At 43.7% G+C, this 144,179-nt stretch overlaps 2 protein-coding genes and 2 long non-coding RNA genes across 10 annotated transcripts in view; 2 read left to right on the top strand and 2 right to left on the bottom strand.

Annotated features, from left to right (window-relative positions):
* The window catches only part of NCALD (neurocalcin delta), a 54,582-nt gene extending 17,342 nt beyond the window's left edge, over positions 1-37,240 (top strand). For all 5 annotated transcript variants that reach the window (XM_083622790.1, XM_083622789.1, XM_083622793.1 and 2 more), the window contains exons 2-4: positions 28,754-29,150; positions 34,686-34,791; positions 35,905-37,240. In XM_083622790.1, the coding sequence (XP_083478916.1) occupies positions 28,773-29,150; positions 34,686-34,791; positions 35,905-36,002 (582 nt within the window). In that variant the 5' untranslated portion in view covers positions 28,754-28,772 and the 3' untranslated portion in view covers positions 36,003-37,240. The remainder of the gene's footprint in view (positions 1-28,753; positions 29,151-34,685; positions 34,792-35,904) is intronic.
* Positions 37,241-42,822: 5,582 nt separating this feature from the next.
* Positions 42,823-46,179, bottom strand: LOC310766535. The gene is made up of 2 exons (XR_014550220.1): positions 46,040-46,179; positions 42,823-45,636 (listed from the first exon to the last, which is right to left on the bottom strand). It is a non-coding gene; the product is annotated as an uncharacterized lncRNA (long non-coding RNA).
* Positions 46,180-50,894: 4,715 nt separating this feature from the next.
* Positions 50,895-124,863, bottom strand: GRHL2 (grainyhead like transcription factor 2). 2 transcript variants are annotated; one of them, XM_083622725.1, is made up of 16 exons: positions 124,728-124,863; positions 110,009-110,198; positions 107,830-107,897; positions 106,582-106,978; positions 104,990-105,045; positions 100,817-100,973; positions 98,995-99,106; positions 96,794-96,888; positions 81,249-81,407; positions 68,728-68,815; positions 68,390-68,526; positions 65,530-65,561; positions 64,702-64,793; positions 62,505-62,590; positions 57,159-57,223; positions 50,895-55,796 (listed from the first exon to the last, which is right to left on the bottom strand). In XM_083622725.1, the coding sequence occupies exons 1-16, from the start codon at positions 124,745-124,747 to the stop codon at positions 55,682-55,684; spliced, it is 1,869 nt and encodes a 622-aa protein (XP_083478851.1). In that variant the 5' UTR covers positions 124,748-124,863; the 3' UTR covers positions 50,895-55,681. The 2 variants fall into 2 exon arrangements, with proteins under 2 accessions (XP_083478851.1, XP_083478852.1); XM_083622726.1 differs by having other exon boundaries at positions 100,817-100,970.
* Positions 124,806-143,893, top strand: LOC310766534. Of its 2 annotated transcripts, none has more exons than XR_014550218.1 (3): positions 124,806-125,227; positions 134,383-142,710; positions 143,073-143,893. It is a non-coding gene; the product is annotated as an uncharacterized lncRNA (long non-coding RNA). The 2 variants fall into 2 exon arrangements; XR_014550219.1 differs by having other exon boundaries at positions 125,095-125,227; positions 138,001-142,710.
* Positions 143,894-144,179: the final 286 nt, after the last annotated feature.

Below are 144,179 nucleotides of genomic sequence, written 5' to 3'. Positions count from 1 at the left end.
CAGTACGTAGCTGCCCCATCTACATTCCTGGAAAAATATGGTCTTCCCTAATCATAACAAAAGGTTAAACAATGAGAGCCCAAGATAATGGTATGTAGGGAGAGTGGGCTCACCACCAAGCTCAGTCTCCCTTCAGCCAGCCTCTGCCTGCCTGCCTTCTTATTTACAACCAGAACAGAGACTGGCACTGGTGGTTAGTTCTTTCTCCTTAGTCTCAGTGTTGCGGTGGTAGAACTGAATAGGAAGGAGGTTGGGAACCAGTGTAGAATTAGTTGGCTCTGTCTGTCATTGTGTCATGGGGGCATGTGGATCAGTAATCACCCAGTTGAAAGATGGAGTTAACTTTTTATTAGCAAAACCACAATCTCCATAGACTTGGTTGAGTGTCAGGCCTAATGAGCAGAGCAGATCATTCCCAGCGGTGGTCCTCCATGAAAATCAGTTGCATAGACTGAAAATCTTCCTCCTCACAGCCGTCTAAATCCTTTCCTCTCCAAGGCCTTTTCCAAACAATTGGAAACTTGTTATGTACTGAAGTTCTCACCCTGGGCCAGCAGGGGGATACTGTAGATAGTCATGCAAATGAAGGATCGAAAGTGACGTTCAGTGATTGGATAGTTTTAGAAAGTTGCTACAGTTACGTTCTACTGGAGCTCTATATAAGCAGGCTGACTGAGCCCTTCAGCTCAGTTCTGTTCTGGCCTCTGAATAAACAAGAGCTGTTTGAAGAATCGCTGTGTCGTCTGATATGTTCACCTACAACTTAACAGAAACCATGCCTGTGTGTAGCAGATCTCTGCTCTGCCCTGTTCATGCCTCTTCTGGTATGGGAAACCAGGGGGGAAGGCACCTTGTCACAGCAGGAGGGGGAGACACTCATGACTCTTCACCAGCCAAACTCATGTCTGCGTCTTGGCCTCCCAATCTCCTGCTTCAGCTTCAGCTTCTGCCTCTGATTCTGGACTTCTCTCTGCCACAGACTCTTCCCTGCTCTCTAAGCCCCGTTACCTCTTTAGCTTCCAATGCTGCCTCCTTCCAGTCTTCTCCCTCTGACCACTCATCATTGTCCCACCACCACTCCCCAGGCTCTGAGACTCCTCCTTCTGAGGCTTCCCCAGCTGGTTTCTCCTACTATTCCTCTGCATCCAACCAGTCCATGATGCATTGACTCTGACTGCATCTATGGCTGGTCTTCCTACCTTCTGCCTTATGAGTGCCAGTGGGCACCAGATGCCACTGCCAGACCCAGAGGGCACAAATTCCAGCCATGTTCTGAAACCCAAGCTTTAAAAACATTAAATTCGCCCCCCTCCATTTTAAAATTAAGTTGTTTGCAGTAGCTGCCCTGGGAATGATGGAAATTTTGGAAACAATGCATGACAGTGATACATTTGGTAATAAAACCTAGTCATCTGCCCTTCTGTTTCATTGGTGTGTTAGTACACATTGTTCTTCGCAAATTAAATTTAGCTGAGGCCTTTCTGTTAAGCTGACAGTGTTAACCAACTTGCAAATGATTCACTGTCCATCATTCACTATTCCTTCTTAATTAAGTGTGCCTGCTTTTGCAGGTAGCCATTGTTGTTGTTGTTGTTGTTTATATCATATTGGTTCTAAATTCATATATGTTAACAAAATGATTGTGTGCTCTCTCTCCTCCTGCCTCAGTATGGTGATAGTTTGCTTCTTCTTTCAGTCCTTCTTCTACGGCTAAGCAATGATACCTTGAGAGGTAAATATTAGAGATTTCCATAAAATGCTCTGGGGGGCAGGGAAAGTACTCATTGGCTCGGGGATGGGGGAAGTACTCATTGGCTATGATTTTATTGTCTATCCAACAAAATGGGCAGGTTTCATTTATTTAAAACATTTCAACACCACCTTTCCATAACATCTCCCAACCCTGGAATGAAACCACAATGAAACAATAAAACCAACTGCTCAAACAAATCTATATGACAAAACAGTGCTGAAGAACATTACTCACGAAGCCACTTCCGGCAGCCATAAACAGCTGGCAGCAAAGAGGCAGCGCTGTTATGTGCTCAGACTTGTTCTGGGGTGGAATCTACACATACATTAAAAACGTTCTGAAAATGCTTTTTTTAAAAAAGTGTTTTTTTAAAAAACATATTAGCTCACCATCACCACCTAGTGTTACATTGTATATTACACTTAAAACACACTTTAAACGTTTTATTTGCAGCTGTATAGCTGAGTCCTTAGTCTCGCATAGTCAAAGAGGACACCTTGTTCTCGCATGCCCTTGATCTAGCTCCTCGGGGAGGGGTGCAAGAGAAAGAGAGAGAGAGAGAGAGAAGAAAGGGAGCAGGGCACATTCACTGCCACTCACCCTCAGGTGTTTCAATGGGACAATGTAGCCCCATGGCCCGAAAAAATTAGCCATTCTTGTTCTAAGATATCAAGGTCCCAGGTCGTGATTGGCATTTGATGACCAAAGGTAGCACCTTGAATTGGACCTGGAAGCCAACTGTTGGCCTGTGCAGTTGCTGTCAAACCATCATATTGATCTGCACACATCTAAAGGTTTCCAGCAGCATTCTGCACTAGCTGCTTACAGCATAATCATGGGATATTTGGCCTCAACAAGCAGAAACAGAGGAAATCTAACTCCCCAATCAGTACGAAAACAATACCGTGAATAAAGCCCAATTTTTAAAAGCCCGGTGTGTGGCTGTTTGGGCCTGGGGGCCAAATACAGACCTCCAGATCTCTCTTCCTGGGCCTTGGGACTCTCCTCAATGATACCCCTCACTGGTGCTGCTCTGCACCCCCTTCTAGTGCTTTAGCCTGGCTGGATTATGTCCTTCAAACGGTAATAATGCCTCTTGCTTGGATGGATGGAGAGTCATGCGTGGATTTAGAAACCTGTAAATTTTGAATGGCTGGAGTGTAACTGTGCAAAGGTAAAATCTGCATTGGTTGCCCCACCCACTTCTTCCTCTGGCCCAATCCACCATTGGCATGGAGCCCCTGGAAGATTGCCCGCCAGGGAATGACACCCTCAGGCTGAAGAAGAAGAAGAAGAAGAAAGGTTTTTCACCCCTGTTTTTAAGCCGTTGAAACATGACCCTTAATCTCTGTGTTGCAGCCTGCCGAAATTCGATTCCAAATACCGTTGTCTCAGACAGACAGTAGTAAAATTGCCTGTTGAACAACAGAGGAACCTTGTCCATAAAGCGTGCTTAAACTAATTGGGTTTTGGCTATCTAATGGGAACACTGGATAATTCAATTACACTCTCCCTGTAAGACATTGGCATCAGTTGGGCTCCTTTACTTTTTTGTTTGCTTCATTTTTTTGTTTGCTTGATAATGGCTTGCTACTGAATGGATTAATAGTTGCCAACAGTACACACACACCCCGCCACCTCCCGCCTTGGAGAAATTAATTAATTTGGGCAGTGTTACTTTGCCAACAGGAATGCATAATGTTCAGCTGCTACCTTACTCCTTGGTTCAACCAAGTTCAATTTCAGGAGTTGACATTGATTAGTGTCCATTTAAATCAATGACCCTAAACCAGCTTAAGTCCTAGTACTTTGCAGCCGATTTTTTTGTTTTTAAAAAAGAATTCAGTAAGCTGTATTGTGTTGGCCCCATATCCCTGTGAAATAGTAACATGCTTTGTGTGTTTGGACTAGAACATACCCCCCAACATTTCTCTGATGAAAATAGGAACATCCTATTTAATAATAATAATAATAATAATAATAATAATTTGTATTCCATGCCCATCTGACTGGGTTGCTGCAGCCACTCTGGGTGGCTTACAACATATATAAAAGCATAATAAAACATTAAACAACTTCCCTTCAGATGTTTTATAATGGTTGTAAAGGTACTTATCTACTTGGCTTGGGGGTCACCTAACTTCATGCCCTCCAACTTTTCTCCAGTGAAAATAGGGATGTCCTAAGGAAAAGTTGGATTTTCCGGGATCAAATCAGAAACCGAGACAGCTTCTGCATATCTGGAACTTTTGGAGTTTCCAGGAGGTACAGGGATAGGTTGGGAGGATTGAACCCCTAGCAAATTGCAGTTTGTGTGTGTGTTTGGAAAAATTTTGGGAGGGCAAACTCACCACCCTCCGCCTGGCCTCCTTCTGTTGGGTTGTGGCCAGTCCTAGTTTCTCCCCCAAGCCCCAGTGAATGATAGTGCTCAGGATGCTGTAGTGCCACTCTGATAGGAGCTTCTGGTGGGGGGAGATGGCAGGTTCCACTGCAGGAACTTTGTCAGAGAGCACCTGCAAATGTTGCCATAAAAATCAGGCAAAATGTCCTCCCCATTTCACTGCCTGTAAATGGAATGGTGCCACTTGGTGGTGCATTTCGACTGGGCCCTAGTGTTAAGTGTAAACCCATCCCCCCCCCAAAAAAAAAACCACCAAGCAAAGATTTGGTTTTATAATTAAAGGCAGATTGCGCACAATCCTGCCAGAATTAAGCCCTTGAAAGTCTTCTTGCTTTCAATGAGAGAATCAAGCTTTTGTGATAGTTCTCTGCCTTTGTAATCAACGGGACTCAGAAGCACTTCCCTTGGGCTGGATTGCGTCCATCGGTTTTGCAAACTTGGACAGTGCATTGTAAAATGCCACATTGGTGCCAAGGGTTAAGGCTGTCCGGCTGTGTTTTTGTTTGAGATTACTTTAAATCCTAATTTCAATTAAATTTTGTACTAATGGCATTGCCACGTCTAATGCTCTCTAATGCTTGAACTGACACAACATGCCGACTCTTTTGACCTTTCCACTTCGCTTTGGCATGCAACCCTCCTCTTACGTAATGCTGCTTGTGCACTTCCAGTGCAATGCTGTGTTTGTTGGCTTATAATGATGAGAAGCCTGTCCGTTGGCGGAATAGGGTATCACGACGAAACCAAAATAAAAATAATTTAAGACACGTTACTGGTGCGGGGATAGGCTGTTGAGTGGCAGTTGTGGAAACACTGTAGAAGTGGCTCCATGTTTGCAAGTCGCTTCTAGTTTGTGGACTGGAATGAAGAAAAATGACGAACCATTTTTCTGTTGTGCTTATTCTGTTTGAAACTCTAGCAGTTGATGCTTTACATTCATTATTGCTAATAGAAAATTTTCATTTAGTACAGGGAGCTTTGTTCATAATTTGCCCAATTTGTTGTGCTTTTCTTAATCAAACATCTGTTGTTTCACTCTGTCATTTTCTTCTCTACTTCAAAAAAGGCTGTTAAGACACGGCTGAATAGACCTGTTGCTGATCTTCTCCAGGAAGACGCAAGGTGGGCCCAGGGGTCCCTAATGACTCTGTGGCCCAAATCAGATGTACTGCTACACTCATAGCATTAGGGGAATGGGTCTCTGTGAGTCTTGGGCTCAAGCCCTTTCTGCAAGAGAGGAGGAAATGTAAAGCCTTTTGTCACGATCAGTAGGAAGATGCGGTTCTCCGTCTCATCCAAATAAGAGAAACTGTATCAGAAGCTATTCTATGAGATCCAGCATGGTGTCATGCAGAGGTGGGGAACCTCTGGCCCCTGGGCTTAATGAGGTGCAGCATGGATCCCAGTTTGGCCCACAAGGCCGTTTCCCCAAACCACAGCCACCTGCTCCACAAATTATGTCATATATAACATCAAGCAGGTGGAGACACAGCTGCCAATGTGCTCCCTCTTGTGCATTGGCAAGTGAGGCTTGTCCTCAGCACCAATCAGCTGATTGGTGGTGTCAGCAAGGCAGCTAGGATTGGCTGTGCTGCTGAGTTTCCCCGTGGGGAACTCGGTAGCCAGCTGGTACCTGCAGAAAAATGGAGCTTGGAGTGAGCTGATTGGTGCTCACTGCAAGCTCACTGGGATTGGCTGCACTACAGGGTTCCCCATGGGCAACTCAGTAGCACAACCAAACTTAGCTGGCTTACTCTCACTACCAATCAGCTGGGAATTGCCTGTGCAATCAGCACAGCTCTGCTAGCTGGGGCTGGTGGGAGTTGCAGTCCAAAATGATCTGGAGGGCACCAAGTTGGCAAAGGCTGTATTGATGCTGTATGTTGAGTGGTCTTTTTCTATCTCCGTGGTTTTCCAAATACAAACACAGCTGGTCCTTGCACTTCCTGCCGTGCTGGAACAGCAGAAAAGGAAAAGGCAGGAGCAGCCTAATAACTTTACAACAGGCATGGCAGCTCCAAACTGCCCTCTATTTTTAGAATGAAGATCCATCAGTGGTTTACCTCTCACAGAGTTACAATTCCCGCAAACTACTCTTAACAAACTACAGTGCATAGAATTCTTGGAGGGGAATGATGTGCTTTGAGTGTGCTTTTAAAGGTATGGCGTGTGTACAGTCCTAGTCCCAATTCTCTTCGCTCACACCAGCTCTCCATTGGTGCTCGGTCCAAAACAAGGCAAGCCGTGGGGCGTCCCAAAGCTCCTGAGCCCTAGGCTAGACTGAGGCACTCCGAAGGCTGTGCAAACTTTCTTGGTTCCCTTTCTTAACTCCCTCAGCCCCAGACTGACTTGAGAAGAACTGAAACCGGCAACTGGCTTTTCTGTTGCCAGAAAGTGGAAATACTTTTTCAACATGCATAAAAAGGGGTGGTGGTGAGTGAATGGAATCTAGGGTTAAAAGGAGAAGGAATGAGGTGCACCAGCACCCCCAAAACAAAACCTGCCCTCACCTTATTGACAGAATGAGTTCATGTTTCCATCCATTATAGGCATTGCTAGGAGATTCAGCTGCTAAGCCAATACATTTGCTGACCTAATTCTGAGAATCACAAATGCTTCAGTTAAGCAGTGGGCGGGGGGGGGGGGAAGGGCTCATAGCCTCCAATTTCCCCCTATTCATAATGCTTCAGAGGAGCAGTAAACCCAGGCTTCCCCCAGGTAGCTGTTAAGCCGCTAGAATGTCCTCTTTGTTGCAACGAGGGGGAAACATAAGTCTGTCTCGCAGGAGAAAGTAAATAGAGCAGCAATAAAACGTCCCCTCCCTTTGCACCTTAGCATCTGCTCTAACTTTTTGACAGCTCAGATGTGAGAGTAAAATGCAGAGCAAAGGAACAGTAGTGGTGGTTCCCTGTGGATAAAAGTCATCCCAGGCATCTTCCCATTCAAGATAACGGAAGCAACAATGTGGATTTTTTAAGGTTCAGAACACAAACACTTCTGTTGTCTTCACCTTCATTTCCAACATAGGAATGTGCTGAACTCAGGCCATTGGTCTGATATTAGTCTGCTTTGAGTGGTAGCAGCATTTCACAGATCTTGTCGGACAAAGGTCTCCCTTTGCCAGGCTAAGCTGAGATCCTCTGACTGGGAAGATGCCATATTAATGGGATGCTGAAGCGCAATATATAGGCTCTCTTACTCAAATGTCAAACTCACCTACAGTCCACATTGGACTCAGTATACCTTGTTTATGCAAACAAGGCTCTGATGGCCAAAGTACAACTGGATAACATACCCCTCAACCGTCCTGATTTGACTGGGACATTTCAGAATTACAGAAGCCATCCCGGATTCTGATTGGATCCTAGAATGTCCATTTTGGCTTCCATGAGAGTGTGGCCCCCAAAGATGTCTGTCACCACAGATCTGATCTAGAGTGCTGCCACCCCCAGTAGCTAATTGCATCAGGCTTGCCATCTCCTCCTGCTGTTGAATTCATACATAGCATTAGGGATACCCAAGGAAGTAGATACCTGCCTATTTTAATGCATGCCTACCTGATTGGTATCTACCTCCTGAACAAAGATGCAGATGAGAGCATATGTCTTTCGGATTTTGCACTGCCCCAAATTTTGTGATAGTTCTTGGCTTAGAATACTGAAATGCATTAAAATTTATATTTTAGGATAAAAAGTGTAGAAATTCATACATACATGCATATATGTATGTATTTTATGATATAGTACTTCCATAAACATTTTTTGTGTGCCTCTAAATACCAGTTGCTGGGGATCATAAACAGGTCTGGGTGATACTTGGTTTTCAACATCATGACATATCGATACATCAGGATGTCTGAAATAAGGATGGAACTATGTAGTGAACACTAGGGCTGGGCGATACCTGGTTTTCAGCATCGTGATATATCACCAGCTAAACATCGCGATATACTGATACATCACAATGTCTGACATAAGGATGGAGCTCTGTAGAGGCATTGCTTGGCTTCATGGTTTCCCCCACTTTTTAATTTTTTTCACACACACACATCAAGATTTGTGATATATTGCCAGCTCAAAAATTATGAAACCGATATCACGAAATGGATTTCAAACCGGTTTTGGATTATATATCAATATATCGCCCAGCCCTAATCATAAATGGGAACGTGTGTGCTCGGGCCCATGTCCTGCTTGTGGGTTTCCCAAAGGCATTTGGTTGGCAACTAATGGGAACAGAATGGTGGACTAGGTGGTCCTTTGGAATCCAGTGGAACTCCTCTTACGTAGCGTTGTTTTGTACCACCTAAGGCAGGGAACTGGACTGTAGCTCCCATCATCCTCAACCACTGGCTATGTTGGCTGGGCTTGATGGGAGTTGGAGTCCAACAACGTAAGAACATACAAAGAGGCTGCTGGGTTAGGTCAATGGCCCACAGGGCCACAGGTTCCCCAGCCCTCACCTAAAGAGTCCTATATCTGTTTACATATTTTCTCTACATTCCTATTCTTTCGAAATCCTTAGCATTACCACCATCATCTACCGATTCAAAGAATTTTTATTTATTTTTTGGTGTTGTATTAAAAGGAAAGGCATTTATTCTTCCATGTTGGGGTGTTTTTTTTCCCTACCTGGGAAAAAAATGAGATGTTTTACCTTGAATAGTCATTGCATTTTTCTCCATATTGCTTAGGCTAGTGTGTCTGTTACCATGACTACAACCTTCACCATATTGTGCTTGTTTTACAGTCATTAACAAGAGTAAAAGAGCAGATGTATAATTATGCTGTTCTTATTTAATCCATTAGATTGCAGATGGCATTAGAAAAACCTTTCCATTTAAAAGAATTCATTTTTGGAGTTTTATTTTTTTATAATTTTTATTAAGTAATTCTGTACTGACAGATGCTTCACTTAACTCCAGAAGTACTTGTAGAGAGATTTCTACGTACGACGTATAGGTGAGAGGAGCATGCAGCATAATCTGCTTAATATCCCCCGCAACCCCACCCCGCAAAAAGAAAACAAAGCCTTCAAAATAATTCTCTTTTCAGATTTTGCACTGTGACTGCTAGGGAAGAATCAGTTTATTTCCAGTGAGTGTTAGTTTTGCATGCATTCATTGCCTAAATCTGGACCCATCTGCACTATAAATTAAAAGAAGTATAATGCCACTTTAAACACTCATAACTTCCCCCTAAGAATCCTGTTGTCTGTTAAAGGAGCTGAGAGTTGATATGACACCCCTATTCCTCACATAGAAAGGCAGTTCCCAGGGTAGATTAACAATCAATCCCTCTTCCCAGGAAACTCTGGGATGTGTAGCTCTGCGTCATAATGTCTAGCGGTGAAATAGATCCACATGATGAGGAAACAACTGATGGGCCAACCCTTGCTTTCTTAGGGGTGACTTCACATGTACCATCTGGGTTTATTTTTTGTCTGGGTTTCACTACCGACCATGTAAAGCAGTCTTGGTTGCACATAGGAGATACCTCACCAAAGATAATTTGCTCTGTATACACACAGAGAGAGACACATACACCTGTGGACATTTGCTTCTTCTGTGAGCAAAATCCAGAAGATTTTGTGAATAAGTTGGTTTTCCTTATTTCTGTCTATGGTTCCGATTTAGCCAAAGCATGAACCTAAAGCCTCGTGTAAAAGGTAAAGGGACCCCTGATCATTAGGTCCAGCTGTGGCCGACTCTGGGGTTGCGGCGCTCATCTCGCTTTATTGGCCAAGGGAGCCGGCGTACAGCTTCCGGGTCATGTGGCCAGCATGACTAAGCCGCTTCTGGCGAGCCAGAGCAGCGCACGGAAACGCCGTTTACCTTCCCGCTGGAGTGGTACCTATTTATCTACTTGCACTTTGACGTGGTTTTGAACTGCTAGGTTGACAGGAGCAGGGACCGAGCAACAGGAGCTCACCCCGTTACGGGGATTTGAACTGCCGACCTTCTGATCAGCAAGTCCTAGGCTCTGTGGTTTAACCCACAGCGCCACCCGCGTCCTTAAAGCCTCGTGTAGGTCCATACAATTATCCATAAGTCATAGAAGGGAGAAGTTACATAAATCATCATCTGTGGCTGAAGTTGCAGTGATATTAGAGGTTCTTGGTGTGCAACTGATGAATTCCAAACTGGAAACAAAATGGAGAAGCCATCCATTTAGTGCTTATTCAACAACAGAACAGAACAATGGAAGTTAGGCAAGATTCTCAGCCGGGCAGAAACGTGAGCTTCCAACTGAATGCATCTTTATTCACTAGTAATTGGGCAACTATAATGATATATCCTATTATTAGTCTAAGCAGTAGGCAGAATGAGATGGCTGCTAATTTCAGACTGAAAGATTTTGATCCTTATTAAAATTAAAGATGCGGAGCAAAGTCTGCCATTTGGGTTATTGCTGTAACTCTTACTTCCTTCTCTCACATCTCTGAAGCTAAGGCTGTGCTACTAAACATATACCGTATTTTTCGCTCTAGAAGATGCACCAGACCACATGGCGCACCTAGTTTTTGGAGGAGGAAAACAAGAAAAAAAAATATTCTGAATCTCAGAAGCCAGAACACCAAGAAGGGTTGCTGCGCAGTGAAAGCAGCAATTCCTCTTGCTGTTCTGGCTTCTGTGATAGCTGTGCAGCCTGCATTCGCTCCATAAGATGCACACACATTTCCCCTTACTTTTTAGGAAATCCATTACAGTAAACGAAAGCTTTATCACATATCTGTGCTCAGGAGTGACTTGGGAATGTTAGGAAATGTATCAGGTCAGGTCAATAAACCATCTAGCCTAGTAGTATTTACCCCATTGCTAGCAGGTCTCTAAGATCAGTAGAGCAGTTGCTCTACCACCAAACTGTGGTCTCTATGTGTGTAGGGGCAGGGACTTCTCAGTGGTGGTGCAGTTGTGAAAGAATTCTGGTACCCTGTTCAGAAACAATATTTTTATGTTGTTGTGTGCATACTGCTCTACTGATGATGTGATTTTAGATGTTTTAAGTTATTATAGTATAACACTGCTTCAAGCATTTTAAGAAAAAGCATGCCAACAAAAACTAAATGGATTAATGTACTGAGGATCAGGGTGCAAAAATCCTGACTTTACTATTTTTGAAGTGGTTAAAATGGAGATACACAGACATGCTCCATTGGACTTGGGAAGCAGCAGCAGCAACGAATGAAGTGGGCTCTTCTTGTAGGGTGACTAGATGCAGAGAGGGACAGGGCACCTGCCCATTTCAAACCTGTGTAGAAGAGGGAATTTTGGCAGCTGAGGAATCCCAGGAATGCTATTTGTTAGCTTGGCTCTCTGAGCTCTTTTTTCATGGAGTTACTTAATTTACAGTGGTACTTCGGGTTACATATGCTTCAGGTTACATACCCTTCAGGTTACAGACTCCGCTAACCCAGAAATAGTACCTCGGGTTAAGAACTTTGCTTCAGGATGAGAACAGAAATCATGCTCTGGCGGCGTGGCGGCAGCAGGAGCCCCATTAGCTAAAGTGGTGCTTCAGGTTAAGAACAGTTTCAGGTTGAGAACGGACCTCCGGATGGAATTAAGTACTTAACCCGAGGTACCACTGTAACTGGTGGGGTGACCAGGTGCAAATGAGGGCAGGGCTCTTGCACCATTAATAGTTTTGTGGAAGAAGGCATTTCAGCAGTTGTAGCTTGTCGTGATAAATACATAAACAGTATACTATTAAAGGTGTACAAACCCTGACCTTTTAAAAATAGGATTGCAGCCTTGGTCTCTTTTCAGAATACATAGCTGAACTGACTTGTCACTTTCCCAGTCAAAACAACAGTCCAAACTAGATACGCTCCGTTTCCAACCAGGTGACTGAATATGAAGGATTCTGGGGCTCTTAAATAGTTGTACAGAAGAAGAAGGAAATTGGGTAAGCACAGCTCATCCTGCAGTATGATGAAGAAAACTGCAAAAAACATTTCAAAAAACTGAAATGTTTTAAGACTGCAAGGCACCGGAACTCTGTTTTCATTTGCATTCTTCCTCACCATTTTGTTGACCGGTCTGATTGGAGATCAGCCCAGTCTTAACTTGAATTCACCTCTCACTCAGAGCAAATGATTTCTCTGGGTAGCTGTAATGGGTTTATTTATTTGCTCCCGCCTGACATTACGAGGGCAACAGCTCGGCAGAAGCTCGGCAGATCTGCGGCTTGAAGGTCATGTCAAGGCTCACTCAGCTCTTGAGAAAGCAGCTTTGGCAGTTAACCTCAGACCTGGCCTCCTCCAGGAGATTTGCAAAAGCCTCGTGTGCCTCTCCTCTCACGCTGGCAATGCAGTACTGCCAGGGCTTGGCAGTGCCCAGTCAGGAGGCGCCAGTGTTACAGGATGAATTTTGATCTCCATTATTCAAGTTCCCGCGTCCTCTAAGTAGGGATGGGCAAATATGTTGCTTTCAGTTTCTCATTTCCCCAATCTTCAGTTCTCATAATGTCAGCATCAGTTTGTGATCTATTTATTTTTTGATTTTTTAGTCCTCATGAAAACTCATCAGCATTTTTGTGCAAATGTCTTCTAACATTTCCATTTCTGTGTGCAGTTTTGCCTAATATAATGCATTTTTGCCAAGCTGTCATCCCTAATACAGTGGTACCTCGGGTTACATACGCTTCAGGTTACATACGCTTCAGGTTACAGACTCCGCTAAACCAGAAATAGTACCTCGGGTTAAGAACTTTGCTTCAGGTTGAGAACAGAAATCATGCTCTGGCGATGGTGCGGCGGCAGCGGGAGGCCCCATTAGCTAAAGTGGTGCTTCAGGTTAAGAACAGTTTCAGGTTCAGAACGGACCTCCAGAACAGATTTAGTTCTTAACCTGAGGTACCACTGTATAATGCATTGGTGCATCTTATTTTCACTATTATATGCATTTATATGTACTAATTACTCTACTACGCATGCATTTGTGCACACATTACTTGGCTGGAGAACAGCTTTGCAAAATTCAGAGAAGAGCAAATATCAAAGGATGGCATTGCTTTGGATAGTGTGATTTAGGCAAGTTTGCCTTTCCTATCTCTGGAGCAGCCTTCACCAACCTACTGCTCTTGCGTGCACCTCTTCCTTTCTCTGTGTTACGTGTTCTCATTTCCTGTACTTGTGCTTCTCTCTCTCTCTCTCTCTCTCTCTCTCTCTTTAGCATGGGACAGGAAGAGGTGCAAGGAAAGAGAAACCAAAACATGAGTTAGAAAAAAGACAAATGAAGGGAGGACGGGCAGCAGAGGTTTAGGAAGCAATCCTGTGCTCCAGGAGCTTACGAAAAGCAAGCCAGTGTAAATTAAGCTTGGTGTTAAAGGTAAAGGGACCCCTGACCATTAGGTCCAGTCGTGGCCGACTCTGGGGTTGCGGCACTCATCTCGCTCTATAGGCCGAGGGAGCCAGCGTACAGCTTCCAGGTCATGTGGCCAGCATGACTAAGCCGCTTCTGGCGAGCCAGAGCAGCGCACGGAAATGCCGTTTACCTTCCCACCGGAGTGGTTCCTATTGATCTACTTGCACTTTGACGTGCTTTTGAACTGCTAGGTTGGCACGAGCTGGGACCTAGCAATGGGAGCTCACCCTGTCGCGGGGATTTGAACCGCCGACCTTCTCATCGGCAAGCCCTAGGCTCTGTGGTTTAACCCACAGCGCCACCCATGTCCCTAAGCTTAGTGTTGCAGTAGAGCTAAACCACATTCAATATCCAGGCTGTGGCTGCTGCTCTGCCTAAGCCTGTCAGAAGGAAAACAAGCCTTTAAAATAGTGTTTTTTGTTGGGTTGCCAGGTCACATGAACATGGTGAATCGGCTTAGGGTTCAAGCTAAGTCCCTTTCCCTCTAGTCCCGCCCCCATCACACCCCTGGAACACCTCTTTAGCGGGGACTTACACCAGACTTGACTCAGCCAGCTTCGGCTCAAGTTAACCCAGTGTATCTTTAACTGAGCTTTGGTTGGGGACTTAATGGCGCCTAAGCCCAGCTGAGCCATGAATCAGCTGAATGAGTTGGAGATCCACTGCACCCTAAGTTGTTCAATCCTGTGAACAGGCCCATGCAGGGGGAGGCGGGCAACCAGGTACACTGGCTGCTTTTTTTGTTTGAGTTTATAACCTTATTCTAACAAGACACTCGCCCCTGGAAAGAGACAAGATCAAAAAAACCCCACAGAAACATACACAACAAAATTACATGTCTAAGCATGTGACAAAAGGGATTTTAGCAGGCTTCAAAAACCACATAGCAAAGGTGCCTGCCTAATTTTAAAAGAGAGTAGGAGCTGCCACACTAAAAAAAAAAAAATCAATTTATTGCAAGTGCTGAATAAACACCAAGTTTTAGTTTTACAGATTGAAGCAGTCAAGTAGGCATATCATTTATAAAATTATAGATAGTGTGGAGAAAATTGATAGACACAACCTTCGCTCTTCCTCTCTCACAGTACCAGAGAGAGACTGAAGAAAAAAAAAAGTATGTAGATAATTTGTGAAATTTGCTGTCACAAAAGCCCAGATCTGGCATCCAGAATCTGTGAAGAAGAATGACATGATGGGAAATCATGTGCTCTATCAGGTCTCCTTGCTGTTTTCACTGCCTTCCGCAAGTTGGAGGGCAATGTTCTTGCTCCTGGAACATTCCAGAACTCACAGGGAGCCTAGATGGTTGGAAGGCTCCTTCTTTTCCATGCTTCAGAAGGTCGCCCACCAACTTGTGGGGGACAACCAAGATGATGAAATGGGAGTGAGGTGGAGCCAGCATGCTCATCCCTATGGCTGTCCCTTGTGTGATTACTTCACAGATTCTGAACACCTTTGAGAGGGCCAAGATGTGGTGGTGATGGCTGCTGCCTCAGAGAGCTTTAATAGAGGAGGAAGCTTCCAGAAGCCACTAGCCATGATAGCTAAATGTCCAGAGGCCATTGATTGAATGCCAGTTGTACCTGAGAACAGAAGAGACAGTGGGGTCCCTGTGGGGTTCAGGGAGAAGAAGATAAAGTGCTACAGAATAGAGCGAGGCAAAGCAACAACAACAACACAGTGAGAGGTTCAGAGAGATCTGTAGTGGTATAGAAAGAAGAGAGCCCTCAGGATGAGAGATGGTTAAATTTTTTTTTAAAAATGGATTAAAATTTAACAAAATGCCTCCCCACACCCATGGTTAAAGCAGTTGTGTTAGCACAAACACAGAATTCGCTTTCAGAGTGATCTGAGTTGTGTACCCTTTACCAACACTAATAAGAGCTTAAGGGCAGTAACTAGACAATCCGTCATTGTCATTCACAAAGTGCAAATTGTTGCTTTAGCTCATGCAAATGAATTGTTATTGTCAACGCACCAATAATTTTACTTCAGCGATGCTGTGCATTTGTTAAGAGTTCCGGGCTGATTTTCTAATTCAGTCTTTTTACTTTTTTTTTTTAAAAACACACCCTCTGAGCCAGTGTCAGCTCATGGCTAGAACACAGGACATTTCCTGAAGGATTCCTCTCATATACTAGCGATTTGCAAAGGACAATATACACATTAATCTGTTGTAGCAAAACCAAGAGTGTCCTCAGGTATCTTTAAATCTAATGGGGCACTCCTATGCATGTTTTGTCAGGCGCAAGTAAGGTGGTCAGAGACATACGAGGACAGGGCTCCTGTGTCTTGGATGGTTGTATAGAAGATGGAATTTCAGCAGGTGCAGCTTGCATGACAGGTTTGCCTCTCGCTGTCCTATCTACGGATGGCAGAGAATAGTGTCAGAAACGGAAATCCCTGTATTCACATATTTGCCCCAGTCAATAATGGAAATCTTACAAGCAAACCTGATCTGTTATGATTACTTGCCATTTTGTTTTGTAATATTTGATTTTTTAAAAACGTATTTATTAAACGTCAAGTTGGCATATACAGAGTATTTATGCTTACATTCCACCAGCAAATTTAACTCCGTGTAAACTCTCAGTTTGTGTAAGTTGAAACTAAATTTCAATAAAGAAGAAAAAGCAACAAAAGAACGAAAGAAAGAATAGTCTACCTATTTATGCTTCTCCTTCTGCTCTTATTATTTTGTTCAATGGAAACAGTGAACTCACATGAAAATTAAAATTTGCAGCCAGGCAAAATAAAAGATGAAATAATTAAGTAGGCTTGGTTCTTGCCACTGAATAGGTATGGAGAGGCTCCGAATATCATGAAACTGTGGGCTTGTGTGCTATGAGATGAACTTGCACAGTTCTCCTGAAGGTTTCTTGAGAGTCCCCCAGGTTGGCTGCTGCAAGGAACTAATGGTCCGGTGCAGCTTACATGCTACACGTTGGCTTCAGTTGATACCCAACAGCTCCTGCAAAAGAACCGAGACATCATTAAGCACCGGAAGGAAAAATGAAGATCAGAATATCAGTAAACCTAGAGTGCCTTACAATTTTTTCCTTTTACACTGGGGAGAAAGTTTCGAGTAATGGCCTTTGATTGTATGTCTGTGTCAGACAAAGACTTCTCAGGCAACCCAGTCAGGGCAGGATTTGGGGGCAGTAGGGCTAGCTTACTACAGTTTGAAGCAAGTGAGGCAGCGCACATTTAACCTCTGAAGGGGTGGTTCCCTGTAAGACCGCTAAGCCCAGAATCTAAAATTACCTAGCCGAACCACTGGTATTGGATCCTGAGCCCGTGGGAGTGTGATCCTTGGTCATTTGGAAGAGTTTTCTAAATTAATGGTCTAAAGCCATTCAGGTTCCTAAGTTTTTCCCATCACAGAAGCCAGAAGGAATCACTTTTTCTTCTTTTTTTAAAGCACCTGTCAGTGTGGCCTTGATACACAGCCTTCTTTTGAAAGAATGGCACAAGTCATGGCCAGCTGGAATGAGGAGAGGGTTTTGCCAGCTCCCCTGCTGTGATCTTAGCCCTCCTGCCTTTCCTGCGCTTTAGCGAAACAGACGAAGGTACAAAAGTTGTGTGCGTTCCCATCAGAGTTCCCATCATATAGTATTATGGTTCGGCAATCACTTTGTTCCCTGTAATGATCAGCCTGTAGCAACGGATTCTATAAAACAGCTGATTTTCTAGTATCTTAAAACCCAGCTCTCCGGGAGACAGAAAAGCATTTTGTGTTTATTCACATGACCACATAGATTTCCTTTAGACATTGCAATGTTCTTGTTGCTTGGGTCTTAAATTCTGTTTTTAGCTGGGGGGGGGTTTCAACTTTGTTTTAATGCCACAGCACTAATTTAGTTGCTGCTTTGTTGTGTTTTTTATGATTGGAGTCTTTGGGGTTTTTTTATTTTGAATATATCCTACCTTTCCCCCCATAACCAGGACTCAAGGCAGCTCACAAAAATTAAAACGCAAATGGCTAAAAACATTAAAAGTTATAGTTGAAAATGCTATCTGTGCTTTGAAGGTTGCACAGCTGAAAAAGTGGCATATCAATATTTTGCTAAGTTTATCCCATGGAACTCCTGCAACAATGATTCTCATTCTATGGATAGGGCCAGTCTTGTGGAGCTACAGTCATACCTCAGGTTACAGACGCTTTGGGTTGCGTGATTTCGGGTTGAGCACTGCACCAAACCCGGAAGTACCGGAACGGGTTACTTCCAAGTTTCGGTGCTTGCGCAGAAGTGCTAAATCACGCTTTGTGCATGCGCAGAAGCGCCGAATCGCGATCCGCGTGTGCGCAGATGCTTCCCGCACGGATCATGTTCACAACCCGAGCGTCCACTGTATATCATTTGAGATCTCTCTCTCTCTCTCTCTCTCACACACACACACACACACAGGCAGGATGACAATTTCTGATCCGTGTTTTTTCATACGTAAGTTTGATTTATTCATATAATCTGTTGAAATACATAATTCAAATATTTTTAGTACTACAGTACTGTCATTATTAAGGGACGCGGGTGGCGCTGTGGGTTAAACCACAGAGCCTAAGACTTGCCGATCAGAAGGTCGGCGGTTCGAATCCCCGCGACGGGGTGAGCTCCCGTTGCTCAGTCCCAGCTCCTGCCAACCTAGCAGTTCGAAAGCACATCAAAGTGCAAGTAGATAAATAGGTACCGCTCCGGCGGAAAGGTAAATGGCGTTTCCATGCGCTGCTCAGGTTCGCCAGAAGCGGCTTAGTCATGCTGGCCACATGACCCAGAAGCTGTACGCCGGCTCCCTCGGCCAATAAAGCGAGATGAGTGCCACAATCCCAGAGTCAACCACGACTGGACCTAATGGCCAGGGGTCCCTTTACCTTTACTGCCATTATTGTTTGAATAACTGTTCTCATGAAGTAAGCATTTCTAAATATAACGTAATCCTTATATACATTTTATATGCATTTTGGTACATTTATTCTGAGCCCAGAATTGCATAACAAAATTCAGAGAAGCTCAGAGTCTGCAGGGTAGCAGCTGTATTCTGATCCACAGGTTAGGAGTCCAGGAGGTATAGCTCAGGCCGATTCACATTGGAATTTACAAACAATAAAAAATGGTTTGAGTAACCTTAAGGTCCTGCATTTCAACTTTTCAGCAGGTGCATAGGATGATCTCACAGAAAAGCAGCTTCCACAGCTGTGATATCGGAAGGGCACCTTGCTCTATTGTTAGCACTTGATTGCTCTTACCAAGTTAAAGACGGGCTTCATAGATTCATTCCTGTGCAACCTGGGCCAATCAACACATAAGATCTGCAGCAACAGGGAAGAATTTGCTAATCTACACTTGGGTTGGTGATGTTGGGAAAAGATAGTTCTATGGTGGAGGACTGGGGTTCTCTAGCAGAGAATTCTCAGCACACTCACCAAACTACAGCCCCCCAAGATTCTTTGAAAGAAACCATAATATAGTGGTATCAAAAGAGATACAAAATGGGTATGTTAGATGTACCCCAATGGTGATGGCCTGTGGGAACATGGGTGATTCTCAGTTGGTTGACAAGAGTATTTTATAGCAGTGTGCATTCCTGCTTCTCTGCTATTTTCATGGTGAGGAAATTAGAGAGCAAAATTATGTCTGAAGGACCACAACTAGGCTTTTATCCCATATGTTTGAGAGAAAAGAACAGATTTTCATGAAATCTGCCCAAGCAGTGTTTGGGGGAATCAAGCTAAGCTTGTCAAGATTGAACTCTGATTATGACAATATGTTGGGGTTTTCTCTACATTAGCTTTATTCCCACTGGAGAATTTTGAGTCCGCATGCTCAAGAATGTTAGTTCAATCTCCAAAAAGTACCATATTTGCTGAATGCCGGAAGGGTAGCTGTACTGTATTCATCTGTTATGAAACACACACACAGTGGCACCTTAAAAAACTAGCAGATTTATTGTGGCATGTGTTACATGAAGCTGTTATCCTCAAGCCTTTGGGTCTCACTGTTTACAGCTCCCTGACACACACACACACACGTGTGTGTGTGTGTGTGTGTGTGTGTATCTATCTGTCTATAACACTTCATGCATTCAAGGAAATTTCATCTAGCCCACAAAAGTTGACTCCACTATGTGTCTTTTACCCTGGCAGTCCTTTAGAGACTGTTTCTTATATTTACTTTGAAATCTCAAAAATGGATTCAATCTCCATCAGAGTTAGCTGCAGAGTCTAGATTTTCATCTAACAAAAATGAAAACACTGTTAAAATTATGTGGAGATTAGGGAGGAGCTGAAATTGCTCAGAAGACGACATTCTTCTGAGAAAATTGCTTACCTGCTTGAAAAAGAAAAGCCACGCTATACAAAATATTCCTTTGAAAATTCCACACCATTTTTTGTGTGGTGGTTGCTATTCACCTCCCCTCCAATACCACAGAGCGATGCTTAGTCTTGGCCCTTTCGGATGATGCAAAATAGTGGACAGGGTAACAATGCATTTCCTGTAAAGAAAGAATGACAACCTACATAAAAAGGGGGGGGGACCTATGCCACTGCTGCTGGGAGAACTTCCCCTCTCCCTGCGGAAATTCAGTTTGATTCCCACCCCCACTCATTTCTGGAGTATTTCATGAGACCATTTCAGCAAGGCTGTGGCAATATCTACAACAGCAAGAAATCAATGTGCATGTTAGGCTTTAACAAATTTAGTGGGCAATAAACTTACATTGTGAGGTGGCCTGTTTTGCTAGTGCTTGGTGCATCAGTACCAGCAATGCAAGCATGAATGGGATTGACAGTGATTTGAAATGAGCTGGTGGATGTCTAAGTTGCATAGTACTGCCATCCTGCCATATCCAACTGTAATATTATAGCCATGAATGAAAGAATATAGTGAGCAACTGAAATAATGGGTGTTCCTAAGTTTTAATCAGAGTAGACCCACTAAAATGAGCAGACATGAAGAAGTTAGCTCCATTAATTTCAGTGGGCTCCTGAGTAAAACTTAGCTTAATACCTCCCAATATTTAATGCTGTATTTTTAAATTGCTGTAGCCTACCCCGGGATCTTATGGTGAGGGACAGGTAAGAAATCAAATACCGGTAAATAATAATAAATAGGTCACCAAACTGATCGAGACTATTAAGAAATATCTTCTATAAATTGAATAGCAATAGAAAGCAAGAAATCCTCGATTGCAAAAATATTTTCAGGGGGGAAAGAAAAGTAACGGGGGGGGGGGGGACTACAATGGAAAGTGCAAGATGACAGCCACCTGAGGGCAGAGGCACCAGCTTCTCCAGAGGACCAGGGGGGGGCTGATGCGTCATGACACAACATCCTCTGAATATTGATGGGGCCTGGATCCCTAAAAAATATGGGGGGATGAAACTGCCTCAGCCCCTAGCAGCCAGCACCTATGCTTGAGTGCAAACATGGTATAACCCTCTGCAGATTTTGTGCAAAACCAATCAATATGTGTTTCAACTGGAAGCAAGCTATGGGTTGTATTCGGAGCTGATCCACCGAAATCAATGAACGTAAGTTAGTCAGGTCCATTAACTGTTCTGAGTAGGACTAGCGTTGAATACCACCCTGTGTACCTGCATCCGTGAAAACTCTTTGCTACACAGTACTCAGGTGATCTGTCCTGATTCTAAAGTTGCATCCTCCCCGCTGATGAAAGCCCTGCTGCTGCTGCTGCTGTTCCCCAGCCTCCTGCCAGGAGAGCACAAAAGAATGATAAGGAGAAGTAAGAGACAGCATAGAGCAGCTGTAGCACATCCATGCTAGAGTAAATCTAAAGGGACAAAGGCTTCTCTTTTGATGTTGGAATCCATAAACATCCCTAAGCTGGTTAAAAAAAGAAGAAGATGGATGTGTGCAGCTGCTCCTGTTTGAACTATCCTCTTTTTTCCCTTCTTTTTTAAAGGACAAAGACTTGGGAGCTTGGGGGGGGGGAGGTTTGCTTTTAGGTTGTGCACAGCGTGAGCCAACATGAGCAAATAACAATGTGCAATTTCATAGTAGCAACACAGTCCCTGCCCAGAGGAACGGTAAACATGCACACTTTTAAGGAGTGGAGAATCTTTCTTCCTTTATATGATGTTACAGTCTTACTTCCTAGCATTTCATTGGAGCTATAAGGGGGGAATTCTTTGCATGATGTGAATTACCGCTAGAGTTTTGTTTGTTTCTTAAGTCTTAATTTTAAGAACACATTTTAGCTTTCTAAAAATGTAGTTCAACCACAGTGTGGCATTTATTGCTCTTCTGGCAGTGTAGCTGCCTGTGCTTGGTTCATATTGTGCCATTATCTAAATGTCTAGGGTAGGAAATACTGGGAAAACACAGACAATATTTTATTATTACTTGGCAAGCTCATCCATTATATTGTCCTACCAAGCACCAAGAAAGGAAATCCTACACCAGTTCAGAAATCTGGAAAACAGGGACCCTGTTCAGAAGTAATGCTCATGCAGGGCTGTCGACTCCTAGGGGCCGAGGCAGTTTTGGGCCCCTGAATATATTTTTTGAGGCGGCTGGGCCCTGAGCTTCCCTTCCAGTCCCTTCCATCACAGCAAGTGAGCAGCTGAGAGCAACTTCTAGGCAGCAGCCCCAAGCAAGGGAAGGTGTGCAGTCTCCCATCTATTTATTTATTTAGCGGCAACCCTCTTAAAAGCGGCCGTGCACAAGTATAGCATGTGTAATACAATATTCCTGTATTGGAATAAGATGGGGAATGACGGTAACGTTCCATTCAACATATGGCAGGAAGCTACAGGTGATGGATTTTTTTGTTGGGGTTATGTGCAGCGAGGCAAATTTCTGCTATGCTGGCACAATTAATACTCAAAGCATTGCAATTACGAGGATGCTAATGCCATCACTATAGGCTGCTAGGAACAAAACACTTATAATAGTTGGGTACAATTCATAAATCCTCCTAATCTTTGCTAAGAGCAGAGCTACTGAAATAAATGGACCTACGTTAAGTCATGTTGGTTGATTCCAATGGGACCACTGTGAGTAGGATTATCGTTGGAGCCAGCCTTATATCTCCCGTGTTGCCGGCCACTGTGGGGCTTGGATTCCCAAATGTTTTTTTCTTCTGGTGTTGTTTTCAATCTGCTTGTTTTTCATCCATAGCAAATGCTTCTTGTTTGCCACTTGTGGTGGGAGAAAGACTTGCCACTAGGAATGCATGGGCATTGCCGGTGTAATAAATGCAGTGCTAGAAGTAAAAAGGTAAAGGACCCCTGGCAGTTAAGTCCAATCACAAACAACTCTGGGGTTGTGGCGCTCATCTTGCTTTACAGGCCGAGGGAGCCATTGTTTGTCCGCTCTGCAGACAGTTTTTCCGGGTCATGTGGCCAGCATGACTAAGCCGCTTCTGGCGCAACGGAACACTGAAACCAGAGCAGCGCATGGAAATGCCGTTTACCTTCCTGCCAGAGCAGTACCAATTTATCTACTTGCACTTTTTGGGGAGCTTTCGAACTTCTAGGTTAGCAGGAGCTGGGACAGAGCAACAGGAGCTCACCCCGTTGCAGGGATTCGAACCGCTGACCTCCTGATCGGGAAGCCCAAGAGGCTCAGTGGTTTAGACCACAGCGCCACCCATGTCCCATGTTAGAAGTAGATTTAAAGTAAAGGCTTTCAATATATTATGAGATTTCACCTTTGTTAAAAGCACTTTTTCCATAAGCAGGCTAAATTCTCTGAAAACACCAGGCTGGAAAATTAAGCAGACCCCCTTAAACTCCAGTGGAAATTCTGGAGTGGATCTGAAGTGCTTGTAATGGACTGAAACATTAAGTCCTGGGAAGCCTCGCCGGACATTGTTTCCAGTTTGTTATCTGTGCTTTGGTTGAGCGCCCTTCCCCGAAACAGACGTGAGCAGCTGCTAAAGGTAATAATACCCTGAGCTCATGAACAGCGACAAGATAGAGAATGAGAGAGGAAACTGGAGAGCTTGAAATTTACTCCGATAGCCTGTTGTGAATTATTGACACACATTCTTTTGGATTGGTTCGCAGTGTTAATTGTCAAATGCACCTTCCTACCTCGGAGAGTGAGAGTGTGTGGTGTGCAGTGGCTCAATGTACAGTACATGATGAGATGCAGAGAGCATTGAGTGTGTGCTGTTGGAGTGAGTCTGCATTAACGATTAAGTCCCGGAGACATCAGACTTAGAAGCTATTGGGAGAGAAAGGAAGAAGCTGTTTGAGAGGGAAATATATTGATGTCGCTAGGTGCATCGTTTGAGCAGGGAAGCCATGTTGAGCATCATTAAGCAGCTCAAGGCAATTAAGTACAAAGCAGTGAATGCTACCGCCAAAACCCTCATTATGTACGGCAGTGCCTAGTCTAGTTCTACAAGGGAACTGCAAGTATTTTGGAAGGGGAAGTAGAAGGGGAATATCCTACACACACTCACCCAACAAACTGTTGGGGTCCAAAGGAGATGTGCAATTGTCACCACAGAGCAAAATGCTTCAGAGGATCAATCCATTCTTAAGAGGTGATGCAAGGACAATGATTTTCTGGATTCCTGTCTGTGCCCTTTTCCTGATGACTTTGCTCACACAGTGATTCAGTATCTGGTTCTCTCCAGATTTTGTGGACTACAACTCCCATCAGCCACAGCCAGCAAGGCTAGTGGGTTGGGATGATGGGAACTGCAATTCAACAATACCTGGGAAGGCGCCACATTGACTACCCCTGTGATAACTAAATATGGTTCTTGATTGTTGGCTGTGGAGCTCAGTCAGAGAACTATGCCTGTCTCCAAATGCCTGGTGCACTAGCTGTGATGATATCTGGAGCCAAAGTTTACTAAAACACCTTAGTGCAAATGTGTTGTAAGTGGCTGTAGCGAGAGGCTTGTGTTCAGTGTGGCTTGGAAGGAGGGGTCAGATTGGCTGAGCAATTTGCCTCTTCAAGCAGGCAATCTGTGATCCTAGGCAGTGTTTCTCAAACTTGGGTCCCCAGCTGTTGTTGGACTCCCATCATCCCTGACTACTAGCCTTTCTAGCTGGGGATGATGGGAGTTGTAGTCCAACAACAGCTGGGGACCCAAGTTTGAGAAACACTTCGGCAGGATATGGTTCTATCTTCAAAAGCCCTCTGCCTAAGATGCAGAATAAGACAGCACCCTTATTTCAGATACAGAAGATTGTTGGGTTGGCAGTTGAATCTGATTTTGACACTGGTTGTGGGCCATTCCCTTTCTGAGAGTAACATGCTGGCTTAGGGGGCAGAGGAAGGCTATCTTCCCACACTGCCCCTCCCTGTCCCACAAGCTCTGCCGCCTGAAGCAACCCCCTGACTCTGCCTTATGAGAGAGCCGGCCCTTGATCTTTGGACTCTCATCCTGATTAAGCACAGCATTGGAGGGATGCACAATCGGAGGTAGCAGGTTACTTTAGGTTTATGTCTACGCCCATTGTTTTCCTTCTTGCCTTTTGTAGTGGGTTACCTGAGCTGTCCCTGTGAGGTAGGTTCTGCTGAAACTTGGCATTTGGTTTCCTTGTGTTTCCTTCCTTTGCTGCTGAGTTTTCTTTGTTGGAGAAATGCACTGCATAGCAGCCACACCTGCCGTGCCCTAGCTTAGTTTAAGGCATCTAGGAGAGCCTCAATTGAAGCTGTGGCACTTACTGGAACGGCAAGCAGGTCACATCCAGGAGAACAGAGTCAAGCGAAGGTAGGCTGTGCCAGATCACAACAAGCAGAGCTCTATCTGTCCAGATCCTATGTAGGTCACTTTGGCTTAAACTCACCCACTGAGAACTGATCTCTCAGTAGCATAGAGAGGCCTTACCAGTGTCAGCTGGTCTGGACCTGCTGTCAACTGCACCCCTTCTGAGGACCTTTCTGTTTCTTAAAGGTCCATTGCCTAATTCTCTAGCTTTTGGCCCAGACAGTGTGGGAGCAATGAGGATTGCATTGGGTTGGGTGTCCTCTGGGTTTGAAGACTCAAGTGTAAAGTAGGGTTGCCACATTTCAAAAAGTGAAAACCCTGATGCAAAAGTTGTTGAGCTTTAAATCTCCCCCCAAAATGAAGTTTTTGAGCTATTTTTAAGGAAATTCGCCAAAATATCAACACTTCCAACATGGGTTCCAATACGTCCAGGAAATCCCGAACGTATGGCAGCCCTAGGTAAACTCTGTCCTCTGACCTAGAATCCTGGAATGGGGGCAAGGGGGTTATGGGTGATGCCTCCCTGCTTCTGAGTATTTCTCTGAGCCAAAAGGGGGCATTGAGGCCAGAGGCTATGACAAGAGCTGCTTTGAGAGTCAATCCAGTTGTTATAAGGAAGGGTTGCTGAGTGAGACCCCCAGTGGTGGTGACCGAGTGCTCAAGTGGAGATAGAAAAGTTAGACAGATAGAGTTTTGCTGCAAGCAGGGAAGGCCAAGAAAATAAAGACAGAATTTTAGCACACATTTTCTAGATTTCTTGAACCTGCCCTCACATACTAAAATCAAATAAATAAAAATTAAAAACCCAGTAAGAGTCAGTGTGATGTAGCTTAACGTATCAGACTGGAACTCCTGGCCTGCAATCTCCAATTGGCCATGAAATTATCTCAGTGACCATAGGCCAGTCGCCACTTCTCAGGCTACTCTACCTCACAGGTTTGGAGGAAAGGTGGGATATTTATGGAATGAAAAATAGAAGATCTGCTGGGTGGGGGCAATTCAGTGTTTTTGCCTTCAGAGTCACATGTACACAACTTGCTGATAGTCCCCACTTTAAAATACATTTAATTATAAATGTGCTTGTAATACACAATTTGTGGCATTCATTTGTGGCATTCATTTTTTTCTGATCACAGAAAAAAAAGTACATTGGTACCTTGGGTTACAGACGCTTCAGGTTATATACGCTTCAGGTTACAGACTCCACTAACCCAGAAATAGTACCTCGGGTTAAGAACTTTGCTTCAGGATGAGAACAGAAATCATGCTCCGGTGACGTGGCGGCAGTGGGAGGCCCCATTAGCTAAAGTGGTACCTCAGGTTAAGAACAGTTTCAGGTTAAGAACGGACCTCCAGAACAAATTAAGTTCTTAACCCGAGGTACCACTGTATTCTATAAGGTAGTTATGTCCTGGGAGATGGCAGACCTAATTACTGGGGAATAATCAGTATTCAAAGGAATGTTGTTGTGTTTTTTTAAAACAACAACAACAATGGAATCGAGGGGCCCTTTCTAAGTCCTGTTTTTGGAGCTCTTTGGAAAATTAATTAAACTGCCCTTTAATGCAAGGAGTTTGGCTTCTGAAACAATGTTTAAAGGCTGAAGGCACTGCTCTTTGCTGGACCCATTTTGCAACGTGGATGTAGCAATTTTCGTTCCATGGAAGTAGCTCTGATGATTTAATTGAAAAAATTAGATATTAGAGCTGCATTTGGGTATTTAATAGTTAATTTAAGGAAAAAAGGCTTTACAGTTTTATCAAAGCTATACTTCTTATTAGTTGGGCTTTTAAAAAAAGAGATTTTTAAAGAATCTTGCCTAAACCAATTTATAGCTACTAATTGGTTTTGAAACCTGACCCATGAGGGATATGCAGGGAATGAAAAATACATTTCATGTTTAATCCTTAATCTTCTGCCCTAATGACATCCCATAACTTTGATTTCTACCTTAAAAGAATTATGCATAAGAAAAAAGTAATCTCATGAGCTTCTGACTGTAATATTTATAGGAGCCTGATGAAGAACATAATCTTGGTATTGGTATTTGAAATAACATTCCACATTCTACAGTGGAATTGTAATTTTTACAGCAGATTAGTAATGCTAGACCAATTGGTGCTTAGTATGATTTTGCAATAATTTATATAGCTGTCAAAAGAGCATAGGAAGAAGCTGCTTAAATTCTGAGTCAGACGACTGCTCCACCACCCAGCTCAGCATTATTTACAAACTTTGCAGTGACTGGCAGTGGTCCTCCAAGATTTCCAGTGGAAATCTTCCCCACTTCTGCTTGGAGTCGCTGCGGATTCAACCAAGAACCTCTTGCATGCAAAGGCCATGTTCTACCACTAAATCATAGAATCGAGGGGTTGGAAGGGATCCAAGGGTCATCTAGTCCAACCCCCTGCAATACAGGGATCTCAGCATGACATTCAGCCACTTTTGAAACTCCAAAAATGGAGGACGACAGAAGACGCAGATTTGCATAAAACGTGTGTGCTGATTTATATGTACAAATGCAAACTTGGAAATAAGTGCAGTACAGTGGTACCTTGGGTTACAAACGCTTCAGGTTACAGAGGCTTCAGGTTACAGACTCCGCTAACCCAGAAATATTACCTCTGGTAAAGAACTTTGCTTCTGGATGAGAACAGAAATCGTGCGGCGGTAGCAGCGGGAGGCCCCATTAGCTAAAGTGGTACCTCAGGTTAAGAACAGTTTCAGGTTAAGAACAGTTTCAGGTTAAGAAAGGACCTCCAGAACAAATTAAGTTCCTAACCCGAGGTACCACTGTAGTTTAAACAGAAATACAACATTCCATTGTAGTGAGGAAATCTCACCGGCTGACAACTCAGTCTGCTGTCCAGGGTCTAGCTGTTGATGGACAACTTCAAGGCCTTGATAGTTGGGCTGATTCTGACTTGCCCGGGCCCTCGCCTCAAGAAATTTCATCTTCTTGTATGAAGAAAGCATAAAGACTGGGGGGTGGGGGTGGGCACAGCTATTTGGCCAAAGAGACTGAGAGGCAGAATTTTGCGCATTGATTCAAATGAGCAGTGGGGAAATCTTAGTGGCAGGCCTGAGTTTATTCAGTTTCTAAAGCTAGTATTTTATTGAAGCCTCCTATATCATATTATACAGGAACTTGCCATGTGCCATATTTTGCAATCAATCATTAATTGAAGTTTGGTCCACTTGCAATACATAGTGCTTTCCTTGTAAGCACCAGGAGATCTCCAGCTACTCCCTACTGCAACCTCTCATGCCCCCACCCAAGTCTCCTGAAGTGGCTTTTGAGGGGAAATAGTCAACAATGAAGGTCGGCTTGTCTTCATTGGCAGACACAGGCGTCTTTGAGATCCTGGCTTGAAATGCTACACCATGGGGCACCCTGAGCTGGTTCAACAAAACTGTTAATTCACAGCAGCAAATCAACCCTTTATCAGACTGTATGAAGGCCCACAACGTTCATCACCGGCCTCCGGTTTTGTAAGCAATTCATTAACTTGCTTTTCTCTCCACCTCCCTTCCTTAGATAAGATCCCGACTCCAACATGGGGAAACAGAACAGCAAGTTGCGCCCCGAAGTCATGCAGGATTTGCTAGAAAGCACAGATTTTACAGAACACGAAATCCAGGAATGGTACAAAGGCTTTCTGAGAGACTGTCCAAGCGGACATTTGTCCATGGAGGAGTTTAAGAAAATCTATGGGAATTTTTTCCCTTACGGGGACGCTTCTAAATTTGCCGAACACGTCTTCCGCACGTTTGATGCGAACGGCGACGGAACGATAGACTTCAGAGAATTTATCATTGCCTTGAGCGTAACATCCCGAGGGAAACTGGAGCAGAAGCTGAAATGGGCATTCAGCATGTATGACCTGGATGGAAACGGCTACATCAGCAAGGCGGAGATGTTGGAAATAGTTCAGGTAGGTGTTAGTTCCAAGATGTTTGTTCTTTCCTTCAAAAAGAAAAAGAAAGAAAGAAAGCCGTTTAATGAACAGTGATTGAGCAATAAAGCCTTCAGTATGCTTGGTCTTCCATAGGTTTTTGTTGTCGTTTAGTTGTGTCCGACTCTTCGTGACCCCATGGACCAGAGCACGCCAGACACTTCTGTCCTCCACTGCCTCCCGCAGTTTGGTCAAACTCATGCTGGTAGCTTCGAGAACACCATTCAACCATCTCATCCTCTGTCGTCCCCTTCTCCTTGTGCCCTCCATCTTTCCCAACATCAGGGTCTTTTCCAGGGAGTCTTCTCTTCTCATGAGGTGGCCAAAGTATTGGAGCCTCAGCTTCACGATCTGTCCTTCCAGTGAGCACTCAGGGCTGATTTCCTTAAGAATGGATAGGTTTGATCTTCTTGCAGTCCATGGGACTCTCAAGAGTCTCCTCCAGCACCATAATTCAAAAGCATCAATTCTTTGGCGATCAGCCTTCTTTATGGTCCAGCTCTCACTTCCATACATCACTACTGGGAAAACCATAGCTTTAACTATACGGACCTTTGTTGGCAAGGTGATGTCTCTACTTTTTAAGATGCTGTCTAGATTTGTCATTGCTCATCTTTAACAACTGCAGGGCTGGAGAACCCGTGGCCCGCCAGAGAGTGTTGAGCTCCCAACTCCCTTCAATTGTAGCCAGTATGGCCATTGTTTAGGGATGATGGGATCTGAAGTCCAACAGTCTGGATGACCACAGGTTTCCCCATACCTGAAAAGTAAAACACCCAGACCTGCCTAGATCTTTGGATATGCACCTCCCTGGAGTTGTACCTGTCACTGCAAATAAGACTCTTGGAATAAGCTGTGTCTTACCTAACAGCTTCCTTCCTCTGGTTCAACACATCAAGCTAATAAATTGTAAGGCTCTTTGTCAGCTAGAATTCCTATCTCTGTGACCGCAGGACAGTTCTCTTGTCTGCTTCATGAATAGGGATGGACAAATCTGTCCATTTTGGTTTCTTTCCACTTTTCATTTTCTCAATCTTAAATTCAGCTCTCCCCATTTCCACATTAGTTTTCTAATTTTTAATTTGAAAGACCATGTGAAAATTTTTTATGCATTGTGTGTGTGTGTGTGTGTGTTTCTCCTTCGTGCTCAATCATTGCAAGCAATTTCCTCTAATATAATTTTCACTAATAAAGGAATATTTGTGTGCACTTCAAGTAATTTCCCCTCCCCCCAATCCTTAGTTGTTGATGGAATATTAATTGCACATCTGTAGAAATTATTTTCTTGTGTTTAGAAAGTGTATATTTTTGTATTTTATCTTTATCTTTTTTATCATGCTCCTTTATTTTTGACTGCTTTGATGGCCTCAGGCTGTGGAGCAGCTTATCAATTTGAAAAACAAAACAAAATACACTTTATCTGATTCAGAGAAAGCTGTGTTAACCTTAGTTAGAAAAATACGTTGTCGTTCTTGTTTCCAAATGGGAGTTTAATCAGAAAAAACTATAGCAGAAATCAGCCATAAAACTCTTGGTACCCTTTCAAAGTGTGAGAGCCAATGGACGGCTGTTTATACTGGTGTGTTCCTGGGTGTGCCTGGAACCCTGAGCTGTATGTAGAAGGGGAGGAGGAATCTACTCTGCTCAGATTCCAAAGTGGATTCACCCGATCTCATCCAGGTGCACCATGACCCAGGTTGCATCAGTGGTCCATTTTGGAATCCACAGGATGCTGAACTAGATGGGTGTTAGTCGGATCCAGCAGGGATCTTCCTAACATTCTTATGGAGCTGATTCTATCCAGTATCCTGAACCCCATTCAGAGTGAAGACTGCTGAGCAGCTCATCTGCTGTAGATAGCAAGCCTCTCCAGCTTCTTCTCATGCACACAACGGAGTTTGTCTTGAGTTTCATTACTTTTGACAGTCTGTGCCATGCTGGGTTTAAATTTAAAGGTAATGGCAGGAGCTAGAGGAGCACTGGAGCAGAGCATCTGCTCCTGCCCAGCAGGTAGCACTCACCAATCTTTCACCTGCTCCACATTACTCTAAACTCTCTGGAGCAAGTTTGCCTATTTGGGTAAGTTTGTATAGCAGTCATAGGTTGCAGGGTCACGATTTATGAAATATGCATATCTGTGTGTGTGCCAATTTAGAAAAGAGTGCTATAATTTAAATAGAAATGCAATACCTCTTGCCATGGTGGGGAAGACTGGACAGAAGAGCCCTTCAAATAAAGGATGCCTTCAGATAGAAAAGTGGAATGCTTGGCCACCCTGATAAGTCGCAACGGGAAGAAATAGAAATCAACATCCTCTGGATAAAACATAGTGACTGCCTTGGAATCTTTTTTCCCCCTGTATCTCTGCTGCATTTTGCTTTTGAAACTGTTTTTGTGGGTTTCGGGCCGTAATAAAGAATATATGTGTGCAATGGGAAGAAACTTAAAACAGCTCAGGACCGCAGGACCTCAGGGACTTCCTCTCTCCGTATAAACACACTGGGACTCTGTGTTCATCATCTGAGGCCCTTTTGGTGAGCCTCCTTTATTAAGTTGTGGGTGGACATAGCAGTCGACACAGAGATTTCTCCAAGTGGTTCTTTATAGTAAGCTGGAACTGAGCTGAACTGAACAGCTCAGCCAGCCTGCTTTTATAGGCTTTCCCGCCTAAATTAATTTACGTGGACCTGAGTGAAAACTATATACACAATACCCCTGGTGGCCAGGGTGAGAACTTCAATACATAACATCATTTAAATGCATTTGTAGGATGCGGTGTTATTTTTGTTGTTTTGTTCCTGTTTTAACTCTTTATTTGTGCTTTTATCTCGTGTTTTTATCTTGTGAGCTGGCCTGAGATCTTTTGATGAAGGGCAGTGTATAAATCCAATAGATCGACCAACAGATAGATACGTGCTCCTGAAGAGGCACGGTTGACCACATTTTACAGTAGATTTAAAGGATAGTACAGCGGACTTAAGGGACGCGGGTGGCGCTGTGGGTTAAAGCCCCAGCGCCTAGGACTTGCTGATCAAAAGGTCGACGGTTCAAATCCCCGCGGCGGGGTGCGCTCCCGTCGCTCGGTCCCAGCGCCTGCCAACCTAGCAGTTCGAAAGCACCCTTGGGTGCAATTAGATAAATAGGGGCCGCTTAATAGCGGGAAGGTAAACGGCGTTCCGTGTGCTGCGCTGGCTCACCAGATGCAGCTTGTCACGCTGGCCAGGTGACCCGGAAGTGTCTGCGGACAGCGCTGGCTCCCGGCCTATAGAGTGAGATGAGCGCACAACCCTAGAGTCTGGCAAGACTGGCCCGTACGGGCAGGGGTACCTTTACCTTTACAGCGGACTTAAGGGGCAATCCTATGCATAAGAAGCTGGCATAAAACAAGCCATTGTAAGTTAAGCCAGTTTAAAGTTACACCAGTCCCAAACACCGCTTAGGGGTGTCTCTACTGCTGCTGCTGTGCCTAAGCGTGGCAGAAGGGAAACAAGCCTTTAAAATAGTGTTCTATGACCCTTTGGGGGAAACTTACATTGGCCTTGACTCAGCCAGCTGAGCCCTAGCTGAGCTGGGATGAGCAAGGTACACAGAGGTATTTTTGGCTGAGCCAGGGTTGGAGACTTAACACCAGCTGAGGTAGGATTCAGCCCATTGTATCAGAGATCAGTTGCATCCAGAGTTGCTCATCCTGCTGGACCTTCCTTGTTCCTTAATGGAAAAGAACAGAACTGCTCATGGGTTGGAGAGCTCTGTGTAGTCATCAGAGCCTCTGGAACATGTAAGGGATAGCAGTTGTTCAAGCTGGTACAATTTTAACATGCTTAGGAGTCTTCATCAAAACGATTTAAAAAAAAAAAGATTAAAAAAACACACACAAATCAGATAAGGTTTTATTTGTTTTATGGTTGCATATTTTGTAAGCTGCCTTGAAAATGTTAATTTAATGGCAGGATAGAACAAATCCTTAAATATATAAATGCTCTTCCCTCCAACAAGTAATGATAATTTTAATTGCAGAATATGCCCGTTGCTTCTGCACCTGGCTTCTGGTAATTAATGCCAATATTTCATTTGCTCATCCCACATTATTTTTCATAACTTTGGGGTGACTGAAGGAAAACTGTTGTTACAATGCCAGCTGCTGATGGAGGCAAGAGAGAAATACTTGACTATATTAACCAAGCATTAATATTCCATTAAACTGATAAATGCCTTTCTACGCACATATTGGTCCTCTCTGTTTAAAGTATAACAGGGCTGGAAGGTGTACTGGATCGGTAAGCAGAAGTAAAAGAGCTAGAAATCTGGGGTAGTTGTGAGATTGGTGGGAATTAAGGCTTGCAATCCTATGTACGTTTATTTGGTAGTAAGCCCCATTGAACTCAATAGGACCTGCTTCTGAGTAAACATGCATTGCATTGCCCTGCCCTTGTTCCCCAGTGCTGCACCAAAAGTCCCTGATTAACATTGTCTTCTGTCATGTCACTTAACTTGCTGTTCTACATCTCGCAGAAAATATGATTTAATAAGGTAGACTGGAGCAGTGATGAAGACAATATTTTATTGAGGCAAAGCTATTTTGGATTAAATTTTGCATAAATGAGAACTTCAGGCTAATTTGGAGAATCTTGCTTGAACAAAACTTTAGAGTTTCCATTCAGCCAGTTCCAAGTAGCAGCTTTCTGGACTTATTGAAATTCTCAAGAGGTCTTCAAAGGCAGCCCTTACCCCACAATACAATGCAGTACTCTAATCGGAATGTAATCGGAGCATAGAAAACCGTGGCTAGGCTGTTGTGCCAGTTTGAAAATATGTTATTGAAAAGGAGAATGAAATTTATTTTAAATGAATAACTAGGGGCAGATATTTCCCACGATAAAAGGCTTTTAAAAATTCTGTTTCAAGTGAAGTCACTTATTGCACCAGAGTTTGAATTCTGCAGCCAGTTCAAATGAAACAAACATGTGCATATTTATTTATAAACGCATGGCTTTCTGCACTGTATTCAAATGATCTGCAGTATAAAATGCAAAACAAACAAACAATCAAACCAAACAAATAATTGGAGGGTTTTTGTAAACAGCATCATTAGAAAACTAAGAAAGAAAGGTTTTATTCCATCATCTTGGGTACCAAGGAAACCTTGTTCACTTGGGTTATAATGAAAGAGGTAAGATGGTCACAGTTAAACTTGATTTTATTAATGCCTTGCTTCACTCCTAAAATTTCACCAAGGCTGGTTCTGTTGGCCTGTAAGTAAAGATGGAGGAGACATTTGATTCTGTTCACATTTAAAGGCAAGCCTGTTTAATTCACGCTTTCCAAAACAAATATGTGAACTGAAAAACAGCCACCCTTGCTGCCCTGGGAGCAAAGTAATGATGAATAAATAAATGGGAAAGGAACAGGCAATTGGGATCCAGCGTAAAGGAATTGGGGCACGGACCCCCACATCCTAGAGTAGTCTCTGGTATTACAACAGTGATCATCACTACCTTGTGTCCCACTTCGTAGGCAATCTACAAGATGGTTTCTTCGGTTATGAAGATGCCAGAAGACGAATCGACACCCGAGAAAAGAACAGAGAAAATCTTCCGGCAGATGGACACCAACCGGGACGGTAAATATCCTTTGTATGCTCTCTCTTTAGCTTGCTGGCCTCTGCTTGTTCTGGTCTCTCAAACACCTGTCAAACAGCTGGAGTGACTGAATAAACAGAAGGAAGTCCATGCTAATGAGGCCCCTGATATGTATGTAGCAACTGGGCTCTCAAGGATCTGTGCAGTGCTGTTTACACTATTATGAGAAAGCCGTAGAAGGTCAAACTATGCTTTTTTGGATAGCTTTTGCAGACTAGCAGTTTGGCCCATAATTTCTGGAAGCAATCACAGCTGAATAAAAGCCTGCAGGAAGCACAGGTCACAAATCAGGGCTCTGATGGCACAACAGGAGGCTGTCTTGGAGTTATTGTGCTAGAAACCTCCTTCCTCGTCCTTCGAACCCTGGATCTGCTCCCAGGTCAGGTGCTAGGAAACCACTCTAAATGTTTTTTCCTTCTTCCTCCAATGCATCCCAAGCCACCTGTCACTCAGAGCTGAACCACATTTTACTAAACTCTGGGACAGTGACTGGTGCCCACATGTTTATCTTACAATGCTGGTGATGTTGAGATCTGAAGTCAGAAATATATTAAAAGTCTATGAAAGGTGTTGGTGTCCTGGGGGGGGGGAGGGAGGGAGGGAGGGAGGGAGAAAGAAAAGAAAGAAAGAAAGACAGACAGAAAGACAGAAAGACAGAAAGACAGGTCCTGGTGTAAGAGTTTTTATAATGCCTTGGCTGACTCAAAATATTATTTTTCTCCTATATTGTAGATAATTCCTAATGCAGCAGATCAGTTTCAGAAAGGCTTTTGGAACTGAGTTAAAGGTGATAGTGCTCATTGGTTTAGTGGTGGGATAAACCTTTGCGTTCAACAACAGGCTCACAAGCCACTATTAGGTTTGCTGAGTTGCAGCCTGTGAGAATTGCCCAATCACAACTGTTTCAACAAAAAAGAAACAGTGCATTTTGTGAACGAGAAGCTTTCGTATGCATGGGAGTCATCCCTGGTGCATTTACCTATGGCAGCGTCTTCAGTCTTTTCCAAAATGTGCAGGAATGAATGTTGTGTGTGGCTCTTAAGATGCTTTGTCCACTATAGAATTCCAAAACAGCATCTCTATTTATTTTCTAGGAAAACTTTCTCTGGAAGAGTTTATTCGAGGAGCCAAGAGTGACCCATCCATCGTCCGTCTCCTTCAGTGTGACCCCAGCAGCGCTGGGCAGTTCTAAAACAGTTGCTTGGATTATTTCATGTCTCTGGGTTTTTTTTTGGGTTTCTTTTCTCTCTCTCTCTCTCTCTCTCTCTCTTTTTTGCCAAAACAACATTCATGGTGGCATTGCCTCTGTCTGGCCAACTATGCCTTCTTTTGTGGCACCTTTCGCTTTCGTTGTGGCAGATCAGGTAGAAGTTGTGCTAGGAAAACACTCTCCCAAATGCATCCTGGGATACAGAGAGAGCTGCCCGCACAACAATGTCAGTTTTCAAATGGTTGTCACAATCTGCGCGGCCTGGTCTTCAATCAGTTTGCCTGGGAGCAAATCCCACTGGGTTTGAACAGGACTTCCTTCCAAGCATGCTTAGGATTGAAGCCTTAAGTTTTGATTTGTCTGTCAATTCCAAGCTAAAAAAAATAAATGCGGAAGGGACGAGAGCCCTTTGCCAGAAGTATGTAGGGTTCTGAGGCATACATGGAGTAGTGTGCAAGAAACGTCTACCGTGTTCCCTTCAGTGCTGGGGAATGCTGAAGAACATTCTCTGGCATTGCAGCAAATGAGGAAGCCTCTTTCAGATCTCCATGTGTGCACCAGTGACACTAGTAGCAGGGTTTGGATCACAGTCAGACCAAGTAATTTAACATTCCCGGTGGCATTTAGCTAAGTTTTAATCAGAATGGACCCACTGAAATTCATAGAATTGTAGAGTTGGAAGAGACCCCGAGGGTCATCTAGTCCAACCCCTTGCAACACAGGAATCACAACTAAAGCATCCCTCAGAGATGCCCCTCAAACTTCTGCTTAAAAACCTCCAGTGAAGGGAGAGTCCACCACCTTCCGAAGGGGTCCACACCAACATCAAATAGCTCTTGCCGTCTGAAAGGTCTTCCTAATATTTAGTCAGAATCTCCTTTCTTGTCATTTGAATTGATTGGTTCGGGTCTTGCCCCCTGGACCAAGAGAGAACAAGCTTCCAACTTCCATGTGATCCCCTTCAGATATTTGAAGATGGCTATCGTATCGCCTCCTTTTCCCCAGGCTTAACCATTCTTCACAAGGCTTGGTTTCCAGACCCTTGATCATCTTGGTCACCTAACATGACTAATGTCCATTCCTTTCAATGGGTCTACCCCGAGTAAAGCGTAGTTGAATGCCACCGTCTGTCTCCATGTTATGCTAGAGGTAGGCTGCTGCAACAAACCTCTGTAAGGTCCCTGCTTATCTCTAATAAAATTACCTGTGGTCACTGCTTAGAGGTAAGCATGAAGGTTTCTAGAGTTAAACACAGCCCTTAGTTCCTAGTACAGCAGCCAAATGAGTTCTGTGCACAAATCCTAAGTAATGTGTGCCTGGCAGGTGTGAAATTTGCTGTTCCAATCATTCAGCCTCAATAAACACAATCAGGGGGACCATTTGATACATTGGGTGTAGATTTAACCCATGGACAATTCCTTTTAGCGGCCAAGGTGTGAGTTAGAGGAGAAGGCGGGGGGGGGGGAGCCATAGGCACCAGTGCTAACATGACACACACAAAGGACAGCGCACCTTGCCTATCGGTGATGCCTTCACAGCGCTGGGAAGCTCTGAATGCTTCTGTAAGATGAAGGTGCGGTGGGTGGGGGAGAGAGAAGAAAGCTTGTTCAGCTGCCTTCTCTGGGTGATGCGACTGCATTTCTTCTTAAAAGGAGGACATGCGTTTGGAGAGAGGGCAGAAGAAAATAGCATGCGGCAGTTGTGATGCTGGTCATTGGTTACCATTTGGGATCAGGGAAGGCAACTTGTGTATGTGGGAAACTTGAATTGAGGAAATCCAACCCTCGGGGGAAAGTGAATGTTTTGGTGGGCTGATGATAAAGAAGAAGCACCTACAACTCAAAGGCCACTTGCAGGGAAGAGAGCAACAAGGAAATGGCAGGATTTGGTGGTTGGGTGACAGAGAAATCTTTGAGAAGGTGTCCTTTTCCTCTTCCTTCTTTTAGACAGAAGAAAGTTGGCGAGAGTCGGGTGGATCTATGGTATGCCAGCAAAGATGTGTTTCCTAAACACATGCCTTCCAACTTTTGGGAAGGCAGGATGCAGTATCAGAGGGAGAATAGCTTAACTCTCCTTGCACTTGCCAATTCTCCCCTACAAACGCCCCTCCAAGGTCGTAGAAATCATAGCGTCAGAAGGCACCTTGGAGGTCATATTGTCCAACTCCCTGCTTCTGCAAAGCAGAATGCAGCTCATCATCTCTGCCAGATGTTCACCCAGCCTCTGCATCAATACCTCTAGCAAAGAAGAGCTTGTTGCTTACTGAGGCAGGCTGTTCCGCTGTTCCATTTCCCCCTGCCTTCTTCTGGTCTTGGAACCAGATTGGCGGAAGAACAGTGGGATCAATAGAGGGCAGCATTTGCCGAGGAGAATCAGCAGGGTTAAACCCCTTCCCACCTGCACACCACTTCCCTCCTGCAAATGCCCTGCCCCTGCATCAAAGATAAACTCAGTATTGGGAACCTGGTATTTGATTTGTAACGTGGTCCTGAAGAAGCAGCAGGAAAACCCCCCACAAAATTGCATGTGGAAGAAAAGCAGTGGAGGAGTCACTTCAGCTCGAGCTCTCAAAATCACAGCACAATTTGAGCAGCTGACACGGAGGGAAGCATGTTGATTTGGGTGCGGTTTGGTTTCACCATTGCAGAGGGGAGAAAACTCACCAACCAGGTGTCTCTTTCTCCCTGGGTGTCCACATTGTAAAGTGGTCTTGTGAAATGGCTAGGTTTGTTTTGGCTTCTGGTTTTCACGTGATCTCGCCATGTGGTTGCACTTTCACAACGCCATCTGAATCACACCTCAGAAGTGGCTGTGTGAATCAGCCTCAAAACTTATCTATATCCTGGGTTGGTTGTTTTTTTTAGGCAGGGCACACCTGGGACCATGGGAAACGCTAGCATCCCGTATTGTTCAGATATTAAATTGTAGGATTCATGCATCAGTACACCACCATGGTCTGTACTGAAACATGGAAATGGTACCATTTGTGATATATTTATATATACTTAAATATATATTAAAATATTTTTTTAAAATATAAAAAACTATAGGAGAAAGATGTTGAATTTTTATCTCTCTTTTTGCTTTCTTTTGCCTGAAGGCAATTGATTGTTTTGTTTTTCCTCCTCTTCTTTAGACCTCAGCTAATTAGATGGGGAAAAGCAGAATCAAAAGAATAAGCACAATTTAAGCTCACAAACAAGAATATGGAAACCCCCCAGTTGCTCTGGAAAAGGGTTGGAGGAACCTGTGCCCCCCCATTTTTTGGTTAGATTCCAACTCCTGTTCATCCCAGCCAGCATGGCCAATGGTCAGGGATGAGGGGAGTTGCCATTCATCAGCATCTACATTTCACCAGAATGAAGGTTGGCAGAAGGTAGATCAGGAACTGTCAGTTGATCTTGGGGAGATTTGCAGGAGATTGGCAAGTGTTTCTTTTCTCCCAACGGTTTGTGTAATGATAGCAAAGGCCAGCATGACCATCTCCTGCAGCCCCACCTGAAATTAGGCTGTTTTGATGAATGAAGCTTGAAGAGAAGGCAGCTGTGAATCTCTCTGTGAGTGAAAGGGCTGTGAGATCAGTCCCTGGCCCTTAACTCTAAAGCATACAGAAGCCTAGCCAACTCTCCATTTTGTGCCAGTGGATGGACCTCCCAAGTTCCAGTAAAAATGAAATAGATCCATCAAGCCCCAAGCCCGGAGCCATCTGGCCAGCTGTTCTGATGCAGGGTAAGGGAATAGAGCTGCTTGTTTATGGGAACATCCACAGGGCTCTACGGGTGCTGCATGGGAGTGCTGGCATCTGCAGGGGCTGCATCTTTTGCTCTGGCACCTAGAGGGAAGAATGCCAGGGTGGGTTGCATCTCTAGGTGTGATGGGGGAGCTAGCAGAGTGCTGTCTGCAGGCTGATGGGGGTCTCATTTGAGAACTGTACGCACAATGGGGGTGTAAGCTGGCAATGGCTCCTCTCCCTTCAGACTCACAGTTGCTTAACTAGGAAAACCAGAACTCCAAACTCTGCACCACTTGGGTCACAGAGGCGCCATTTCACGTCACAGTGGAGGAGAGATTCCCAGCAGAAACGAAAGCAGTGAGTTTTAGGAACATTTGTTGCGGCCACAGGGTACCTTGTAAGAGAACCGCGGCTATGTTATTAACAAAAGCAAAGCGGGCATTGCCTACCTTCTTAAGTGAGGGATTCTTTTTTTGCTTCTGACTTGCAAACCTAATCCATGGGTCCATTTCATTGGTGTGATAACAAAGGCCAGTGAACTGGTCCAATATTGGTCTTCCTGAGGAATAGTCCAGTGTGATCTAAAACAGGGCACCTGCCTTTCATTTCGGCCCTCCGCATATGCCAATCTGGCAGACTTTTGAGATAGTTTGTCACTTATTGAGGCTATATATCTATAGAACTAGCCTTGTGCACTGAGAGGAGGAGGAGAAAGGGCTTCCTCGGATTTGTCAAAAGTGACCTTGTGGAGACAGAGCGCAGCTGAGCCTTAATGCTAAGCAAGGTTAGTTCTGCTGCTGCTAACATTACATTGTCTAACCTGGAGTATAAGCAGCAACTATTGTTGACTAAATGTTTAGTGAGACTGGCAGTGATCCTTTGTACCATGTGGGTAGCTGAACATATATTCACTCCCAAAGCAGCCAAATCCCCAAAGAGATGTCCCATTGCAATGTGTTCTTCTCTACCATCCAAGCTCTACTGGCTGTTTATTAGAGCCAAAACAAGGCTTCTCCCAACAATTCCTGTCTAGAAATAACTAACAAGGTGATAGTCAAGTCATACTAAACCAAGGCAACTGCTGTGCCCCTAACCTAAGGGGCCATGTCAAAATTACTCAACGGTATAGCTAGGGGACGTTCCCCAAATACCCATCACAGATACATCCGCATGATACAACCCTCTGCCTTGCTGGTTCCAAATTATTCTTTTGCCAGCAGCTTGTGGCCATGTGACTCCAGAATAGGGTTGCCACCTGTCCTGTATAATACAGGATCATGCTGTATTTGTGTAAAATGCTATGTCCTGTGTTGATTCAATACAAGACACAATTTGCCCTGTATTTCCGCTATTTCTGTTCTGTTGTGCTCTTTTGCTTTCACTCCTTTGGCCAAGTTAGGGATCTCCCTGACCCCTCTCTCCCTCTCCCTCTTTCTTGGCCACATTAGGGTTCTTCTCCACATGCGCCCCCCCCTACTGCAGGAAAGGCATGGATCCAAGTGGTTTTTCTTTGGTCCCGCCATTTTCCCTGGGAAAACCCGCTGTTTCCCCCTGAATCGAAACAAAGGTAAATTAGGTTTTCGACAAATTGACAATGCTTCCGATTCAGCAGTGAATGGCGGGTTTACCAGGGGAAAGCAGTGAGACAAAAAAGCAAAACTGCTTGGACCCCAGCCACTGCCCTGTGCCTAGAAATTGTGGCACGAACAGAAGTCTGAATGAGCCCTCAGACATGTCATGAAGCACAGTCCATGTCATGTCAGACATGTCATGAAGCAGTCCAGTAGCTGACTGGCTTGTAAAGTCATTTTAAGTGGCCACACACAAATTGACACTGGTATAATTCTAAATGAATACAGTGGTACCTCAGGTTAAGAACTTAATTCATTCTGAAAGTCCGTTCTTAACCTGAAACTGTTCTTAACCTGAGGTGCCACTTTAGCTAATGGGGCCTCCTGCCGCCGGCGCGCCGCCACCGCACAATTTCTGTTCTCATCCTGAAGCAAAGTTCTTAACCCGAGGTATATCTGGGTTAGCGGAGTCTGTAACCTGAAGCGTCTGTAACCTGAAGCGTGTGTAACCCAAGGTACCACTGTAGTTTGCATGGAGCAATAAGCAAAGCATTAGCGTATATATGTATAGATATCATTGCGGTTACGTGGTTTTTTTTGTAGCTGTTGCTGTAGTCGTTAGGACATTCTGTTTGAAATTCCCACTGCCTCGCATAGTTTGCATGCAGCAATGGTAACCTATTAGGCAACAGTTACTTGAATGGTACCACAGAGTTTGACTTGAGCATAGATGGCCATTCTTCATTTCATATAACGTAGGGCCAGAAACACACCTTTCATTATTTTTACGTCTTGAAAACTTGTGTGACTATTATGAAATAGTAGGAGTTTGGCCCATCCTGTTTGATAAAATATTGAAAGATGTTCCTGACTACAGGGGCCTGGGTTTAGGCATATTGCTTAGTATACAGAGAGTGATCGCCTCTGAACCTTCCGCCAGTGTCTTCCCATGTGTTTTGTCAATTCCACCAGAGTGGCAGTTGATTGATCCCACCACACACATGTTTGTACCGGGGATAACAAAACCGAGAGTCTCTCTTGTTAATTTCATAGTTCCAAATTAGACTAAAAGCCCATCTTGAAGTTGCATCCAACCTCCTAGCTAGGAAGCCACCTTGCAAACGATGTTTGTCACATGGCAAGTTCTTCTGCTGCCTGTTGGAAAACAGGCTTTTCACACACATTGTAATTCAATTAGATGAGGCAGCTGCTACAGCAGAGCTACAAAATTTGTGAAGGAGGTTTCTGATGGAGAGCCTATGGTCGTTTTTTTTCAAAATGCCACACATCCTCCTGCTATCATTCATCAGCAGGAACAAGGCAGTGTTGCTTCCCTGGCTTCCCAATGCAGAGGTCGCTGCTGCTAACTAAGGGGTGAGGCAGCAGGAATGTCCACGTGGGCAATGTGGCAGAGCCGATCTGTCACTCCTGAGGCTGTCCCTTGCCTCTCCCTCTTGGTTGCCGGCAGCGACTTCTGCATTGGGAAGCCAAGTAAGTAACTTGTTTGAAAATGTGCTGCGAGTGCCATCACAAAATGGCTGCTGTGGTGTGCGGCATAACACAAAATGGCTGCCACATCTAAAAGAGCGGGGAGGGGAGAGGAACACAAAATGGTGTGGGCATGTTTCTCCTCAATGAGAAAAAGCATTTACACCAGCTACCTACCTCCATGCTTGCTCACAGAGAGGAAGTTTTTTGCTCTGTTCTGAAGGAAGGGTGGGTGGGTGGGAATGAAATGTCATGTTGAAGGAAGCATATTCAGTGTGGGAGAAACCAAACCAGGGCAAAGAAGAATTGAGCAGGAAGAGCAAATAGTCTGCCACGCATTGTGGATTTTTGAGGGGATAATTACTGAGATCCTTCACAGCTGGCATAGGAGGTAATTGTGGGCACACTGGCACGAGGTTGGTAACCGTCGAATTGATCCAATTGCCTTTTGCGTTTGGAGCACACACTCTTTTCCAAAGGTGGCAAAATTAGCTCTCAAAGTCTAAATTACTTCCATCCTATGGTAATTCCCATAAATGCTTTAGGGTAGGATCTAGCCACATCTTCACTGATGGAATTTCCAAAACATGAAGCATAACCCTGTCACGAAGTGTTTTAAAGCCCCATCATCGCTGGAGCATGTGGAAAGGGCTCTGTTTGTACGGAGGCTTAAGACTTGACCTGAGGGGAGATTCAGTTCGGTTCTCATTTAAACACAGGCCTATGTAATTTGCACTTCCTGAAACGCACAAACTGATACACAGCCGTCCTTCAAGATTTGCACTCCTTTGAATTTTGCGATGCAGTTCCCCAGCCAAATACAAAAGATGCGTATATTAGGGGAAAGAGTGCATTAAAATGCATATATTAGTGAAAATGACATAGAGGAATGTGTATATTTGACTAAACTGCATACAGAAATGTGTGTATTAGGAGAAATTCGCATTAAAATGCTGGAAAATATTTCATGAGGACTCATTTGGGGGGTGGGAATTGTGAAATGTGGAAATGTGAAGAGCTGCACTTGAGACTGGGAAAGTGAGAAACTCTCTTAGTTTCTCTAAAATTAACAGATTTGTCTGTCCATCATCAAGAATCATACAATTATTAGTTTCAACCCTAGGCCATCAGTGCAGACTTGGAAGATACAAAGTAAAGCTAATAGACCTTTAGTTGAAATCACAAAAGGCTGTGGCCACAAGGCGTAGCTTCTAAAAGGCAAGCAGATGTCTTCTCAAAATGTTGCTTTTCGTCTAAGCAGCTGTGCTCACCCATTTTCTGCAACACTCAGAGATCCTTTTGTCTCAGAGCCTTGTTGCCCACTTTAGGGACATGACATGTGGTTCCTTCTCTGCTATGTTAAAACCAGAATAGAGTCGATTTTGATATTCATATGTGAAAACAGGCCAAAGGCGGAAGGCCAGAAGCAGCTGCACAGAACAGAAATTGGTGGAGTTGTTTTTTACACACGTCTTGCAGCCCAAGCCTATACACAATTACAGTGGTACTTCGGTTTTCGAACGTAATCCATTCTGGAAGGCTGTTTGAGTTCCGAAATGTTCGAAAACCAAAAACTCAGTACGGAAGCCTCAATATGGAAAACTCAATATGGAAGCTGCGTTTTATGTTCGACTTCCGAGGTACGTTCGAAAACCGAAACATTTATTTCTGGGCTTACAGTGTTCGAGTTCCAAAATGTTCCTCAACGGATGGAGACAGAACCTGCTTGTCACATGGCCAGATGTGGCCCCCCCAAAAAATAGTTGATTTAAAGTCATTGCTGTTTCTAGATGGAGGTTTTAGTGGGATCAGGACTCCTTTCTACGGGGGGCGGGGACTGTGGTCAATGGCAACAATTTGCAATAGCCCAATGATCAGTTTGCAAATTAAGTCCCCATATGGAAGCACCCTGCAAGTCATGCCTTCCTTGTAGCAATGAATGACACTTCCTCTTCCTGTTGCATGCCCCCCACAGCTACTTTTGAGGTGAGTGACCCTCTGGAATGCCATGGGATGTGGCATGGGGGGGCGGGACTATAGCAGGAAGGGAAAATGGATGCATACTGCTTGCATAAAAAGTGGTTTCTGCTAACATCGTGGGATCCAAACCAATCTCTTGCGTCTCCCCTAGTTCTCATGTGAAAATCCACAAACTATATGAAGATCCCAATTCCTGCTTTTTAAGAGTTCATGACCCCAGTACAGAAAGGCACATATACACCTTGCTAGATGAGGAAGTCTGTGTGTAATGGTGCAGCACTCACCTGCCTTGGTTCAACCCATCACCCAAGGTAGCAGTAGCACCTATCAGCACTTCCAGAGGGGGAAGCATCAGACTGCATTTGGTTCCATCTCTTGTCACACTGGTAGAAGAGCTGGAGAAAGCATTTTAGCAGCTACTGAGTTGTTTCCAAGACCAACAATGAGCCCTGTCTAACTTGAAAGCTTGCATACTCACTCTGACCTTGTTCCAATAAAAGAGATAGCTGCTGAGAATCCAGTGGGAATAAATTGTGGGTGCCTACTGACTTTCCTGTTGTGCCTCCTTGTTTCTTATGCAGCCTAAAGGCAAGCCATCAAATGAACATTTTGGAGCGCAGGCGGCTGTGTTATAGACACCTAGGCCTTGTGCAGACCCATGGTTAATTGACTAATAAATCATCCTAGCTGATGTGCCATCAGAGAGACAGTTGGCTCTTAATCATAGCTGTCTTTGCTTAGATAAATTGGCTGTGGTGGTGACAAAGGCTGAGGAGATGTAATGGTATTTCCCCTTCCTTCCTTCCTTCCTTCCTTCCTTCCTTCCTTCCTTCCTTCCTTCCTTCTTTCTGTGCCAGTCAGTGGCGTAGCGTGGGTTGTCAGCACTCGGGGCAAGGCAAGTAATTTGCGCCCCCTAACCCCTAACCTGCCGCCGCTGCCAGCTTCTTGCTGCTGCCTGGTCTGGTCTGGTGTGGTTCTCTCCTGCGCTCAGCGCTGCGCTGGGCGGCCGCTGCACTGTCCCTCCCCCAGATAGTCCCTCGCTCTCTCTCCGCACCGCACGCCTGGCACCCACCCCCTCCACAGTGGGCGGCGACCCGGCGGCTCGGATCGGATTCGCACAGCCAGCACTGCAGTGAGAGAGAGTGAGTGAGCCAGGTAGGGGCAGAGAGCTGCGAGTGCGAGCGCACCCCCCCCAGATGTTGCGCCCGGTGCGGCCGGCCCCCCCTGCACCCCCCACGCTACGCCACTGGTGCCAGTCCAGTGAGAACAAGCACTTTCAGGTCAAGTTTTTAGCAGTTTTGACACATGCATGCGTACACAGGCATGTCCACACACAGGCATGCTACGAAGACATTTAGCATTCTTTAAACAAGTATTAAATCTATAATACTGATGGTGAATAGACTTCCAGTTGTCTCTGTAGCATTTTATTAAAGCCTTTTGGAATTGCTGGTGCCGAGTTAGGTAGTAGGGATGTCGTTTTTTTGTGGGGTCATACGCTTCCTCCATTCTCATGTTTTATGGGCATGAACCACAAAATCACAGAGCTGCACCAGGTAGGCTCGGGAACAAACTCAGGATATAAGTCAGGCTGCTTCACGGGTTACCAGATTTCCATTTCAGTGATGACAGAAACATGCACTTAGACCCACGCTGGCCTCAACCCAGAGACACCTGATCGGGATTAAGTTTCACTGAAGGGAGCAAATTAGTCGTGACTTGGATCACCTGATCTGGATCGGGGCACAAGGGCAATGCAAATGGGGGACTGCATCTTACGCCTGAAATTTGAATGTGCATCTGCCATGCCTCAATTTGCATGTTGCAAATTAGCCATGCATCCATTTGCTCATCAATATACCCTATCTGCATAGCATGGTTCCAGATCTAGCAAGGCCTGGAAAACCACCTGTGGACATTGCTTCTGTTGGTGTGTCTCCCTTCTTGGGTCAGGTTGAAGTATATGTCGTTTTTAAATGTTCAGCATGATGGGTTAAAGCCAACCTGTAGAACAAGCACGGTATAGTCAGTCAAAGAATAGAGCAGATTTGGTGAATGGTAGTAAATTCTGTGTTCCCAAGCATGGCCACTGTTTTATGCGTCCTTTTCTATAGTTCTGTGTGTGGAAGGAACGAACTTTTTTTTCTTATATACTGACAAATGCACTTGTATTTATTGTTCAGAGAATGACTTTGATCTGTACCCATTATAGTTTCCTATCAGTTGAGACTCCCCAACCCCTCCCTCCCTATACATATAATATGCACATTCTGTGCCAGTCTTACCAGTATCGGTTGCATTTTTAAGACAGTACTTCTGTGTGATCCTACTGTGTGTCGGTAGCAGCAACTTTGTTGTAAAATGTAAGTGGGGGGAAGAAACTTAAAACTGAAATCTTGTGTTCGTGTTTGGCTTGTAGAAACAGTACTGAGACTTGCATGTTCATGATATTGCAGCCTTCACCATCCTGAGGCCCTCCAAATGTTTTGGACTACAAAACCCATCACCCCTTGCCAGTGCATGCGCTGATGGGTTTTGTAGTCCAAAACATCTGGAGAGTCCCAAGTTGGCGAAAGCTATTGTACCGATTATTTCCCCTCCTCATTGCTAGTTGTTGCACAGTTATGCAATTGTTTTCAGTTGTATAGGAAACTTGCGTTCCTTGTTTGTTTGCTTGTTTGTTTTAAAATGGGGATTTGTTACAATCTAATTTTTTTAATAATCTGTTTGATTGCATTTGTGTGTGTGTTTTTTAAACCACACCTGCTCTTTGCTGCTCAGGGGTTGCTGCCAGGAGAACATTTTGTTCCCCAAACATGGTGGTTTTCATGGACTCCTATCTTGCATGGTAGGGTGAAACCACTGCTTTGCTCAAAGTTACAGGAGGTCCCTGTCCATGGGGCTTTGGCTCTAGGTTTCCCTTGTGGCAGTAGCTGAGACTGGGAACCAGCCACCCTTGTCAATTTCCCAAAATGCTTTGGAACAGCCTTTTCTGACCTTGGGTCCTTGGGTGTTGTTGGACCTCAACTCCCATCAGCCCCGCCAGCATGGCCAATAGTCATGAATGATCGGCACTGTAATTCCACAATATCTGGGGAAGGACTGCTCTAGGGCACTGTGGACTATTTGAACTGGCAGGCAGGTTCGTAGAACAAGGGCAAGAAGAAGGGCTAAAGGAAGAGGCAGTCCTGCTGGGACCAAAACTTGTGAAGTTTGCTGAACTGATGGGGATCTTAGCAGCTGCCTGAGGGGGCCCTGTAAAGGCGCCAAGCCTAGCTTCATTCAACAGCATCCCCAATAAGAACGTAAGAGTCTGTTGGATCAGGCCCTTGTAGCCCAGTATCCTGATCAGACAGTGGCCAATCAGATGTCCATGGGAAAACCATAAGCAGGGTCCCCGAAGCCCCCATCCCTTTCATGGGACACCTACAAGATCTCTCACACAAATATTCCATCACCAGCCACTCAATCGCTTGCTCAGCTCTATCGGTCTCCTCATTCTTAGGAAGGCTGTAGATTAGAGCTGGAGCTTTTGTTCCCCCTTGCTTAACTTCTGTGGTTGAAAAAAGTACATACTTTAAGAACTGAATGCAGACTTACTGTGCTGTCCCAACCAAGCTCTACTGAATTCAATGGGACTTGCTCCCAGGTGAGACTAGGCTTGCAGCCTTAATCATAGACCCCCTGAAAACCATAAGCCTACTCTAAGTATGACTAAGTATGAATCCAACCCATTAAAAAGGGTTGTCCAGGGTGTTTTGCCCAGTGTAACATTTCTGAGATGTTTGCTCGGTTATCACCATGTTAACTTTTGACATGTAAAGTTGCCATACACGGTTATTTTTTAATCATCCCAGGTTCCTAAATTAAATATTTTTAATCCGTCGTCAGACAAGAGGCAGTATTTACAAAGGGCAGGATCCAAATCAAAATGAAGCATCTTTAAGGCTACAATCCTATGCACACTTATTCAGTGGGACTTGCTTCAAAGGAAATGCATATTATGGGGTGGCAAAGGCATCAGCTGGTGGGGGGACTGTGAGGTGGGGGCCTCCAAGTGCCCACATGCTCAACCTATGGGGAGTTAGGATCCAGACTTTGTGGAGTGGGCCTATTGTTTAATTCACCTGTTTCCGCACTTGGATGGAATCCCTTGTGGACTGCATGCTACGGTCAGGCATAATGTCTGTTGTTGTTGTTTTAAAATGTGAAAATTGTAGCCAAGTATAGCCCATAAATATTTTAAAAGCAGCAAAGTGTGTTGGTTTAAAAAAAGAAGAGGGAGATGCATTTGTGACAATGTCTTTTACAGTGCCAAACATATGAACAGTATTGTTTTGAAGGAAGTTGAGACTTTTTTTACTGTATTATTGAACAAATATTGTTTTTAAATGTTAGATTTTGAATAATTTTGTATTGTAAACTTGTTTTGTGACATGGTGCTTTTTCATACTGGAATTACTGATTGCACCTGACTATAATTATTCTGTTTTCTTATATGAATACATAACCTCAAACAAATCTTTATGAAAACCAGTGTATGGCTGAGACCTGAGGTTTGCAAATATAAAGTCCTCCATAAAGCCCCTAAATGTTATTGCCTCTAATAAATATTCTGCTGCAGCCAGGCTTTCTGGAAAGTTCCACTGCATTTCTCTGGGGGAGGGAGGAGACAGGCAAAGAATATAGTAGCCATTGCGAGGAAACAGCTTCATGACTCCCATGATTCTGACCCTGCCAATGCCGGTGAAGCCCCTTCTTCTTGGAGAATATAATAATAATAATAATAATAATAATAATAATAATAATAATAATAATAATTGGGTTGCCCTAATCACAAATATAAAAGCATAATAAAACATCAAACATTAAAAGCTTTCCTATACAGGACTGCCTTCAGGTGTCATCTAAAAGTTGAATTTATTTATCTTCTTGACATCTGATGGGAGGGCATTCCACAGGGCGGGTGCCACTACTGAGAAGGCCCTGTAACCTCATTTCTCTCAGTGAAGGAACCGCCAGGAGGCCCTCGGCGCTGGACCTCAGTGTCCGGGCAGAACAATGGGGTGGAGATGCTCCTTCAGGCATACTGGACTGAGACCATTTAGGGCTTTAAATGTCAGCACCAACATTTATTGATTTATTAATTCATTAACATTTTTATCCCACTCTTCCTTCAAAGAACTCAGGGCAACTGACATGGTTCTTACCTCTACCTCTTAAAACTAGAATAAAATCCATTCAACAACCCTGTGAATGAGAGAGAGGAGGGTTGGCTCAATATCACCCACGTGAACAGGTTCAAATCCAGGTCATCTGTAGAAATTTCAGTACCGTGCCAATATGTAATTGCTCCGTAAGAGGAAAAGGAGAAATGGGAGTTGGAATATGAGAACTCACTTGCATGCCTCCTTGCTTTTGCTGCCTCTTCTTCAAGCCCAAGAAGAGTGAGAAGACAAGGAGAAGGTACAGCCACCTCTCTTTCCAGGTAGTGGTGCAAGGATTAACTACAGTGGTGCCTCGGGTTAAGTACTTAATTCGTTCCGGAGGTCCGTTCTTAACCTGAAACTGTTCTTAACCTGAAGCACCACTTTAGCTAATGGGGCCTCCTGCTGCTGCGCCGCCAGAGCACTATTTCTGTTCTCATCCTGAGGCAAAGTTCTTAACCCGAGGTACTATTTCTGGGTTAGCGGAGTCTGTAACCTGAAGCGTATGTAACCCGAGGTACCACTGTAATGTGAAGCACTTGCTTGATACAAAGTCATGAATGGACATTTTCTCTCGCCTCCAATCTTCCACTCCAGCACCTGTACTCAGGGGTGTGTGGGTGTGTATTCTGTGCACACACACACACACAAACAAACAGGTGATCTTAACTATTGTGTTTCAGGACCAAACATGTCCAAGGCTGGCCCAACACACCCTCCAACTGTGCACCGGAGGATTAGCTTTCATTTACTTAATAAAGGACCATGTGGCAAATTCAGTGAGTTCCCCATCACAAAAGTGCAAGCCCGTTCAAGCAAATCCGAGTCAATATTCAAAATACTTCAGTGTGGAGCCGAATAATCTATCAAACACCAGAAAGAAAAGAAAAGGTGGTTATATCTTACGAATATTTATTTCTTTCCCTCTTAAAAATGTACAAAAAATAAAATAAACCTGTATGTTTATAGATTTCCCTCTCCCATTTACAAAAAAAAAAAAAACTATTAAGTTACACAAACTAGTTTTCTTAGAATAAAATAGCACACAGTGTTTATACATGGAGCTTTCTAGCTTTCCAGCTATGGGAACTATGCACAGATTATTTTTTTGGCACAAACAAATCCTCCTGTTTGCATCATGTCACCCTAATCTGGGAGAAACATTGAGGGGGGGCAGGGAAGGGGAAGGGTTACAAGAAAAACAAACATTTTACATGGCTGCACACTTTTTAAAACTTTAAACAAGTCGATTCATTTCCAGTTCTGCATGATGATGCTGATTGAATCCATAACAACAGCTTTTCAGTTTCCTCTCTAATAATAATAAAAACTCAAGCAGCTATGTTAATTTTGCAACTTTCCAACAGGACCAAGTGCTGGGGGAAATGGCTTAATTCATAAATCACATGGTTCTGTGTACATATCTAAGTCATTTATGTTTAGGAACAGACATTTGTTAGCAACAATGAAAGATGGTAAAAGCTCCCTCTTCTTTTATGCCCATCAAAAGTAAAATATGATTTTTTAAAAATTGGTAGGCTAGGTAGACTCTATGTGATTTATTTAAAATGTGTGTATAGGAAGAGGACTGAAGCAGGCCTTATTACCCTAGTAATTGTTATAGCCATGTCAATATTAGTTATGTATCAGTGGATGGAGAAGCAGAACATCTACATATAATTGCAGCCTGTGATAGTCAGAGTGTTATCACTCTGAAAGTCTTATACAAATGCAGATTATATAGGACTAGGAGTTTTCTTTCCTCTCTAAAAACAAACACTTAAGTTTCTAGCCCTTATTGACTAGAAAGGCACAGAGGGCTAAACTCATTAAATACAACAATATTTCTCTGCACCTTCTCTGGATAGATAAAGGGGGGCCCAGCCAGTTTTAAAAAATAGGCAGAGTCTTCACAGTGTAGAGCTTTATTTCAGAAGACAGCAGTAAGGGTGATTTTTGTTATGTGGCCTTCTTCAAACTTTTCACCTTTCTGAAATGTCTGGCATGCCAAGGTACTCATGAAGATTTACCCCCCAACACCAGTAAATGGTTCTGAGGCCGGTGATCTGAGAGCAAACCCTCGTGCACACCTGATCTTCCTCTAAGGCTACCCATTGTTTGAGGTCATTAATGGAAGGACAGCTACCCAATTGGCCCTTGGGGACTGCTTGAAGATACCCAAGCTTCTAAGGGATCCCATTGGCTCCCCAAAACGAAGTCTGAAAGCCCACTTTTAGATTGCTTTGGAATGATCATTATGCTTAAGTGCTAAACCACAGAACAGAAGGGGTAAGTTATCATTTCTTTCTGGGTTGCATGGCAATGCCATGGTTACATAGAACATTGGGAGCTGTGCCTTTGCCAGCCACCAAGAGATGTTCAACAGGTGCAATTTTACCTATCACTCCATGATGAACATAAAGAAGAAGAAGAAGAATGCAATTTTTGATTTTCACTCTGCCAGGCAGTTTGGCAGTGAATTATCAGTTTGCTGTAAAAATGGCTCTGTAAGCTCAATTGATTCTGAAGCAATGCTAAATCAGCATGTTATTCACTTCAGATATATCAGTCAGCATAGCTTTACATGACTACAAGGGACACACATGCTTATGCAAGTATACACAAATTCTCTCATGCATTTTGCATACAGTGCGGATTTAGGACAACTGTTCTGGCTCCTTTCCCCCTTTAAGAATCAATATTGGTGGAACTCAGAAATGCAAGATTGTGACCAAAATAAATTGATCTTAAAACCATTGAACAAAACAGTTTTTTTAAAAAAACGCATGCATCTCATAATGCAGCGTTTGGCATTTTTCCTGTAACATTTGAAACTTTGAAGAAATAGAAAAGGACTAAGCTGCTAAAAGAGTATCGGCAGAAGCAAACACTCCTGAAATTTAGGTCAAGTTAATTTACATACCAGAAACCTTTTAAGAAACATTCATCTCCATAGCACCATTTTGCTTGATCAAGGAACCTCACTCTTTGAAGCTCTGACTGTCCCAATCAAAGGAGTGCTTGAACTACATTTGCTTTCCAAAGTTATTAAACGAATTACAGGGTTTCATCTCAGATTCCTATTTCATAATCTCAGGGTTGCCTTTAAAAAGCCTTAAACAGAGTCCGGCTGCTCAGTATCTACAGTTCCTCAATCTCAGGCCTCCAGGTGTTGTTGGATTGCAAGTGCTATCATTCCTAGCTGGTTTAGGGTTGATGAGACTTGTAGTCCTGGTTGAAGAAGACTGACCAACACTGGCTGGCAGCAAGTCTCCAGGGTTTCAGCCAGAAGCACTGCTGGAAATAGTGGCAATCAACTCTTTGACCTTATGCAAGCAAGCCACGTTTTGCTCCCAATCTCTGGCCATTCCCAGCAGCCCCATGGATGGAAGTGCAATGAAAAAAATGTCTACTACATACCGATTAAGACAGGCTGAGTAATACGATCATACGAAAACAAAGTCTATAGAGTCAGGACTTGATATGTACATTCAGACCAAAGTCAAGGGAAGCGTATGTACATTTTTACATTTACAGCAGGACCCATCAGGGGGCGCAAGGACGTCCAACAAAATGAGCAGAGGATCCATTCATCCAAGAAATTTGTTCCATTCCTGCCACAACTCCTGGGAAGTTGAATGGAGAAGGGAATGGCAACCAGGGATGAGGTGGGTTGGGAGAGTGTCAGAAGGGCAGGGAAAGGAGACAGCAAAGATTAAGGGAGCTGAACAAGGGGCAGGGAAGCTGAGGTGAGTCCCCAGGGCATGGGAGCGTAGGCTGCATCCTTTTTCAATTGCAACAAAACTGCCCTGCCTCTCTGGCTTCCTGGGACTGTAGGGATGGACTGTAGGGATGGAGTCCCCTAGATCAGCTCTTCTGAGGATGGGAGGGATAGAAAGATGCCTCTTCAGGTACATGTCACCCATCCCCATCATGACCAGAGGTGTCCAGATTCCCTTTCTTGGCACCATTCACGCTGTGCACATGCATGCAGACTGCATCCCCAGATCTGTGCCTGAAATTTGAACATTGTGCGAATGGGGATCTTGGCTATTCATTTATTTCATTTTAAAAAGAAAAAGTAAACCAGCAAGCACCTGCTCAGTTGGTCTCGAACGGTGTTTGCTGAACCAAATCCACCCACCTATTAAGGGGGGACACGATGGCTATCTTCAAATACCTGAAGGGCTGTGGTGAAGAAGAGGGAGTAGAGCTGAACTCTGTTGCTGCTCCGGACGGCAGGATTAGGAGCAACGGGTGGGAATTGCAGGGAACTGGATTTCAGCTGAACATTCGAAGAGGCTTACTAATAGGACAAGCTGCAGAACAGGCTGCCTCAGGAAGTGGTGGGTTCTCCTTTGCTGGAGGATAGAAGCAAATATGTCCATCTGTTGCAGATGTTGTAGTTGCACCTTGCAAGCTGCATGCAGATCCTGCAATGAGCAACAGGCCGGACTCGATGACCTCCAGCTCTACGGTTTCATGTTTTTATGACTTGCTATAAATAATAATAATAATAATAAAGACCTTCTGGCTCAGTTTAGGCTTGGCTCCAGCTTGCCAGAGGTTCCCAAGGAAGAGGTGAGCTTGAATGGAGATATATCTTCTGAAAGCCCAAAGTCAGAATTGGAAGCAGGCATGGAGGGGGGAGAGTTTTGGCGGTATTGGCACTGCCTCAGTTCTCGCTGCATGCAGAAAATGGAGGGTCTCATCCAACAAGGACGCAGAAGACCACAGGATGAAATCCAAGGGTGCAAAGAAAGCATAAATATTTCAGAAACCGGAAGACAAATAATTCGGAAACTGGAAGACAATGTGGTATCCTTGCACAGAAATGGGCATGGGAGGGTGAACGAGACCCACAAGCTGGTGGTGCAAATGTCAGATGCACCACTGGAAGGAGAATTTTAATGTTCTAATACGGATGCTGGAGAAGCCACTTAAGAAAAGGTATGGAAACGTCACTGAATAGCTAATGGCAGAATCTCTCTCCTCAGTGAGAGTTGCCTGACAGCTTCTAATCCCAGGATTAGAAACAGGAGTGGCAGTAAACACATCCACACAGGTAGGAAAAATATATTATTACATATTATAAACATTATATACAAAGGTTAAAAACGGATGGTGCTTTACTTACAAATGACACACCATCCAAGTCCCTTACTTACAGTCCTCAGTTGCCCTGTGCTGGGAAGGATATGGCTAACCTACACCTACACATTTGTTTGCTGGTAGTTTTGTACCAGTGAACATGATCGGCCACTTTCCTTGCCATGGATTAGAAGATCAAATCTTCAAGCAATTTATTCCTGAAAGTTTCAATTTTAATTATTAAGTCCCAGGAGAACTAATGCAATTCCACAATTTCATTTTCTTCCACATTAACTCTTTTTTAAAAAGTCACCGTTTCTCCTCTGCGGTGGGCGAGAGGCGATGTCCGCAGTCTGCTATGTACAGATTGCAGCGTGAGGAGCAATAAATAAGGAACTTTGTAGAGGTATGTTAGTTCATCTTGAACGGACTGGTCAATGACAACTGGGCTTGTTTCCTTGCTTCCAGTGGAGTTTTGTAACAGCCTCTCTTCTTGGCATCCGTGAGTCATCAGGGCTTTAGAAGAATGGTCCCCTTGCTTAAGATGAGGGTGAAATGCTATGACTTCACTAGGCTGCATTCTGATCTAGGCTAGATTTCCGTCAACGTGACCTTGTAGCCTTCCCCCAGGCTCTCCATGTTGAGGATGAACGTGTCTTCATTGGAATAATGTTCAATGATGTTATCATCCATATTTACCAAAATCCTGGAATAGGAAAGGAGTGTCAGTAAAATCCCCCTAGTTTCACATATCAGGATAGATTCAGATGGCGAATCTGGCATGGGGTAAGGGATGTGTCTCTCTGTGTATTTGCCATTTGTGTGAATGCTTTGACACAAGCCATAGCACAGCTCATTGTCTCCTGGAGGTTCCAGCGAACTTTTAAGTGTCAGTGAACAAAGTAGTTCTTCTTTTTGAGTAAATATGCATAGGATTCTAAAGTTAGGCATAAAATCACAGTTGGAAGGGGCCATGAAAGTCATCTAGCCCCAACCCTTGCAATGTAGGAATCTTTCACCCAACATGGGGCTTGAACCCACAACCTTGGGATTAAGGGACTCATGCTCTACCAACTGAACTATCCAGCCTCATTGCAAAATCTCCAGATAAATCCAAACCAAGGTAACCCCACTGAAACATCACATTCAACCAAATGTTGAACTCGAAAGTTGCTTGGGCTATATGGACCAACTATTTATTATTATTATTATTATTACTACTACTACTACTACTACTACAGATATTTGCTCGCTCCGCAGGGAACCTTTTTGGCTGAAAAGCAGGTTACAGAGGAGGCACACAAAGAAGGGCCTCAATGATGACTGCAGGCTCTGGGTTGGTTCATATGGGGAGAGGCGGTCCTTATGGTATTGTGGTCCAGAGCTGTTTAAGGCTTTATAGGTCAAAACCAGCACTTTGACTGGCTAATTAAACCTTTCCTGGGTGTGCAGTCAGGGAAACAAGATAGCAAAGGTGGAGGGGTATTAGGTGCTGGGCAGCCAATTAATGCCGCAGCATAGACAAATTCATTGATGTGATAGCATTGTAGTCCTATTATCTTTTCTTCCTACTCATCTCCCTTGTTTGGGGAATACTGAAACTCCAGATTACAGAGGCTTCATTTCCCCCCTGTTGCCGCCGTTCAATCTCGGAGGTAATTAAAATACTAATTATCCTCTATTTAATTTGAAACACAACTGAATTATAGTGTACATATCACAGACGACCTCTTCTCATGTTGCAGTAGTGTTGAGAGAGCTGCTGCAGAATTGTTGTCTCTACCCAAACTGTTTGGGTAGTGTGAGAAGTCCTAAGTCAGTATGAAATGTCCCAGGGTCAATGCTTCCCCCCTGCCCTCCCCCCACAGGGGAGGGGGAGAAGGAGCCACAATGCAGGCTAGTCCCACCTGAGCCCAGGGCACATCATATGACTTGAGGAGTCTGGGAGGGGTCTGGGAGTTGCTCACCTAGGACACCTAGAATCTAGGGCAGCTGAGGTCTCAAGACACTGTAAAAATAAAAAAAAAGTGACTCGGAGCCGGGGTGAGATTTTGTTTCCCTTACTTACCCCTTTTTGCTCTTCTTGTACAGCTTTGTAATCTTTTCAGCTGGAAGACTGTATTTCTCAGAAATCTGAATTTAAAATTTAAAAAGAAGAAAGAGCAATTATTAAAAGCAGAAACTGGTACCACCAGCTTCAATTAAGGAGTGTGGAAGAGTGAGTGTGTGCCTTAAAGCACCCACTCAGCACCCAACTTCTCAGCACTTCTAAAAATCAGGCTTAATGACCTGAAGAAATGTAGAGCTTCCTGCCATTTTGAAAAAGTTTTGCACCTACAGTGTAAAAATGCATTATATTAGGAGAAGTGCACATTAGTTGAAACTGCAGACAGAAGTGTGTCAGGAAAAATTCACAGTACAATGCTGAAGAATGTTCATGACGATTAAAACAACAACAACCACGTGTAGTTCTTTGCCTAAATGCAGAGAATTGAATTTAAGATTGGAAAATTGAGAAGCCAAGACAACCAAATTGACAGATCTTTCCATCGCTACTCATAGCACATCCAAAAACAGTCTTGCACAACCCCCACTAAACTTCTTACAAAAGTCATTTCCAAAAGCACTTCTCTCTTTGCAGATGCAAACATCTCATTAGTGTTCACATCACACCTTTCCTTGTGACTCAGCCTCAGGGGAAAGAAAGAGATCTAGGCCCATCCAAGGACACTCACAAGGCACTTGGCAACCAGCTGACTAGTAAGTCATCTTAATTTACAAGGTCTTGATGGGGGGGGGGGAGAATCCAAACCGCAGAAGTCTTTACTAAACAAAGCAGGAGGCTTTGGGTATGAAAAGGACTGGCTGAATAACTGGTATTTCAATCAGCTCTGAATGGAGAACATCAAATAGGTTTTATTGATATTTTCGAAGAAGTAGCGCTGCTGGGAAATTAGTTGAAAATAAGGACTCCACCTGGTCACCTGATGGCAATTTCCAGTTACCAATTGCAACAAGGCAATATGTTAAAAGCAATACTAAAAATACCCAGTTTAAGTCACTGGGTGGCTCTTCCCTGTTTAGGGAAGTTTTTAATGTTTGATGTTTTATTGTGTTTTTAATATCCTGTTGGAAGCCGCCCAGACTGGCTGGGGAGGCCCAGTCAGGTGAGTGGGGTATAAGTTATTTATTTATTTATTTATTTATTTATTTATTTTTGACAGTTACCTTCTAGCGATGCAATCTTATATATGTGTGCTCAGAAGTATGTCAGATAAGTATGTGTAGGACTACAGTCTAAGTGGTGTAGAAATCTCTTGATCCTTCCGATACTTGCTTGAGTATGTACCAACATCTTTTTATACACCTCTAGAACATTTCAGTTTGCTTGGACCGGTCTCTTTTACTTCACAGTCAGGGCTTTCAAAAGAAATCTTTTAAAGAAAGAAATTTGGAGTGGGGCAGCTGAGAATCGGAATACATAAACAAATCTGATCACACTTTTTCAGGTCATGGCTCAGGGTTAGAGGAAGTTCTGTCCCAACGAAAGTTGCGTCTGCTGATCCTTACTTGTCAAAAATGCTTTATTCCTCAAAAACAATGTGTTATGTACAGCAGCCATGCTCTTGATCCTTCTAAGATGTTTGACGAAGCAGGATATTGTCGCTGAGAGCTCATGTTAAACAGTTGCTCTCTAAGGCGCCATAGTACTTTCTTGTCACCAGAAGAAGCCTAATTGCAAAGATAAACTGCCTGCTCCTCTGGGAAATAATAGCAAATGGGAGAAGAATGGAGCAAATTCCAAATATGAGAAAATAAACAAGGGGAAAATGTGCAACTTGTAAACAATGGAACTTCCTTTTAATATGTTATGCTCTTGCTGGGATGAAAGCTTTTGAAAACAACGTTGCTAAAATGAGGCACACGGCACTGCCAGACACAAGCGTGTGTGCTTCTATGTGAACTGAAACATATTTTGCACGCATTACATTTTCAAGGTCTTTTTCATATCTTGCCAAGGGCAAAATCATGCCTGGGTTAATATGCAATGAAGAGTGAGGGAAGTCAGGGTGGCTCTAGAGCAAATGTTTGCAGTAGCACAGCATGGGCGTGTAAGTGAGAAACCTTGGCTCTTTCCATAAGGGTTCATATTCAAAACCTCTCCTGTGAGAGATTTTCTAAACTCCACCATGTCCCTTTGTGGCAGGCAAGCACATATACAGGTATCCTGATCTAGCAGGAAGAATCCATGCACTCACTGCCCTTCTGGAGAAGGCTGCTTGCACATGTAAAACAGTGACGTGCAAACAAGGTGTGCAGAAATCTTCTAAGCTGGTTTGTCCTGACCCTATAGCAGGGGTCCTTGAAGGGGCAGGGCTGGCTACACTATTGCCTGTGGAGATCTCTCTCCACCCCACAGTCAGCATATTGTTGGCCAAGGGTGCAGGGTCTTCTTATAGCACTCTCCTCATATCTACAAATTTGGAGATGCACCCCACTTTTTGACTAGAGTCCCCACGACAGCTCGCAACATTCATAAAGGGCAACACTTCCCACAAAACCATACGCTTTGAAATTTGAAACTATCATAAGGAAAGATATTTGAGGTGGAGGAGGAAACAGGAGAGCATAACTTTAAAATCTTGGTGCTCCCTTCCCGTAGCTGACCTGGTAAGGAACAGGACAGTCTGAGTGAACCAGCAACAGGCATGGTGATGGGGCCTGTTTTTCTATGGATCTCCTCCTTATTCCAGTGTGAACGTCTTTTAAGATTTTAGATGTGAACAGGAAACCATGGGTATTGATTGGGCACATATTTTTACAGGGAGAAGGGAACCAACAAATATACATGATAGAATAAACAGTTCAGCTGAAGAACGGGAACCACATTATCTCTGACGCCAGGGGAGATTTGCCAGTACAAAGAAACTGAAGATTGGGCTGCCTTGCTCTTAGAACTAGTCTGCTATCTTCTCTAGCATATGCTGCCTTGTGAATAGCTATGGAGATGAAAAGAAACATCGATGCCAGAATTTAAGGTGCTAGGAACACACACACACACACTAGCATGCTCACAAACTGCACCCATTTTCTACAAATGCATTGCAAGCAACCACATCCACGGAATCTTGCAAAGGCGCAATGCATCATGGGGACAACATCCACGTGGTACTTTTGGCCTTTGGAAACTTCGGAGTGCTTTTGTTCGAGAGTCCCTGGAGCTTCTCTTGGTAGATCTACATTCGCCTCCTTGTGATTTAATCTCTCTGTTGGCTCCATCTCATTGGATGACAAGCCCTGGTTGGTGCCTCAGTGGGCCTGCGTGGGCAGGGAGGCGACAGCTTAGGTGCTCTGGTGTTTTACAATAACGAAACAGCACGATAAGGTGGGTCTGCGGTGTTTTCCCCGAGGCCGAGAGATAAGAGGCTTGCCAGGGCCACCTCATGAGTTCACAGCACAGGTGAGATTTAAACCAGGACCTCGTACTTTACAGCTCAATCTCTCTATGCTGTTTTAGCTCCAGTACAATATTCTAGGTGTGTCTATGGGCTAAGGTGGCATGGGTGCAATCTCTTGGCCACTACCCTACACTACAAGCTTTTTCAAAAGAAGGACTTGCATGCCCTAGGGTGCTAATGTATACCACAGGACACAGAGTCCAAATTCGCGATGAATTCTGGATACAGTATTCTTTTCAAATCCTCTTCTACAGACCTCCTTTTTTCCAAAACAAGATCATTTACCTTTGCTGAAAACCAAAGCAACTGCAATGCAACGCAGCCTGGGCCCTGCTCAACTGGCAGGACAAACATTCCCATGACCTGCACTGCACAATGGAGTCCCAAGTGCAGCTCTTTACTAGCCCATGTAAATGAATGGCTGCCAGGCTGGAAATGCCCCCCTGGACCCCCACTCCTGACGTGGCAACTCTCCCTTCACGGCCTAGGACCCTACGAGACAGCCTCCCCCGGTATGCCCCGCGGAGGACCTTAAGGTCCATAAATAGTAACACCCTAGAGGTCCCTGGCCCTAAGGAAGTCAGATTAGCCTCAACCAGAGCCAGGGCCTTTTCAACACTGGCTCCGGCCTGGTGGAACGCTCTGCCTCATGAGACCAGGGCCCTGCAGGATCAGATTTCTTTCCGTGGGGCCTGTAAGACAGAGTTGTTCTGCCTGGCCTTTGGCTTGGAATCATCTTGATCCCCTTCCCCTCTTTCCTTTTTCCTTTCTCCTTCTGTGATGGAACTCCTAATTGGGGACTTTCCTGGCTTTTTTCTGGCCCACGTAGGACCAGTCTGGATAGTTGGCCTTGGTGAAGATTTGACATTTTCATCCCCAAAAAGTTTTTGATTTGAGTTTCTACTGAAATATGGCTGCATTTTAATGTTGTATTTTAATCTAGTTTTTAAGTTGTATTTTAATCAATTGTTTTTATACCTGGTATTAGTCGCCCTGAGCCCGGTCTTTGCTGGGGAGGGCGGGGTATAAATAAAATTATTATTATTATTATTATTATTATTATTATTATTATTATTATTATTATTTTACATTGGAGGCTAGGGGCATTTGGAGGAAAGAAAGTGGTAGCCACCCACATTTGACTTTTGTCCTTTCAGTGCTGGGCCCTTAAAAGAAAAGAAGGTTTTGCAGGAGAACACAGGAAGAGCCTGCCAGATCAGAAAGACTGTGCCGCATCCTGTTCTTACCGTGGCCAAACCTATGAGGAGCCTGAAAGCAGGACCTGAGGGCAACAGCGCTCTCCCCACTTGTGAGCCCTGGCAACTGGCATTCAGAACAGACGCCACCTCCCAAAGTGCCTTCCTTCTTTCCTTGACTCTGGGAAGCCTAAACCTTTGCGATGAGGATTTTGCAAAGAGCTGCGATGTGACCCTGTACATCAAGAATGGGGAAACTGAGACCCTCCAGGTGCTGCTGGACTCCAACTCCCATCAGCCCCAGTGTGGCCAGTGTTCAGGGATGTAGTCCTTTTAAATGTGTTGCCTTTTAAAAATGTGTTAGGAAGGCAGAATTGTTGGGTTGTTCTTATTTTTATTATGTATTGTGTGCATTTATATTGTGCTTTTATGTTGCGAACCGCCCTGAGACCTTTGAGTATAGGGTGGCATACAAATTTTAATAATAATAATAATAATAATAATCCAGAAATATCCAGCAGGCCACAAGTTCCCCATCCCAAGGAGTCCTTGTTAACACCCAAGCTCTCCCTCTTCACACACAAATACCCTTTTCTCATAACGATGTCAGTTTGCTTGTCAACAACCTCAGCACAGTTTTGCACAAATATAAAATGCAAAATTGTTTTCCTTTCTACGAGGAAGTTAAAGCAGACTGCGTGCTGTTGTTGCTTTCTTCAACTGCCCACGATAAATGAAATTGAGATGACAGATACTTACCGCTTCCATTAGTCCCTTTACAGTGGGCGATTTTAACATCAAAGCATCAAACACTTCGTCAGCCTCTTTCCTCACATAAAGCAGCACTGAAAGGATGAGAAGCAAATTTTTGGAAGAGACACAGAACATTCCCACAAGCAAACTACTCCCTCTTGGACAGAAAACTATTCCTCTCCAACAAATGACAAGTGAAAAAGGCCAGAGACTCGTGTTAAAAATAAAACTATCCCATGTCACAGAGCAGGAGGAGCATGTGCCGATTTCAAAATATCCAGAGGAAAATGATGTGTTCTTTCCACAAACCGCGCCACCCCCCACAGGAAGCAGTTGTAAACAGTCACACCCATTTTCCATTTCAGTTGGGTGATAGGCAGAGATTATGCGGAATATACTGAACAGTAAGTGGAACTAATTTCCCTGTCACGCTAAGCAACCCCACAAGCAAAACAGCTATTCTCATCAAAAGTCGGAATTTCCTGGAATTCAAACGGTGGGTTCAGCTGTTGACAGAATCAGAATTTTGCAGTTGGAAGGAGGTCTTTTCAGTCTCTCGCTTAATGGAGGAATCTTGCAAGCGCAGCATCCCTGACAGCTGTCTGTTTAGCTCTTCCTTTGAAGGACATGCCACCTTCCTCCAGTCCGTTCCACAGTTGAACAGTGCAAACCATTAGGAGGTTTCTGTAACGTTTAGCCCTTGCTATTTCCACACATTAATTCTAATCCTGCCTGTCCTCTAGGAAACACAGAAGAAGTCTGCTCAGCCTTTTATTTAACAGCCCCTCAGATACCCAAAGGACGCGGGTGGAGCTGTGGTCTAAACCACAGAGCCTAGGGCTTGCCGATCAAAAGGTCGGGAGTTCGAATCCCCGCGACGGGGTGAGCTCCCGTTGCTCAGTCCCAGCTCCTGCCAACCTAGCAGTTCGAAAGCACATCAAAGTGCAAGTAGATAAATAGGTACCGCTCCGGCGGGAAGGTAAACGGCATTTCCGTGCACTGCTCTGGTTCACCAGAAATGGCTTGGTCATGCTGGCCACATGACCCGGAAGCTGTACGCCGGCTCCCTCGGCCAATAAAGCGAGATGAGTGCCGCAACCCCAGAGTTGGCCATGACTTGACCTAATGGTCAGGGGTCCTTTACAGATACTCAAAGGCAGCTATCACGTCTCTCCATAATCTTATCTAGCTCTTTCAACTGTTCCTTGTAGGACTTCATTTCTAGACCCCTCACCCTCCTCTCATGTGATGGAAGACACATGTCTTTCACGTAGAGGTGGACACCCCCTTCACTACTTCTTTTGTGATGCTCAAAGAGCAGCGCCAGCAAATAGCACATATGCAACATGTAGTTTTAGATGCAAGCATGTGCATGCTGGTGTAGCTGGTCCAGAGGTAAAATGCATGACCAGTCAACCGCCTTATATGATGCTGGACTTCAGAAGGGGGTCAAATGTCTCCGGTGATAAGATTGTCAGAGGGGAGCCTGCTTGGTAGCTCCATCACCCTCAGAACTCCAGGGTATGGCAGCGCAGAAGATGGCATTTTCTGTGGCAGCCCCTAAGCTGCCTCTCCACAGATTTGCACCTGTCACCTTCATTGTGCAGTTTTTGCCGTATGTGCCTCTTTATTCTGGCCTTTGTTGTTGATCATGCTGGTGCCCGTCTGTCTCGGGAGACAATGAAGGAGTGTGCTTTTGCGGGTGAAGTCATGCCTGCTATGGCTGTAGACCCTGATATGGGAGAGACATGTTTTGTTGCAGCTGGGGCAGATGAAGGCATCTGGTTGTTGTGATGCTGCAGATGCACCAGGGCATTTCTGCGTTCCTCCCAGCGGTCATTTCTCCTCTGGTCAGCACTGTGGATGCACAACCTGGCTGTATATCTCCAGGCACTGTGGCTGTCTGCAAGGGATTCCTACACAGGGGGGTTCATGTTGTCAGCCTTCATATCACATTTGCAGACATCTTTGTAACTCGGAGTTGGTCCGCCAACAGGCCTGGTGCCTGAAGCCAGCGCCTCATACAGCATGCCTTTGGGGATCCTGCCATCTTCCATTGTGTGCACATGACCAAGGCAGAGTAGATGCTGCTGAGACTTCGGCATAATTCAGAACCATATTTCCATTCTGATTTTTTCCTTCCCCCTGCCCAATGACTTTCACATGAATTCTGACTTAGGGAAAACTGAGAATAAACTGGTACCTCTTTTTGTTCCTTCTTCTTTTATTTGCTTCAGCGGTGGTGAGCTGAAGTCTTCTTCTACTGGCCGGAATATCCTTTTAGCCAAGATGCTACTGTAGGGGGAGAAAAATAAGAAAGATGTACCAGATTTATAGTACTGGGGGTGGAAGTGTTACCCATAACTTGTTCTCCTAATTGTAGCTGGGAGGCTGTGCTACATTGTGGTTGCGCTGGCCAAGACTTTTGTCTTAGTACTTTTGACAGGCCTAATCTAAAAAGCAAGGTTACAGTTTAATTTCATGACTGTGCATTATATTGATTTACTACTACAGCTAACAGTCTTGTGCATTTCTGTCATGTACTAAATACAAGAAGCTGCATGTATTCTACAAACAGAAACCAGTACCCTAAGAATCTAAGCACACACAACTTGTTTCTAGCAATTATGGATCACAAAAAATAAAATAATATATACAATATGTCTTAATTTTCATATTGTGTAAACAGTTCACAAAGTTCAGCTTTCTGAACTACAGAATTTGGGTTACATTTTGCAAAAAAAAAAATATGCTTTTTTGTCAAGCACACACAGCCTTGAAATAAATACCAAGACTATTGTTATATGAAGACACACAACTATGTGTATGATTAAAGGACAACAGTTTGATTCTAGCACAAGACAACAGGAACAGGAACAAAGTAAAGAAATCTGCCTCTGCCATGACAAACATTAAAACACTGGAATTTAAACTGCATCGGAACTTCAGTACTTGATTATTACTACTATTATTTTGTCAAGGGGGTTGAAATCCTGCCTGCAAAATTTACAAGACAAAAAAAATGACTTACCCTTCTCGCTCATCATCTGTGTTATAGTAAGCCTGTAAGAGCAGACAAAGAACAGATTCATTATTGTAATTTCACCAGGTGTTGCGACACAGAAGCGCTAATGGAGAGACAGAGCGGTTGCATACATGCCAATCAGATGGTTAGTACAGAGTTAGACTATTGCTCCATCCAGTTTGGTATTGCCTGCGTCAAGGATAAGAAACTGGTTTTTTGCCCAAAGTCCACATTCCCTCATGGGCAACTTCCCAGAAGCCTTGTACCAGTGGTGTGGCAGGGCCGATGCGTAAGTGGATGGAGCAAATGGATGTGATTCTCACATTTGTGCAAAAATTACATTCCAGCTATAGATCATGCATATTTCTCCATCTTCCCTCCACACCAGCAAGAGTCACTATTACAGTCCAAGGTCACATTCCAACCAGGCCTAAGCATTCAAACTATGTGTGGGCCTAGGGAAGAATTTGTAGCCTGGGATCAAATGGAGAGCCCCAGAGGGCTGCATTTGGGCTTCTGGTTCTCCACTCCTGGTCTACGTTGACTAGCAGTGGTCCTCTGGAACTTGAGACAAGAACTGTTTCAAGATGCCAGAGATTAAATGTGCCCATTTCTGTTACTCCCAGTTATTTTTCCAGACTTCAGTTCATCCTATTTCTCCATCTGTGATTAAAAAAATAAATAAATCGTGAAAATTCACACACATTTTTGGTATACAATCGTGCCTAACTTACATTCTGGCAAACTGTTTGCTCTAGCACCCTGCTTTTTTGTACATTGTTTGCACCTATACAGTGGTACCTCGGGTTAAGAACTTAATTCGTTTTGGAGGTCTGTTTTTAACCTGAAACTGTTCTTAACCTGAGGTACCACTTTAGCTAGTGGGGCCTCGCACTGCCGCCGCACGATTTCTGTTCTCATCCTGAAGCAAAGTTCTTAACCCGAGGTACTATTTCTGGGTTAGCGGAGTCTGTAACCTGAAATGTCTGTAACCTGAAGCATCTGTAACCCAAGGTACCACTGTATACACATCTTTATATACACTTTCCCCTAATACATAATGTTTTTGGCCACAGAGCTGCCCTGCAAAATTCAGGAAAGTGGCAAGTTCAACAGATAACTGGGCTTTGGTACATGTACTGTTCTGGGAAGTGCCAATATGGTAGGCCCATATTAAAATGCAAAGGATTTCTCCCCTGTCCCTAAGTTCTTCCATTAAGGTATGCCATACACCCCAAGAAAGTCAGATAGAAGCTTATACATGGTATTTTATCATGCAGTTATAAATCTTTACATCATAAAGTTATATACTGTGTTTATTAGGTTAAAACATAATTCTGGCTGAAAAGGTTGCAATGCAAATATATTTTCCCACTGCACAGAGATATATGTATGGTGTATCATGCAGTCATAAATCGTTTCATCGGAAAGCTATATGCAATCTTTCTTAGGTTAAAGCATGATTTTGGCTGAAACTGTGCTGACATCTTCTATTGCATTTAGTCTCTTTCTTTGCAGGAAAAAATATTTTTAGCTGACAGCTATTAGCACAGTGTCTAGGGTGCTAATACCTTCTAAATGATGGCTGATTAAAAGAAATTAATGGTAAACTCCCACCCCTGTCAATTTAAGCTTTGTTATGCTCAGCATTCTAGGCAGATCTGATAGCTCTGTTCATCATGTTGTCTGCCTTAATATTATTTAGACTCTGAGAGATATTAACAGAGTGCGATTAAACAGAGGGGAAAAAACTATGGAAGCAAATTCTGTTTTCCCTAGGATAGACATCACACTGAGTTCTTTGAATACAGTTTATGTATTCAGCATTATTTTAATTATTCTCTCTTCCTAGATACATTGGCTCTGCCCATTTGTTATACTTGGTCCATAGGGGGTGGGAGAGATTACAATCCAACCAGTCAGGTTTCCCACCCCTGGTTTGCACAAAGAAGAAGGGAGCACATTAAGTGGCTTTTGATTGTGTAAACTTAGATGCTTAAAAATTTATGATTTTTAAAAATTTCTTGTACAAATCAAAATAAATAGACCTTATTCACTGTTAACAGGCTATTAAGAACCATTCATTTCAACTGTGCTGAGCAATGACAGAGCAGATGGTCTGTACCATGGGTAGGCAAACTAAGGCCCAGGGGCCGGATCCGGCCCAATCCCCTTCTAAATCTGGCTCACGTATGGTCCGGGAATCAGCATGTTTTTACATGAGTAGAATGTGTCCTTTTATTTAAAACGCATCTCTGGGTTATTTGTGGGACATAGGAATTGTGGGGCATAGGAATTTGTTCGTTTTTCTTCTTCAAAATATAGTCCAGCCCCCCACAAAGTCTGAGGGACAGTGGACCGGCCCCCTGCTGAAAAATTTTGCTGACCCCTGATCTGTACAAAGAAGGTCTCTGGTTCAATCTTCGGCATCCTTAGTAGGATTAGGCAGCAGGCGATGGTACCCAAGGAAAGGCCCTGCCAGTCAGAGTAAATAATAGTGGACAATGGAGGCCTACTTTCAGGTGGCTTCCTAACTCTCAAACTGGAAATCAACAAAATACAAAAAGGGGGCTACGTTGGCTGGATCATGCCCATTGGGTTCAGAACTTCCGATAGCAAAGGTGGAGAACCTATAGCCTCCAGATGTTGTTGGATTGTAGGTCCCACCAGTCAATATTCAGACATGATGGGAGCTGCAGTCTAACAATGTCTGGAGGACCACAGGATCCCCGTCCCTGCTCCACAGCATCTCAGTGTTGCAGATGTGAAAATATATCCTCCTCCGGGAGCATGGACCAAAAAGCCCGCTAGGATTTTATGCAGTTCTGTAAAGAATCGGGCAGTTGCTCCTTCCCTCATTCCTTACCTGCCCAGTTCTTTGCAGGTTCCCAAAATGAACGTCTGGTATGAAGAGAACCGGCTGCGAGTCCAGGTCAGCCATGGTTTTGAAGTAGGTGATGTCGCTCTTCTTCTGGAGTGGGACGGTGCTCAGTTTCCCTTCAGCTGTTCATGAGAGATGGGCGGAAAAGTTCATGAGTGGGGCAACCTGGGAAGTACAACTGAGCGCAATGCAAACCAGACTACAGTCCTGATGCTTTGGCCTACAACTCCCAGCAGCCCCTGGCTGCGTAGCCATGGAAGCTGTAGCCCCAAACACCTGGAGGGAACCAGTCTAGCCAAGGCTGAAGGGCATATCTCCCTCACCATTACTACACGGAGGTTGCGACAGCTGGCCTTTTGCTTTCTTCCTATTTTGCTTCCTTTCTTCATCCCGGATTTTCCTCTCGGCTCCCTGTCATGAGAAACACAGATATTGATGAGTCTACTGTGCTCAGCGCCTCCCTCCAACAAGGATAACTGGCTCACTGCTGTTATAGCCGGCCCAATTCATTCTTCCCATTATTCCTGTGCCGCTTTGGGGGGTCTAGCCCACCCAAGGCAGCTCACAATATCAGAAAGGCACCATACGCGGCGCGATCTAAAATAATCAAAATGAACAAAGGCCACAGCATTAGCACATCTGAAAACAGCCAGTTAAAACACTTATGACTAAGAGGACAACTAAATGGAGGTGGATTATATAACGCAGCTCTGTAGAAAAGGTCATTAGCAAAAGGCAATTCGAAAAAGTTGGGTTTTGAAAAAGGGTTTAACAATCCAGAACATGGAGGCTATTCACATCTATCAAGGGTAGGAGAATTCCAGAGTCCTGGATTACCCTCACCCAATGTGGGAGGGATTAAATTAGGGTTTCTGTAATTAAAGCCCATTAAAGCTCCTACTTCTTAAAAAATTCACATTCCGTGGTAAGGAAACTGATAGTATAATGTGGGATAAGAATAAATTGACATCCCTCCTCTGCTGCTGCTCTGAACCTTGTTTCGTTGCTCCTTCCTTCCACATCCTTTTTTTTCCCCATGAGGAAAGAGCTTAAAAACGCTTAATTCAGTCCAGCTTAGCAATGCTTTTGGCTACATCTCCTTCAGGCCTTTCCAATTTCCCCAATCAAGTGGATCAATTTTCTATTTAGAACACCATCCAGAGCATGGCAGAACTAAACACCAACTCGCAAGCCTCAAGGTTCATTGCCACCTTATTTTGCAGCCGACACACAGTGAAGTAAGTATATAAGGGAAATAAATGAAACGGGGCGCATAACTTTGCAGAGGGACAATGCTGGCGCACTATCAGATTATGCCCGCTGTCCTGAGGCACCCGCTGGGGTTGTCTGCATCCAGCCCTTAATCCCCTTCCCCCAAGAGGCACAGGACGAATGTATTAATACCAGCAACAAAAATAATCAGAGCTATAATGAGGACAATTAAGGGAGCCTGCAAACAAGTACATCCAAGCTCACAAACAAACATTAAAAAATGCAGATGTGTCCCGTGGGATTTAAACACTCTCTCTGTTGACCTGCTGAGCCATTCTGCAGCCGCTGCTCTACAATAATGTAAATACATAATGAAGGAATTCCATGCTGCTATGTGTACGATAAGGAGCTGAGCATTTAGCTGGCAATTAAACTATAATTCAGTGAAGAAACAGAAATCTGACCTGTTTCATACATCAAAATACTCAGAAAGTTACTTGTTGGGGCTAATACTTCTAAGACATGGGTGGGGAACCTTTGGCCCACAGGTCTAACCAGGCCTACCAGGCCTCCACATTTGGCCCAGATACAATTTTGGCCTTATCACAACTAACTGCCCTACCTACACCTGTGGGAAGTGGGGTGGGGTGGGGTGGGGTGGCGTGGCGTGGCGTGGCTAAAAGGGGATTTGCAGGCACTACCAATCAGCTGCTCATTGATGCCAGTTCAAAGAGACAGCACATTGAAAGGGGTTTCTGAAGACCTGACATCAGCTGAATTGAAGACCATTGGCAGACAGGTGTAGAAACAGGGAAAATCCAGGAAAAAGAATAATATGAGCTGATAGGACAGGATAAAAGGAAGGAAGAAGGAAGGAAAGGGGCAAAGCCAAACATCAACAAAACAGAAAACAGCAAAACTGAATAAATGTAAATTAGACAAAAATAGCTATAACTTTAAAAGGTAAAGGTAAAGGAACCTGACACTTAAGTTCAGTCGCAGATGACTTTGGGGTTGCGGCGGTCATCTCGCTTTAATAATAATAATAATAATAAATTTTATTTATATCCCGCCCTCCCCAGCCGAAGCCGGGCTCAGGGCGGCTAACAACAATCAAATAATCAAACAATCAAATAAACCAATATTCTAAAAATATTTCATTATAAAAATTAATTAAAATCAAGTTGATGGCAACCATTAAGCAAAACTCTGTGCAGGTTGCCAGAGGAGGGAGTCAGGCTGCGCCCTGACCAAAGGCCTGGTGGAACAACTCTGTCTTGCAGGCCCTGCGGAAAGATGTCAGGTCCCGCAGGGCCCTAGTCTCTTGTGACAGAGCGTTCCACCAGATTGGAGCCGCAGCCGAGAAGGCCCTGGCTCTAGTTGAGGCCGAGGGAGCTGGTGTTTGTCTGCAGACAGTTTTTCTGGGTCATGTGGCCAGCATGACTAAGCAACTTCTGGCGCAACAGAACACCGAAACCAGAGCAGCGCACAGAAACGCCGTTTACCTTCCCGCGGAGTGGTACCTAATTATCTACTTGCACTTTTTGGTGTGCTTTCGAACTGCTAGGTTGGCAGGAGCTGGGACAGAGCAACGGGAGCTCATCCCGGCGCAGGGATTCGAACCGCCGACCTTCTGATCGGGAAGCCCAAGAAGCTCAGTGGTTTAAACGACAGTGTCACCCGCATCCCTTACATATAACCTACTCATTACTTAATTCAACACTTAACCTAAAGTCTATTATTTAACCCAAAGCAATTAATATCTCCTTCCTCCTAGTATGACTTTGGGTTCAGCCAACCCTGTTGAAGATGAATGGCCAAACAGCATGTCTTTTTAAGGGGGGGAGGGGAGCGTGCTGAACCTGGCCGCTTTTATTTTGAAGAAAAGCATTCCGAGGTCCCCAGTCTATAATATATTCTTAGTTGGATCGAGGCCTCATACCAGTTTCCTACTGTAAGGCTACAATATGACCTCAATGATCTGTGTGCAGTAAACAGCACCTTAGGGGGCAAATAACAACTGGGAAAAATATGTTTCCTGAGAAAGCAGTTTACAGTCAACAGAGGGCCAACACAGCCCAGGCTGGTCTCTCCATGTTCCTACCTGTCACCTCTAGTCTGAAATATAATTAAGGATTAACTTAGGCAGAAATCTCCATAGGTCTAGACTGTGGCAGGAGATGGGAGGAAGGTTTCAGGTGTGTGCTAGGTAAACCCTGGACGTTTAAGTCCAAGCAAAGGCGACTATAGGGCTGTGGCACTCATCTCGCTTTCAGGCCGAGGAAGCAGGCGTTTGTCCGCATACAGCTTTCTGGGTCATGTGGCCAGCATGACTAAACCGTTTCTGGTGCAAGGGAAAGCCGTGACGGAAACCAGAGTGCACAGAAACGCTGTTTACCTTCTCACCGCAGCAGTACCTATTTATCTACTTGCACTGACGTGCTTTCGAACTGCTAGGTTGGCAGAAGCTGGGACAGAGCAACAGGAGCTCACTCCGTTGTGGGGATTCGAACCGCTGACCTTCTGATCGGCAAGCCCAAGAGGCTCAGTGGTTTAGACCCCAGCGCCACCCATGTCACACAACGCTAGGAAGCATTGGAACGATATCAAACCCCTTCAAAGCTGCAACTTCAAGCCTTGCTGGATGATGAAGAGTGATTTTAGAAACTATTCACCCAATCACTTCATTCTCGCCAAATGATTCCAGGGTGCAATCTACTTTAAGCACGGTTTTTTTTATATAAAAAAATATATTTTCTGAATCTGACTCATTTGCCACTGTGTGGATGTCAAGACTCTGAAGTTCCTGATTGCAATTAACGTCCAGGGAGCCAGACACTTGATGGGATGGAGAATTTACAAGGAGTAAAATGAGATCAGCTTCACATGTGATTCTCTCTCCTGCTCCCTCCAGTTTTCTGACGTAGAAACCTGTAGTACAGCTGTTCAGTCCAGGGCATATTGGAAATTCAGTGAAACAAAAGGAATAGCACCCAGTTGTTCTGATGGTCTTGGCTTCAGCTTAAAAATAAGATGCTATTGAGCCAGACCACTGATCCATCTAGCTCAATATGCTGACTGTCAGCAAGTCTCAAAATTCCAGACTGGGGTCTCTTCCCAGCTCTAACCAGAGATGCTGGGGAACTTGCAACCTTTCACATGCAAAGCTGATGCCCTGTTACTGAGCTACAGGGTCTCTCCCCCATAAAAACCTGCCAAAATGAAGCAAATGTATAAAAGTGCATTTGCCCATACAGTGGTGCCCCGCAAGACGAACGCCTCGCAAGACGAAAAACCCGCTAGACGAAAGGGTTTTCCGTTTTTCGATGCACTTCGCAAGACGAATTTCCCTATGGGCTTCCTTCGCAAGACGAAAGCCCATAGGGAAATCTCCAGGACAGCGGGGAAGCGCAGCGCGTCTTCCCCACTGTCCTCGGACCTCTTCCGAAGGCTGGCGGTGGGGCGTAGAGACCTCCTCCCGCCGCCAGCCTTCGGAAGGCTCCTCCGAAGGCTGGCGGTGGGGCGGAGAGACCTCCTCCCGCTGCCAGCCTTCAGAAGGCTGCTCCGAAGGCTGGCAGTGGGGCGGAGAGACCTCCTCCCGCCACCAGCCTTCGGAAGGCTCCTCCGAAGGCTGGCGGTGGGGCGGAGAGACCTTCTCCCCGCACCAGCCTTCGGATGGCTGTCCTGAAGACTTGCGGTGGGAGGAGGGTTTTCCTTCCCACCGCCAACATTCAGAATGTTGTTCTGAATGTTGGCGGTGGGGAGGAAAAACCCTCCTCCCACCGCAAGCCCCGGGAACAGAGGAGAAGCGCTGCGCGCCTTCCCCTCTGTTCCCATACCTGTCCTGAAGGCTTGCGGTGGGGAGAAAAGCCCTTCGGAGCAGCCTTCCGAAGGCTGGCGGCGGGAGGAGGTCTCTCCGCCCCACCGCCAGCCTTCGGAGCAGGGACCCCCCCCCCAAGCCATTTAATCCCACTCTTTGCTTTGAGGCAGAGCTGGGCAGTTCTAAGTCCCCAACACTAAGGCATCCAGTGTTAAATAAGCCCTTTGTTCATTACCATAGACAGCAATGATATAAAGGATTTTGGCACCCATCGCCCTGTAGCGATGATCTCCCAGCTTGACACCAAAGCCTCTATTACGCAACCATGTAATTCCGGTCTGCATCCCGCGGCCTTGCACTTTGCGTTACTATTTAAGTTGGTGCCAAATCTGTGAATAAACAAGCTACCCTTTCTGTAGCATTTTATTCTCACTTAGCAGGTACAGAAAGTGGGGCGTAAGCCGGTGGGAACCATGTGAAGATCTTATGGATTTAAGATGCTAATGCAGGTGGCGTCCGGGTGGCGTCACAGCACAAATTCGGCATAACAGAAGCTCTTCCCTGCTGAGTTTTGAATGGCTGAACCTTTGAATGCTAATATTTGTCATGCTCCGTTAGTCATCTGCGTATTATCTTAATCATTCCAAGTCCCGAGCACGCTAATGTTGGAAGTAATTTTTGCAGGAATCTCATAAGCGCACATGCTGCTCCCAGCAGCTTTCCTTCTTACATTTTTTCCCTATTACGTGACACTGTAATGCACCTGGGACTATGCTTGGAGGCTATTATTTACATCAACTGTGTCAAAATCAAATCTGTTTGTAGTCGGGAGCCCATGGAATCGCAGGATTTTAGAGTTGTAAGGAAGAAGGATAAAATCAATTCAGTTTGCATTGAAAGCCGAATTCAGCACATTTGCACTTCCTGAAACAGTGTGAGAAACTCATCCATCCTTCAAAATTCACATGGAGCCCAATCTTGCAATGCAGTGATCTCTGAATAGCCTTTGGAGAGAGTCTCCCAGACGATTTGCAAAATTAGATACAGATGCATCTTAAGAACAAAAGAAGAGTCTACTGGATCAGGCCAATGGCCCATCTAGACCAGTATCCTGTCCCCACAGTGCCCAACCAGACACACCTGTGGGGAACCCTCAAGCCACATCCAAGCACACAAGCGTTCTCCCTTCCTTTGGTCTCCAGCATCGCAATCATGGCTTGTAGCCATCAGTGGCCTCCTCCTCCTCCTCCATCAATTTGTCCAGTCCTCTTTTGGAACCACCTTCAATATGTGCTTCATAGTCAGAAGTGAAATATTTTAGCTCCACCGGGTATTGTGGCAAAGCACTACTGGTACTGTTCCTGGAGGCAGTATGCTTCCGAATTCCAGTTGCTGGAACCACAGGAGAGGCAAGTGCTGTTGTGCTCAGGTCCTGGTTCCCATAGGAATATGGGTGGCCACTGTGAGAATAGGATGCTGGACTAGATGGGCCTTTGGCCTGATCCAAAAGGACTCTTTGTTTTGTTCTTAGCTGGCAGTCAGAACTAGGGCTGGGCGGTTTATCAGTACAGTGGTACCTCAGGTTAAGTACTTAATTCGTTCCGTAGGTCCGTTCTTAACCTGAAACTGTTCTTAACCTGAAGCACCACTTTAGCTAATGGGGCCTCCGGCTGCCGCCGCACTGCCGGAGCACGATTTCTGTTCTCATCCTGAAGCAAAGTTCTTAACCCAAGGTACTATTTCTGGGTTAGCGGAGTCTGTAACCTGAAGCATCTGTAACCCAAGGTACCAATGTACAGTCATACCTTGGGTTACAGACGCTTCAGGTTGCGTTTTTTCGGGTTATGGATGCGTCGAAACCCGGAAGTACCGGAACAGGTTACTTCTGAGTTTTGGCAGTTGCGAATGTGCAGAAGCGCCGAATCGCAACCCACGCGTGCACAGACGCAGCACTGCGGGTTGCGAATGCTGTGGGTTGCGAATGTGCCTTCCACACAGATCACGTTCGTAACAACAAGCGTCCACTGTATATTGTCCAAAACCAGTTTGATAATATTGTGATATTAGTTTCATAGTTTTTGAAATGGCAAGATATTGCGAATCATGATGTGTGTTAGGGCGGGACGATATAGCATCCAAAACTGGTTTCAAGTCCATTTCATGATATTGGTTTCATATTTTTTAACCTAGCAATATATTGGGGGCAAGGAGGGAGTGATGCGAAAATCACAAAGTGGGGGAAACCGTGAAGCCGGCCAGTGCATCTACATAGCTCCATCCTTATTTCAGACACTGTGATATATCAGTATATCGCAATGATTAGCTGGTGATATCGGGATGTTGAAAACCAGATATCGCTCAGATACCTAGTCAGAACCTTCAGAGGTTCACGGGTCTTAAGTTACAAGAGGGTGGAACCTGCTGAAAACATTTTTCCTACCCATAAGTAAATTTGCAGGTGTGCTCATTCTGATAAAGTTCTGATAAAGAGCATCCCTGAGTGCTAAAAATCCTCTTTTTTAATCTGTCCACATGACAGAAGGACAGAAGGCACAGTAGTTAAGATACTGGAGATAAATAGAGATGAAGGATCGCAATAGTTTTTATGAGTAGAATAGATCAGATCTTTTTTTTAAAGACCATAATAAGTGACAAAAAAACCACACCACCCCCACTATTAATTCTACCCTACTCCCTTGCAATAGATTTATGTTAAACTGACTCAGTGTTGTGGCTGATGTTTCCTTGACAACCTACTTAACGCTATTTAAAGCATTACAGAACAGCCTATCATCTTAAGATAATAAGAAATAACTGTTCTCCAGAAAGTGCAAGGGCATCGAGGGCAGCAGGAATAAGACGGAGAGGAAGCAAATCTCAGAACCGCACCTGCCTAATGTGGCAGAGTCAAACACAGGGAGGCAATTGTTTTGCAAATAGATTGTGTGCATATGACTGCCCTTTTAAAAAGAGAGCTTATGATCACAATGTATATTATGATGCATGCTCCTACAGGCTCTGGGCTTGGCTACTGCAACATGCTTGAAGACCACTTGGAAGCATGGGCTAGCACAAAACGTTATAGCAGGCCTGCTGCTAAATATCATGATGGGGAACAGGTGTTGAGGCAAGGCATTGTTGTCACACTGTTGTCTTGGCTGCAGCAGCGATGCCACTCAGGAGGACTGGGATGGGGCAAGGGAAGCAGCAGGTACAGGTGTGATTGCATCTTTGCCCACCATTGGCAACCTGGCTGGTTCTAAGTTCTCTGTGGCTAGGGACCCACACGTACAAAGATTTCTCTCTTACATCAGATCTCCCACTTACTTAATCACACCAGACTTCATTTCAGTTGTTCCGAACAAACACCTGTAGCCAGAAAGGAGGGCCTTTGCAGTCATGGCTCCCAGAGTATGGAATTCTATAGAAAAAGACCTTTCTTTTTCATTAGGATTTTCTGGTTTCTCCCTACAGCAGCTTTTCTGGCAGGCTGATATATTTCTGAATTATTTTATAATGCTTCGATATTTATTTATTTATTTGGTAATTTTAATTTCTCTCTGTGTGCGCACTGCGAGCTGCTCTGAAGACTTGCTGCAAGAGCAAGATATGAATTTTATTTATTTATTAAACTTGTATGCCGCCCTTCATCCAAAGATCACAGGGCGGTCCACAACATAAAAATACAAAATGGCAACACAAAATACATAATAAAACAAAAACAATAACCAATAACCAATATTTTGTTTAAATGCTTTCAACAAAATAAGCAAGCAAACAAATATATTGGATCCACCATTCATTCTCTCTCCCTCTCTCCTTGAGATGCTTGGGAGAAAGACAGGATTGTGAGGGTAATAATTAAAATAAATGTCCCTTATTCGCATGTTGCAGCTTATGCAGCCCTTTATTGCCCTTGATGGAGGTGAGTGAAAGGGCTGGCTGTAATTTGTATTTCTTATTGTAAGTAACCCACGCTGGGACCCTTATGGTGAAGGACGGGTACGGAATCTTACATAGAAATAAAGTTGGCATGGATTTTGTTTTTAGACCAGATGTACACTTTGTGACAAATGACTGCCTGGGAATTGGCTGTGTTTTGGGTATGGCTGGTAGGAACAGCTGAGAGCATGCGGGAAAGTGCTAATGATGGGTTTGGCAGATGTGCTGGTGGTGTCAGGACGTATGGGAGCAGCTTCTATCTCCTCGGCTGTTTTGATTTAACTGCGAATGAGGTTTTAATCTGTGATTTTGTGTGTGTGTATTTTTTGCATGTGAATCCTGCTTGTCATTTCCCCTCCCCTTCTAAGATAATATTTTGCTTCCTTGCTAAACATGCTGCTTCAAATACTGGTCTTTGCTGTACCTTGCATTTCATCTGTGATGTTTTATTTTGATATTTTGCAACATTTATGTGTCTGAAGAGATGTTGTGAACTGCTCAGAGTTAACACCCTGCACTCAGAATGGTAAAGAAGTATACCGAAATGATCTAAAGAAAGAAAGAAATCTTTAAAACTTGGTCTTTGTTTATCAAAACAAAGAGCATTCTCATACAATGCCACTAGATGGCATAAACAGACTTATGGAGGTAAAACAGGTACATTTAAAATTGGGCCCCTGGCCTGCCACAGGCTCCACTATCCACTATGCTGACTCCTAGGGAAACAGAGAGCCCTACAGATTCCCTGGATCCAAGGTCAAAACAATTCCTCTGAACCGGGTGTCAATGCAGCTGGAGAAACATCAGATTAACATGCTCCAAAACGGACCGATTCTGCCAAGGCAACAGCATTCTTCAGCCAGTTGCAGTTTACAAACGCTCCTCAAAGTCTGCATGCTGCAACAGTCTAACCTGGATGTACCAGAGCATGTGGGACGGGGAGGCAGATCTGCCTTCCCAAGGAAAGAGAGCAGTTGGCGCACCAGCTGAAACTGTGCAAAGGGACAGCTGAGCATCCGGGAGCCAGAGGACTTGAGAAAGACTCCCACACTGCACACTTGATTCTTCAGAGGAAACACTGTCCAGAGGAAGAGGAGAAATTTCCTCATCTCTCTGCCACAAGTCCTGAGTCACGTTTTAAGAGTATCTGGTTTCCTGGAATACCCACTGTCTTGTGCACTTAAGGATTTGGCCTGAAAACTCTCAGCCTAAGGCTGCTAATGTGAGTGAGACTATAACTGCACATTATGGGGGAAGGAAACGTAGGACATTCTAGGACGCTTTCTGTGTAAATTCAAATCTGTTTGCTGTCCTGGTCTCTCAGCTTAATGAACATAAGAATGCAAGAATAGACTGCTGGATCAGACCAATGGCCCATTTAGTCCTCACAGTGACCGGAGCACTCTCCCCTCCTGTGGTTTCCAGCAACTAGTATTTAAAAGTATGGCTAGTAGCCATTGATAGCTGTCTCCTCCACAAATTTGTATGACCCTTCTAGTGATGCTTGGCTCAGAGGAACAGGTGGGAAGTTGGTGAAGGTTGTGACAGCAGCAGGTAACCCGAGACTTCAATGGGACACTTTTTGAACCGAAAGCCCTTTTGGACAAAGAGCATCACATCACTTCTGTGACTTACACAACTTCCAATCTGATCTTTATAATTTTTACTGAGAAATAAGCCAGATTGAATTCATTGGACTTTACTTCCTATGAACTTTGCTTAGCATGGAGCCCACCGGCAGGTGTGGAAACCTATTTAAGCCCAAAGGCCAAATTAAACTCATGGGCAACCTTCCAGTGCTTGTATGTCAATGGTGGGTGTGGCCAGAGGCAAAGTGGGTGGAGCAAGGGATGTGACCTTTTACCTTTGTGCAGTAGGCTGTACTGCAGACACACACAATCCAGATTTTTACTTACACACACACACACACACACACACACACACACACTCCATCCAGGTAAGGAAGAGACCTGGAGAAGAGGCCTGAGAATCTGAGTTCCCACCTGTTATTCTAGATATGGTGGTACAGTAAAGGTAAAGGGACCCCTGACCATTAGGTCCAGTTGTGGCCGACTCTGGGGTTGCGGCGCTCATCTCATTTTATTGGCCGAGCGAGCCGGTGTACAGCTTCCGGGTCATGTGGCCAGCATAACTAAGCCAGCTATGGTGGTAAACAGTAGTAAATATCTGATGATACTCCGTTTCACCATTGGCCCTGATTTACACAGCTCCATTGCAGATAAGAGTTGAGTTTTAATTGTTGTTCATGACTGTTTGCTCTCAGGGACCACTTCACTGGGACTGCCATCATCAGTTGCTCAGTTGGTGCGGTGCTTCAAATCGTGGTGTTTTTGCTGCAAAATTCTGCAAAAACTGTTGCCAGGCTTTGGTACTGGTTTGGAGTGAATTGGACAACGTTGGGTTTTGAGCTAATAACCATGGCCCTAGGTTTGAGTCGCAATTGCTCTGTTAGTGGGGCACTGCAAAACACAGAGTTTTCGCTGCAAATCACTACCAAAAACCCCCTCAAAACCCTTCAAAACTTTGGCACAGGTTTGGAGAAGATCCCAAATTGTTCCTATCCTCTTTGTCCATTAGCCATGCTGGCTGGGGTTGATGGGAGTTGGAGTCAACAACATCTGCGAGGCCACAGGTTCCCCATTCCAGTTATAAACTATATTTTGTTGCCATGTTCTTTAAAGCAATACTGCCCAGAAAAGTTATCAGCTCCCGATCACTAGGCTATGGATAAAAATAAACCAATAACAGGCTGCAGAATGTTACAGGTAGAAGCAATCCTTAGCCACTTGCTGCCTCAGGCCAGTGTTTGCATGGGTGACCGCATATATCCTATTTTAAGACTCAGTGAGCTATCCAGGCTCCAGGTTTGATAAGGGTAACATTTTAACTACCTCTGCGCTCTTTTCTCCTACTTTTAAGATGGCTTTGATTAGATCTGTCAACACTCATTTCCTTCTCCCCAACCATGAAATGTGAAGTATCAATTAAACGGATAGATAGTCAAAGCGATGAATATGTATAATTCAAAGGGCTCAGCTCCTTGTCGTCTGTAGGTCACTCCTGATGGGGCCCATGCTCTTAAGATCTTTCTTCCCCGCCTTCCCCTCATTACTTTTCAAAAACTGGCAAACTGGGGGGGGGGGGAGGAGCCCCTATTCACGCCTTTGAAATTTACAGAGATTTTGAGCAGGCAGCTGTATCTTCAGATTACTGCAAATATCTGACCTTTACAAATGATAATTAAAATATAGCACTTAAAATTCATTGCTTCGATATATATTTTTAAAGGTTGCTAATCTTGGCTGATAAGGAAGGAAGGAAGGAAGGAAGGAAGGAAGGAAGATCTGGCTGTGTGCACAGCACACTTTTTTTTGCCTGTTCCCACTAATATCCTTATATTGAGGTTAGAGAACTTGGGTATTAAACACCAATACCAGACCAGATCAGAGCCAAAGAGGTTGTGTGGCCTGGTGAGAGTCCAGAGGAAAACACAGAGAGGCCTACTTCCAGACCTGAGGCTGTTTTAGATTTTATGGCTTTCTTCATCTATTCCTCACCCCCCAACCCCCCCGGTTTTGCAATGATTTTGTTATATTTTTATAATCGCGGACGCCAAAGGAAGCCAGGAATAAAGCAGCTTCCCAAGACATTCTAGGAAGTTAAAATGGCGGCCAAACTAAAAGGTAGAAGGAAACAACAACAAAAGTAAAGGAAAACGAATGCAATGAAACAAATGTACAAATAAATGAACAAATGAGGTCTTTGATGACTAAAATAATTGCTAAGCGAACAAAAAAAGTCTTGCTCACCCCTCTCCTCTTTTCAGCTCTGAGTAACATATCATCTCACCTTGTCACAGAAAACCTTGATCTGGCAGAAGGCACGATGGATGGGTTTATTGCTGCGATTATTGTAGCTGTACGTGTCAATCTGAATCATCAATGGAAGCCCCTTGACTCCTTTCTGAGAAGAGAAGTCTGTGCTCAGGCAGTTCACCGTGATGAAAATCTGATTTGGAGAAGAAGAAAGTTTAAAGTTAAACTGGTACAGAAGCGGTTGCTATCCATGAAGAGAATTCAATGAAGTCCTGCCTCTATTTAATATTTAAACTTCCACTTGCAGCACCATTTGAGAAATCGATCCCTGCTCAATAGAGGTTTGGAATTATTGTTTTAAGGGTTTTTCCAACAGTGAAGTGATTTGACGAAGCCAACTCAGCTATTCAGCTCAACTCACCTGTTCACACATGGGATACATTAGAATCAATAAAAGAATATTACTATAAGAATTGGCTGACTCATTCTAATCAATATGTGAAATCCCCACCTTTCTCCACAACCATTTCCTGATCACTCAGCACTATGGGAATAGTCACCACATGCAGTCTTTTTCTGTGCAGTTAGTGAAAGATGCAACTTTTTAAAAGGCCCAAACTCTAAGCCCCATAGCATTTTGGCTACCGTATTTTTCACTCCATAAGACGCACTTTTCCCCTCCTAAAAATTAAGGGGAAATGTGTGTGCATCTTATGGAGCGAATGCAGGCGGGAGGCTCTGCTGAGCGCTTCCTTTAAAGAGCCACACACACATTCCGCACGCTCTTTAAAGGGAGCGCGGCTCTTGGAGGAGCCTTAGCTGAACGCAGCCTCTCGCGGGCAGGGGATGAAGGCTCCCCTTGCCCGAGAGAGGCTGTGCGCGGCCAAGCAAGGAGCCAGGACAGCCAGCGGGATCACAGGGATCCTGCTGGCTGTCCTGGCTTCTTGTTTAGCTGTGTGCAGCCTCCCCAGCCCGGGCTAAACAAGAAGCCAGGACAGCGAGCGGGATCGTGCGCTGAGATCCCATTGGCTGTTCTGGCTTAGCCGCACGAAGCCTCCGCAGGGCACAGGGAGCCTTCGTCCCCGTGCCCTGCGGAGGCTTCGCGGGGCCATCCAAAAGTAACTGTCTGAATAGCCCTGGAGCTGCCACTCTACAATACTGAGATAGAAGGCTCAATGGTCAGATTCAGTGTAGAGTGGCTTCCTATTTTCCAGTGGGCCTTATGGTGGCACTGCCGATGGCTAAGAATACTAGCAAAACACAGAATTATGCAAAGACTTAAGAAAACCCACTTATAATTTTTCCCTATGCAATGACATTTGTTCAGAAAATGAAAGATGTGGAAAAGATTGGAAAAGATGTGGGGAAAGGAAGACTAAAGAAAAAAGAAGACAGACCACAGGGAGATATAGCTAATGTGCCTTACAGGGAGAATTTAACAGCATTCATCTGATTACAGAAGTCGATACTACTGTCCGGTTTTTTATGGTGCAGCCGTCTCAGCTTGTTTGCTCGACCCAGCTAATAGCACAGCGGCATTTCTGTACCTGATGGTATCACAACGCTGTGCTTGCAAACAATGCAGTTGAACTTTAACTGATGTGAGGGAAGTGGTCTGGGAGAAATCCGCTTTAGTGGGACGTGCAAAATGGACTGCATTTCCTGTCTTAACGTAAGCCTCGTCCAGGGATTTTCTGCATGGATGATGCACTTTTGAAGAAGTGGGGCAGCAAGACTGTCCCCTCCCCACATCCTGCAATGCACCGAGCATGCCCTCTGGTTGTCTGCGTAGGGAAAATGAAGGAGCAGCCTTCAAGTGGCTGGAACACTGTGAGGTCATCCAGTGGGCGTGGCCAGTGCCCCAAGGGATGTTGGGCCAGCATATTCCTGCTGCCCTCCTCTCCACACATAGGGTTGCATGCCTGCAGAATACCTGAATGGGGCTATACGGAGGTGGGGATTTTTCTTTCCCCAGTCCAGGGACCACATTCCATCCAGAGGGAAACTTTCAGGTGGCTAGAATGCAAAGGTGAGCACAGCAAGGACTATGATGTTTACCTTTCTACAGCAGGCTACATTTCTACATGGCAAAGCCAGAGGTTTAAACACGATGTCTGTTCAACCAGGGATGGAGAACTTGAGGCTCTCCAGATGTTGCTCTATAACCTCAACATCCCTGGCCATGCTGGCTGGGGTTGACGGGACATGGAATCCAACAACTGGAGGGTCTCCCCATCTGTGCCCTACACACTATGAGAACAGCTTATTATAATTCCAACCATCTCTGACTACCAAAGAATACATCCTACATATACAAGGATACTGTACATTTGGTCAAAATGCCTTAATCTCAAATATAGGAGCACTAACAAAAGGAAAATTCAAGCAAGAAACTTTCAGATAGCTGCCCTGAGCTTGGAAAAGCAGGATACAAACCAGTTAGATAAATAAATTCAGCTGCAGCAAAATTATATTGATGGAGAAGCGGAGATAGCTGAGTGATGGTAATTGATGACTACAAAAGGCCATCATTTTAGAAGATGGAATATCATCCTCCTGACACCTTAATAGATCAAGTCTCTTTAACAATCAATAATTTTAAACTTATGGCAAGCCCCTACACACAGAGGGGCGGGGGGCAAAAGCTGTTGTATCAGTATTAATGCTGTGTTATTTTGCATTATAGGAACTGGGCTAGAATTAAGGGAGACCAGTGACTTTTGCAAGGTTTTACGCCTCGGTACACTGCCCTACTAGCCTCCTTTAGAAACAGTGGGGAGGGAGGGGGCTTTTAACTCGAAAAGGCCATTCACAAGAATGTGACACTGAAGCTAGAAAATGTGCTTTGAGTGTGCTTTTAGTTTTAATTTAGCTTCATGGCCAAGATGACATCAATGCTCTATCACCTTTGCTTCTGAAAGATGACTGATGCTCAATTATCTAGATTCTCAGGAGCCTTTCAGGGATGTCTCAGAGCATCATTTATTCTCATGCTTCAGAAATCTGCTCTAGGTAGAAGGGCACTTTGATGCCACAGTGACAGATGCTCCAGAATAAGGGAGGCTGGAGGGAAGGTGGCAGAGATTACAACAACCAAACATCACACTAGTCAACAGAGAAAGATGTACCTCTGATTGCAAAATACAGTGGTACCTTGGGATGCGAACGGGATCTGTTCCAGAGCCCCATTCGCATCCTGAACAGAACGTAAGACGCAACTGCGCGTCTTGCCACTTTTGCACATGCACGTGACGTCATTTTGACCATCTGCGCATGTGGCAAAACCCAGAAGTAATGTGCTCCGTTACTTCCAGGTCGTCGTGGAGCACACCCGAAATTGCTTATCCTGAAGTGTATTTATCCCAAGGTATGACTGTACAGATAGTGAATAATTACGTGCCTTTGATAAAATTCTTTCCCCCACTATTCCACAGCAAATTGTGCATGTTCTAGGGAACACTTATGATCCGTGGAATAACAACACAGTGGTCGTTGGAAATGGCCCACAATGGGCAGAGAGGAGAGAAGTAGTCTATCCAGCAGCCATAGTAGAGAATGCAGACATGTTCTCACCAGAATTTTCCTCTGCAGGGAAATGCATGGACTCCTTCCTACTATATGAGGAAAGAAAACAATATGGAGCACTGAGTGCATATTGGTACAGAAATGGACACCCAGTTGCAATACTTTTGCTATGGCTGTCATCACTGGGTTGGGTCAAGTATAGATTATAATAGAACATAGGCATTAGGAACCTAGGAAGTTGTACTGTACAGTCTGACCATTGGTCCATCTACTTAATTTTGTCCAGTTAGCATTGTAGCTGCTCTACAGGGTTTCATCCTTACCTAGATATATCAGAGTTTGAACCAATGGCCAACCTGCTCTACCCCAAACTTCAACTGCTGGGTCCAAAACTCTGGCCTGAAGTAGTCATACATGCTCAGGCTCAAAGACGAATAGCTGAGGGCTTCTACATGGAGAAGCCTCATTTGAGGGACCACAGGTTCTCCACCCCATGCAGTGGCAGAAGGAGGGGACTCCCAGAGGACTTTTCCCTAAAGGCAAACCTGCTGTGAGTTGCAAGCTTTAAGGTTACACTGCACAGCTTCTCTTTTCCTTCGAAAGCAGATACTACAAGGCAGCATGATGACAAGTGTTGGTATCTAATCTGCAGAAGAGAGATAGTCGAAAGATGTATGCGGGTAATTTCGACTCTCAAACGTCAATACCCAAGCGCCATTTCCTCAGGGCTTGGCACTAATTAGAGAGATAAAGGTAGGCAGCAAGTTTGCTGGCATTTGAAAAAGGGAAAAAAAACACGGAGAAAACAGAGACAACGTGTACAGATGGGAGAAGAGATAGGTTGGATTTTGGCTCGGGGCACTGCAGATATATGATCACAGGGAAGAGTGGGAGAGAGATCCACATATACTTATCTCTTGTGTGTGAAAATACAGTCAGCTCTATTTAGAATCTAAACTGTATAAAAGTCTTAAGATTTAAATGGCAGGAAAATAGCAATAGGCCTTAGGTTTGCTTAGGCAATCTCCCATCCTCATTTGCAATTCTTAAATATAAAAAGGGCCCTGAAAATTCATATTATCAGCAGCAACACCTTATCAGTTGAAATGTGGCACTTCCCCAATCTGTGCCGTGCATAACGTGCTGACAGAAAGAACAGGTAGAGGCTAGAGTAGCCACACGTTATTTAATAATTGTATTTTTTTGTATTTGAGACACTTTAATATACTGGTTTTTATCTGCTCTCCACAGAGGCTGTATGTGACATGAATCAGGGTAATATTAATGGAGATTTAGGGTGATATTGCTCGCAGCATACCCATTCAAATGAATGTGCCAAACTTAAGTCATGTTTATTCATCTCAGTGGTTCTACTCTGATCACCACCCTTAGAAGATTCAAAACTGATAAAAGGTTTTGCTAAAATTGAAAAAAGGTCTTGATTGTTCAAAACAATAAAAGGCTGAGGGAAGAGAACTAAATAGAAGCTGCAGGGGCAGGAAGAGACTCTTTGGTGAATTTGAGACAAAAGGATGTTTCATAGGTGTATTGCGCAGCGCAAGTGTTTAATTTACTACATTATCCAGGCAACCACTACAAGTCTCCATGTGGGAGAAAGACACACGTGTAAAATGAGAATTAACATTTGATTTTGCACAATATATACAGTGAAGTCGCTGGCTGTACAGCAGGCTTCATAGTGCCTTCCAGATGCTTTGTTTCCAGATGTTAGCTTAGTGAGGAACAACTCGCATACCAAAACTGATGTGGAAGCCACTGTCAGAAGTAAAAAAGATAGCTAGGAAATGGTTTTGACAGACTTGCTATGCTTTCTCATTCAGAAAATCTCAGTGTTCCCACATTCACTTATTACAAGCTGAAACCTATGGAAGGTAGCATCAGAAATATGGACAGAAATATTACAACTCACATAGAAGAAGAAGAAGAAGAAGAAGAAGAAGAAGAAGAAGAAGAAGAAGAAGAAGAAGAAGAAGAGTAGTAGTAGTAGTAGTAGTAGTAGTAGTTTGGATTTGATATCCCACTTTATCACTACCCCAAGGAGTCTCAAAGCAGCCAACAATCTCCTTTTCCCTTCCTCCCCTACAATGAACACTCTGTGAGGTGAGTGAGGCTGAGAGACTTCAGAGAAGTGTGACTAGCCCAAGGTCACCTAGCAGCTGCATGTGGAGGAGTGGGGAATCGAACCCAGTTCACCAGATTATGAGTCCACTGCGCTTAACCACTACACCACACTGGCTCTCATACTGTTTTGTGTTTGATTTATTACAGTCACAGATGGTGTTCAGAGGATTACATTTCTGACAGCATGCCACGTTTAACAATAAATATAAAAACTCTGAACTGAAAGTGGTTTTCCCCAGCTTTCAGAATTTTTCTAGCCAGAGTGACTCCTACATCAGTCTTAAAAAAATTTTTTTATAGGCCTTCAGTTATAATGATAATAAAAAAAACACCTTAAACACAACCTTTTTGCTTATTTTCTTAAATCAACAATCAGCTGCTTAAAAAATGAAGAAGAAAATAGAGAAGGCCTAAACGGTCTGGTGTAGTAAATTCCTGAGATAAATTGGAGACTAGGTTTCTAGTACCTACGGTTTGGAAACATAGGAATCCGCTGTTTACCAAAGGCGACCATTTATCCATCTAGCACAATATTTTATTCTCTGGCTTCCAGTGGCACATCGCTTGCTGTCTGCAGGAGCTTGTGTCTCCCAAGCCAAAGCAATAGTCTCCCAGCAGGGGCGTTGCTGCCACTTACTGGGAGGACATGGGAAAGACGGAGGGAGGCTGTGTGAGTGAGTGTGCCGGTAGGAGTACTTGACCCGCTTCTGAGGTCTAGCTCCGAGAGCCTTCTGGCGGTTCCCTCCCTGCGAGAAGTGAGGTTGTAGGGAACCAGGCAGAGGGCCTTCTTGGTAGTGGCACCTGCCCTGTGGAATGCCTTCCTATCAGATGTCAAGGAAATAACTATCTGACTTTTAGAAGACATCTGAAGGCAGCCCTGTTTAGGAAAGTTTTTAATGTTAGATGTTTTATTTTGCTTTTAATTCTGTTGGGAGCTGCCCAGATGAGCGGGGCATTAATCATCATCATCATCATCATCATCATCATCATTGTCGTCATCTGCCGAACCACCCTCCTCCCGCAAGTAGCAATGGTGCCCCTGCCAGCAGGTTGCCACTACAGGCAAGATGCTCCTATTTCATCTGGGACCTTTATCACACTTCACGAACCTGGGACCTTCTTCATGCTTAAAACAGCAAGGAACTGGATAGCCCATCACCTGTTCCAACGTTGTTGTTGTTTTAAAGGAGAATCTGTATCATCTGTATAACAATTACTTATTGTTACAGGACATCTAATCAACTCCAAAAGTACAATTGCGTAGGATTGCACGGTCAGGCACTCACAAGATGCTTTAAATATCTTTTCTCCTAAAAAGAATGATTCTGTTCAGAGTTCAAGCCAGACACTGCCTCTAAGCAGGGCGTTGCATTACACACAGACACATGTTGCATTTTCCTGACATTACCAATTGAAACGATTAGCTGGATTTGTCTTGATCTTGAATCAATGACTGGGCATTTCTCAGGTTGCGGACAAGGACTAAAACAGACTAAGATGGATGTTGGGCGGAATTGCTGTGAAATTGAAGTAGCCTCCTCCTCAAACTAGATTTACACAAATGTGTTGATGCTGTATATTTCATCTGTAGTAAGCTATCCTACTGGAGTTGTTTTTTCAGGATGAGGGGGTGGAAAAGGAGGATTTGGCAGGTCGTGATATTTATTTAACTGTTCTTATCAGGGAATTATTTGGGTTTGTTTTTTGCAACTTCTTTCTTGAAATAAAATTATGATGATGATGATCAGCTAGCAGGTGGTGCAAAAGGCTTCAACCCTGTAACTTGGAGAACCACTGTCCGGCAGAAAATATAATTCAAAGATAGACGGACAAATAGTCTGATGTGGCAGAAGGAAGCTTTCCATGTTCCTAGCAACTTTTGTATGTTAAAAACAAGCATCCTTTTGTTTGTTTGGGCAAAGAACTGTATATTCAACTCTAGGGAGTTCTATCTTCATGCCATAAAATAAATTAAGAGATCCACTGCTAACACTTAAAATTTTAAACAAAAGTATCAACCCATTATATTTTAATCATTTGTTTTTGTTTCTGCATTTGTTTTTGTTTCTGGTTTTTAGAATCTTGCTGCCAGTCCCAAGCCCTAAACACTGGGCACAGTAGAGCTTTAAATAAACAAAACTCCTTTGTGCAGAGTAAGTGCAGCTTTTATAGTTTCTTTTGACATCCGTTACCTTATAAATTCATGCAAAGTCAACGCCTTTGTTCTAGCTCAATACCAATGTCTCCAGCAAATGTTTACCTTTCCCTTTAAGAAGCTTCCTTTACCCTGCACCACACCCCAGCAACTACATAAAAACTCGGTTTGCTGCAAATGGTAGGTGCACACCTGTTCGGCCATTCGTATACACTGCAGTTGCTAGATGCATTGCAACCACAGCGTTTTATTTAAAACACCCTGCTTTATGTGCCATTTAAAGAACCCTGGCTCTCAGCCAAATTCTACACTAGTTTTGGTAGTGGTGTTTATACAGCATTTCTTCTTTTCTAATTTTTAAAGTACTAAATGTTAACGGAAATTATACGTTTTTGTACGTGTTAACAAGAAAAAAATTAAATACACACATGTGCATAGCCGCAGAAACCAAAGGTTGCAAATTATGAGGTTCTGCAGGTATGGTAGGGATCTCTACTCATATTAGAGGCTGCTTACCCTTGCAAAACTACAGGGTCAGAAAACACTTTAGCAGGGTTGATCACACTGTTAGGCAGAATGAGGCGAGATTATCAGGTGGCAGCTGTTGGGGGGCAGGAAAAAGCAGTGAGAGGTTGGAGGGCAGAACTCTATGTGCCACATTGGCCGTCCTGACCCCCTCTAAGTTAGTCTATTGTCTTGACATATGGCAGAGGACACTGGTGTTGAAATTCAATTCTACGCCTCTGCCCTGCTCCCTCTTCTGGGTCTGCAAAAAGCACAGGTGTGCACAAGCTTTGAACACACATAAAATGGTCATTCCCTGTATGTGGGAGTGTGTATGTGTGTGCATGCTCCTATGCTCCATGTCCTCCTTCTTTGGAGGTCTTTAAGCAGAGGCTTGACAACCATATGTCAGGAGCGCTCTGATGGTGTTTCCTGCTTGGCAGGGGGTTGGACTCGATGGCCCTTGTGGTCTCTTCCAACTCTATGATTCTATGATTCTATGATTATCCTTTGCCTCAGGCAGCAAAATATATTTGGCCAGACCTGAGCTTAAAAATTAAAGAATTATCAGATGTATGATGGGTTTATACACACATACACAGGTACCGGGCAAAGGGAAGATGTTATTAGAAAGCGAAGGCCAAAGGCCCAGCAATGTTAAGGGTGCAAGATTTGTGTCACAACTCTCCATTCAAAAGAGCCCATCAGAATAAGAGTTATCGACTCCCAACAAAACAAGATGAATGATGCACTAAAGACCAAAATAAGAACATTTATGTTCCTTCCAAATATTGCCCCTTGCAAGGGTTGCACATGCAGGCTTCTCTGGTGCCACCAGCAAACTAGTCTGGTGCCAGGAGGCAGCACAGACGTGCTAATCTTGTGACAAGAGGGTACGAGTTTTGTGGGTGAAAAGGGAAAGGAAAAGGATACAGTTCCTCTAAGGCTGTCATTCCCAATCTGGTGCCTCCAGATGTCTTGGGCTGATGGAAGATGTAGTGTAATCCAAAACATCTGGAGGCACCAGGATAGGGAAGGCTATTCGAAGGCCAATTCTCTCCCTCCCTATGATTTTTCATGGGTTATACATAATAATAGGGCCAAGGTCAACTATGGAAACAAGCTTTTTATCAAGGATGGGGAACACACGCCTAATCTGGTGCATGTTGCTCTAAAATATTCTAAAGCAGTGCTTCTCAACTTGTGATAGTTCACAGTATGGGTCACGTGGTATAGTGCTTAAAAAGATCCACAGCAATCTAAAGATCTAAACAAGCAACTCTGCCCACATGGAAGTAGCTTCCCTATGGTATGGATGAGTCCCAGTTGGTTGGATTTTGTATTTACTCATTATCTTTATATAACATTTTTCCTCCAAAGAGCTCAAGGTGTCATACTAGGTCCTCCCCTCCCTATTTTACACAGAGTAACCCTACAACAGGCATCCCCAAACTCAGTCCTCCAGCTGTTTTGGGACTACAATTCCCATCATCCCTAACCACTGGTCCTGTTAGCTAGGGATGATGGGAGTTGTAGTTCCAAAACAGCTGGTGGGCCGAGTTTGGGGATGCCTCCCCTACGAGGTAGGTTCAGCTGAGAGGCACTCCCTGGCTCAAGACCACCCCGTGAGCTTCACAGGTGAGTGGGAATTTGAACCTGGGTCTTCCCAGTGCTGGCCCAAGACTCTTAACAACCACAACACAGAAAAGTCCATGACCTGTGTTATCAGTCTGGCTCCTGTGGCTGACACATTCGCACATGCCTCAGCACTCTTGAGACTGCACTATATAGGCTTCCATGTTGCCAGGGGTGTCACTGAGCACAGTGAATATGATGGTATCAATATGAAGATCCCTTCTCCTTCAAAAGTCGCTAGGATAAAATATATTCCGCTTTAAGAAAGTGCTTTTTTTCCACATTCAACTCCAGGTGGTGCTCTGGTACACTGAACCTTGAATCTTAATTTCCGTAAGAGAGGCCTTTGTATGGGTGAAATTCATTTTAATCTCAAAATTGTGGGAAAAGAGGGAAATGGCCCTGGAACAATGGAGCCAGTTTAAAAAACTATCCTTAAGGGAGGCTGTAATTAAAGCTTCCAGCTCTCTGGAGTGAGGTAATTGTGGAGTGGGGTGGGGGTGGGGAGCCTTCTCCACAGGAGGGAATCTTATCTGCAAATGACTAGGTGAGCGAGAACCAGTTAATGCCCAGATATGGAAACAGCTCACCATGTGATCTTTCAAGCATTATGCCTCACATGAACCTATGGGAGGTAGGAATAGTATTGCAGTGTGAAGGGTGAGGAACACAAATCAGTGGGCGTTTCCTTCCCCCCCCAAGACCTGCAACCCCGAATTATTATTATTACAAGCTAATTCTTGTCAAAATACTTGGGTTATCAGTGCACACCTGTAGTCAGAGATAGCTGATACCTATGAAAATAATGTTCACAAATCACTGTAAGAAGATGCTACAGCAGAAATGGCAGGCACCTCGACTGCCACAACTGCTGGTGTCAGGGTGACCAAAGGGTAGGAATGTCAGAAGCTGTCTCATAGGGTCCATCTAGCTCAGGATCGCCAACACTGACTTGTCAGCAGCTCCCTCCGATTTCAGATTTTCTCCAGCCCTACCTGGAGAAGCCAAGGAGGAGGAGGAGGAGGAGGAGGAGGAGGAGTTTGGATTTGATATCCCGCTTTATCACTACCCTAGGGAGTCTCAAAGCGGCCAACATTCTCCTTTCCCTTCCTCCCCCACAACAAACACGCTGTGAGGTGAGTGGGGCTGAGAGACTTCAAAGAAGTGTGACTAGCCCAAGGTCACCCAGCAGCTGCATGTGGAGGAACAGAGACGCGAACCCGGTTCACCAGATTACGAGTCCACCGCTCTTAACCACTACACCACACCGAAACCTTTCGACTGCAAAGCAGATGCTCCTCCATACATTAGCCGCAAAATAGCCTGAGCCCCAACAATAGCTCAAAAATAAAGAGACGCTCTATGCTGCTAACGAGGGAGAAAAGTGATGAAGGAAACAGGACTGGTGTTATGGCATGTGTTAAAATGAGGTACCTCCTTCCCTCAGAGCCTCTGGTCCCTCCTCATTCAATCTCCCCCAGGCCTGGCAAGGTCCACTGAGTTCTCCATCAACCCAGGCCATGGCTGCACATCCATTTGTTTCTTGCTGTGCATCCCTACTCTGCTCCCCTCCTATGCTAGTCTCCTGAGGAGATTCAGGTGAACAGCTGAACATCATGACCCAGGTGGAGCCACCCAGCAGAGGCTGTGTGGCTGTACTTGCCCAGCTCTGCCATGTGGGAACAGCTCTGCTTGCCACCCCCCTTGCCTGCAAAACATGTCAAAGAACACTAGGAGGGACAAATCTGTAGTCACATCCCTTGGCAATGCGTGTTCAGTGCATTTACATAAACTGCCACTTATGCTCTTCCATCTGAACTTACCTTTAGCAAGCTCTGCCTATTTGCTGCAGTAGGTCGACAATTAGCAAAGATTTATCATACGAATGAGAATTTATGTTGGAAGTGTAAAGAAAAAGAAGGCACCTTTTATCATATGTGTTGGATGTGTCCTAAGGTTAAGGACTTCTGGGAAAAGATTTAGAATGAGTTGAAAAAAATGTTGAAAAATACATTTGTTAAGAAACCAGAAGCCTTTTTACTTGGAATAATAGGATTGGAATTGCCCAAAAAAGATGTTAGATTATTTTTGTATGCCACTACAGCATCAAGACTGCTATTAGCTAAAAATTGGAAATCTCAAAAAATACCAACGGTAGAAGAATTGCAGATGAAGATGTTGGAGTTTTTGGAGTTGGCTGGCCTGACTGGAAGAATCCGCGATCAGAAAGAAGAGGAATATTAAGGAGATTGGAAGAAATTTAAAGATTATCTAGCTAAATATTGTAATATAAGATAATTAGAAGGTACTTGAAAGTATCAAATAGGCCTAGGATTAGAATAAGAATGTTGTATAGTAATATGTATTTAAGCCAATAAGAAAAGAGATGAAGATAGTAAATTGAAGGAGTTAACTGTATTAGAAAGATGATCTTGGAGAACTGTTACAAAGGTGTTACAATGAAATTCAGTTAGGGGGGGATACAGGAAGTCAGATAACAATGAAAGTTAATTTGGATTTTAGAAGTATTAAGTGTTTTTATTTATTTATTCCTTTTTCCTTTTAGTATTGTAATGTGTTTCGTTTTGTGTTTCTTATATGTTATATTTGTTATAAATGTTGAAAATTAATATTTTTATTTTTTTAAAAAAAGACAATGACCAGCCTCACATCAATTCCCAAACCAATAGGGCCTCTTTGCAGGTGCTGCAGGGCTTGTACTAGGACCTTGGCAGATCATGCACTGGTTCCCTGCTGGTTAGAGGGTGCAACTACAGGTAGTTCCTGCTGAAACTTTCAGACAGCACTCCATAATCCTCTTCACTTGTGATGTCAGGTGACGATAGTGGAACAATCAGGTGGCTCCATGGGAAAAGCATTCCAAAGGTGAGATGCCACCAATGGAAGCACTCTCTTCCCCCACCTTTGACTCCCTCACTTCAGAGGGTGAGGCCACCCAGAGGACGATCTCTGCAATGACCGTAATGGGCAGGCTAATGTGGCGGGGGTGATCCTTGGGGACTCAGGTCCCAAATCACATAGAGCATTAATGGCAAGCACTATTACCTTTATTTGTGCTCTAAAAATGGACAAGGAGCCAGTGAGACTGTTGAAACACTGGAAAAATATCCCCCCCCCCCGCCCGCCCATTGCCTGGTTTGTTAGCAGCCTAGCTTGTTTTTGGACTACCATAACTAGGTGGCGCTGTGGTCGAAACCACAGAGCCTAGGGCTTGCCAATCAGAAGGTCGGCGGTTCAAATCCCCGCTACGGGGTGAGCTCCCGTTGCTCGGTCCCTGCTCCTGCCCACCTAGCAGTTCGAAAGCACGTCAGAGTGCAAGTAGATAAATAGGTACCGCTCCGGCAGGAAGGTAAACGGCGTTTCCGTGTGCTGCTCTGGTTTGCCAGAAGCAGCTTTGTCATGCTGGCCACATGACCCAGAAGCTGTCTGGGGACAAATGCCGGCTCTCTCGGCCTATGGAGCCAGATGAGCGCCGCAACCCCAGAGTTGTCCGCAACTGGGCCTAATGGTCAGGGGTACCTTTACCTGTTTTTGGACTAGCTTGTTTTTGGACTAACCCAGCCTAGCAGGGTTTTGGACTAACTGTGGCTTCTGGGCAGTCTTCAAAGGCAGCCCCACAGACAATGCTTCATAGTAACCTAAACTCTGCTGGAAAGGACTGTGGGACAGTTAAGAGTAAAATCCCACCAGTGTTTCTCGAACCAGGATAATACTTCATTTTCAACCAATAAAAAAACCGTAATAGCAATTGCTATTTTTGTTTTGTGAGTGGCAATAGGTTACTAAGACTTAGGTTCCCGCAGGATATTTGCTTCATACCATGGAGACCAGGGTCAGGCCGACCTGGGCTGCAACTTAATAGCGCTGATTGAAGTAAAAGGCATTTCAACAGCAGGCTTGTAATTTCTGGTTAAGACTATTAGCCAGCATTCAACTGCAGGTAGGAATGATCTGAACTGCAATCCTGCAGACAAACACCGACAACGCCGAGGCAGGCCAAGGATGCTGTGAAGCTAGAGTTATCCAGGGGGAGGAAAAGCACGGAGTAATGATGTCAGGCTGTGTGTTGCGTCATGCTTAGATGCTTCAGTAAGAGTAGAGCATCCCTCTGTTTCCTGTAGTGTTTCCTTTTGCCCTTAGAAATTGCTTTACAGAAGGATGGAAGAAGGCAAGTTATGCACACATGCTAAGGGCTATTTTGTTTGTCCATTCGTTTTGTAGGAAGTGGGTAATAGTTTATTTTTTTATTATTATTATTTGGTGCAATGGACCTAACGGTCAGGGGTCCCTTTACCTTTACCTTTTATGCACAGCACTTGTAAAGGTTCCCTCCTATGTTATTAACATCTTTTCAATAAAATGCTAACATTCTTCTGCAGGCAAACGACTCATGCACAATGGGGGATTTGTCTCACTAAGCACAGCAGGATGTACTCTTTCATCAGCAAACATCAATAGCCCAAAATCACTCGGGCTATCAATGAAAGCTTTTCTGAACTCTTCTGCAAATGGACTTCCTTCGCTCAGTATTAAAACAGTCCGCCCGCTCCTAGTGTCACAATGGGCTGTCTTCAACCCTAAGCCTGGAAAATCCTATGCAGAAATGCAAGGATCACGTTTATCTTCCTTATATGCAGTCATGGCTACTCTTACTGAAAGGTCAAAGCATTACATTGTCACTGGGTTTTCCCTCTGGTTCCAAACTGTTTTCAGCTGCTTTTATTTACTCTAACAAAACAGAATGCAGCAGCACCATTACACCTTTCCTTTCCGTTAAATGGGCCTTCACTGAATCCTCACAATTTGTATCAATAATTACGACACTTACTTGGATAAAAGGAGCCAAAAATAAAGTAAAAAGTACTTTTACAGTCCTCACACACATTTTTCTATAAGTTTTGACTAATGTACATAGTTTTGCAAGGAATGTTCCTTAATATAATGCATTTTTGTATGTTTCCCCCCCACTACCTTCATTTTTATGCACATTACCATAAATATTACCAATGCAGTTCTTGTTGTGGTAGCGCCCAATCACAAGATTTGAGGAATCTTCCAGAATTCCTTTTACAACTATCAGCTGCTGATGGTTTGTTTACCAAACTGATATATTACCATCATCCATTTTTGTATGAAAAGGTTTAAATTTATTTCTCCATAGGATCTGAATAGTTGTCCACACAATTTCTACTTTTGTCCTTGCTGTTTGCATTAGGGCTGGGGGAAAAGCTCTGTCTGACACTCTGAAGAACAGCTACGTATTTGGCCTAGTACCTCAGGTGGTGCAATGGGTCAATGGCTGTTAACCAGAAGGTTAGTGGTTCAAGTCCACCCAGGGACAACTGTGGGCAGGATTCCTGCACTACGGGTCGCTTCCAACTCGATGATTCTATACCAGCTGGTTTCCTGGACCCTTAGTGGAAGAGAACATTTCACCAGCCCTTCAGGGTAACATTTTCCCAAGTCAGAATTCCCAAGTCAGAATTCCCTCGAAAGTCAGTAAAATATCAAAACCAGGACTACAAATCCTATTTTCTGAGCAGCCCTAATAAGTACAAGTACATTTCAATTAAGTTTGCTGGGGGATGATGCCTTACCTTTGCTTCTTCATTGACATCCCAAGTAAAAGATATGGCATTATAAGCGATTTCTTCTATATTCCCGATTGTGTTAAAGCTCTCCTTGTAGTCAGCTGCAAAAAAGAGCAGATCACAGATCATTTTGTAAAATTTCGATTTTTGTGTTTTTACCCAGGCATGTGTATAGCATCTAGATCAAGGGAAGTAATAGTGCCACTGTATTCTGCTCTGGTCAGACCTCACCTGGAGTACTGTGTCCAGTTCTGGGCACCACAGTTCAAGAAGGACACTGACAAACTGGAACGTGTCCAGAAGAGGGCAACCAAAATGGTCAAAGGCCTGGAAACAATGCCTTATGAGGAACGGCTAAGGGAGCTGGGCATGTTTAGCCTGGAGAAGAGGAGGTTAAGGGGTGATATGATAGCCATGTTCAAATATATAAAAGGATGTCACATAGAGGAGGGAGAAAGGTTGTTTTCTGCTGCTCCAGAGAAGCGGACACGGAGCAATGGATCCAAACTACAAGAAAGAAGATTCCACCTCAACATTAGGAAGAACTTCCTGACAGTAAGAGCTGTTCGACAGTGGAATTTGCTGCCAAGGAGTGTGGTGGAGTCTCCTTCTTTGGAGGTCTTTAAGCAGAGGCTTGACAACCATATGTCAGGAGTGCTCTGATGGTGTTTCCTGCTTGGCAGGGGGTTGGACTTGATGGCCCTTGTGGTCTCTTCCAACTCTATGATTCTATGATTCTATGTTTTCACATTCCACATCAGTTGAGTTTCACTTATGGTGACTACAATATCTATACATATGTGTCACTTGGTTGATCATAATCCAGGTGTAACGTCTGTTTAATTCCTTTTGTTTTACTGAAGATGCCCTGACGCCTCCTCACAGAACTACATTTCCCCATGATTCCCTGGAAAGGGGGAATAACAATTAACATGATTGAATCGCCTCAGAAATAAGGCCAATTGTGGTCACTGGAAATTGCCAACTAAGAGTGTGCAAGATTGCAGCCAAAAACAGTTTACAGCTGTGGTACAGATAAGCCCTGAGTCCTCAAGTGCCTTATCCTTATCTCATTTTGCACACCCAAAATTCATGCATAAATATCACAGGCAATATTGTATGCAAAAGCACAAAAGACCCACTTAATAGCTCTTGGGTGGAAGCATCTTGCATGACATTAAATAGGAAAATGATATCCAGGACAACATATATAGTTAGGTTGTGCTGCTCTGACTCACACAGGGCAGCAAGATCTGTTCAGTTTAGGTCACTCCAACTGAGAGTTAAAATGTGACAAAAGGTTTAAGAGAAAGGCTGATTACAACTGATACGTATATAGCCTAGGGGAAAGGGAGGGTACAGTATGACAGTATCTTTTAAATATGTTAAGATTGCCATAAATGAGGGGAAGAGCCATGACTAGTGCCAAAAGCTAGGCAAGCTGAATAGCCATGGGGCATCTCTGCTCTGAAAAGCAAAAATGGGTACAATTCTGCTCGAATGGCGAGAGAGAGGTCATGGTGAGGAAAGAGAATGGGGGAGAGAAAATGGCTGATGGCCCAATGCCCTGGTTTCTCCCAAATTCTGAGCCTATTTCTGGGGGGAATAATAATAATAATAATAATAATAATAATAATAATAATAATAATAATAATAATAATAATGGAGATGGACTGCCAAGGGATAAAAACCAATGTGGGAGTAAGATATAACACGAGCCAAGTAACAGGAAAAGCTTTTGAGAAATGCAAGCCTACTGAATCACTGGTTTTCCGTTGACGAGGCAGGACTTACAACATGATCTAAAGCAGGTTATAATGGCAATGCTACTGTCCTTATCTTTTGTTTACATTTCTAAAAAGAAGGAGAATGGAGAGGAAAATGAAAAACAAGAGGCAACAAGAATAGAGAAAATGTACATGTAAGCTTGACAAAAGTCAAGTGGGTTCTATGTTGTAAGTCATCATGAATTCAGTACAGCACTGCTAAATGCAATGACTAGACCAGGGCAGTCCAATACCAAACTTGCATTCAGTGACCAGACTGGGGTGATCCAACAGCAAACTGATGGGTCACTAATTGGCTATCCCTGCTCTACAACGAAAACAACGTTCTGGTGCCTGCACTTATTCCCCTACCGGAAACCTCCAATGTTACAAAAAGGCACCAGTGAGCATGGATGCTCACAGGACTGCTTTCTCACTCACCAATGTCAAGGACCCTTTGCTTTGCTGTGTGCTGCCGAGAATGCCAGTATTTCCAATGCTTCAGCTGTTCGTCGCGGTTTTTATCCTCGCTGAACACAACCATGATTACACTCTGGAAAGACCACAGAAAAACCTTAAGATGGTTGATGGGGTTGACCAAGCATGAATGCTAAGCAAGATAAATCCTTAAACATTTTTTGTCTTGCCATTTGTTCCTGCCTAGAGTACATTCTGCTTCTAGTTTTCTGATAGGGAAATAAATAAATAGCTGGACTCTTGTATCCACAGATGTGCCAGGGAGGGACTTGCAAGTCTTAATGAAACCACACACAACTGTCATGGCATTTGTGATATTGGCAAGCACAGAGATCTCCCATAGGCTGTCTCCTGCCTCCTGTATTCACTTATTTTAAAACATTATATATCTCTTTTCAAAACAAGTTTTAAAGAAGCATACCGGGGGGGGGGGTGACCCACCAATACCATCAAAACTGACATTAAAAAAAAGAACAGAAAATAAAATAATAATAATTTATTATTTATACCCCGCCCATCTGGGCGGCTTCCAACAAAACTCTAAAATACAATAACCTATTAAACATTAAAAGCTTCCCTAAACAGGATCTCAGCTATTGAAGGCTTCTTGAAAAGGTCTTACAGCCCAACTAGACATGTTGTGTGTCACCCTTGAATACAATCACCCATGACTTATTTCTTGAAATAAATATATCAGTGGGGTAGGTTGAATTCAGCTTGGGAGTTCAGGCACCGGGTGAGGAGAGGTTAATTCCCTCCTCCGCACGGTTTTCCCAGTGAAAAATGCCCTATATGGCGTCTGTATGTTTTGTCCCATTCGGCAACTAACAGTTTCATGTTTTCATGGGGGAAACAGTGTGTGGGAGGGCAGAGACTAAAACCCTCTCATCCAGTGTTGAAGCACCAAGCTCTTAAAATCCATTTTAGAAACGAAACAGGGAATCCTATGCCCATATCTCTCTGGTCACATCTAGTTTGCCTCCCACGCCTTGCCCTTGAAAGTTCTTTTTAAAGTCAAGATGCTTTTATCATTACTTAGCATTTGTGTGCTCAAAGCACTAAGGATTGGCCTTATCCAAGCTGCTGCAGCGTGGAGGTGCAGAAATCCCCCTGGGCACTGTTACACTTTCTGCCTGAGGCAGGTTTTGATGCAGCACACCATCGAAACTGATTGTAACCAATGCCCTTGTGCCGACTTTGTGGCTTTCTGTGGATTTTTAAATATTTTGTCTCGTTGTTGTTTTACTGTTCAGGACTTTACAGTGGTACCTCGGGTTAAGTACTTAATTCGTTCCGGAGGTCCGTTCTTAACCTGAAACTGTTCTTAACCTGAGGTACCACTTTAGCTAATGGGGCCTCCCGCTGCCGCCGGAGCACAATTTCTGTTCTTATCCTGAAGCAAAGTTCTTAACCTGAGGTAATATTTCTGGGTTAGCGGAGTCTGTAACCTGAAGCGTATGTAATCTGAAGCGTATGTAACCTGAGGTACCACTGTGTGCTGCCCTAGGAGCTTTTTTAAACTGAAGGATGATCTCGTTCCAATAAACAAACAAATGGGAACGAAGATAACTTAGTAGTCCATTAAACTTTGCTAGAGGAGTTCTGTTTTTTTTAAAGAAAAAAGCAGATCCAACCTGTTTCAGCTGACTGCTTCATAAGTCTGTTGACAGAAATGAATGGCCGTGTCAACAAAGTGCATTTAGAGGCAGAGTGAACACAAAACCACACACACACACGAGCGCCATTAGTATATCACTATTACCAATCTCATAAAGACCAGCCGTACCCTGACTTTGCTGATGGGATGTCTGAAGCATTTGTTGTCTCCAGTCTCACTCAGAGTTATGGCATAGAACTGCCCTTTGTTTAAGTACGTCATCGGTCCTTCTCCTTGCTTTTGACGCAGGGATTTGGTCGCTTCCAAAGTATAACGGAATGTGCTGCTATGTGAAGAAAGTAAGAACACAACACCAACAGAATTAATAACAAAAGCCACTGAGTTCTGAAACACAGATATTAGGCTTTTATGGAGTTGTATAAATGGCCGCAGTTCAAGAGCTAGCCTGGCACAGCTGTCCTGGAAATGGGAAATACAGATTCAGCTCTGCCATCAGGTATGAAGCTCAGCTGGTGGCCTGGAACAATGTAAGGCTAAGAAGAACAATTCCGATCCCCTTGGAGGAAGGAGAGGTGTGGGCAGAATAAAAGTGAAACAAAAATAAACAAAAGGTCTAGGTAACTGCCATGGTATTTACGTCAGAGCCTGTAATGTTGTCATAATGGCATTGTAGGAGGAATTTATTGGCCACCAAGCAAACACAGCACACACCCATCCCTAGGGTGATTTATTATTGGATTCCGCATTTTTACATAGATAGATGTGTTTATTTTACTTTAAAAAGAAAGGCGGGGGGGTGTTGTTTGTTTGTTTGCAGATTTATAAGCTGCTTCCCAACAAATGTTTCTGAAGCAGCGTACCACTAAACACACACATAGCAAAAATAAATATTTACGTAATAATCTAAGAAGCATTGAGAGCTGCTACCATTCAGTGTAGACAATATGGAGCAAAATGGTCCATTGGCCTGACTCAGAATAAGGCAGATTCCTATATTCCTATGGTTTCAAGGAAAAAGTATTTACTATGGATAATTTATTTACACTCCTGTTTTCGACAGGAACGCCTGGGCTTCTTGCCTTCCTACTGTGTCGTCTCTTTTACAGAAGCCAAAGTGGGCATTATATATATATAATACAGGCTCATCTATGCAACTGCTGACCTACCCCTTTCTGAGCATTGATGCCCTGGCACAGCAGATGTTAGAAAAGGGCTGCAGGAGTCCAGTGAATGCAGAAAATTACGCAAGTGAATCAAAACTTCCTCTCTTTTTAGTACTGCATTTCCTAGAAACCAGCTTGCGTGACGTTTGATCACCAACAGGCAACATGCTGCTACTGGCTGGAGAGGAACAAGAAACGGCGGCCGCAAGCCACGGGAGGTGACCCCTGACTATTCTCCCCCACAGTGACTTGCTGTCGCTCCTGCTAGGACAAAAATTGAGCTTTGAACGTAATGCTGCAGCTACAGGAAAAGGAGCACGCAAAAAGTGTAACCCCAAGGTGTCAGAGAGGCGAAGAGGTAATAAGCGGCCTGCTGATGCTACAAGGGTTTGTGGAAAGCCCAGAGCTAAGGTGACATATAGAGGTGTGAGATTCCAGGGTTTGTGTTTCCTTTTGGAAGTGAGGCACAGAGGAGACTGGGGTGTCTTTATTTAAGCCTTGGGACCTAAATACCTATAGGAGTGTCTCCATCCATACTAAAATAACCATGTATTAGGATCAACATGGAGGCTCTGCTTTTTCTTTTTCTTTTTTTCATTTATACTGTGCTTCTATTTTGGAATGGGCCAGCCAAAATGGGGCTTTCAGTTTGGCTTTCTCTCTCCCTTTCAATATGTTTCCAAAGCAAACAAAGCCTGTTAACATATTTTTTTGGGGGGGGGAAATCTAGGCAACCCCAGACAGAAGATTAAATTCCAAATGGTCATGCTCTGAATTGTGCAGTCAGAGACACTGTTTAGAATTGTTGTTAAGCAGCAACAATGTGGTAAATTAGTCATCCAACATAGAAATTCTAGAAAGAATGTAAAAACAGAATAACAAAAAATATCAATGGTCTAAGAAAGTATTCCCCAATCAGATGGCCTCCAGGTTTTTTGGACTACAACTCCCATCATCCCTGACAATTGGCCACAGTTTGGGGAAGCCTGGTCTATGAATATGACATAAGAGGAAACACTGAAGTAAATGATTGCTTCTTTCCATCCTATTCCCTTCTTCAAAGGACGAACTGTTCCCTTCCATCTTTCTTTTGAAATGTGGCCATCAGAACTGAAGAGTATTCTAGTAAAGGACTCCAGCCCAAGAGCTGCTGTCAGTCAGATGGGACAATATTGGGTTAGTTTGACCTGGTATAAGGTCGCATCCTGTGTTCCTGTTCTGTGAACATCACCATACTCATTGCCAAGTCCAACACTGAACAGAGTATGGTAAGTATCTCATTATTCTTCCTTGCAATTCCCCTACAACCCTTTGCTTTCATTGCAAAGACATTGTAACTTCTCACCATTAATGAAGCTCTGCTGCTTATGCCACAGCGATTGCAGATCTGCTAATTCGGAAAAGGCTTTCTCTGTGCCCCACCTATGCAATGCCCTCCCCTCAAGAGATGCAGCAGGTGCCAACTTTTCTGAACTCACCAGCAGCCTAAGGGCTACTGATTTGCCCAGGCCTTTGTAGGGGTTTAGTACCGGGTCAGTTGACAAGCAGCTTTATTCTGTATTAATCTGTTTTATATTTGGCAATGTTTGATGTTTTAGCCGCCCTGTTTTATGAGACTTATTGATGTGGTTTTACCTATTTTGGGGCCCCGCCCTTGCATAGCTGTGTGGAGATGAAAAGTGGGTGAGAAATACTTTTAAGCAAACCAACAAACCAGCTCTTAAAAGTAACACAATTGATTTGCTGAAAACTGACACTTGATCTTCACATGCTTTTTGTGAGGCCTTCCCTTTCTCAAATAAAAGTCTTCAGTTTTAATGCTTTAAAGGAAACAATAATTCAGGAAGGTTTGGAGCACAAATTCCTAAAACCTTTTTCTACTTAAACGTAAGAGCTTCAGTCGTAGTGTTTGGAGCATAAGTCCGGACAGGGTTAGGAAATAGCAAATTCGGCTGCTATTTGTGAACAGACTTTTCTGACAATGTTCTTAAAACTCAGAATATACCTGACCAAAATTGTAATCTCTTTCCTAAAGCACAAGGGAAATTTCTTCCATCCCATTGATCGTGCCCTAGAGGAGGAGGAGTTATACAGAGAGCAATTCTGAATTTATATTATTTTACTCTTACCTGGCTGTAAGGTCTAAGAAGCCAGTGTTATTCAAAAACAGCAGAAATGCTCCCTCTAATCTTAGTGGGTGTTGGATTCAAACTTTGCTCCTTTTTTAAAGGGAATAATTCATTTTTGTCTAGGAAGGTACTAAAACTGTAAGGCTTTAAAACTTTTGCTTCGCTGTGCTAGTGTTCTTTGAAAAGGAAGGTTTTTTGGCCAATGGGGGGGGGGGGAATCATTTCCTCATAATCAGCTTCATGTTGCGTTGGTGAGGTATGAAAGGTTATCCTTACATTGCTATCTCTCATGTTAGCATGGCCAGCCAGAATGCTTTCCTAAGGCACATTTCACACACACCCTTTTTTAAAGTTTATTGTTCTAGCCAAAGGCCTGAGTGTGAATAACGCAATCATGGAAATAGAGCCAATCACAAGGGTCTGTCCTGCCTGATCATCACCCTTCTCCCTGATGGGGTGGCAACTGGCTGTGAAAGAGCTTTGCAGGATACACACCTGTGAATAATGCATCCACTGTTCTTATTTTGGCATTTATTTTGCTTAGGCATTTTAAGCATCCTTCGTTATTGTTTTTGCCCACTTTTTAACTGCCTCAGTTGTCGATAAGCTCATTTTATGGTTGTTCATCTACACGTCGGTTGCTTATTTTAAGCTGTGCCATGCACTGCAGTCTAGACTGCAGAAAGAAGAGATGTAGATATTTTAAATAAATATTAAGTGCACCAGTGATGGCCACTGTCACAACATAGACTTGAGAAATGAAAGAGCAAGAGCTTTAATAACACCACATTTTCAGCATTATTTAAGACTAACTGTGCCTTGAAGGACAAGTGTACCAAATTTCAGCCTCCTATTCGTTGAGAAAGCGCCTTAACAATTTTGATACCTCCACCGGCTGGTGAGAGAGGCACAAGGAAAAAAGAAGAAATGCTGAAAGGAGACCATCACACTTTCCTGGATGACGGAGGAGCCACCAAGGATGGGGGCTGCATGCCCTCTGTTTTCACCTGACGCAAACCAGGAGAGTCCAGTGCACTGCTGTTACTTACTTGGCTGTTTGTTCGTAAATGTATTCCTCAGGCCCCACAGATCCACTGCGGTATTTCTGGAAAACAAAGAGGAAATGTGCATCAAAAGAGTCAAATCAAATCGCTCGTGTTTTAAAAGTCCAAGGATTACTGATACGGTTAATCAGGTACTTTATTAATTACATTTGCATATGGCTAAAACAAGGGTCTCATTTGCACACCACAGTAAGTCAACGGAGAACTTACTACTGTGACCATGAAAATGTGCAGGATTCTTGAGACAAACTTGCCTCTGCTTCGCTCCCTGGGCTTTTAACCCCATCGCAGTGCAGCAGCTAAGCCAAGTTTTGGCTGACTGTGTCATCCAACCTGGTTTTCTCCACCTGATCTACAATCTGTAGCCACAGGACAAACCTTGTTTACGGATCATGATTAGGGAAGAAGGACCTTAATCGCGATTCCCCAGTTTGGGTGACATGCTGCACGGGAGTTGAAAGCCTGGGGAAGAGCAAAGCAGAAGTGAGTTGGCTTCTGGTGGGCATGCTAAAATATAAACATGGCCAATATTTTTGAACGCCAGAAATAGGCTTTGTTTTCCATGTGAAGCCCAAGAATAGGACATTATCTCAGAAGAGGTATTCCCTTCTTTGTGGCAGAAAAGAGGGAATGCCTCTTTTAAGCTTGGCATTTGCAATTCTTATAAAAATAACAAGTTGGCTCCAGCCTGTTAGTTGAAATCAGTGGGACTAAAATTCATGAGTCGCTTATGATTTTGAGGACAACTAATTTTCTATGGATCCAAACAAGGTATATATAAAAAAATCTGCTGTCCATCTATGCATGTGACAAAAAAATAAGAAAGGCTGCAATCCTAATCCTATTTACCTGGGTGCTCTGGGTTAAACCACAGTACCTAGGGCTTGCCGATCAGAAGGTCGACGGTTCGAATCCCTGTGATGGGGTGAGCTCCTGTTGCTCGGTCCCTGCTCCTGCCCACCTAGCAGTTCGAAAGCACGCCAAAGTGCAAGTAGATAAATAGGTACCGCTCCGGCGGGAAGGTAAACGGCGTTTCCGTGCACTGCTCTGGTTCACCAGAAGCGGCTTAGTCATGCTGGCCACATGACCCGGAAGCTGTACGCCGGCTCCCTCGGCCAGTAAAGCAAGATGAGCGCCACAACCCCAGAGTCATCCACGACTGGACCTAACGGTCAGGGGTCCCTTTACCTTTACCTTACCACCGGTATGTGGGCTACTTCTGATAAGGCTGCACACCTTCTGGCTGTCAATGTAATCTCCTCAAATGACAGTATTCTGAACTCACTGATCTAAACCCTGTAAGAAGTCCTCTGTGCTGAGGAAGGCTTACAGTTCAGTGGTAGAGCACACACCTTCGTCTCAAGGTCTAGGTCCTGGTAAAGCAAACAATGAGTAAAGCAAAATGAGTGGCGCAACCCCAGAGTCGTCCGTGACTGGACCTAATGGTGAGGGGTCCCTTTACCTTTACTAAACCCCACTGAATTCAATAGGGCTTTTCCTCTGCTGAATAGGCCTGGTTAGGATAGTGCTGTTGGTCAGTACTGCCATACCCACAGCAGCCCAGCCGAAAGACATACCTCTGCCCCCCCATCTTTGAAAGTTTCGCTGTAAGTGCTATCGGGAGTGCTCCGCTGGTCATCTTTCAGGTAGGTTGAATGGGGCATGATGCTGGGCACCTCGTAATGCGCATGCTCAAATATAACACTCCTGTGCTCCTCATTTTCTCCCCTTGCGTAATGCGCCGATGGAGCCACGTAAACAGGGGTGTACTCTTCTGCTTTCACCACCATCACCCCCGTCACAGAAATGGAAGTCGGGCTTCCGGATACGCTGGAACTGAACTGCTCCCTTTTCGAAGTCTCCAGCTGCTCCTGATTCAAAGAAAGGTTCACCGGCACTGTTTTCAAAACCTGGACTCTGTTTTCCCCACCGCTGGCCAAGTTGCTCTGAGCTTCACTGGTGGAAAGGCAACTTCTGGGGAAAGAAATGTGAATAAAAGGTCATGGGCTAAGTTTTGTAACTACGGTTAACCGGTGTAGTGCAGTGGGTAGTGCTGGACCAGTACTAGGAGGACCCGGGTTCAAATCTCCACTTGGCCATGAAGCTCGTTGTGTGGCCTTGAGCCAGTCTTACTCTTTTCTCAGCTTTATAGGGCTATTCTGAGGGAAGTATTAGCTGCTCTCTCTCTTGCTCTCTCTGTGTGCATATGTGTGTGTGGACACATGCACAGGGAGAACCATGGACCAACCTGTGCTGCTTGGAAGAAAGATGCGCTATAAATAAATAAGATTCCACTTTTCTGGCTTCATGTTTATATTGTTTTGGCTTTATATTGGAGCATTATTGCTTCTAATTGCACTGTTACCCACCCTGAAATAAGCTGAATAAAAGGCATATGCAAATAAAAAGAACAAAAAAATTGAAAAAATAAAACACGTAATATGAGATGTAATAGTTATTAACGCATAAAGTTTCATACTGTTTAAGCTGATTGGCTTGGATCCCTAAGATGCAATTGTTTTAATTGCTTTTATACATGCAACTATTTTATAAATCTTTTTGTTGTGTTGCGAAATTGCTTTGAGATACTTCACAGGAAGCAATTCATAAATGAAATAAACAGTATTTATACTGCATGGTGAACAGGAGCAGATCCAGGAGGCTCTTGCTATGTGGGTGACCTAGCATGGTGAACCTTGACCCCAGCCCTGACCATAAGCCGTCTTGCTACTTTTAAAAACTCGTACTCCAGCAAGTATTCCCACCCCACCCTGCTTAGATGCAGCCTATTGATGTGCTTTTAAAATAATAATATAATACTGTACCTTTTATCTTGGTCTTCTTGATTATCACTCACTTTGTTAAGAGACAACACCCTTTTATCTCTAGGAACCTGAAACAACAGGATTCACATTATGCGAATATGATAGTGATGGCAGGGGATAAGATTAGCCAGCTGGGCCAAATTTGACTCTCAGAGCAATCTTATCTGTTCCCTGTAAAAGGTAAAGGTAAAGGTAAAGGGACCACTGACTGTTAAGTCCAGTCACGAAGGACTCTGGGGTTGCAGTGCTCATCTCGCTTTACAGGCCGAGGGAGCTGACGTTTGTCCGCAGACAGTTTTTCCGGGTCATGTGGCCAGCATGACTAAGCTGCTTCTGGCGAACTAGAGCAGTGCATGGAAACACCGTTTACCTTCCCACCGGAGGGGTACCGATTTATCTACTTGCACTTCTGCTTTCAAACTGCTAGGTTGGCAGGAGCTGGGACCGAGCAACAGGAGCTCACCCGCGGGGATTCGAACCGCCGACCTTCCGATCGGCAAGCCCTAGGCTCTGTGGTTTAGACCACAGTGCCCACCCGCGTCCCTGCTAAATTTAAAAAGCAAGGTGTCACAAGAAGTTTCCCTGCACTTTCAGGGGAAAGTAACATACAACACTGGGCACATCTGTTAGTGTTATGTGTTTCTCTCTCTTATACTTTAAAAGATGGAGGAGAAGGCTGCCAATGGCTCCTAGACACGATGCCTGTACTCTTCCACCACAGTTGGAGACAGCAACGCTTCCAAATGCCAGTTGCTAGAATCCACAGGAGGGGAGAGTGCTTGTATGCTTGGATCCTGCTTAACGGTTTCCCACAGGCATCTGAGTGGCCACTGAAAGGAATGCTGGATTTGATGCGCTGTTGACCTGATGCAGCAGGCTATTCTTACGTTGTTGTTTTATGTTATGTTATGTTATGTTATGTTATGTTATGTTATGTTATGTTATGTTATGTTAAATTCCAATCACTGGGGGTCCAGATTAGATGTGACAGTCATTTTACTCAAGAGTAGACCCACTGAAATGAAGAAAATTAAATTAAGCCCATTCATGGCACACGGGGAGACAATTTTAATCCTTTCCTCCTATGCTGTGGTCCCAATGAAAACTAACCCCCAGTTGTCATTTGGTGTGGAACAGATACTCCCTTTGATGCCAAACAGAACAGGAGCACCCGAGCTCCATTACAGTTTGAGGGGCAATTACTGGGACCATGGCACAGGATGAAAGGGTATTTAAAACCCATGCACTTTGGTCCCACTCCTGATCTCCCCCCTCCCTCCAGTGTCTGCTATTTAAAGTAAAAAAAAAAACCCACAAAACTTAAAAAAAAATTGTAGACAGGTTTAGCACCATGTGCAGTTTGGCATTCAATCACAAAAGGGGGAAAATATTATCCAGTTGTAAGCAAAAAGCCCAAACTTTATTATTATTTATGTATTTATGTATTTATATATCCCAGCTTTTGAGGCACCTTGCAATTTACACTTGGCATACAATAAAATCAAAGAATGACAAGACAGCAAAACCAAACCAAAACAAAACATGAAAGCAAAGCAACACTAAAAACCATCCAGAGCATCAAGGCAAAATAAATACAACCCAAGCCACTGGCAGAATTTTTAAAATCTCAATTATTCATCTAAAGCAGGGATGGACTAACTTATGTCCCTTCAAATGCTGCTGAACTTCAACTCCCTTCGGTCTCAAACAGTGAAGAAGTGTGCATGCACACGAAAGCTCATACCAAGAACTAACTTAGTTGGTCTTTAAGGTGCTACTGGAAGAAAAAATTTTTGTTTTTGTTTTGAGTGAAGCCAATGGTCAGGGATGCTGGGAGTTATGGTCCAACAACATCTGGACGGCCATAGGGCAGCGACTCCTGGACTTAAAGGCTAAATGAGAGGCAGTTAGCCAAGCCACCATAAGAAGGACATTCACAACCTTGGTGCCACTACCAGAAAGGCCCTGTTCTGTGTCCCAGTGAAGCAAACTTCCAGAGGTCAAAAGATGGACAACAACACCTCAGATGACCATTATAGAGAGTGAGCAGATTCATGCAGGAGGCAGTTCTTCAAATAAGCTGGCCCCAGGACACCGAGGGCTTTATAGGTCATAAAACACAAGCTGAATTTAGCCAGAAGTCAGTGCAGCTTGATTAACCCTCATTTGAACTCCCTACCTTGTAATAATCGTACAGTAATCCAAGAGCAGCTGCACTGTCCTCATCCCCATTGATGCTCATCATAGCCTTTGTAGCTGCTGTTAAGGGATTTTCCAGATAAGATTTCCAGGCTTCATCTTCACTCGTGTAAGCCCTCCTGGTATTGAATGGAGCATCACTTGGCACCACAGTCACAAGCCGGTTTTTACTGCAGAAGGAACAGGCAAACATAAACACAGGCAGTGGTACCCAAAGAGACCTCTCATTGCATTTCTGCAAAGGCAGGCAAATTTCAGTAGCACAATTCATCCTAGACAGAATAAGAAAAATGTGGCTTTTTGATCATCCAAAAGAGGCAACTTTTTTTTTAAGGAGGCTACGTTAAGAACTTGAGGGAAAAGTCACTTGATCCAAGGGCAGTCCACCTATATATTGACCTATTCCTACCTCTTTTTTGTAATAGTGACACAGACCATACATAATGTGAGAATATTCTTCACAACTGTGAGCAGGGCAGTGTAGCTGGGTAAGTGAAGACAAGCTACAACAATCAACTATAACGTTGTTCACTGCTCCTGCTCAGGCTGCACAGAAAAAAGCATTTTGGTTCCTGAGATTCATTCTGATTGCACGGATAAAATCTAAGGGATAGAATTCTACAAGATGTGTTGCTAATGTGTGAAAACAGTCAAGATCCAATGATCCCCAGGCACACATCTCCAGATGGTGGAGGGCAGCCCACATAAAGCACATTACAGTCATCCAAACAGAACATTCCCAGAGCTTGAGTTGCTACAGCAAGGCTCTCTCTCTCTTTCCCTCCAGGAATGGCCATAATTGCTTAGAGTGGAAATACGTATTAGCAGTACTAACTAGCATGAAATTTGGCCCCAACTTCCTACAAATCCTCAAACAAATATACTCCCAAGCCTCAGCAAAATGCAGAACTAACAATATGGACTCTAATACCATAGCAATCCAAAGAGGCACAAAACAAGAATGCCCACTGTCTCCCTTCTTATTTATCCTGGCTCTGGAACCCTTAGCAATCCGAATCTGAGCGGCCACAGACATCAAGGGAGTGGAAATAAAAGGCAGAACCTACAAATTAGGGCTTTTTGCAGATGGTCACAACGCCAGACCCCATAAACACAGCAACCTCCCTAAACAGAGAACTCAACACATTTGCAATGGTGTCAGGCCTACAAATAAATTTTGCAAAGTCAGAAGCTATGTGCTTTAACACCTCTCCCCACACCCAATAAGAACTCACTAATGTCACCAAGATAAAACTTTGCCACACCAAGTTTGCCACATACTTTGCCACATACCATGGGGTACAAATAACCAGAAACCTCAATAAATTATACCTCCACAACTACAAGCCCCTGTGGCGACAAATAAACAAAGACCTAAAGAGATGGAACAACATGAATTTCACTCTCTCAGACAAAATAGCCATGATCAAAATGATCACCCTCCCAAAACTAACCTACCTATTCCAAACTAGTGAACCTGCCATAGCTCAAAGAAAGCATTCTGTGCCCTTGAGGCTACCTGAGCCTCCAGAGATAGTGTTGGATCAAGGAGTAGCCTTAGACTATGTACCTGCTCTATGTACCTCCAGAAGAGGCTGCCTACACACTTCCTGGATCCCAGAATCACCAACCCACAATGCTTCCATCCTGCCATGATTTAGTTTCAGTTTATTGGCCCTCATAGTCCATTCCAGCCCAGCACCGGAAGAGACTCCCCTTATTCTTAAGATAACAAAAAATAGAGATGGGTATCATCAGCATACTGCTGACACCACGTTCCAAATCTCCCGGTGATCTCCCCCAGCGGCTTCCATATATATTTAATTATTTACAAATTCATAATCTGCACATTAACAAAAAACTATAGCAAGGAAGAGTACAACGTATAAATATGAAAAGCAACAGAAGACCCATAATAACCTCATTAAAAATAAATTAATACAGAAAAAGAAAAATCATGCCGTAAAGATCTAAGTAAAAAGGTTTTCAAAAGACATTTGGCTCCCCTTCTCTCAAAGAATCCTGGGAACTGCAGTATGCTAAGGGTGCTGGGAATTGTAGCTCTGCTAGGGAGTCTCCTAATTAGTCGCGACACCCTTAACGAACTACAGTTCCCAAGACTCTTTGGGAGAAATAGCTGTTACAAATGGTTCAAGAGTCCACTTTAAATGTATGGTACAGACACAACCACGTTCGTGGGGCCCTCCCTACGACTAGCGAATGCATAGCAAAATGCATGATATAAATCATGTGCCCTTGCTGCAGCGACATAATTCATACTTTGCGGAACTGAGCTTCCCTAGATTACTTTAGTGAAATGTGCTTTTTCTTTCGTTTAGCGTTGAATACAGAGGACACACCGGTCAACAATTTCACACAGTGCTTCTGCCTCCCCCTGCCCGCCCCCCCACAAACACCAACACTGTACTGTCATTTTCCTCCCTGTAACTACCGAGTATTGACGCTCTCCCCTGGATGTTTGAAAAAGAGTTCCTTGCTGCTTATCTCACCATGCTTCATTGAAATAACTTTTTATAGGTACCATTTCCTGAGAGTGAGTGGCAGAAGGAACATGGGGGAGGAAGATAAGACGCGGGAGGAGATGATAAAAACGTGGGGGAGAGCCCAATGATTACATTTTCAATGGCGCTCTCCAACGGCACATTGCAGCAGCTCTGCCAAGTGCAGAGAAGGCGCGGAGCCTTTCCTCCTCGCCCTCCCTCTTCCAACAGCTCCTGCCTGCTCCATAGTAAAGGCCTCTTAAGAAGGCCAGAGATCTTGATGCAGCCAACCTCAACCTAGCCTTGACCCTTCCCCTAGGGCTAGGCTTCGTGGGCTTTGATGTAGCAGCTAATTGAGAATGACCCCGGAGGTAGATGCCAATCTATAAATTAAGAAAGTCAAAACCACCTTCAAACGCAGCACACACACACACACACACACACACGACGAGACTAATCCCAAGGCTTGTTGTTATTTAGAAAAATATTTCTATATCACTATTCATTAAAAATATCAGCGTAGCTCACCATGATGACACACACACAAAAAATAAACAAATAACTCATGCAATAAAGAAGTTAACACCAGAAACGAGTTCACTATTACGGAAAGATGTGTTCTTAGGTGCCTGCATAAGCCTGCACAGGTTTTCAGCAGGTGTGTAAAAGCTGAGTGTGAAACTGGCAAGGAGTTCAAGAGCGGCAGAATTTCGAGAGTGACCCACAAGACAAGTTGTGGCTGGGGGGGGGTCTCTCTTAATCTCTCCGCCTGAAATTCCATGGGGGGATTCTGAAAGCTGGAGAAACCAACCACCTCTGGTGGGGTACTCAGGAGAGGCTATTGCAGGAAAAGCAACCAAGAGTCTTCTAGAGAAAAAATCTGCTCTGTTTGTTGTTCTCCTCTTTCACCAGGCCTTTGGCTGATTAACACCCGGTACCCTTTTCAATGTGTTGGGGGACGGGGGCGGGTATCGGTTTGCTTTCATTCTTGATTTTATTCTGCATTTTGTGTTTCCCATCTTGTATTTTTATCTTGCGAACTGCCCTGAAATCTATGGATGAAGGGCAATATACAAATTCAAATAACTAAATCAGTCAATAAATTAAAATAAATAAATGTCAACATTTTTAATATTAGTTTGCTCCGCAGGATCTTAGGATTGCCCATGGAGGCACTGGATAATTCTTACACACCCATCAAACCCTTGGTTGTGGGGAGCAACTGGTGAGCTCAGAAGGAAGAGCAAGTTTAAAGAAAGTTTGAGAAACATCATATTAATTCTTCTCAAATCACCACAGAATAGAGGTAATCAGACATTTTCGGACCACTGGAGAGAATATTCTTAGAGCGCTTTACAGGGCATCCTTACAAACTCAGTCATAGCATGCTATCCTTTGAACACAGTTTCTTTACTTTTATGCAGGGCACTACCTATTTAAATATCTATCCTAGTTTTGTTTTGCAGCAGAGATGGGGAAGCTGTGGCTTGTTGAACTACAGACCCCATCATCCCTGACCACTGGCCATGTTGGCTTGGGTTGATGGGACTTGGAAGTCCAACAACACCTGGAAAGCCACAGGTTCCCCGTCTGTGCTTCACAGCCTGCCAGGAATGGCTATAGGTCTCAAGAGATCCTTGGCAGGAGGCCTTAGTGATCCTCACCACCATCTGCTTGCTTGCACAGAGCCATTGGCAAGCCAGCATGCACACAAAGAGAGAATGGAAGCAAGGATCAGGGAGTCAAGGGTAGGTAGCGGTCTTTTCAAAGCGCCAAGACATCAGCAACTGCCTGAGGATGCCAAGGTCTAACACTGATCCTCCTACACCTCGTATTGGGAGGTGGGGCGGGGGAATTAGGCAGGTATGTGGGCAAGACAGATCATTATTCTGCAAAGACACACTGGAGAAAGAACTTCACTGCTAACTTCTATATGTTTCTGAGCCTGGCATCATTAGCAAGAAATCACTCCCTGCCTGCGAAGATTAATTAGAGATAGAGCAATTCAATAAATATTTAATTACGAAACAAACTTTTGAAAAAAAATAATTACTTTATTTGGGCTGCTTGTTTGTTTCGTGGCAAGATGATGCCAGACAAACAGGAGGAGGAAAGTGTTTAAATAAGTCTCATAAATAATAAGCTGTAAGAAAAGGCACCAATACATTTCCACCAGGGAAAATGTGAACAGCGGTTATGAGGTCACTTCATTGTTATGCTGTTTCTAGACTTGGCACAGGGGGGAAAGGCAGGTGGGCTCCATCCTCTTTCAGAAAACAGAGTCTAAGTCTGGTTTGATCACTGATAGAAACCCCTATCTCCTCTGCCTGCTTTCTCAAGGTTTTCTGGGGTTGCCTTTCTTCCATTCACCATTCATCAGGAGTGAGCATTAGTGGATGACGCAGGGGGGTCTTGCAGCTTACCTGACCTCCCTCTGACAAGTGAAGGCTGGAGGGAGGGAGGTCAGGTAAGTGGTGCAGGCCCACTCAGTTGAAGTTGGTTACATCTCTCTGTAGGACTGTCTTGGTGATGCTCTCACATCTATCAACAGCAGACGATATGGGAAAGGGCCATGGCTCAGGGTCAGAGCACACACATTGCCTGCAAAAGATCCAAGGTTCAGTCTCAAGTATCTCCAGGCATGGCTGGGAGAGATCCTACCCAAAATTCTAGGCACATTTGGAAATCTTAAGAAAATGTTGTGAGCAGCACAATGTACTGTGGTACCTCTGGATGTGAACGGAATCCGTTCCGGAGCCCCGTTCACATCCTGAAGCAAAGGTAAGACGCAACTGCGCCTCTGAGCGGGCCGCGTTTCGCCGCTTCCGAGCATGCGCGTGACGTCATTTTGAGCGTCTGCGCATGCGCGAGCGGCGAAACCCAGAAGTAACGTGCTCCGTTACTTCTGGGTCGCCACGGAGCGCAACCGGAAAATATTTAAGCTGAAGCGTATTCATTCCGAGGTATGACTGTATCCATTTCACAGAATAAAAACTAGTGATGGTCAGAACACACTTAACTTAAAGTCATTTATATCACTGGCTCTACTGCTAGTATTACAAATTTCTGCTAACCCAGAAATAGTACTTCAGGTTAAGAACTTTACCTCAGGATGAGAACAGAAATCGCGTGGCGGCAGCAGTACTTCAGGTAAAGCGGTACTTAGCTAAAGTGGTACCTCAGGTTAAGAACAGTTTCAGGTTAAGAACGGACCTCCAGAATTAAGTTCTTAATCCGAGGTACCACTGTATCTGCTTTAGTTAAAAGTTCGTTTTTATGTTGCAGTCTTAGAAAAGGCACACTATGGGGACATGACTATGGGGACTGGAATAAAGAGTGCCTGCACTTCAGAATTAACCACAACACCTTGCTAACCTCGCATTTCCAAATTCTTTCCCTACCCTGTCTTTGTTGCCTGCTCACCTCTAGCCCTGCTAAATTGTAAGTTCCTCTAGGCAGGGGTCCACTTTCCCCCCTTGTGTTACTCGGTAAATCACTGTGTAAAGTGACAAAAATTTAAAAATGATTTCTTGGGATCTTGAGAAAAAACACTGTGCTGTGCTTGCTGGGCTGACGGGAATGGCTGTCCAAAACGTTTGGAGGGCACCAGGTTGTCAAGTGCCAGGTTGCCAAGTGCTGCTGTGCAACAGCGTTCTCCAGCATTTAGTCCACCAGTGTTGTTGGACTGCAGCCCCAGTCAACTAAGCCAGGTGTACTCCAACAACACCTAAGAATGGAGCATAGCGCTCTGCAGTATATTAGTACATGGCTCACATGCTACACTTGAGGCTGTGGCAAGACTCCAGCTTCCCCCAGGAAGTACGGCAATGCTTAGGAGGCAGGGAAAACAGTACTTTGAGTTTAGATCATGGGTAGGCAAACTAAAGCCCGGGGGCCGGATCTGGCTCAATCGCCTTCTAAATCCGGCCCGCAGACAGTCCGGGAATCAGCATGTTTTTACATGAGTAGAATGTGTCCTTTTATTTAAAATGCATCTCTGGGTTATTTGTGGGGCATAGGAACTCGTTCATATTTTTTTTCCAAAATACAGTGGTACCTCTGGTTATGTACTTAATTTGTTCCAGAGGTCCGTTCTTAACCTGAAACTGTTCTTAACCTGAAGCACCACTTTAGCTAATGGGGTCTCCTGCTGCTGCTGCTGCTGCGCCGCCGACACAAGATTTCTGTTCTCATCCTGAAGCAAAGTTCTTAACCCGAGGTATTATTTCTGGGTTAGCGGAGTCTGTAAGCGTATGTAACCTGAAGCGTATGTAACCCGAGGTACCACTGTATAGTCCGGCCCCCCACAAGGTCTGAGGGACAGTAGACCAGCCCCCTGCTGAAAAAGCTTGCTGACCCCTGGTTTAGATGATGGTTTGTATTGGACTACCCAGCAGCAAGTCTCTGTAGCCTAGCAGCAAGCCTTGCAAGTGTCACACATGATAAAGTGTGAATGACACCTGCAAATCTCTTTGCCTAGAAGTGGTCAAAGTGCAGGAATCATCTCTGCTCCCTTTCTCACCCCTGCTTTAGCACTAACTTTGCTCGCCCGCTGGAGTCAGGTTTAAATCGTTTAAAACTGCAAAAGGAATTCAGGCGAGACAGGTTTTAGACTGCAGGGCTCCGATGAAGGAGATACCGTCAAAATAGCTCCAGGGACAAAGCCATGTTTCCTTATCCGAATAGTGACAGAATAGAAATCCTTTCTCGAGGGTTAGAAGGTTTCTCTGTGCTTTCCAGGCTTGTCTTTTAAGCTTGGGAAATTGGGAAACATCTAGAATGCACTCTTTTAAAGATTTAACTATTTTTGTTTCTGTGTGCGTGGGGGCAGGGACTATGTTTCTTGTTTTAAAACCTCTGGGCCAGAAATGTACTTCTTCACACAAAGAAGTGGGGCTATAAATATTGGAGATTAAATATAGTGGGGAAGCCACCCAAATACGAGCAATTTCAAGCAATCATCTTCAGTGAACCCCAGTAAAGTTGCAAGACCCAAGCAAGACAAGCTTTGTTGTAGCAGCTTAAATTCCACTCAAACTGAATACACATAAAAAACTAGAAGTACGTAAGGAAAAGTTGGACCCTCCTACTTAAAATATGTACAGACAGATGATGCGTTTCAAAATGCCCTGGTTTCACATATTTTGTTTGTTGCGATTCTTTAAGCAGCCTTCTATTCATGCACCTTTCGCTGGTATTTTGGGCAAAATTGGGATCTGAATAAAGCAGGGCTTGCAATTTCAGTTGCACCAGCATCCTAACCCAAACCATCATCCTCATCCCCATATCCTATCATCACTATTTATTGATTACATTTATATCCAAAAAGCTCAAGGTGGAGTAATTGGTTCTCCTCCACATTTCATTCTCCCGACAACACCTTGAGATAGGTGAGACTGAGAGTGTGTGACTGGCCCAAGGTCACCCAGTAAGTTTCATGGTTGATCAGGGATTTAATGGTTTCATGGTTGACCAGACCAACACTCTAACCACTACACCACACTGGCTCCAACTAGCAACACAAAATTATGGAAGTTTGGTCAGGGGTTCCACTGTGTTCAGTGGGGCCGACTACCTAGTAAGCGTGTTTGAAGATATTGTGTCCCTGTTTTCCAGGGACAGTCCCAGATTTACAGAAGCCATCCCAGTTTCTGATTTGATCCCAGAAAGTCCCAGTTTTCCTTAGGACATCCCTATTTTCATCAGAGAAATGATCATTGGATAAATGTTTCATCAGAGAAATGTTGGAGTGCATGGAGTTATCCGACCCCTAAGCCATCTGAAGGCAGCCCTGTATCGGGAAGGTTTTTTAAAAAATGTTTAATGTTTTTGTATATGTTGGAAGCTGCCCAGAGTGGCTGCGGCAACCCAGTCGGATGGGTGGGGTATAAACAGAAAAGTACTATTATTATTATTATTATTGAATAGGATGTCCCTATTTTCATCAGATAAATATTGGAGGGCATGCAAGCAGAGGTAACAGAAAGAAACACATATACTTCTATAGCAGATTCCTTCTTCCATGACCCTGCCCTTCCTCCACAGGTCTCCCCATATTGAAATTTCAGTGTTAAGTTCCCTGCAAAAGCTGTAAGAAGTTTCCAAATATCTGCAAAATACTACCTTTATTTGCCCTAGAACACAGGAGGTATATACAATTTTTGCTGTTTAAACGTTTCAAAATATTACATGAAAGAGAGTATAACATTTTGAAATGCTGATCTAAATCTCGCTCTGCAAAACCTTTTTCTGACCTCAGTGCTGGGCTCTTTTTTTTATCCTGCATTCATGTCTTCCAGTCTGTTTCCTACTGCCCTCAACCATCAACACTGACGCCTGGAGTATTTCATAATATACAAAGACAACCTCAATTAAACGGACGTGAACTGACATGACGGTAAGCTACTACTCTCTCTCTTTAAACATTCAGGATTCCACTCCTTCCCCACCCCAAATAAACGCTATAAAGAAAATGCTATTATTTGGATGCAAACAAAGATATGTTTTGTGCATGATACATTATAACAAGACGGTTACCAACAAGACACAAAATATTTTCCTCTACATGGAAGCACACCACAGCACCAAACCTATCCCAGTTTTTCCCACTTAGAGGTAATTAAACATATATACCACATAGCACTATAATTGCTCCCCTGCAGTATGTATTTATTTATCTCTCTCAAGGGCAGTTCAAACGTACATAGCATTTCCCTTCATGGGAGAATTTAAAGAATAATTCTCATGGAGGAATTACTATTACAGTATTATGGAAACATTCAAACTGATTTGGAAAACCTTGGTAGCCTTGCAGGAAAGATTACCAAGCAGGATATTCAATTCCCACTAGCTTCTGGTATTGGATTCTTCCCCACCGCAGTAATTCCACGTGAATTAAAATTCCAACACAGTCTTCTACTCCCTTGCACATATCAAGAGAGCAAGTGTGATCTACTGGATCAAAATCTGGACTTGAATTTGGGCACGGTGCCGCTAAAGTTAAGCACTTGTAAATCTCATTCAATGGAAGAGAATTAAGTACATGCTTAACTTCTAATTTCTTTAAAAGTTTGCTTACTTCAACTGTGCAAGTTTTAAAGAGACATTGACTGTGAGGTCAAACTTGTGGAATGAAGTACAGAAGAAGGGGGGAAAGCAAATCCAGAAAGGAGAAAATGCTGCACAAAGCCTTCCATCCTTATGCTGATTTAAGAGCAAACAAGTCAGTATAAGAGCCCATTACAGACCCGCCCTCATTCTGTTTTTCATCCATGAGGTCACCAAATTCTATTGACTTTCCTAGTTTTAATTTGGCTTTCAGTTCAAAACAATCAAGCCACTAGGAGACGCAAATTCAGAAACCTCCAGCCAATCTTATCATATATACCTTCAAGCAGTCTTTTAACAAACAATACTCCTCCCGCCCCGGATTGGCCAAAGACATCTTGGCACCTGACACAGACCCCCAAATAGCTACCCGTCAGCTAAGAAGGGGTCAGGGAAGATCTGCACCAGGAACAAGGGGGTAAGAAGGTTCGACATCAGGAACTGCTGCTCTGGTGGGACCCTTCACCTTGCCTCATGGGCAGGCTGGCCCTGCTCCCAACCCCAAATAAATGAAACCCCTTCTTGAGATGATTGCCCCTCTGTCCAGGATATCACAACTGCATGGTACAAAATGTGCACCCCTCAGGTCCTAACACAATGTAATGGTTTCCACTATACCCTATATACAACCATGCCATGCTCGCCTATAAAAATAATGGCGTTCATATTATTTGTTTGTTTGTTTGGTGCCAGCAGTGCACATGGTGCTTTGCAAAGTATGAGAGCAGGTCCTTGCCCCAAGGAGCTCACAATCGAAAATTCAACACAGAGAAATCAACAGAGGAAGGCAAAGGAGTATGCAGTTGCTTCAGCTGCATGTGACAAGATTTAGTTACACGGGCATTATGGGATTATGCCAAAAGCTTCGTGGAAAAGGTGGGTTTTGAGAAAAGATTTCAACGGGGCTTTTTTTCAGCCGGAACTCACCAGAACTCAATTCCAGCACCTCTCAGGTGGGTGCCATTGCCATCCAAAGTGAACAATGGAAGTGTTCATGTTGAGTTCTGGCGCCTCTTTTTCTAGAAAAAACAGCACTGCATACACCTTAGTCGTCATCCCCTCACCGTTTTTCTAAACTAAGAACCCCCAAATCTTGCAACCCTTCCTTATAGGAGAGTTGCGCCAGCACACTGATCATTTCCACCACTCTTTTCTACAGCTGCAGGATCTGTCCACGTTCAGGATGAAAGATAGCCACTTCCTTGTCCTGCAACCTTTGACAAAATATGTTGATACGTTATCTTTCTATTGAATATATCCATTCTCTTCCATTCTCACAGTCTGCTCAGAACAAGAATGATGGTGAAGCCATCTTCTCAGATTGTCACTTAGGGCCAATTTGTACAATTTATTTTTTTCTGGCAGGGCTCTTTGCCTTTCACAGCGGTAGGAGCAGAAATTCAGCAAGCGAAGCTTCTACCAGCATACGGATGTAAAGCACATGCAGATGTCCTGCAGAACATTCAAAACTTTAAAATAAATCTGACATGTACCTTAAAGTGCCACAGTATTCCTTGTAGGTTTTTTGCTACAACAGACTAACCTAGGTAGCCCCTTTGATGCAGCAATGGGAAATTCACCTGTCATGCAGGTGTTAAGGTTTGAAGCTTTCCCTAAAAAACAAATTGGCAATGCCATCGCAACTCAATGCACACCTAAATGTATTTGATGGTATTCAACCTGTGTGGTGAAATTGTCCAGTAGCAACTGGCATTCACTCATCAGCACTCAGTAAGGTTTATACACCTTTACCTTGCATCACCATGTAGGGATGGGCAAACTGAACAGTGACATCAGAAAGCCACCTCTTCATGCAGTCAGGTTGAATGATCCACTCAAGCAGCCTATCTACATGAAAAGAGTTGTGTAAATCAGCCTTTGTTCTCATCCCTCTGTTCCTCAGCTCTCTAGCGGTTCTTTCTGTATATTTTCCAAGAGGTGAAAAAGGCCAATAAACATCATGGGGGGGGGGGAGCAGTGCAGAAAAAATAGCTTTCACAAAACTAATGAGTGCAATCACTTTGAAAGATATCACAAAATAATGCATATTATATTCTTAGACTGTGGCTTTTCAAGTACTGCATAAGACAAGAGAATTAACAAGCAAATTCTGAAGACCTTTTCAAGAGACAAATACATATGATATTTGAACTAAATTTCCCCCCCCCATCCAATCCACCCATAGGCATAGCCAAGGGAGGGCAGGGAGGCAGCTGTCCCCTAAATCAATCAAAATCAATACAAATCAATACAAATCTGAGGTTCTGCCCCCCCCCAACAAAAGCCTGCCCCCCAACAAAACTCCTGGCTACAGCCATGAATCCACCGCTTAAATAGTTGTGCCTTGACCTATGGCTTTAAGATCTGCTGTGAGTGCGGACATAGCAATGTCTATACTCTACCTAACTTCATTTCCCTGCATCCTTACAAGTTCAATGCAGCTGTACCAGAGTGCAAAAGAAGCTGATGTTTAATTCAGAAGCCTTTCAAGATGCTTCCAGTGAATAAGATGATGGAAGAAAATGTGGTATCCATCATACAAAGACTAAGAATCTCTACTGGTACAACCAACCTGGAATAGGTGACAGTGAGCATAGTGATGTAAAAATCATCACGTGAGATTTTTATTTCTACCACTTTTTTCAGTATAGTAATATGAAAAGAATTCTATGTGTTACCACACATGCAAATAATTATAAATACTTGATGGCCTAACTGAAAACATTTAGCACCTTCATGAAGTTAAAAAAACAACAACATTTCTCTAATAAAGAAGTATTCAAATCTTTGTATTAATTCTTACATCAAGTAAATGACAACTCCTTAAGGGTAATATATGTCTGGCAGACCAATCCTGTGCACAATTATTCAGAAAGTCCCACAAACGCAGTGGGTCATAGTACCAAGTTAAGTAATCAAGGATAATGCAGCCTAAATGCTACACAAATTAAGTTTTGGCACTAGACCAAAATGTGTATCATGAATATATGAATCTCCATAGCCATAGTCACAGAGGGTGAAATGCACTGTACTGTATTTCAAAAAGCAAACCAGCCTACACCTGTTTCTTCCCTTCTACCAAAAAGAGTAGAATGTTCAAAACTCTCAATACATTTTGACTGACTCACATTTGAGCACATTTCAGATATGCACGTTCCAGATACTGACCAAAATCCTTATTTTAAATTATTGTCCCTCATACCAGAACATAAGGGACACAGCTTATTTTGTAACACAAAAGTACCACAGACCAAAACCATCAACTTCCAGTTGTCCCAAGGGGTGATGAAACTGTATACCCCTTCATTCTGGATTATGAAACCAAAATTACCATCACCTTTCAGCTCACAATCTCTAACACAATTTAGTCGGTACCATGTATTGAAATGCACACTTGAACAACCTTCTTATGGAGTTCTTTAAAAACTGACAGTGCAACAAAATGCAGTTGAGTGGTCGTAATACACCCATTTATTTTGAAACTTTGACCATACACAAGTAAATTCCCCAACACAAACATTGGGCAGAGGGGGTACAATACAGTTATTTTCTTGTTACAAAACTTCATGTGCCTCGGCTCTCAACCCAGCCAGTCTCCCCCAACCTAACAACCTTCTCATGTTAGAGATTTGTCAGATACCGCACCCTCTGTCTGTGGTCAGAACCACCACTTTGCTTAATAACACCCTCCCTCTTTTCTTCCTCCCCCTTTCCAGATGTATGTTGTAGGTCAGCCTAGGCCACAGCTCCAGTGAGGGACTTTCTTCCCACTGTACATGTGTGTGTGTAGCAGGGAGGTGAACAAGCTCAGAAGAACAATTCAAGGTAAATATATATCTATACTACTCCAGATCTTAAGTTCCAGCACACTGCAAGGTGCTGGCCTCTCCTTTGCATCAAGAGCATGATCTGATCTGAAGTCACCAGTAAGAAAGGAGCCAGCAATGTCCGCTGAAAAGGAAAAATAATACAATTGGGGTGGAGGAGGAGAAGCGGCCTATGAAAAACTTCCTATCTTTCCTCACTTTGCACATGCAGGTAAGCAGGAACAGGCAAGAGGCTAAAGGAGAAGTAACTAGATGAAGCCAATCTACAGTGTGTACACACACACATGCACACACTAGTCCCAGGATCATGATGTCCTTCACAGTTGCTATGTTAAAGTTCAAGGAAGCTTTTATGCTAACGCTACTTGGATTTGTTTTAAACTTCCTTAAGCACTAGGCTGCCATGCTTATTTCAAGGTGTCCTTATGTTATGATTTCCCTAACCATTCCAACTTCTTTAATCAAGACCCACTATGTACGAATCACAAGAGTGCTGGCTTTTAAGGAAGAAAACTTTACAGAAGTTTTCATCTGGTGTAGAAACCCTCAATGTCATGCTGATTGGGATTTTTCCCCTTTTTTAATGACAAGCAATCTGTTGAAAAACAGAGACAAAACTTTTGCATGAAATCACTTCCTCTTACTGCGTATGGGAGAACAAGACACACGGTCATTTTTCCTATGCACCCTTCGACAATGCAGTTATTTTATGATATTTTCACACACACACCCCAAAAAAGAGTGGCTTGGAATAAAATGATTTCAATGGGCTCCATCTTCTACTTCTTTCTGTCCCACAACACAGGTACAGAAGTGCCAAGAGAAGGGGAAGAAGATGGCCGTGTTTCTGATCCGGTATATAAAAGCTCTTTTGTTGCATTCACACACAAAAGCCAAGAATCGCTTTTCATCTCTAGGCCCTGAAGGAAAGGGAAGAAATTGCAAAAAGAAGCAGCAAGGTTCTCCCAAAAGTTTGTGAAGGGACATTGGGAGTTCAGAACGAACAACAATCAATAAATAAAAAAGATTGGAAAAGGAATGGGGAAAGCAAGGTGAAATCCAGCAGTTCTCCTGTGGGTGCAATTCAACCTCTTTTATGCCTTGTATAAAAGAGGAAATGTAATCCCAGTAGGTCCACCACCGAGATTGCTTTTTTTTTTCTCCTTCCCCTTTCTTTTTAAGGGGGGTTAAAAAAAGAAAACACAACCAACCAGTTGATCCGTTCAGGAGCAGCAAAAGTAGCAAGCTGGCTGTGATCACTTACTTGTCCGTCTCTTGTGACATGTTTGATCCAATGAACTCTCTCCCCTTTTCCAGATGCCTCAGTCTCTCTGGTGAAACTGGACTTTCAAGTCTGTGCAGGTAAAGGTGTGTGTGTGCGCGCGTGAGCGAGCGAGCGAGCGAGAGCAAGCGAGCGCCCGGGACGGCAGAACCAGAGCTACTGGTAATTCTGCTTTTCTTCCCCCCCTCTTACTTCTCCCTCAGCCAGCCGCGGAGGTAGGAGTGGGACAGGTAAAGCCCCCTTCTGCCCGCCCCTCGCATGTGAAAATGAGACTGGCTAGGCTCGCCTGCCCGCCCTCCCTCCCTCTGCCGTTTAAGGCACCGCGCCGGGAAGCAACAAAAACCCAAAGGCGCCTACAGGTAAACTTTCCCAAAAGGACTTGGATTCTTTCACTGAAGGATACAAGGCAAGAGGGACGAGCTGCGAGCTGATTGGGCCGAGCGGGGCCTCAGGTGAGCAGCCATTGGAAGAGGCGCGCTCAGGTAAGGCCCTTCGCTTAGAACGCCGAGCGAAGCCGCCTCGTTGGGAAAGCGGCGCCGGAATGGTTGAGGGAGAGCGCTAGCTGCAGGCCCAGAGGCGGGCTGCGTGCGGGAGCCATGCCGGGGCACGCGAGGCCTGTCCGGCTGGAGAAGGCTCTCGGGGCCGCGCTGGGAGCCTGACGACGCTCGAGGGGAGGCCGTGGCGGCGGTGGGAGGGGAATAAAGGGGTGCAAGGGCGCCTTTGAGATACCTATGCGAAGAAAGCCCTCATGAGCGTGAGGGAAGAGCGGGGCTTAGAGGCCCTTGCGAACTCTGCCTTGGCTTGGGCCCGTTTTCTCAGGGCCCAGCGGCCGCCTCCGCCACCCTCGCCCAGCCACGGGGAGGGAGGAAAATTGCCGACCGACGTGGAGTCTACCGAGAAGACCACAGCTGACCACCATCTCGCTTATGGACCTATGCAAGAGGGGTTGTGGGACAGAAACGGCCGGACCTAAAGCGCCTTTCTTCCACAAGTCGTTACCTCCTTGTAATTTGGGATTTGCAGGCCTGCCCAGGGCCATAAAAGGCTCCAATGAATACTTCTGCTCAGCTCTAAATCTCATTTTGTATGGAGTGGCATGCTTTGGGCTGCTAAAGCCAGGGAAGAGGAAAGGAACCCAATCTCATTTCCCCCCTATTCTTGAGTTTCTCCCAGGCTAAGAGAGAATTGAATTTATTGCATCTATCTCTCTCTTCCTCTCGCAATTTCAGTAACGTTTTAGTTGGTACTAAGCTCCGAGGTTATGGATATGTGGCTGAAATATTATTTGAAACGTCTATATCCTGCCTTACTGCCGGACAACAGGCTTCCAGTGTGGCAGACAATAAGTGAAAAATCAATGCACAACACGACTTTAAAGGTAGTGTTGACATATGAAGGAAAATGCCCACTCCCCAAGGGTTTTGATTCTTACTCTGCACCTGTCTGCCTTCAAGAGTATTCACTAAGTGCCCATCTCTTATTTGTAAATGTTTTCATGACCTGCCAATGAAATACAGAGTTCCCTCACATTTTTTTTTCTCCAAGAGAGGCAATTTTGTTCTGGCTATATCAGCCTTCTCTTCAGGCAGAGGCTTGGCAGTCAGCAATTCAGCCTGCAATTCTGTGCCTGCTTATTTGGGATTAAGCCAATTTGAATGCAGTGAGACTTGCCTTTCAGGAAAACATGGATAGGTTTAGGGTGCATTTATTGTAAATAGTCACTAACTAGCTCACTGATCTGTGGTGCATAAAGATAGGCAACCAAGATAGGGAAGGCATTGTAAACTTAATGAGAAAGAGGGTTTTTTTCCAGACTGTTTGCTGATGTGCCACAAATGACACAAACGTATTCTTTATTAGGTGGGCTTGTAAAAATGTGGACTGTTAACTTTTATGGTCCGGCTTGCAAAGCAGAAGTAATTATGAAATTTACCACCCCAAAATGTGCTAGTGGTCACTGGTTGGATTTTTTTTTTTTTAAGGATTAGACAACATAGTGGGAATAGCCTTGTAATTTGGGGGTTAAATAGAAACTAATGGAACTTCAGTTTATAGAGACAGTTTACTTCTGAGTACCAAACACGGGGGCCAAACAAATGGGGACAAAGGATTGCATGCTAATCCTACTCAAAGTAGACCAATTGAAATTGGTAAACCTAACTCATGCCCATTAACTTCAATGTGTCTACTGTGACCAGAACTAGCATTGGCTCCCATTCATCATACTAATTTGGGTGGCTTTTTGGCCTGATCTAGCAAATGTTAATGTGTTTTTAAATAAAATTAAACTTTAATTCCAAACATGTTTTATTTGGAAGTGAGATCTGTTGAATTCAGTAAAACATGTTTCCAAATAATGTGAGTTTAGGATCACAGCCTAACACCCTAATCTTAAACACATGTGGATGAAAGTCCCATTGAAATTTAGGTTCCATCTGCTGCTTGACTTTATTTTATTTTTTTAAATAATTTTTATTAACTGGCCAATCACATCAAATTAAATCACATCACATAAATTCCAAATTACAAAGCCAAATTTTTAAATTTTGTTGGGGGAACCCATATTTCAAGATCCAAAGGGGGATTCAGATCATCTTCTTATTACTGCGTTAATGTCCAAATCAGTCCCAATCAGTCCAAACAAAATTCATAATTCTATCCAGTCTTATCTTGGTGTTTCCACATCATATCTTATTCATATAATTTCTATTTTTCCTTTACGATCTCTTCTGTTAGTCTCCTTAAGCCGATAAGCAAAATAATAATCCTGTGTGGATTTCCCATTCCTCCACTAAGTCCAGATGGTTTCCATATATCTCCTTCGTAGATAACATCGCTCTTTCCATCATAAATTTGGCATTTGTTGCTCTTAAGTCCCACCGAGAAGTTGATCCATGATATGTAAACAACTCTATTTCTTTCTCCTCCCAGACCCAAGAGCTCCAACAATGCCTCCCAAAATGGCGACGACATTTTTAATTGCGTCATTCCAAAACTCTTAGCTTTCCAGCTTCATCTTGAAACATTGCTTTGGTTCGAAAGTTTATCTCCACACAGCCTTAAATCCACAGCTTAAGTCCTTAGTTTCTGACTCATTAGGGGAGGGGACATCTGCTGCTTGACTTTAAATACTTGTTGATTCATGCTTCAAGTTGTAAATCAAGAAAAGCTGTACAGTGCAACTTTCCTTTCCAGAAGTCTACCACATCCCTGTAACTTTTTTTTTTTATCTGCCACTGAACCTGCTGCTCAGTAAAGTAAACATTTTCTCACCAGAGTGAGCGCTGCAAGAGATCAAACTAGTAGAGTAAGTCTGCAGTCCTGTGCATGCTTCAGGTGGGAGTAAGCAGCAATAAAGAGAGCAGGACTTGCTTAGGAACAGGTTGCACAAATTTTATTTACTCTTCCGGTTCACAATCATTTCTCATACTTTCACTTTGGCTAGTTTCTTCAACGAACATCTGTAGCTCTGCTGTCACATTGCTTTGTAGAAAGGAAACAAGTTAAAAGGCAACTGTCTTTACACATCAGCCTACTTTATGTGTGCATATTTTGCTCCATTTAGTAATGGTATTGTTTGGACTTGCCAGTTGAGGACAGAGAATCAGGTATTCAAATAAGGTTTAACTAAGGTTACAGATTATACTTATAATTATAAGCACCTAAAATTATGTGTTATGAAAACTGCTAAAACAAATCTATGGGATAACAGGTGCTAATGGCTTGTGCTTGTATCAAAGCAATGCTGTTAACAAGTTCAATGCAAAAGAGCAGATGTTTGATGTTGCATTGTCTTAGTGCTGGGGGAGGCTTATCATGTGTTTGCACGTATGATAGCTTTTGTGCCAGATTTCAGTTAGGAGCACCAGACACAAAGCCAGCTGCTAATTTTGCAACAGGTAGCACTTACTGTTAATCCTTCCTACATCTTAAAACTTAGCAACCGTCTTTCTTTATTATTAGGGACTTCTGTGACTCATTATGTCCAAGAAGGGCTCTTTCTTTCTTTCTTTCTTTCTTTCTTTCTTTCTTTCTTTCTTTCTCAGATGCATTGCAGGGAGTTGGACTAGATGACCCTCTGAGTCCCTTCCAATCCTATGATTCTATGTAAGCTTGACTTAGTTTCTCCAGTTATATGATCCTTGGTAACTCCTGCTTTCAGGCGTTGTGGCACTCATAAATTAACCTGGGGGATGGGAGAATTATGTATCTGCTTCTGACTTGGGGAAAGGCAAAATGTCACATTTTAGGATTTGATCAAAGCATATTTACATAATTGGTTTAGATATTACTGACTTTCTGTCTCATCCTAAAATGTTTACACAGAAATAAAACCCCATTGAGCATTTCCTAGTAAATGGATTTATGACTACAGTGTTGCTCTGTTGACTTTTGTTGTCCCCATATGCCTAATCAAATACAGTCAAGTATCAAGGGAACATAGCCAATATTTTTTTTAGTTCAGGAAGAACCACTCTATTACAGTGGAAACACTACCATTATTGTTGGTTTCTTCTGCTTTTATATTGGACGAGATTGGCTTTCTCAGTGTAAGAGGTAGACCATGTAAGCATTAGCATTAAAGATTGCCCTTTATGGCAAATTGCTACCTGCATTTGTTTAATGAAAGCAGCTGTATATAGAATGTGAAGACTAAAAAGTGGAAATGCATTTTGGTCATAGATATGAGCAGAGGTATCAGGAAGGCTAAAAAAAATCATGCTAAAAATATGCTAAAAGGGAGGAAGGCATAGAAAGCATCAGGCCTCCTCTAGTCAGACTGTCCTTCCCATCTCTCTCCCCCAGAACCAACAGACACCATGGTGGATGCTCTTTAACTGCACTCTCGACACAATCTGAATTTTTCAAGCTTCTTCTTTTTTAACTGAGTAAATCCTTTAAATGCTTTGTCAATAAACAATGACTCTATTGAAGGATTTGCTTCCTTATTCCAGTAAAGAAAGCAAACACCTCAGAATAAACATGCTTATGTTTACACTTTCCACAATTCTTCTGCCTCTACATTCTATTATACGTTTTAATTTCCCAGGATTTCTTGCTTGGTTCATGTAAATGCTTTGTTTCTCCAACACACAAAATTAGTTTGATACATTTCTAACCTACAGATATTCTACACATATGTTTTTAGTCTACTTAATTAAACAGGTGGGCAAAGCGATCCTAACCCCCAGTCTACACTGCTGGAGGGTACTAGGATGCGGCAGAGGTTTCTTCTGCTGTAGACACCCCCACTGCAACCACCAACAGCACAGCCTGTTGACAGGCCACCAGCCAGTAGAAGGCCCCTAAATATGCCAGGGCAGCCAGTTACAGTGGTACCTCGGGTTACATATGCTTCAGGTTACAGACTCCGCTAACCCAGAAATATTACCTTGGGTTAAGAACTTTGCTTCAGGATGAGAACAGGAATCGTGCAGCACCAGCAGGAGGCCCCATTAGCTAAAGTGGTGCTTCAGGTTAAGAACAGTTTCGGGTTAAGAACAGATCTCCAGAACGAATTAAATTCTTAACCCGAGGTACCACTGTATTTGCTGGATCCTGCCAGAGAACTGCCTAATCTAGATAGTCTTAGTACTCCCATCCATCACATTTAGTTAAGTAGGGGAGCAATCCCAGCACCACGCATTTGAATGCCTTACAGTCACACTGACTAGGACAGAAGGTATGTGGGCGAGGTTCTTAATGCTTCAAGTCTCATAATGCAGTTGATGTGCATATAAATCTGTGCACCACAATGATTTCAATAACCTTTCAATCTGGAATGAGCTGCTGCAAGTTGTACAAATTTGGCAAAACTTGTTTGCCACTGCAACAGCCCATGTGTGAGACAGCAAGCACTGGCAAGACATAATTTGTCTGCTGTCAAGTATGTCATACCCATGAGTTTTAGAATTATTTTCTCTAGCTAGATAACAGACAAAGAAGCATACTGGTCCAGCTTTGAGCTTACAACATTGCCAGGTGTTTCATGAATTGTTCGGTTCTTTATTTGTGTCTGTGTGGGTAATATTTGCAGTGGCCGAGAACGTTTGTGGTGACTCAAGCTTGCATCTTCTCTTTTATTATTTACTTCATTTCTATCTCACTCTTTTGCCATAGAACTTAAAGGTTACACATGGGCTTCTTAACTCACCTGCCCCCAAGCATCATCTTCACAGTAATCCTTTGGGGAAGGTTAGGCTAACCAACTGTGTAGCTTTGGGATGCAGTTGGGGGAGTTCTTTGTTTGAACGCACTTGCATGTCAAAAAGTCTCCATTAACACGGACAGTTAAGAAGGTTTCTAGCCTAAATTTGCATCCTGCTATATTAGCTTCTGCGTACAAACCTATTTTTCTATTTAAATAACGGGGGCTTGTTTAATTTATTCATAAGACTTCAGCAAAGCTTCCAGGGCAGCTTATGAAAAGAAGATAAAATTCCTATAGTTCCATCTCAGCTCGAAAGTGATTGCGGGAAAGATTCCTGAGTAGCTGATGTAAACTATACAGATTCTTATTTGCCTTTTCAAGAGGGGAATGATTTCCGATGGGAAATACTCTGAAACTTTTAGGCAAAATTAAAGGGGGTGTTCTCAAACCACATGAAACATAATGAGAAAAACTGCTTGATTCTTTTTTAAGACAACACTTAAAAGGGCTTGGTCATAATTTTCTTGGAAATTGCTTTCCAGCTATAGTTAACAATAGCCTGACACTAAGTTTAGAAGTCAAAGTGCCTCTGGCCTCAGTTGAATATTGTTTCAGCCATCTGGAAAGATAAGCTGCCTGGATGGCATACAAATGGGAAATGAAGCTATGCTGGGAGAGATGACGTAGATAAGACCCCACCGTAGCATGGGGTCCTTGGTAAACATAGTGATAGATGCACCATGTGACTGTTGTTGGTTGGGCAGAGGTGAACTGCTTATATTAGACTGTTAGCAAATTACACCATCATCTAGCATTAGGATGTTCTGCACTGCAGTCTGTTGAGAGTGTTTGTCCACTGTGTCTTTAGGCTTGTCCACACTTCACTTGTCCTGTGTCTGGAAAGCATGGAATCAATAGGTTTTCATTCTTGTCCCATGCTTTATAGGCACAGGTCCAAGAGGTTTTCTGTTTCCCCCACTGCTTTCTCCTGGAAATCCCACAAACATCAATTCGTAGAAAACCCAGTTGATGTTTACTCCAATTCAGTGGTAAAGAGCGGCTTTTCCCAGGGAAAAGGGGCAGGACAAGTGGAAACGTGAACGGCCTCATTCGCTGTAAAGGCCGTGTGTGTGGAAAACATGTGCATATTTGTTTCTATTTTCAACTGTGCTTGGATCAATCTCTTCTTGGAATTTCCATGCATGAACAAGATGTGTTCCTTCACTATTTACATAACATTGCCTTCTGGCTGTCATCCAGAGACAGTCAATTTCTCCTCTGTTTTTATATTACTTTTGTTGAAGATAAATTCTGAAGTCTGTCTCTCAGGTAAGTGTACTTCATATTGAGGTGTCAGCTTAGTAGTTTTAAAGACATAGCTCCCTGTTTTATATGCTATGCAAATGCACTTTAGGAGCATATTATTCCTACTGCCTTCAAGCGACCACTAGAGTATGGCAATTGAAGTCATTGGCATACTCTGGAATTGCTAAGGAGTGTGCAATGTTTACTGTTAGTCTCCTCTGAAAATCAGTAAGATGAAATTGTATTTGAAGGATTGGTGTTTTTATTATGTTTTTAGATATGTTGTAAGCCACCCAGAGTGGCTGGGGTATAATAAAATTATTATTGTTATTGTTATTACAGTGGTACCTTGGTTCTCAAACTTAATCCATTCCGGAAGTCTGCTTCAAAACCAAAGCGTTCCAAAACCAAGACGTACTTTACCATAGAAAGTAAAGCAAAACAGATTAATCTGTTCCAGACTTTTAAAAACAATCCCTAAAACAGCAATTTAACATGAACTTTACTATCTAACGAGACCATTGATCCATAAAATGAAAGCAATAATCAAAGTAGTGTACTATAAAATAAATAAGACAGTACTGTAGATGATAAAAATAATTTTTTTTTTCTTACCTGCACTGATGATAGTCATTGTTTGGATGGGGGGCTTTTACCCATTTCCGCAGTCACACAATCAACCAACTAACCAATCAGTAGCTGAACAAGTGTTGTGATGCTAATTGGGAAGTCACAAAATGATGCCTTGCTGATGTGTGGGAATTTCATTCTGTGGGATTAGTCACTAATTAGTGACTGACAGTTGACTGCACCTCTCCCAGTCCCCACCTAAACCAAGCTTAGCACACTCAGAGAGGCCCCATGCGATCCAATATTACCGTTGCTAAGAGCAATTAAGCAAATGCATTTTGGCAACAGAAAACTATAGTGTGATTGTGTGAATATTAAAAGTGGGTTGCAGTGCCCAAGTCGCAGAACAATGAACTATATAATTAGATATGGTGCTAAATGTTTACACAGACATTTTGCAACTTCAAAACCATGGGGAATGTTCTGCAGTAGCAAAGAAGCCTGTTTTTCTGCAAATCCAAACAATTCTTCCTTCTCCCCCTGTTTTGTAGCTTTAGAATGAAGTAGAATATATAATACACATCAGAAGAATCTAAATCTGAAACTGGATTTTATCCAGAATAAGAAAAGAACATACAATCATAATTTTCAGCACCTGCTTAAAACATTTTTGTTTAGGCAAGCCTATCCAGACACACAGATATTTATGTGCTTTCATCTCTTTTGCTTTTAATTACTTTTAAATGTTTTATTGACAATTTTAATATTATTGTAAGCCACTTAGAGGTTTTTGTAAAATCAGGCAGCATATAAAATTTGTTAAATATGAATAGAACCCCTGTCTACAGTAGAATTACTGGTATTCCCTCACGCTTGAGTGATTGACCTCTAGTGTACATGGAAACTGGTGTGTGGCCTCATTTAAATGGGTCATTGGGTCTGCAGAAATGATCTGCAAGCTCAGGATTCCCTATCCCTCTCATTTTAATCAGATCGGCAGTCCCTTGTGCATGCTAGTATTTGAGGGGACGTGCCCTGGGGACATGCCTTTTTGATGTGCAAAAAGTGTGCAGATATGGGATGATAATTTTTAAATATGGCACCAGCCATGTAGGCCTGGGTGGGGAACCTCTGGCCCTCCAGATATTGTTGGACACCACCTCTCACCAACCTCGGCCAATGTGGCTAATGGTCAGGGATGATGGGAATTGCTGTCCAAGAATATCCAGAGAGCTGCAGGTTCCCCACCCCTGATACTGACACTCCATGCCAGATCTTCTTTTCAGCATGCCCAGTAGTGCTTGTAAAATCAAGGCTTATTATGGGATTCACCCAGAGAAACGGGGAATTTGAAGAAATCCAGGCAACTTAATTCTACATTGGTCTGCTCAGCAAAAGCTGAGCATCTGCATTTCCATACCCACATATAAAACCCTATCAGAATGACCTCTTAGGGTGGCCACTGAAGCATCACAAAAAGAGGAAATGTATCACCCCAAAATGAGAACAGAGTAGGACACAGATTTACATAAATATTTTGATTTATATATATAGGTGCCAATTTAGAGAAGATTACTATAACTTACATAGAAATACAATATTTCTCACAAGAGTGAGGAAGATTGTGACTGGGTGATCTCTTTGTAAGCTCAGTCTGCTGCTCAGGTGCTAATTTCATGGGCAACATCAAGGTACCTGCTTTGTGGGTTTTGTTGTTCTCTTAAACCAGACTTGAACCAGGCAGTCCTTCAGACAAAGAACTGTCCTTTTAAAAAGTAGGCTACATGGCCCCTTTAGATCCTATTTCAACAATACTAATTTAACCGAACTCTTGATTATCCAAGGATGGTGGTATCTGACTATTTGCACTGCCTCAAGATCTGTTGGATAAACACAGTTAAACAAACACATGACTAATTTAGTCTTCTCATGGTGTACAAATACCAGCATAAGCATTCGTGGATCAAGGAAGGATGGTACAGCCATGTATTAGCACTATACAAAATCCAAAAACTTGCTTTGTTTTTCCCAACTCTGCATGAAACAATTCATGTGTCAGCCTCTCTGGGTATGGTTATTGCTATGTCTGCAAAGATGATCTAAAATGTTATAGAGTGCTCTTTGTTTGAATGAAGCAAAGCAATCACCTGGATCCTCAGTAAAATGAGGGTGAAAAAAATATAGAAGAGATGTTGTTGTGTAATACCTGAGTAGGCATAATTGTGCCAGCATTAGGTGCTTTCCATCACGTCTGATGTTTTACAGTCTTGTCTGCTTTTCACAGTCTTAATTTAGTCCTCCTGCATCTTGTAAAAAGGACTCTACTAATCTCATATTGGGATAAAACGGGACCCAACTAAAGCATTATAGGGGTCCCTTAAGCCCAAGCAGCTCCTGCACATCTAGGGCGCCATTTAAATAACTCATGCGGATTGAACCTGGTCATGGCATCTCTGATGGAATTGGCATCCATTCCTTCAGATCTGGTGCTGATTACATGGGGAAATGTCATGTAGTTGAAGTCCTGCCCACATCACAGAGTCATTGAGTATTCTCCCAGCCATGCAGGTGGCATTGTGAGCTACTTAGAGGCCCATGGCGCAAATTTGCATAAAATTTGCATGTGCTAATTTATAGCTGTAGATACAGATTTACACTTTGGAGTGAATTAAGATGGTGGGTGACTGGTCACACAAGCACTGTGCTTTGCAGTATGTCCAGCCCCACAGTAAGCAGTGTGTGTGTGTGTGTGTGTGTGTGTAGTTTTCTTTTAAGAAAGGAGGGAAGGGGCCCTTGCTTACAGATAAGTGGCTTTCAAATAGCTAGGAGACAAGCTAAAACAGGGTTTCCCACATTTGTGTCTCGCAGCTGTTTTTGGACTACAATTCCCATCATCCCTGCTAGCTAGGGATGATGGGAGTTGTAGTCCAAAAACAGCTGGAGACACAAGTGTGGGAAACCCTGATCTAAAGAGTTCTGCACTCATAGTTTAAGAAATAAACCCAGTGAGGCAGATTTGGGGAAAGGCAATAACCTAGTGGTAGAGCATGTGTTTTGCATGTAGGTCACAAGTTCAGTCCCTGGCCTTTCCAAGTGGAGCTAAGAAGGACTCCTGTTTGAAACCCTGGAAAACCACTGCTAGTCCTTGCAACTAATACTAGCTAGAGTGGCAATTAGGTCTCATTCTGTCCAGTATTTCATTCGTTGCTTAACAAATACCACTAGCTTGCACTTAGACCTCATATACGTGCTGCTTTATTTGACGCTAAAGGAATTGTTGCCCTTATTTTTTGATGCACCTGCATTCAGAAGTGTATGCAGACCTTCATACAACGGGCCCACTTTGCTTCCCCTTAACTGCCAGGTACCACGTTGCATTCCTGTTTTTAAAATGGAACAGAAAACCAACTGCACAATAGCACACCTATTGCGTAAGTCTCCGTTTGGAAACCCACTTCTTCTGAGCAAGTCGATCCTGCTGTTCTGTTGCTTTCCGTCGGACAAGCCTGAACTGGAAGAAAGGAAAGAACAAGAAGTGCCTGTTCCACCTTTCCTAAATGCTGCTTTGTAGCAGAACTTGTTCAGCCGCAGGAAACCTGACAGATTTGCACCGCAGTGTCAGTGAATCAGACGGAGGAATCAGATGCTGGTCGTTCTAGCCGCAGCCATACAGACAATGAGCTTTGGTTTCAGAGAGGACTGTTATTATCATGCTTAGCAACTGGCTGCTCCTTTCTGGCAGGCTGTGGTCATGCCACGCTTCGCTGTAGGAATGATTGTGGGCAATTCCATTTTTGCCACAGGTGGAAACCAAGCCTTCTCTTGCTACCACTCAAGAGTGCAGTTGTCTTTAAAAAAAGCACACCCAAAAAACTAGCCCTGGTTAAATTCATTTGTGGCCCTGCAGTGAGGTCAAAGGTTGGGAGGTTTAGGATTTCATGGGAACATGCCCTTGTTTGGACTTGGCCCAAGAGCTTAGTTTACCTGTTTGACAGGTAGCAATTAGAGAGTAATAGCTTGCCAAGCTGGAATGTCACTGCTGAGGCCCTTTGCTGAGGATCTGGTTTACCTGTTCAGCAGGTGTGGGCTGTAGGGCTCAGATAAGTATGTGCACACACAGCATTCCAGAGAATCAATTTTCTCTTAAAAGACACAGCCATGACTGCAGGGCACAAAAGGGCTGGGCTTACTCCCACTGGAAGATGGTTGGTTATTTGCACGGCAAAGAAGCAAAATAAATAGTGGCACAGAATATAAGCAAAGGCAAAAGACGGACGGCAGCACAAGGCTCTTTTCTCTCTTTCTCCTTTTTCTTCTTGTCTGGCAAGAAAAACAAATGTTTGTATAGTGAATGGAACAAATGGAAATCTCGGGGCACTTTTCACGTCCTACGCAGAGGATTTACATGGTACTTTCTTCTCCCCATCCTTCACGGATCTGTGAACATCTTCCCTGAGTGGAGTTTTGCAGGGGTGGTGTGATCTTGTCCTTCTGAGGACAAGGTCACAAAATTGAGCAGTTTAAATGGCATTGATGGCGAGAGTTAAATTTCAAAATGTTTCTAATGCAAGAGTTAAGGTTGTTGTTGTTTTTAAAGTATCCCCTTTCTACTATTTTGATAACATTTTTATCCCATTTTCTCTCCAAGGGAACAAACGTGTTTTTGCTCTTTTCATTTTATCCACACAAAATCCCTGTGTGGAAGGTTGGACTGAAAGTGACTAGCCCTTGGTCATTATGGCTGAGTGGAGATCTGAACCTCAGTCTCTGTGGTCCTAGTCCAGCCCCCTAGCCACTACACTACACTGCCTCATCATCACTGCTGATGAAGTAAGACATCTTGTCTTACAACGGATCTGTCACCATTTCGTGTGCCGCAAAAATTCCAAATTGAATGTCAAAAGGAAAATCTGAAGATGTGTGAAGTTTGAATACTGAAACTCTTCCAGATGTGGAATTCTGTGGCAGCTATTGTTGAAATCAGGTTCATCTAGAAATCCAAATCATGCACAAAAGCTAAATTTGGGGTTCTTTAATACACACATGGTAGCTGTAGCAAGGAGAATGTATTTGCTCCTGTCTCAGAAAAAGTAACATGGCGAAGGCATTATGTTGGTCACACATCTCAATGCTATGAAGAGTAAAATACAAACAGATTAGAAGGACATATCATTTTCAAGATGCCTTTCCAATTGTTTTCTGCTACTGAAAACTCACATTTTCTTTCAGTGAGGATAGAATGACAGAAGAACTTCAGAACGAGTCCATATGGTGGCTGGAATATCCCATTTTCAACTTCAAAGACTGGAGAAGCTGCACAGTCAGTGTAAGCCAATGGTGAGATACTAATGGCCCTTCAAATACTAGTGGACTTCAAGGCCCATCAGTCACAGCCAACACAGCCAACAATGGTTAGAGATGGTGAGAGTCTAACAGGTTCTGGAGAGGCCACATTTCCTGGTGTAAACAAACTGAGCAAATGAGGCTTTCATTTTTTCCGTGCAGATTCTCCGACTGGAATCCTAAGCAGGCATTTTTCTGGAACTGATTGGATTCAGTGGCATATAACATACTAGAGAATCCACATTCTGTTAGCAAGATGGTTGACCCAACCATAATGTCAGGCAAGAGACAGTATGTTGGGTCAGCACAGTTTGACGCCTGCTCCCTGTGGGAGCCGACAGTCTACCCTAGAATCTCCAAGAGACATTGCAGGTGTTGTAGAGTATCAGTTTGTGTAGGGATGCACTTGCCTTACACTGCTGCAACACCCTAGCTGGAGTGAAAGAGCCAAAGTCCCTACTACCTGGGAGATTTTGTTTCAACCGAAATGTCACAGCGAGGTGCTACCAGGTTGTTTTGGAGTAGAGAGGAGTTATGAGACACCCCCACCACATGGCTTTCCTGATCAAAATTGTCACCACTGCAAACTGATGTTTGCAATTTGGGAGAACATTTTGGGGCAAACAGCAGCTTGCAGTTGGGTGCAAATTTGCCAGGGAAATGCACAGAGGGGAAATGTTAAAAATCCTTCTGCACCAGCTGTTCCTCCAAACAAATGCAACTGCATTTTCAATGTGTGCATTAACATCGGCAGAACTATTATGGATCTGCCCTGTAATGTGTAGTTTGAGCCATGCAGTACAGTCATATACACGTTTGCTGAAAAGTAAACATGAGTTCAAGGGGCATTACTCCGAATCCCAAGTATGTAGGAGTGTAGCCTAGCTCTTAGAGCCTGGGTTGAACTATATAACACAGTTACACAGGGAGGGAGGAATCCTGTTATGTTTTATAAATTGACATTTTAGAAGTGAAATGAACCACCAGTGCATTTAATATTGCCTCTCCAAAGCCACTTGAGACTTGGCTTCGCCTTTTAATTGCCTTAGAAGAAACCACAAGAGCAACTGTTTGCTTTATTTCACTACAGCAACTGGAGAAGAGACAATGTTGAATTGCTCTGGTGTTTTTCCTCTTCCAAAAATGCTTTCGAAAAAGAATGCTTTTAAGGCTTGCTTCATACGATACTTTTTGTACTTAGTTACTTCAAAGTCCCCTTCATGGATCACAATAGTCAAAGCTATTGCCTGACTCAGTTATGAAAAGCACATAAATGTCTAATTTGGAACATATCCCTTCCAAATAAAGAGCACAGTCCTTCCCCAGCAACAAATTACATAAGTGTGAAACCGCAAACCTCATGGTCTTCATAGATCAGTTGTTCACATGTTGTAATTTATTGACCAACCCAGACTGAAGGCTCAAGTTGGCTATGAAAACCAGCCCTAAGGTCTTCAGAGGAGGTCCTTCTCATAGTTTCACCATTGGAAGATACATCTTCTATGTGGAGATACAAGAAAAGGTCTTCTCAGTGATGGCCCCCTGGTTGTGGAGCCTCCTCCCCTCAGAACTATGTTGGGTACCTACTTTTCTTTCATTTTAGCACGAAGTAAAAGCCCATTTGTTTGCCCAGGAATTTGTAGGATATCAGTTTAAGTCAGTTCATGCCTGGAAGTTGTAGACTGCTTTGTGACTTAAATGTTGTTTTTATGGTTTTCGTTGTGTTTGTTTTATCTGTTCTGGTTACTACTACTACTACTGTACTACTACTACTAATAATAATAATAATAAATTTTATTATTTGTACCCCGCCAATCTGTCTGGGTTGCTGCAGCCATTCTGGACAGCTTCCAATAAAATATAAAAAACACATCAAACATTAAAAATATTAAAATTCAGTGGACTCTTTAACTGAGGTGTTTTTTTAAATTGACCTGTGTTTTAATTACAATTGTAATTAACTGTTACACAACCTGAGATCAGCTATAATGGAGGGCAGGGTAGAAGTATACTAATTTAATAACACACATACATTCCGTCATAATAGATTAATCAGATTCATTGAAATTTCGCCACCCTGTCCATACTCAATCCCCAGCGGCTAAATCAAAAAGCGGATTCTTATCTTTATTAGATAGACTCTTATAAAATACCATTATGAACTGGCGCTGTCACCCAATTAAAGTAATCTTAGTCAATTAAATCAAATGTTTTAATTGATGGTGGAATCACAGCTTCTAACTCCTACCGGACTCACACTGGCCAGGATGGGAGATACGGGTCAGATTGTTACCTTTTTCTTCATTTTTACTCGCCAGTTTTTTATTTCCTTTTTTCTTGGTTCCAGTGTAAGGGGAAATAATTTCAACTACACCAGAGCTAGTCTAGTTTTATGCCTCTTCTGGGGACACACCTGGGCAATTAGGGGGCTTTAAATCAAGTGAATACATTGTGCATAAAGCCCAAACTCAAAAGGAAACAATTAGTTAGAATGCTTTGTAAATGCTAAGTCAGCAAAAGGCATTCCTCCTCTGGCATGTTATTGCATCTCAACTTTTTTTAATGAAACTTGTTTCCAAGTGAGCATGCTTAGGAAGACCACAGCCTTAGAGAGACAGTATGGTGTAGCAGTTTCAGACTAGGGCCCTAGGAGATCAGAGTTCAAAAGCCAACTTAGCCATGAAGCTCACTGAGTGACCTTGGGCCAGTCACAGCCACTCAGCCCAACTGACATCACAAGGTTGTTGCTGTGGCGATTAAATCAGGAAGGGAAGAAGAACCATGTACACCACCTGCCGCGCCTTGGAGAAAAGGGTGGGATATAAATGCAAAAAATAAATCGGATTTGTGTCAATATGGTGTGACTGAGGCAAATCAAGTTCCTGCAAAGAAGAGGATTGCCATCTGCCCACATCCTATTAGAAGGTGGTTGCTGAAAGGACAGGCCTAAGTGAAAATAGTTGCAGGATCCATTTTACGCAGGAAAAGAGTTCTTTTTGGCTACTGAGGCTTTGCTTTCATTTTGACATATGTGTCCAGAATTACCTAAATTTAACCTGTGATCTCTGGGCTCCACATGCCGTACTAGGCACATAATGCTGTCTATGTCTTGCTTAATAAATCCCTTCTTTAGTCTGAGAGACGTCAATAGAACAAGCCTGAGCTTATCTGATGTAGTTACCTGTAGCAAAGAGCATTGATCGCTTTTGATTTTCTTTTTTAATCCTTTCTTCTTCTTTTCCGCCCCCCCAAACCACCCCATTTCCACCATGTCAGACCTGTAATCCATAGGGTTTCACCTGGGCTTAAATCCTGACACTTCAGGAAAGAGAATGGCTTCCCTGCATTCATTCACAAAAGAGGGAGAACGAGTAAAATAGCTTCATGTCAGCATTTCTTGCAACCCGCAGTCTTTTTGTATTGCCTGCAAAGCTACTGTTCTTTAAGGGAGGGGGTGGCACAGGTGCCATTATGGAAATATGAAACTGGAATAATATAAAGCAAATATTGGTGTCACCAAATCCATCTTTCCATACCTAGAGTATCCTACCTTAAAAAAAAAAAAGCACCAAAATTGAGACTGGAGGAAAGTTCTGCTAGGTATGAATGCTGGATGTAGTAAATCAAAACCTAGTATCCTTACATAGTGAGACTTACTGCCTGCGAAATCAATTAAAGATTGCTAGTGACAGACAGCCGCCATGTCAGAATGTTAGCTGACTAGAGATGGAAAGAAGAGACAATCCCGACCAGAGAAGAATGGCAAACCAAGTTGATGGACTGTGCCGAAATGGGAAGCTCAGAAATCAAGAAGACAATAACTTTTTAAAAAGAATGAGAAAAGTTTATACATTTTTTTACGAGACCACTGTAAGCAGGTTAAAACATTAGCAGGGTTTTAACCACACTTGTAAAGTAATGGAAAGTATGGATGATTTAGAAGGATAAAAAATTGGATAAGTATTGATATGCAGTTGTAAATATTACCATTAGGACCCATGGAAGGGGTGGAGGGAAGTCGAGATTCAGAATAATCTCAATATTTGGATTTTGAATTGTTTTTTGTTGTATGTGTGTGTGTGTGTGTGTATGTGTATATATATGAATGAATTATAAGTGAGAGACCAAAGCCAAAACCTATGAAGGAACCTTCACAAGTGCACAGATGCTTTGACAGGGTTTGCATGCAATACACCCGCACAGAAATGCTCAAGTTGCAGACAGTATCAGGGAAGGATATGCAGTCTGTATGAGTGCATCTCCACTTATCTTTCAAAGAGGGGAGAAAAGTACGTTCTCTGCTTTCCATTATTCCTGTTGATTGTGGGATGCTGCCCTATCGATGGTGTGCCCCAAGGGTGCAGCCCGACAATATTTTCCCAATGTGCTGAGATCCTTTTGCATAATCACCAAGCGCTGGGATTCCATGGTAACAAGGTTGTTTGAAGGGATCCCATCTTCAGTGAACACTGCTCCAGTTGTTTCCACATTTGTGTAGGAATTCTGCAAAAACGTCTGGCTTAAATAGTGGTGCCAGGGCATATCTTGATCTCCTACAATCGCTTCTGGCCTGTTGAATTCTGCCACTTGTTCAAGGTAAAGATAAAGGGACCCCTGACCATTAGGTCCAGTCGTGGCCGACTCTGGGGTTGCGGCGCTCATCTCGCTTTATTGGCCGAGGGAGCCGGTGTACAGCTTCCAGGTCATGTGGCCAGCATGACCAAGCCGCTTCTGGCGAACCAGAGCAGTGCACGGAAACGCCGTTTACCTTCCTGCTGGAGTGGTACCTATTTATCTACTTGCACTTTGACGTGCTTTCAAACTGCTAGGTTGGCAGGAGCAGGGACCGAGCAACAGGAGCTCACCCCATCGCGGGGATTCGAACCGCCAACCTTCTGATCGGCAAGCCCTAGGCTCTGTGGTTTAACCCACAGGGCAACCCACGTCCCTTGTTCAAGGCATTGCACAAAATGGTGCCTTAAATCTGTGCCCAGAACCTTGACAACTAAGCTGGCAGTCTTTAATCTGATCCAACCTGACAATAGAATCCATGTGAGTTATTAGACCACAGACATGTCTATTAGTCCTCCTGCCCATGCACATGTTTGTGTGGGTTATTTGTGTCACATGGACAGTCCAGAAAGAAAGGAGGAAAGACCTATTGAATGACTGTCTTCACTCCTATAAATAGGGCTGGCTAGTTTGAGGGATCCCCTGGCAAAGTCTGCCAAGAGTCCCATAACTCCCCACTGGTAAGAATGAGAGAGGGGCAGAGGGCTTTCTGGCAGTTGATAGCAGTAGTTCAGTCTGTGACAGCAGTTCCAAGCTGCCTGCTATTTTAATGGCCCACAGTGCCCCAAGCACCAAAGCTTTGTGGGAAATTTATAACTGGTGGGTGGCTCACAGCTCCACTGCTGCTGCTATAAGTAAAAAGTAAAAACTAGGTGAGTGGCTGGCCTGCATATTTATTTATCTCTTTGTTTATTCCAGTGCTTCCCCCCCCCCAAAAAAAAATGTTTAGGGATACTCTCATTTTCCTACTCATATTGAAATGAGGCCAAACTTAGATTCACAAAATGTTTAGGGGTATGCGTACCGCCAGAAAAAAAGCACTGGTTTATTCTATTTCTGTACCTGCCCCTCAAAATATTTACTGTATGATTTTTATTATTTCATAAGATAATGCATTTGGCAAATTTATTGTGAGCCACTGATGTGTATTTGTACAAAAATACGATGTATAAATATTTTAAATAAAATATTGAAATGAGCTATCCAATCAGCTTTAGATTTATTTCCAGACCTGTGTTGTTTTCATCGTGGATTGTCTTGGTTGGTTTTTATTGCTAGCCAACATGGGAGTCATTGTGGCGGAGAGGCTGTCTATAAACGCAGTCAGTAAAAAATGAATTAACATCTCCAGGAACAACTAACAGGGGTGGCCAGCTCCCAAGAGACTGCGATCTACTCACAGAGTTAAAAACTGCAGTGATCTACTCCCTTTTTTGGGGTTCGGGTCAAAGTTGTTGAGTTTTTTCAGGGAGGAGGTAAAATGTTGAACTGTT

The sequence above is a fragment of the Podarcis filfolensis genome (assembly GCF_964270895.1).
Source record: "Podarcis filfolensis genome assembly, chromosome: 7".
Classification (NCBI taxonomy): Eukaryota; Metazoa; Chordata; class Lepidosauria; order Squamata; family Lacertidae; genus Podarcis; species Podarcis filfolensis.
This window is presented reverse-complemented; position numbering and strand designations above follow the sequence as displayed.

What these genes read in the sequence shown, in the direction of transcription:
- GRHL2 (XM_083622725.1), bottom strand. Translation starts at nt 124,747, where the DNA reads ATGTCACAAGAGACGGACAA. An exon ending in GCAAAGGGTCCTTGACATTG is followed by an intron (nt 96,889 to 98,994) that starts GTGAGTGAGAAA and finishes TCTTTTTTGCAG; the next exon opens with CTGACTACAAGGAGAGCTTT. An exon ending in TACAAGAAGAGCAAAAAGGG is followed by an intron (nt 55,797 to 57,158) that starts GTAAGTAAGGGA and finishes TTCCTATTCCAG; the next exon opens with GATTTTGGTAAATATGGATG.